Source organism: Myotis yumanensis, unplaced genomic scaffold (assembly GCF_028538775.1).
Source record: "Myotis yumanensis isolate MYYU_CA2020_CCGP unplaced genomic scaffold, mMyoYum1.0.hap1 SCAF_4, whole genome shotgun sequence".
NCBI classification, from domain to species: domain Eukaryota; kingdom Metazoa; phylum Chordata; class Mammalia; order Chiroptera; family Vespertilionidae; genus Myotis; species Myotis yumanensis.
Genome location: NW_027223755.1, coordinates 103,316,425 through 103,460,603, shown reverse-complemented (window position 1 = coordinate 103,460,603; position 144,179 = coordinate 103,316,425). Strand labels below are relative to the sequence as shown.

Genomic DNA, 144,179 nt, shown 5'->3' with positions numbered 1-144,179 from the left:
CCCCGGGGACAGCGTCATGGCCTCTGCAAACGGGGGCGGTTTTGCTCCTTTCCCAGCCTGTGACGCTCACCGGTTCCCTGTCGGACTCAGTGCCGAGGCCTCGGCACAGGGAGGCGTGGCGTGGACGCAGGCGGCCTTGCCCTGGTCTGGACGTTAGGGGAAATGACACCTGCGCTTCCTAATTCAGCGAGGTGGTGGGCTTAGGGAAAGGCATGTGCAGTTTATTACATCAAGACAGTATCTATCACCCTTACCCAGTGGTTCTCAACCCTGGCTGCACATTAGAATCACCTGGGAATCTTTTTAAAATCCTGATTTCTGGGCCTCATCCTCCGGAAATTCTGTTTCTTTGTTACCAATGTTGTGGCCCCACCCCATAACAAAGAAACAGAATTTCCGGAGGATGAGGCCCAGAAATCAGGATTTTAAAAAGATTCCCAGGTGATTCTAATGTGCAGCTAAGGTTAAGAACCACTGCCCTAACCGGTTTGGCTCAGTGGATTGAGCGTCGGCCTGCAGACTGAAGGGTCCTAGGTTCGATTCTGGTTAAGGGCATGTACCTTGGTCGTGGGCACGTCCCCAGTAGGGGGTGTGCAGGAGGCAGCTGATCGATATTTCTCTCTCATTGATGTTTCTAACTCTCTATCCCTCTCCCTTCTTCTCTGTAAAAAATCAATAAAAAAAAGACAATATCTATCAATTCCTATTTTCCTTACTGTTTATATTTTTATCAGGAATTGACGTTGGGTTTTTGTCAAAGGCTTCTTCTGCACTGATGGAGAGAAGCGTATGATTTTCCTCCTTAGATTTGTTCACATGGTGGATTTTATGAATGGATTTCCTAAAGCAAAGCAACCTTGGAATCTTGGAACAAATCCCCCTTGTTCACGGGGTATTGTTTTCCTTCTACAGGGAGAGGTTTGTCAGGAGCCAGGAGGGCCGGGGCAGGGGACGTGGCCAGGCATGTGTGTGCGGTGGATGGGGCTTCAGGGTGTGTGGGGTAGACGTGCTGGACAGGAGGACACGGCGGGGGAGGAGGGGCTTGCAGCTGGGTCCCCCCAGCTCTGAGCAGGGTTGGTGCTGCTCCTGGGCACCAGGAGTGACCAGGGCTTGGGGGTGGCCCTGAGCTGGGTGGGCACCAGGGGGCGCTGCAGCCCGCCGGTTGGGTGGGGCCTGGGCTGCAATTAGTAGGAGCTCATCCTCCCTCCTCTGGAACCCCATCTCATATCCACTTTCCACCTGCTGACCCCCTTCTCAGCCTACCCCCCACCACCCCAACCTGAGCCTGTGCCCGGTGTTGCCCAGGTGGGGGGCACAGACCTGGCTGAGCACCCTGTGTTGGAGTGAGAGGCTCACACAGGGAACACCTGTGCGGTGTCGGGAGGCTGCGGGCTTGTTTGACACCTGATTAGCCCTCCTGTGGCTTCGGCAGCCATTGTTCCACGCGGCGGACACTGTGCTTCAGTGTCTCCTGAACTGAGGAACAACGGTGAACCGTGTGAATTCAACGGCCTCTGTGCTGACAGGTGTGGGGAAGACTCCCCAGAAGCTGACGTGGTGAGTAGGGGGTCCAGGGTAGCAGGGGCTTCGGGCAGAGGCCGAGGGGGAATGAGGGCAGTGTTTTCGGGGTGCCACAGGTGGTGGGGGGATGAGGTGGGTGAGGCCAGGGGACCAGGGCTGGTCTTTCTCTAAATGGCCCTGGAGACCGTGGGGGCCGGTGGGGGCAGCTGAAGCTGAAGCTGGGGGTGTGCGTTGTGGTGGAGTCTGTGGCAGCTACTGGAGATGGTTGTGGGTGAGGGAAGGGCTGGGGGGACTGGGTGTCGGGCATTTGGATGTGATGTGGAGGGATCACTGGGCAGCTGGATGTGTCGGCAGGAGGGGATCCGCCTGCGGGGCGTGGGTCGGCCACTCCGGGCGCCACATGGGCTCAGGCCGCCCGGGAGCCTGGGTGCAGAGCCCAGCTGCGCGTGGGGGCTGGGGGGCGTTTCTTCTGTCCAGGAAGTTGCTGCTGCGGGCTCCAGGCATCTGCAGGAGCCGAGGGGGCCCTGACTTGGTTGCCGGACGTGGAGCGTGGGTTCACCCCTGGGGTGCCTGTGGGGCCCCAACGGTCATTAGACTGCACCCCCAGGGAGCCATCAACGGCCTCTTCCCAGGGGTGACCGCACACAGCAGTCAGCCTGGCGCTGGTGACCTTCCCGGTTGGGGGGTGTTTCCGGCAGGACAGACACGCACCCCCGTTGCCACGAGCAGTGAACCGGCTCTGGAGAGGGGCCAGTGAAGTCCTTGCTGCAAAGCCCTCCTCCCACATCTGTTTGGGGCGACCTCACCCAGGAGAGAGGCTGTTTGAGTCACAGTCAGAAAACAGCCAGGAACGGGGCACCTCCTTCTCTCCACGCAGCCAGACCGGAAGCTGCCGCAGGAGGACCTGCATCTGTGTGGGTTTTGTTATTTTTACCTTTGTCTTTTCTCACTGTCAAAAGCCCACTTTAGCTTGAAGATGAGGTGAGTGGCCCCACCTGTGTAGGTGCGTCTTCCTCCCCGTGAGCTCTCTCCTCCTGGAACCCGCGGTTCCTGCCTCTGAAATACCTGTTGCTCTGGTGCCAGACTCAGATGCAATTCCTCTGCATTCCCCGGGCTTTCCAACTTCTCCACGCTAGCACATACTGCCTTGAAAATTAAAAAAAAAATTAGTAAAACACTAGAAATAAGGAAATAAATATACTCGAAGCAAGGCCTAGGGCGAGATGGCCCAGTTTGTATGTGTAAACTACCAGTATGTTGCTGCCTTTCTCGGAGTGACAACCTAGAAGGGGAGACACCACCTGTGCTGCCTGCAGTGTCTTAAGAATCTGACAAGATGATACAGCTGGGACTGCTGGCTCAGCTCATTTGCATGCCCCCCCTCCCCCGCCCTGTGGCAGGTTACCATGGGAACAGGGTGAGATGGATGGCAGAGTGGGAATGTCCTTGGGGATTTGAACACGCCCCTCTAAGAAGCTGAGAGAACAGGCAGAGAAAAGTAAGCAAAGATAAAGAAAACCAGAATGCCATTCTTAATAAACTGAATTTTATGTATAAATATTTATAATTTAGAAATGTGAATTTATAAATATGCATATCATTATTTAATAAGTTGTTATTTCAGGGATTTAACAATGTAGTTTTATATAAAAAATTGATTAGTACTGCCTCCGGTCAAGATGGTGGCACTGACCTTGGCAGGTTTCTCAGTGGTTAGAGCAAGCATGTAAAACACGGCCGGCGCTGGCGGTGAGTTTGACATGCTTGGGTTAGAGTGTTGGCCCTCGGACCCAAGGGTCGTGGGTTCAATTCCTGGTCAAGGGCACGTACCTCTGTTGCAGGTTCAATCCCGTCCCTAGTTGGGGCATGTGGGAGAGGCAACCAGTGGATGTGTCTCTTTCATGTTGATGTTTCTCTCTCTCTCTCCCCCACTCCTCACTCTTCCCTCCCTTCTACGCTCTCTAAAAATCAATAGAAAAAATATCCTCAGGTGAGGATTAAAAAAAAAAAAGATAGCAACATAGGTAAATGTAATACTCGAATCCTCCCATAACCACATCAAAATTATAACTAAACTACAGAACAACCATCATTCAGAAACACCCAACATTTGACTGAATGGAAGTCCTACAACTAGGGAATTGAAGCTACATCAAGACTCATAGGAAGTGTGGAGACATGGAACGTATGGTGGATAAAAATGGGGGGGATATCTTGGCTGTGGAGGTCCCCCCCTGAGGAGGGAGGGGTCCCAGCTCCATCCTAGGCCCCCCAGCCCAGGGTTCCAGTGCCAGGAAGAGAAGTCCTCGTAACTTCTAGCAGCAAAAACCAGCGGGGATTGAGGCTGAGGGAGATGGAGGGCTGTTGGAGACCCAGGCAGTTCTTCTTAAAGGGCCCACACAGGGACTTACTTAGACTCACTCCCTCTGAGCTTCAGTGCTGGGGCAACAGCTTGAAAGGCACCAGAGACATAAGGGGGGTGGAACTGAATTGTCTGGCATCAGGTGAGAGCTAAGAGGCAGGCAGCTTTCTTCCAGACAGAAGTGCTGGCAGAGGCTATTGTTCCTTTGATAAACTCTCCCCCCACAGAGCTAGCAGGTGGGTGCCATATCTGAGTCTCTGTCAACCTGGCTAACACTGTTTGTTCTGCCGTGGTGATTCCCTGAGACCCTGCTCCACTCAACTTTCAGACCCACCTAAGCTGTTTCCAATGGCTTTACCATACAAATGGCCAATCTTGGCTCAAGCTTCCTAAAATCTCTCAAACAAGAAGCATCTGCCTTTAGTGTGCCCTGTACCTCTCATTATGTGGTCCCAGGCCCAGCACTAGCAGCAGCCAGCCTTGGTTCACAGCTTGGCCTCTTCTGGGTACCTCCAGGTCCAGGATAAGTAGCAGCCATCTGCAGATTGCTTTGTAGCTCATGGCGAGTGGCCCTGGGTGAAAGATAGGCAATGGCTGACCTTGGCCTGCACTTCCCAGGAGGCCCCAGAGCCAGCACACCCAGTGGACAGCTTCAGAGCACATCAATGCACCCAACCACCTCCACAAGCAACATACTTAAGGAGTGGACTAAGGGGGCACCAGAGTTCTGCTGAAGTAAGTCCTGTTATGTGGGGTGGGTCCCTGCACAGTTGATCCTCTAGGGTGTTCAGAGATTGGTGATCGATGGTCATAGCCAGTCCTTGAAGCTGGTCAGCCTGAGGGTAAATCCATTCCATTGATGTGCCAACAGCAATCAAACCTCAACTACAAGAGGAAGCTGTACACAGCCCACACGGGGGCTGGCCTGGGGAGGGGGCACACCTGGAGTACCCAGTTTGGGTGAAAGGAGAGGCTGTGCCACTGGACCCTGCAGGACACCTATTACATCAGGCCACTCCACCAAGCCTGGGAAACGCAGCAGCTCTATCTAATACATAGAAACAAACACAGGGAGGCTGCCAAAATGAGGAGACAAAAAAACATGTCACAAATGAAAGACAGACAGAACTCCAGAAAAAGAACTAAACAAAATGGAAACAAGCAATCTACTAGATGTAGAGTTCAAAACACTGATTTAAGGATACTCAATGAACTTAGTGGAAATTTCAACAGCATAAAAAAGGACCAGTCAGAAGTGAAAGATACACTAACTGAAATGAAGAATAATTTACAGGGTATCAACAGCAGAGTAGATGAAGTTGAGAATTAATGATTTGGAATATAAGGAAACAAAAAACACCAAATCAGAACAACAAAAAGAAAAAAGAATAAACGAAAAATGAGGATAATGTAAGAAACTTCTGGGACAACTTCAAGTGCACCAACATTCACATGGTGGGGGTACAAGAAGGAGAGGAGAGAGAGAAAGAAATTGAAAACCTACTTGAAAAAACAAACTAACTTGGTGAAGGAAACAGACATACAAGTCTAGGAAGTACAGAGAGTCCCAAATAAGGTGAACCCAAAGAGGCTGACACCAACACACATCATAATTAAAATGCCAAGGGTTAAAGACAAAGAGAGAATCTTAAAAGCAGTAAGAGAAAAACAGTTAGTTACCTACAAGGCAGCTCCCATCAGACTGTCCGCTGATTTCTCAACAGAAACTTTGCAGGCCAGAAGAGACTGGCAAGAAATATTCGAAGTCATGAACAAGGACCTACAACCAAGATTACTCTACCCAGCAAAGTTATCATTTAGAATAAAAGGACATATAAAGAGCTTCCCAGACAAGAAAAAGCTAAAGGAGTTAGTCACCACCAAACCAGTATTATATGAAATGTTAAAGGTTCTTGAAGAAGAAGAAGAAAGAACATTAACAATAAAATGGTGATAAAATACATATTATCAATAATTGAATCTAAAAAACAATAAACAAGCAGAAAGGAAACAGACTCATAGATACAGAGAACATTTTGACGGTTGCTAGATGGGAGGTGGTTTGGGGGGATGGGTGAAAAAGGTGAAGGAATTAAGAAGTACAAATTAGCCCTAACTGGTTTGGCTCAGTGGATAGAGTGTCGGCCTGCGGACTGAAAGGTCCCAGGTTCGATTCCGGTCAAGGGCATGTACCTTGGTTGCGGGCACATCCCTAGTAGGAAGTGTGCAGGAGGCAGCTGATCGATATTTCCCTCCCATTGATGTTTCTAACTCTCTATCCCTCTCTATTCCTTTCTGTAAAAAATCAATAAAATATATTTAAAAAAAGAAGTACAAATTAGCTTGGCCAGCCAATGTGGCTAGTGGTTGAGCATTGACCCAAGAACCAAGAGGTCACTGGTTTGATCCCTGGTCAGGTCACATGCCTGGGTTCAAGCTTGATCCCCAATAGGAGGCAGCCAATCAATGATGTTCCTTTCTCATTGATGTTTCTATCTCTCTATCCATCTCCCTCTCTCTCTAAAAATCAATAAAAACATTTCAAAAAATGTATAAATTGGTTGTTACAGAATAGTCATGGGGATGTAAAATACATTATAGGAATATAGTTAATAAGTCAATAATATTTTTCTTTTTTGTTTTTTGTTTTTGTTAATTCTCCCCAAGGATATTTTTCCTTTGATTTTTAGAGAGACTGGAAGGGATGGAGAGAGGAGGGAGGGAAGGAGGGAGGGAGAAAGAGAGAGAGAGAGAGAGAGAGAGAGAGAGAGAGAGAGAGATGTGACAGAGACACATTGTTTGGTTGCCTCCCACACATGCCCTGATCAGGGCCAAGGATTGAACCTGCAACCCAGGTACATGCCTTTGACCCGGAATCGAACTTACGTCCCTTTGGTGTGTGGGCGGACGTTCTAACCATTGAGTAACACCAGCCAGGGCATATTCTTTTTTTTAAAATCCTCACCTGAGGATATGTTTTCATTGATTTTGAGAGAGAGAAAAAGAGAGAGAAAGAGAGAGAGAGAATCAATGTGAGAGAGAAACATCAATCTGTTGACTCCCTTATGCACCCTGACCAGGGATCGAACCCACAACCTGGGTATGTGCCTTGACTGAGAATTGAACCCACAACGTTTTGGTATATGGGATGATGCTCCAATCAACTGAGCCACTTGGCCAGGGCTAGTCCATAATATTCTAATAACTATGTATGGTGTCAGGTGGGTTAGAATTTTATTGGGATGATCACTTAGTTATCTAATGTCTAATTACTGGGGTGTACACTGAAACTAATATAATACTGTATGTCAACTGTACTTAAAAAATAAAAAAATGATTTAAAAATAAATGAGTGCACACTATGGAAAACAGTATGGAGTTTCCTCAAAAAACTAAAAATGGATCTCCCATTTGACCCAGTAATCCCACTTCTAGAACTATATCCCAAGAAACCAGAAACACCATTGAGAAAGGATATATGCACCCCTATGTTCATAGCAGCACAATTTACAATAGCTAAGATTTGGAAACAGCCTAAGTGCCCAACAGCAGATGATGTATTAAAAAACTGTGGTACATTTACACAATGGAATACTACTTCACTAAAAAAGAAGGAACTTTTACAATTTGCAGCAGCATGGATGGAACTGGAGAGCATTATGCTAAGTCAGCGGTTCTCAACCTGTGGGTTGTGACCCCTTTGGGGGTCGAATGACCTTTTCACAGGGGTCGCCTAAGACCATTGGAAAACACATATATAATTACATATTGTTTTTGTGATTAATCACTATGCTTTAATTATGTTCAATTTGTAACAATGAAAATACATCCTGCATATCAGATATTTACATTATGATTCATAACAGTAGCAAAATTACAGTTATGAAGTAGCAACAAAAATAATTTTATGGTTGGGGGTCACCACAACATGATGAACTGAATTAACGGGTCGCGGCATTAGGAAGGTTGAGAACCACTGTGCTAAGTGAAATAAGCCAGTTGGAGAAAGATAAAGAACTATAAACACCAATTTATGATAAAAATGCTTAGAGAATTGGAAATGGCATGTCATTAATTTGAAGTGGGCGTGTCACAAAAATTGCATATCTGATGTCACATGTGATAGTGGAAACTGAACTTCCCTTACTGAAAGACTAAAAACAGAATCCCTATTAAAATATCAATGGCATATTTCACAGAGCTAGAACAAATACTCCAAAAATTTATATGAAATCTAAAAAGACCCTGACTAACTACACCAATTTTGAGAAAGAAAAAGTTGGAGGAATCACAATACCAGATTTCAAGTTATACTACAAAGCCACCATAATCAAAACAGCCTGGTACTGGCACAAGAAGAAGCATATAGATCAATGGAACAGAACAGAGACCCCAGAAATCGACTCAAGCCATTATGCTCAATACTTGAGAAAGGAGCCAAGAGCACACAATGGAGTCAAGAGAGTCTCTTAAATAAGTGGTGTATGGATTAGACAGATACGTGCAAAAAAATGAAATTAGACCACCGACTTATACTAAACACAAGAATAAACTCAAAATAGATAAAAGACTTAAATGTAAGTCGTGAAACCATAAAAATCCTAGAAGAAACCATAGGCAGCAAAATCTCAGACATCTCTCATAGCAACATGTTTATGGATATATCTCCTAGGGCAAAGAAAATTAAGGAGAAAAGCAAATGTGACTAAATCAAAATAAAGAGCTCTACCTACATAGCAAAAGAAACCAACAAAACGAAAAGAGAGCCCACTGTATATGAGAACATATTTGGCAAGGCTACATCTGATAAAGGGTTAATATCCAAAATATATAAGGAACTCATACAACTTAACAAAAGGAAGACAAACAATCTAATAAATAAATGGGCAAAGGACCTAAATAGACACTTCTCCAAAGAGGACATACAGAAGGCCAAGAGACATATGAAAAAATGCTCAAAGTCACTGATCATCTGAGATGCAAATCAAAACAACAGTGAAGTACCATCTCACACCTGTCAGAATGGCTACCATCAACAAATCAACAAACGACAAGTGCTGGCGAGGATGCAGAGAAAAAGTAACCCTCCTGTACTGCTGGTGGGAATGCAGACTAGTGCAGCCACTGTGGAGAACAGTATGGAGTTTCCTCAAAAAATTAAATATGAAACTGCCATTTGACCCAGTGATCCCACTTCTAAGAATCTATCCTAAGAAACCTGAAACACCAATCAGAAAGAATGTATGCACCCCTACGTTCATAACAGCACAATTTACAATAGCTAAGATCTGGAAACAGCTCAAGTGCCCATCAGTAGATGAGTGGATAAAAAAGCTGTGGTACATTTACACAATGGAATACTATGCAGCAGTAAAAAAGAAGGATCTCTTACCCTTTGAGACAGCCTGGAGGGACCTGAAGAGTATCATGCTAAGTGAGATAAGTCAGTCAGAGAAAGACAAGGATCACATGATCTCACTCATATGTGGAATCTAAGTAACAAACCGATGAATGGAGTGGATTGAGAGACATGGAAGCATGGAACAGAGTGCGGAATCTCAGAGGGAAGCGGGGGAGGGTGGCCAGGTGGGAGGTAATCAACCAAGACCTTGAATGCATATGTGCATGGCCCATGGACAGACAATGGGGCAGTGAGGGTCTGGGGTGGGGGTAGGGGCAGGGGTGGTCTAGAGGGAGCCAATGGGGGAAAAAGCAGGACATATGTAATACTTTCAATAATGAAGAATTATTTTGAAAAGAAAAAAAGACTAAGAACAGGCCAGGCACCTCCTCTCTGGTCTCTGGGACTGTTGTCCTGGTGGCTGTCAGCCCTGCGTCACTGCCACTTTGGGAAATCAGCCGGGTTCACACGGACTGCGGTGAGAACTGCAGGCCAGCAGACGAGATAGCACATGAAATGGGTCATCCCCAGAGACACACATGACCAAAACGGACTCCAGAAGAAATAGACAATCTGAGCAGACCTGTAGGAATAGAGAGATTAAAGGGGTAAGTTACAAATCTACCACAGGGTAGTTTACACACCTGCCCAGGCCCAGGCCGCTTGGCGGTGACTGTACTAACCGTTTAAGGACTGTCAGGCCAGGAGCTGGGCCGGCGGCTCCTTAGGCCAGGGGAGGACACTGCTCTCGGGAAAGCTCTGCCAGCGAGTGCTGCCCTTGGGGGCAGGCGGTAGTCCCTGGTGAGGCCATGGTCTGATGCTGGTGGGGCGGCTCCAGGGGACGCCCTGCGTGAGGCACAGGCCTTGTCAAGGTTGTGCCTTTTACAAGGACTAAAATCCCTGCAAAAATGTCAAAATGCTAGACTGGCCCTTGCCGGTTTGGCCCAGTGGATAGAGCGTTGGCCTGTGGACTAAAGGGTCCTGGGTTCAATTCTGATCAGGGCACATGCCCGGGTTATGGGCTCGGTCCCCAGTAGGGGGCGTGCAGGAGGCAGCCAATCAATGATTCTCTCTCATCATTGATGTTTCTATCTCTCTCTCCCTCTCCCTTCCTCTCTGAAATCAATAAAAATATATTTTAAAAAAATGTTAGACTGATACAGGAGGAGGCCGCCTGGTCAGAGCCTTGCAGCCTAACCAGCCAGTCAAGGGGCCTTGGGATCTAGGCCAGCCTCTCTCGCCTCTAGCTGTCATGGATGATGGTCCCCCTAAATCCTGCCCATGTGGTGGTGTCCCTCTGAGGGTCCCCAAACCAAGAGTCCTTACTTGGCTGAGCCTGGATCTCGGGAGACCACAATGGGGACTGCAGCCTCTTTAGCTCTGGGCTCTGAAGACCTGGGGGCACTGGGGGAGAGAGGAGTCACCTACAGGCCCTAGCCCAGCCGTGGGCAAACTACGGCCCGAGGGCTGGATCCGGCCTGTTTGAAATGAATAAAACAAACAAACAAACAAAAAAGACCGTACCCTTTTATGTAATGATGTTTACTTTGAATTTATATTAGTTCACACAAACACTCCATCCATGCTTTTGTTCCGGCCCTCCGGTCCAGTTTAAGAACCCATTGTGGCCCTCGAGTCAAAAAGTTTGCCCACACCTGCCCTAGCCAGTAGTGGACCAAGGGACGCAGGGCCGTGGGTGGCCTGTGTGACACTCTGGGACATGGTGCGCATCTGCCATTCTCTCCCACCTGGGTGATGGCCATCCTGCCTTTCCTGGACTGTCTGATGCCTCCTGCCCCAGCTCCTCAGTTCCCAGCCCGCTGCTGTGTGGCCAGATGGTACTGTCCTCCAGCCCCTGGGCATGTGCCTATGAGCTCAGGAGGCCACCTGGGTGGGACCATCATCCCACATGCGCCTGAGACCCTGGGTGGGACACACGGCTGGGGGTGCCTATCAGGGTGACCTTGTGAGCACAAGGGAAGAGGGTGGATGGGGAAAGTTCAGAGTCAGAGGCCCTGTCCCCACTGTGAGGGCATTCCCAGAGGGGCATAATGAGGGGTTGGCCGGGGGGTGCCCTCGGGTCACAGGTTGTGTGTGAATATGCAGGGTTGGGTGGTGCTGCAACATGGGCAGCCAGGGCACAGCAGGGACCAGGGAGACAGGGTCTTCACAGATAAGTGAAGGGTGAGGGGTCAGGCTATGGGGTGGGACCCTCAAGGCCTCAGTGCTCACCTGGGCTGTGCCCTCATGAGGATACTGAGGCCGACAGAGGACCGGAGACAGCGGAGGCCCCCACACGCCTGCTCTGTTTGCTCCTTAAAGTAACCAAGTAACCAAGATGTCTTGCTCATCAGGAAGCAATTACCCTACAATTTGGTGGCTTTGGACAAATGGTACCTCAGTAGTGATCCTGCGTGTCTGTCCCATCACCTGGAAGTTCCGCCCGCCCCTCCGTGAGCCCGGAGGAGCCCCCCTGGATTACATCCACCTGTTCTACAACTGCGGTGAGTGGGACCGGCAGCCTGTGCCTCACTCAGTGCGATGCCTGTGACCTCGGCCCTGTTGTTTTGGTTCCCTTTTCCCCCCTGGTTGCTCTGAGCCCCAGCCTGGTGCTGACAGCAGTGGCGAGTGCGGATGGCCTGGCCGAGTGCGGGTGGCAAGCGCAGGTGGCGGGGCGCGCTTGGCAAGCTCGGGTGGCCTCGGCTTGCTTCAGTCTTACCGGAAGCTGTCAGTCCTTCCCCATGACCTGTGAGGACGGCTGTGGGCTTTCGCACGTGCCTTTATCAGGTTAAGGAAGTTCCCTTCTATCTAATTTACAGAGTTTAAGCAAAAATTATAAATGCATGTTGAATTTTCCCCCCCTGTATCTATTGATATGATCATATGGTTTTTCTTATTTAGCCCTTTAATTGGTTTTGGAATTTTGAAGTCGGCCCGCATTCCTGGGTGAAGCCTGGTCACGGTGTAGAACTCCTTGTATGTGCTGCTGACTCATTTGCTGTGAGGTTTCCTGTCTGTGCTCAGGAGGGATGCAGTTGGCTTGTGCCGTCACTTCCTGGTTGGTCTGGGGTGGGGGTGGGGTGACGTCGGGAAGCACTGCTTGGGGAGTGCACCTCCCTGCCCCCTTCCCGGAAGAGGCCGGGCTGAGCGGCGTGACTTCTTCTTTAAATGCGGGGTAGGTGTCACCAGTAAACCACCAGCACCTGGACGTTCCCCTCACACTTTTCACTGCAAATTCAATGTCTGATGGTGATGGGACTCGGTCACGACCACATTTCAGGAGAGCGTGGTGTTTGGGGTTCTGAGGCTCTGGTCTGTCTCCTCTGAGGTATCGGGGGGATGTTTCTGCGTCTGACTTTGGGGGTGTCCAGTGCAGCCAGAGGCCACGGGGGAGACTTGATGGGGCCGAGAGGAGCAGTGCGCCATCAGGGCTGACAGAGCGGTCGGAGGAGGCCTGTGCCGTGCGGCCGCTCCCATGGCACCACCCATGCGACTGCGGGGCGGCGGGCGTGTTGTGTGCTGTGACCGCAAAACAAACCAGCTCCGACTGGGCAGCTTAAAACAACTGAAACGGCCTTTCTCCCTTCGGGGGGCGGAGGTCTGAGATCAAGGTGCTCAGGGCTGTGCTCGCCCCCGAGGCTCCCATCCCAGCTTCTGTAGCTTCAGGCCTCCCTCGGGTTGTGGCTGCATCTCCCCAATCCCTGCCTCCATTGCACTTGGCTTCTTCTCTGTGTCTCTCTCCTCTTCTGTCTCCTGTAAGGACGCTTGTCGTTGGATTGAGGGCCAATCCTGGTAAGTCAGGATGATCTCATCGCAAGATCCTTAATTTGATTAAAATGCAAATTCCCAAATAAGGTCATATCCACAGGTTTTGGGAATCAGGACAGGGACACATCTTTGGGGTGCACTGCTGAGCCGCCCTGGGCGCGGCCTCCTGCTGCCCGGTCCCGAGGGCTGCTCTCTGTGGAGTGCACGGGGCTAACGTTGGAACAGAGGTGCCTCCCCTTCCTGGCCCAATTTGGACTCTGAAAGGGCAGAGCTGGCAGCTCACAGGTTCTGGCTGCAGGGCCATCAGGCTCCCGGCCCCATCTGGGAGGTGGGCTCAGGTTCCCACCCACAGGCTGGTGAGCACCAGCTCAGCGCTGACCCGTCTGCGTCGTTCATCGCCTGTGTCAGGGCTCTTTTCCCGCTTTCACGGGGGTCCCAGAGGCTGCGCTGGGGGGTGGGGTCTCCAGGCGCCTCTCAGGAAGGGACGGGGCTGCTGCCCCTCGTGCTGCCCACAGGGACCTGGGCTTGGAGCCCCCGCCTGTGTGGGGGCCCATAGAAGCTCCTGGTGTCCGCCCCGGTCCAGGGTGGGCGCCGCCAGCCCTGCCGCCCTGGAGGCCTGCCTCTGGCTCTTGCCAGCAGCGTGTGGCACCGATTGGAATTCTGAGCACAGCGTGGGCACTTTGTTCTCCTGGATCAGAGTCTGGGCTCTTGCTGTCGGCACAGCTGTGGTGCCTGAGCCCTGACAGGTGACGGGCCAGCTGTCCTGGGCCCTGGGGTGGGGTGTTGTCCCTCTCGCTGCGCTTAACCCTCGCCTGCCAGGCTCGCCCCGGACAGAGGGGCAGCTGCGTGCCAGCTCTTTGCTCTCCCACCTCACCGCCAGCCTGCCTGGGAAGACAAGTTCCATTTACATCTTATTCCCTCGGGACCTGAGCGGAGACCCTGGCCCCCAGAAAGGTGTATTCCACTGAGTCCAGGCACCCTGGCATCTTCCTTTGGCCCAGGCAGAGGAGGTGCCCCGTGGTCCGAGTGGCCCAATCTGCGCTTGTGGCAGCTCTGTCCCCTTGGCCTGTGGGGCCAGGCGGGGCTGGGAGAGCTGACTCAGGAGCTCAGAGTCCCTCCAAGGCCCCCTTCACCAGCCCTGGGACATGAGGAGGGAAATACGAAACTGCTGTCTCAGGGGAGGCAGCTGACAGAGCTGTCTGAGGCCTGCAGAGTTGCTGCCTCCACCTGGAGGCCCTCTAGGCTTTGCCGCTATCCAGCCTCAGCTCTCAAGGACAACAGAGGGGAGTCCTCCTTGGTAACTGTGTCCCACCACCAGGACCCTGTGACACCAGCCAGTGTGGGATGAGCCAGTGGGCTGCATGCAGTGGGGTCCTGGGCTCCTACCTCGGCTCACTGCCGTCACAGCTGCCCTGGTGGGCCAGTCAGCGCAGCTCCAGGCGGGGCAGGGGCTCTTACAGGACCTGCCGCAGCTGTGAGCAGGGGCCTGGAGACCCTGTAGCCAGATGGTGTCCTCCTGGTGCCGTCTTGGCTCCTGAGAGGGGCTGGTGGACACAGCGCTGCCAGGAGTCCTTGGAGAGAATGTGAGGACAGGTCAGCAAGACTGAGGGGGCAGGTGCCAGACTGGCTGAGGGCGCCCCTAGCTCTGGGATGCTCTCTGGGGAAAATGTAATGAAGTCATCTCTCTAGACCTGCCCTTTGTTGGTTCTGAGAGCAGAATCCTGCCGTCCGTGAGCACAGGACCAGGGTAGGGAGGTGCTGGGGGTCTGGGGCCCTTCCCTCCCCAGGTAGAGGCTGGTCCCTTGGGCCGTCTGTGTCCACCCTCCTCTAGAGACTCATTACAGCAGCGATCCACGTGCAGTGAGGACAACAGGTGCTGCGGGACCCAGTGGCTCTGGCTGGGCGTGAAGGGCTCGAAGGGGAAGCCAGGACTCCCAGGGCCACGTGAGCATCAAGGGTCCAGACAGTGTTTGGGGGTGCTGTGTGGCTGACAGGGGTCCTGGCTGCCTTGCACCCCTGATCCTCTCAGGTGGGGCCACTGCCCCAGGAGGCACCCAGCCACCTGCCCCCCTACACACTCTGCACAGCCAGAACCGGGCAGGCAAGGCTCCCCAAGTCTGAGTGGCTGCCTCCCCTCCTGGGGGGTGAGTGGTCCGGGGGCCAGTAGCGCAGGACCAGGAGGGAGCTGAGAAAACAGGAAGGCACCCTCACTGGAGGCCGGAGGCTGAGATCAAGGTGCCTCTGGGCCTCGCTCCCTCTGAGGCTTCAGGGGGAGGTCCTCTGCCTTCCAGCTCCTGGCGGCTCTGCGTCTCGTGGGCTGTGGCTGTACCACCCGTCTCTGCCTGTGGTCACATGGCTTTTCCCGGTGCCTGTGTGTCTCCTCTTATAAGGACACTGGATTTAGGTCCCACCCTTATCCCGCATGACCTCTTACGTAGTTACATTCCAAAGGTCACGTGCTGAGGTTCAGGGTGGATGTGAATTGGGGGACACTATTCAACCCACTACAACTGACCCACAGGCCCTCCCTGGTGGAGCTGATGCTCTATGAGGGGACCGAGGCAGCACCAGGCCCGTGACACCTGCCCAGGGAAGGACAGTGGAAGGATGCCCTGCGGTGGCCGGAGAAGGCCTCTCAGGAGGACCTGTGAGCTGAGACCCAGGGGATGAGGAGCCACCCTGCCAGGGGTGGTCAGTGAGGGGAGGGCTCTGCCTGGGTGGCCTGACTTGATTGACAAGAACCACCCGTCCTCCCCAGGGTAGCCGGCCTGGGACAGGTTGGGGGAGGATCGGGACCCCTGGGGGCTGTGCAGCCAGCCAGGAGGGACAGCAGTGAGGGGGCTCTCTGAGTGGGGGCGGGGGTGTTGGCTGGGCTCATCCCTCTCAGGCCTGTGCATGAGCTCTGAACGCGGTGTCCACTTCCGTTTGGCGGCTCAGGGAAAGGGCACGGTGGATGCGGTGCCCGATGACCTCGGACAGACTGCGGGATGGAGCCCAGCCCGGCGGCTTGCTCAGCGCTAGCCCTGCAGCTGCACGGCGGCCACAATGCACTGAGGGGCATTGATGGGGACACAGTTGGTCCCTGATAACTTGCTAATAGCGCTTCATATTTTTTTTTTCATTTAAAAGAATTGTGTGTGAAAAGCGAGTGGGGAGATGAGGCCACTTGATGAAGAGCCTGGAGCCCACCCCTTAAAGGAACAAGGCGTGTTTTTTCCCCATTTTTTTCATGTGGCTCAGACAGCTGGCTCCTTAAATATTAATCAGGGGTTATTGAGATGCAAATGCGTGCCCACCACTGAAAGGCCTGCAGCTGCAGGGCTGGCGCTGAATGCCCTCGGGCCCAGGTGCAGTGCCTGGCCAGAGCCAGCGCAAGGAGGAGGTGACTTGTGGCCGACCCTCCCTGAGGACAAATGGGGTTGGTTTACCCCTTGACAGGAGGAAAGGAGAGGAGAGAGGCATCGTCTTGTCTTGTTGACTTTGCCGTCATAGCTTTCATGGCTTTTAGCTTTGAAAATAAGGTGCCCCTACAGGTAGACGAGGGGTGAGTGTGGCCTCCGCTCCTGTGAGTGAGGCTTTGTGAAGCTCGCTCACGTTGCTGGGTTCAAATGACTTTAGGACTTTAGCAGCTACACTCACAGGAGAAACACCGCCAGCCTGAGCAGAGGCCCGGGGGGACCCCACCTGGTCAGACTTAAAAACTCAGGGGACAGAAAACATTTCCAAAGAGTGGACAGGGAGGGGCTGCAATCACCAGGAACATGCAGTCAAAACACAAAATAAGTTGGACGAAATCTGGGCCACATCTGGGGTTTCAGTGGACACACTTTCCTACACATGCCTGAGAAGACAGACCCAGCTCAAGGCTCTTTATAATAAACACATCAGAAAGGAAGGAGGATCTAACGTTCGACAACGAAACAGATTTTTCTGCTTTCAAACATTTCTGTTGTGAATCAGAACATATACAAACGAGTCCACACAATGTGTGAGCTCAGCAAATGCTCACCATCTCAAAGTCAGCGTGACCACCACCAACTCAAGAATTTGAACCCTGTGGCCCCTTGTGTGTCCCCAGCAGAACCACGACCCTGGCCTGTAGCGCCAGTCTGGTCCTGTTTGTCTGCTAGGTGCTGGGTGACATCATGTGGCACACACTTCCTTGTGTCGATGATTTGATTTCTATTGCGTCTCACCTTTAGCGCGGCTGCACGTTTGGGAGGGACATTCACCCATTTTCCACGTGTGTAGATTGTTGATTCTCTGGGCTGTAAGACATTCCATCAAGGAAGCACACGAATGTCATTTGATCATCTGTCCATCCTACTCTTGATGGACTTTGGGTTGTTTGCTGTTTTTGTCTCGATGAACAGGCTGCTGTGAACTTCAGCACATGCCTCCTGGGGACATCTGTCCCTGCGTGCTGAGCACACCCCCAGGGACGGGCTACTGGGTCCTGGGCATTTACAGTGTGGTAGATGCTGACCAACTTAGATGCTGACCAGCACTTCCACTGCCCTCCGCAGTGTTAGCACTGGCATTGCCCGTTTTACTTATTTCAGCCCAGAGTAGTGGTATTTCCGTGTTTTTCCTTTGTTTTCAAAATCATCTCAATTAAGGTGTAAGTGGTGGCGTGCTGGTGCTGGCTTGTTCAACTGCACAAGATGCAAGCATGTACATCCTTTCCAGCTCTGTGCTGAGCGATGACACTCTATAGCTCAGGGGTGGGCACCCCCTGGCACGTGTGCTAAACATGGCACGCCAGTAACTTTGGCTGGCACGCGAAACCCTGTCTTATAATCTTCCATTTACAATTTTTTCCTTAATATCAACTTTTTTATTTTTCAGATAAATTCAGTGTAGGTGCATCTTAGATAAATAATTTTACATAACAAGTTATCTTAAAGACCATAGACATGGATTGACGAGAGAGGGGAAGAGCAATTTCTATGCCTCTGCCTTAACTCTCCCTGCCTTCCTAGATCTGACCAGTGTTTTGGTTTCATCCACATACGCTTGTGAATCTTTGTTCTCAGTGATGAATTTTGTTATGTCTTGTAATAGGAGTAGCCTGACGGATGAAAGTAGTAGCTCGTGCATATCTCTGAAGGTCACGAAATATAAACCTGATGTAAAATCTCTGTCATCAGTGATGCAGCAGCAAAAGTCCCACTGATAATATCAAACGGAGTCATAAAGTTTTCTGTCGAACTATCAGTGTACATGTATACATTAAAAAATAAATGTATTTTTCATCATCATATACTGTGTTTTTGTTGCTCGAATGAATTTTATTATTTCTTCAAGGTTCTTCACATATGTACACCTTAAGAGATATCAAGTAGGCGTAACATGTTCTCAAAAAATTAGGGTTGGCACGCAGAAAAATTTTGAGTCAGAGATTTTGCTGGTTTTGGCACGCACGCACAAAAAGGTTGCCCACCCCTGCTATAGCTTGAATCAGACTCAGTGGGAGTACTTCCATCACAGACATTAAAAAGACACTACAAATCAGGGCTTTATCCAGAGTCAGTTATAAGATACATAAAATGCACCTATTTAAAGTGTTCAGCTTGGTGGTTTTTGACAAATGTGTACACCAAAGTACCACACAAGAGATACAGAACATTTCCAGCCCCCTCCCCCACTGTTCCCTTGTTCTATGTCCCAGTCAGTTCCTCCCCAACCCCAGGTAACCAAGGGCCGGTTTTCTGTCACTGTAGTTGGGACTGTTTGCCTCCTAGAATTCTGTATAAATGGAATCACATGCTACGTATTCTTTTGTCTCTGGATTCATTAGCTAAGCATGTTTCAGAGAAGTGTTGCTGTGTATCAGTAACTTGATCTCTTTTTTTATTGTTTAAAGCAGCGGTCGCCAACTGGTGGTCCATGTTGGTGACCGCTGGTTTAAAGTATTACCTATGTCTCCTTTTCCCCTGATTGACCCCCCCCCCCCCATTTGATATCCTTATTGCTAAGGATAATTTGTTGTGTGGACACAACACAATGGAATCATCCACTCCCCTGCTGATGGACTCCTGGAATGTTCCATTTTTTGGCTCTTATGAATAAATCTGCTAGTAACATTACTTACAGGTCCCTTTGCTTTCATTTCTCTTGGGTAGATACCAAGGAGAAATGGCTGGATTGAATGGTAGTACATGCTTAATGTTTTCAGAAATGCCCAACTGTTTTCCAGTGTTGTACTTTGTTATATTATGATCAGTAGTGAATGAGGTTTCCTCTTTCATTTTCTGAAAGTTTATACAGCATGATATAATTTCTTCACTAAATGTTGGCCAGAACTCACCAATCAAGCCATCTTGGCCTGAAATGTTCTTTGTGAGATTTTAAATTATGAATTTCATTTTTAAAAATTGTTATAGGGCTAGTTGGGCTTTCTCTCTCTTCATGAGTCAGTTTTAGTAATTTGTATCTTTCATGGAGTTTTATTTCCATTTCTAGGATGTCAAATCTATTAGAATTGTTGTTCACAATAGTCTCTACCCTTTCAGTGTTGATAGGATCTGTAGTGATATCCCCTCTTCCCTTCTCAATATTGGTAATTTGTGTTTTCTCTCCTTTTGCTTGATCATTGTAGCTGGAGGTTTACCCATTTTATTGATATTAAAAAAAACCCACACACACAGATTGAGTTTCATTTTGTTCCCTTAATGTTTTAGCCCTGAAAGGGTTCTAGTTTTATGCAAAGGTCTTTGGACTCAGTGGGAGTACACCAATCACAGAGGTTTAAAAAAACATACTACAAATCAGAGGTTTATCCAGAGTCATAAGGATAAAGTGCTTCTTCCTTTCAGCCTGGGATGCACCATTCTGGTTTCCAGCTTCTCTTCTTTTATTGCACCCAGATTATTCCTTCTTTTTTTGGTTTTGTTATTCTTCCCTTTCATTTTTTTTGAAGTTGACATTAACATAAAATTAACCATTTGAGAAGTGAATAATCAGCAGCACTTAGTACATCAGTGTTGTACAATCAGCACCTCTATCTAGTTCCAAAATATTTCATCCCCTCCAAAGGAAACCCTGTGCCCATTAGCAGTTACTCCCCATTCTCCTCTCCCCACAGCCTCTGGCAATCACTAATCTTCTTTCCATCTTTATGGATGTGTCTATTCTAGATATTTTATGTAAGTGGAATCATATAATAGGTGACCTTTCATGTCTGGCTTCTTTTACTGAATATAGTTTTCAAGGTTTACCCACATTGTAGCATGTGTCAATATTTTATTCCTTTTTGTGGCTGAATAACATTCCATTGCATGGATAGATCACATTCTGTTCATCCATTCACTTGTTAGTGGATATTTGGGTTGTTTCCAACTTTTGGGTATTATGAATAATACTGTTGTGAAGAAGTATCTGCTTGAGTCCCTGTTTTCAATTTTCTGGACATATACCCAGAAGTATTGATGAATCATATGGTAATTTTATGTTTAACTTTATGTTTTCCACAGTGCCTATACCATTTTACATGGCCACATGCAATGTACAAAGGTTCCAATTTCTCTACATCCTCACCAGCACTTGTTATTCTCTATTTAGAAAATGAAAGCCGTCCTGGTGGGTGTGAAGTGGTATCTCATTGTGGTTTCCATGTGCATTTCCCTAATGACTGAGAATGCTGAGCATCTTTTCATGTACTTATTGGACATTTGTATGTATTCCTTGGAGAAATGTCTATTCAAGTTCTTTTAAATTGGGGTGTTTGTCTTTTTGTTGCTTAATTGTTAAGCATTCCTTATATATTGTGAACACTAGACTCTTATAAGATATATGACTTGCAAATATTTTCTTCCATTCTGTTGGTTGTTCTTTCTTCATAACATTCTTAGATGCACTTAAGTTTTAAATTTTGATGAAGTCTAATTTTTCTTTTGTTTCTCCTGCCTTTGGTATCACATCTAAGAATCCATTGCCAAATCCAAGGTCATGAAGATATACCTGTTTCCTTCAAGAGTTTTAATAGTGTTAGCCCTTATGTTTGGGTCTTTCATCCATTTAAGTTAATTTTGAATATTGTGTGAGGTAAGGGTTCAACTTCATTCTTTTTTAAAAATTTTTTTATTAAATCTTTATTGTTCAGATTACATTTGTTCCTCTTTTTTTCCCCCCATAACTCCCCTCCTCCCAGTTCCCACCCCACCCTCCGCCCTCACTCCCCACCCACTGTCCTCATCCATAGGTGCACGATTTTTGTCCAGTCTCTTCCTGGATCTCTCACTCCCCTTTCCCTCCCAAGAATAGTCAGTCCATTCCCTTTCTATGTCCCTGATTCATTATAATCACCAGTTCATTCTGTACATCAGATTATTTATTCACTTGATTCTTAGATTCACTTGTTGATAGATGCATGTTTGTTGTTCATAATTTGTATCTTTACCTTTTTCTTCTTCTTCCTCTTCTTAAAGAATACCATTCAGCATTTCGTATAATACTGGTTTAGTGGTGATGAACTCCTTTAGCTTTTCCTTATCTGTGAAGCTCTTTATCTGACCTTCACTTCTGAATGATAGCTTTGCTGGATAAAGTAATCTTGGTTGTAGGTTCTTGGTATTCATCACTTTGAATATTTCTTGCCACTCCCTTCTGGCCTGCAAAGTTTCTGTTGAGAAATCAGCTGACAGTCGTATGGGTATTCCCTTGTAGGTAATTGAGTCTCTTTCTCTTGCTGCTTTTAAGATTCTCTTTGTCTTTTGCTCTTGGCATTTTAATTATGATGTGTCTTGGTGTGGTCCTCTTTGGATTCCTTTTTCAACTTCATTCTTTAGTGGTTAGATCTATTCCCTCTCTCCCTCCCCATTTGTTGAAAAGACTCCTTTCCCCATTTAATCGTCTTGGCACCCTTGTCAGAAATCATTTGACCATATATGTGAGGGTTTATTTCTAGGTTTTCCACTTTATTCCATTGGTCTATATGTCTGTTCTTATGCAGTACCACAGTTTTTTTAAAAAAATATTTTATTGATTTTTTACAGAGAGGAAAGGAGAGAGATAGTTAGAAACATCGATGAGAGAGAAACATCGATCAGCTGCCTCCTGCACATCCCCCACTGGGGATGGGCCCGCAACTGAGGTACATGCCCTTGACCGGAATCGAACCTGGGACCCTTGAGTCCGCAGGCCGTGAGCCAAACCAGTCAGGGCAGTACCACAGTTTTGATTACTGTAGCTTTGTACCAAGTTTTGAAATCAGGAAGTGATAGTCCTTCAACTCCCCCCCCCCCCCCGCCGCCCCCCACCCCCCATTGTTTTCATTATTTGGGGCCCTTGCAATTCCATATGAATTTTGAAGATTGTTTCTATTTTTGCACAAACAGCCATTTGAATTTCGACAGAGATTTCATTGACTTTGTAGACCACTTTGGGTAGTGTCATCTGAACAGTATTACGTCATCCAACACATGAACACAGATGCCTTTCCATTTATTTAGGTCATCTTAAATTTCTTTTTGCAATGTTTTGTAGTTTTTAAGAGTACAAGTCTTTCACCTCCTTGGTTAGATTTATTCCTAGGTATTTTATTCTTTTGGATGTTATTGTGAGTGAAATTGTTTCCTTACTTTCTGTGATTGTTCATTGCTGGCGTATAGAAACACATCTGATTTTTGTGTTGATCTTGTACCTTGCAACTTTACGGAATTAGTTTATTAACTAATGTGTTTTTGTGGATCACTGGAACTTTCTATAGTCATTCACTACATAATAAGGTTTCAGTCAATGATGGACCAAATGTATGATGGTGGTCCCAAAAGTTTATAATGGAGACGAAAAATTCCTACCACCTGGTGATGTCCTGTGCGACACCATACTGTTCGTGGTATTGACAGGCATATAATAGTATGGCAGATGCCCTAACCGGTTTGGCTCAGTGGATAGAGCATCGGCCGACGGTTCGATTCCAGTCAAGGGCATGTACATTGGTTGCAGGCACATCCCCAGTAAGGGGTGTGCAGGAGGCAGCTGATCAATGTTTCTCTATCATCGATGTTTCTAACTCTCTATCCCTCTCCCTTCCTCTCTGTAAAAAATAAAAAATATATATTTTAGAAAAAGTATGGCAGAAACAACTATGTCAGGTACATAATACTTTTAAAAAATATATTTTTATTGATTTCAGAGAGGAAAGAAGAGGGAGAGATAGAAACATCAATGATGAATCATTGATTGGCTGCCTCCTGCACACCCCCCACTGGAGATTGAGCCCACAACCCGGGCATGTGCCCTTGACTGGAATCAAACCTGGGACCCTTCAGTCAGCAGGCTGACGCTCTATCCACTGAGCCAAACCGGCTAGGGCCATAATACTTGATAATAATAATAAATGACTATGTTCCTGGTTTATGTACTTACTATACTATACATTTTATCATTAGAGTGTATTCTTTTGACATAAAGTAAAAAGTTGGCTGGCCCTAGCTGGTTTGGCTCAGTGAATAAAGCGTTGGCCTGTGAACCGAAGGGTTCAGGGTTTGATTCCGGTCAAGGTCACATACCTTGGTTGCAGGCTCCTCCCCGTCCAGGTCCTGGTCAGGGCTCATGCAGGAGGCAACCAATTGATGTTTCTCTCACATCGATATTCCTGTCTTTCCCTCTTTCTTCCACTCTAAAAAAAAATGTTGGCTGGAAAACAGTATACCTCACACACTTTGTCAGCCTCTTGATTGCATCATTCTGTCCTGAGCTTGATTTAATCTCTGGTTGTTTTGTATAGTAACGTGCTATACAGGTTTGTAGCCTAGGAGCAATGGGTGTGTAGTAGGCTATGCCATCTAGGTTTGTGTAAGGGCACTCTAAGACGGCCATGTAACAACAAAACACATGACCGTACATAGGATCATGTCATGTCATTAGAGAGAATTTTACTCCTGGTGAATAACAGTGGGCATCGTTGTCTTGGTCCTGCTTTTTTTCACCATTATGATGTTAGCTGTGGATTTTTCATAAATGCCTTTAATGTTGAGGAATTCCCTTCTATTCCTAGTTTTATGAGTGATTTTTATCATGAAAGCTTGTTGGATTTTGTCAAATGCTTTCTGCATCAATTGAGATGGTCATGTGGTTTCCTCCATGCTGTATTCTGTTAATGTCGTGTATTGTGTCAACTGACTTTATGTTGAACACTCTGACATTCCTAGGATAGTTCTGCCTTGGTCATGGTGTATCATCTTTTTAATATGTTGTTAGATTTGTTTTGCTAGTTCTTTTGTTGAGAATTTTTGCATCTATATGCTCAAAGGATATTGGTATCTTTGTCTGTATTTATCAGGGTAATACAGGCCTCATAGGATGAGTTAGGTGTTCCCTCTCCTTCTAAGTTTATGGAAGAGTTTGAGGATTGGTGTTAATTCTTTAAATTCTTGGTAGAACTCAGGAATGAAGCCTCCTGGCCCAGTTATTTTTCTCTGTTGGGAGGTTTTTGGATTATTGATTCAAGCTCCTTACTTGTTAGAGATCCTTCCAGATTTTCTGCTTCTTCCTGAGTTACTTTTAGTAGTTTGTGTGTCTCTAGGGATTTGTCCATCTCATCTGAGTTATCTAATTTGTTGGCATATACTTGTTCATAGTACTGTTATTTTTATTTCTGCAAGGTCGGTAGTAATACCCTCACTTTTAAAAATGTTATCTGAATCTTCTCTCTTGATCAATCAAGTTAAAGATGTGCCAATTTTGTTGAGCATGTTAGCAGTTTTGAAGTTGGGTGGCTGCTATATTGAGTTCCGTCTTACCTAGTGGCGCTGGAACTTAATCCCTGAGGAAGAATGTCTCATCTGAGCGAGTTTGAGGGGAGCACATGCTTGGACTTAGCAGGTGCCAAAAATGCACTTTATCACCTTTGAGTGAGTGAGAAACCCTTTGGCTTGGTGAAGGCTCGCACACACCCTGCCTCACGTGCAATGGGAGCTGTGCCCCTCGCCCCTCGTCTGGTTGCTAGAGCAAGAGGGGAGGCAGTGTGTGGGTCCTCCCTGCACCAGGCCCCTGGCTAAGCTTGCTGCTCTGGACGGGCTAACAGCCAGCCCAGGGGGCCATCGGAGCTCAGCCACTGTCTGATGGGCGATGCCTGGGTGTCTAGAGTCCCAAGTCTCATGTCCCGGAGGAGGCAGTGGCACAGGTGGTCTTCCCTGTGGCAACTCTGGCGTGTTCACCCGAGTTTGATGCACAGTCAGTCTCCACCAGGTGCTGTGCTGTCTGTCAGGTGGGGCAGAGAGATCTCACCCACAGGCCCCTCTACCCAGGTGGTTTTCAGAGGGGAGAGCGAGGCGGGAAGGATATGCCCCCATTCTCTCAGACTCAGCTGTCTGGAGGGAAGGGGCGCTAATGCCCCGGCCTCATGTCCCTGAGCACCCCTCCCCCGGAAGTTTCTTCTGGGCTGACCAAGAAACAGCAGATCCTCATGAGGCTGGAGAGAGGGCAGTGCCAGGTGGAGTGGGTGTGAAGTGTTTGGGCCTTTTTCTGACAGTAGGTGGATGGTTTACCCCGCAGACCTGTATTGGGTGCCACTTGGCACTGGGGCACCAGGCCTAGATCCCCACCAGCCTAGAGCATGATCAGGAGCAGCGTGGGGTCCAGTGAAGGCAGGCCCGAGGGGTGTGGGCCCCCAAGGCCTGATCCACGGCAGGTGTGGCTGGGGTAATGGGCAGTGACCCCCGATTCATGCCCAGGAGGTGGGGCAGTGGGAGGGTTCTGAGTGGAGGAAGGGTCTAGCGGACTCCCTCTGAGGGGAGGGAGTGGCCTTAGGAGAGGCTCCAAAGGCTGGGGCAGACAGGTGGGTGGGTGGGGGGCACCGAGCCTGGGAGGAGAGGCTGTGGGAGAAACAGGTCTAATGGGTCCTCCTGGGTCAGAAGGCAGAGCCTCGCTCCGGCCACTGCGCCCCCACAACCTGGACCTGGAGTCACCTGTGATGCCCAGGTGAGTGGTTTGTTCTGTTCCAGGACGGGGACAGGGCTGCCTGGTTCCTGAGGGCCCCAGCCCAGGGGCCTCCTATGACACTTGGTCACTGGCTCCAGCCCTGCCCCCGCCTAAACATCACCTCCTGTGTGTGTTTTAGGGGGCCTGGAGGCTTGGGGGGCATGGCTGGATGGGGGTCTAGAGTCAGCAGTGCGGGGTCCTAGGGCTCCCTTGTCCAGCCCCGGGTGGCAACGAGCCCAGAGGGGATGGGAAGGGCTGGGGGGAGGTGGGAAACCCCATGGCCCCTGGCAGGGAGGCCCCCCCGAGGTCTGGGCAGGGGTGTGGAGAACCATCGGAGCCAAGGTGCAGGGTCTCCTCAGGCCCCCTGGTGCCCCCACCCATTGGCAGAGCCCCCAGGACGACCCCCCAGGAAGGGCTGCCGGGCTGTGGCTGGCGCTTGGCTGCCGCAGGCAGACTTGCTGGCTCCAGGCTCCCTGTCTGAGGCCCTGTCTGTCCGCTGCAGACACAGGGCGCCTGTTTCCCTGTGAGCAGGAACACGGCCTCTCTGTTGGCACCTGGGCCGGCCCCCCAGGCGGCCGGGAGGCTGCTACACACAGACCTGTACTTGTACCCACCTCATCCAGCCTCTTGGCCGGCACCACCTCTCCAGGGCTCCCCACAGTATGGCCAGTGCCCTGGATGGCTGGGGGTGGCGGGAGGAAGGGGAGGAGGGAGGACTGGCAGCATCCCCCTGGCCTCTGTCCCCTGGCTGAGCGGGGCTGGGGCAGCACCACTGGGTGCCAGCTTATTTGTCTGGCAGGACCCTACCCTGTTCACTCACAGCTCACGACAGGCAGCAAAGATCCTGGGCTGCACCCAGTTCTCACTGCCACGGGGTCCTGGATTGCCAAACAAAACATAATTAGTCCACTAACTTCTGACAACTGGGCCTCAGAATTGCACTGTGGGGACCCTGCCGTCCCAGCACCCAGCACCCAGGCTAGGACTGACGGCTCTGCTGTCCCCCCACCCACAGGTCAGCAGCGGGAGGCGCCATGGTGTGTGGCTGGGGAGACGTGGTCACTGGGGAGCATGAGGATGCGCTTCACTCACCAGATGGGGTGGGGGGACAAAGGGCTTCTGGACGGTGGTCACTGGGGAGGAAGGCAGGGCTCAGACCAGCCTTGAGGGGTGTGTGTGCAGACTGAGGAGGGTGGGCATGAGGGGGGATTGGAGTCTTGGCTTCTCCCCCTCAGTCTGTTCTGGATGTGGTGGGAGTCAGCCCCGGGGCGGGTGAAGGAGAGGCAGGGAGCGAGGACTTCCTCACAGCCACACCAGGTACACAACAGGGGCTTGGCCACTGGGGGTAAGGGCCTGGCTGTGGACCAGCACCCCAGGTGCCTAGGATCCTGAGGGAGCCTCCTGGCCAGGCCATGGCCAATGGGAGGAATCGAGGCTCCGTGTAGCGGGTGCTGTTGGTCCTGGATCCACCACAGCTCCCTCGGACGCCCATGTCTGGGGGCCTGGTGACCAGGGAAATGACCAGGGTGCCTGGGAACCCACTCTGAGGGGTGAGGAAAGCACAGATGGCCACCCACGACCCCAGCACATCCCCCAATGCCACCCCCTGGTTTGCTTTCCTGGACATCTGGGTGCAGGTGGCGGTGCAGGGGTGCTAATGTCTTCCCACTTTATTTCTTGGTGGACAGGCCCTGGGTCCCTCTATTCCGGTGCTGGGTACGGCCACTCCCGTGACCTAAAGTAGCCCTTCAGGTTCCGGAGGCTGAGTGGAGGGAAGTAGGGGCCGATCCTCTTCCGGATCCACCACTTGCCATCTGCCGCGTGCAGGCCCCCGGGGCGGCTGAACTTGTACCTGTAGTGCTCTCCCCTGACCCACCTGCAGGGAGGGGAGCGTCAGCCTGCAGCTCCGCCCAGCGCGGCAGCCTCCAGGGGGCCCCAGGCTCAGGGGCCCAGGTTCGCACTTCAGGAGGGGGTGTGTGTCTGTCCAGGCGCTCCCTGGTGGGAAGAGGCTGCTCAGGGAGCCAGAGGAGCCCCCATCACAACCAGGCCCTGGGCCAGGGGCCGTGTTTAGCCTCCAGGAAGGCTGAGTGCTGGGTGGCAGCTTCCAGAGCCACCAGGATGGAGGCTGGGACTCGCTATAGGAGGCCACCTCCTCCCCCAGAAGCGGGGGTCCTTTCAGCAGGTGAGAGGTGCAGGGGGAGGGGGTCGCCTGAGGGCCTACGGGTCTTTGCACCTGGCACATTTCCAGGGGTGGGGCCTGGCCCCCAGAGCACATACTGCATTTGGGGGAGTAGTGCTGAGAGGCAGTAGCCACTGTGGGTGGGGGTCCCGTCTGGGAGAGATTCTTACCTGGGGGGGGCCTTGTCCGCAAAGGGGTTAAAGGCCAGCAGGGACAGAACCTCAGCGTCGTTGGCCAGGAGCCTGCCCGCCAGGTGGATGACCCACTCGTGCTGCTCGTAGGTCTGGGGGCAAGAATCGGAGGGGTGCTTGGGCCGCTGCCCGTGGGTCAGCACTGGGCGCCCGCAGGACCAGACCACCAGCCTGAGCCCTGTTGTGGGCAGGAACTGGGGGTGTGTGGCACCCAAGAACCCTCAGGAGTGGGCATGCTCCCTGCTCCCTCCCACCCTCCAGAGGGCCCTGGCCGGCCGGTCACTCCATCGGGCTGTCGTCCTGGGTGTGTCTCATGCCGTGTGGTCAGTGGCTGCCCTGGGGCCCACACCCCATGGCTTTGGTTTAGGTTCCCCCCAGAGGGGCTGCCAGCTTGTTCTGATCCATCAGCCAGATGTGTGTGAACCATTCCTTCGTGTGCTGGGTCCCCCGCCCCGTCCTGTGCTTGGGTAACGGATGCAGCAGGCACAGGCCCAGCCTGGCCAGCTCACCTCTGGGCTTTGCCGCCTGGGAGCCCTGGGCTGTCACCTGGGCGAGATGGGTCAGAGCAGATGCGGCTCCTCCAGGCTCTCTGGCCTGAGCTAACGCCTGTCTTGTCTTTTGTGGTGAAGGCGCCCTGAGAAGCCGGCTATGGCACCTGGTCCTTGTGCGAGGGCATCTGAGAGAGGCCCTGGGACCCAGGCCTGAGGGGACCGCCGCTGTGCAGAGGCAGAGCCTGCGTGTGCAGCAGAGCTCAGGGAGAGACGGAAGGAAGCCTGGCCTCCGACTCCCGAGCAGCCAGATGCTTGCCCTGGTCCAGGCTGCTCAGGGGGAAGACCCTGCCCCAGGAGGGTGGGAGCCGGGAGCGTGTTGTATGTGCTACTGCCTGGCCTCAGGCCCAGGCCCCGATCTCAGGGCTGACAGCGAGGTGGCCCCTGCCTCTCGGGCTGGGGTGGGGAGTGGATGAAGCTGCTCCATAGTTGAGGCCACACCAGGAATCCAGCCCGACCTCCCGTGTCCTCAAGGGCCCCGGTGGGTGGTGTGAGGCTGGTCAGAGTTGGGGCTGCATGGGCACCCATGGCTGAGAGTGAGTGGTCGGTCTATGACACTGTTTCCAGCGGGGTCTGATATCCCCCCACCTGCCCTGTAGGGGCCTGTGTACCCATGGAGGGCCCAGCCTGCTGACACCTCCATTATAGCCTCCGAGACTCTACGGGAGGGCACCATAGCCTTGGGGACGCTGGAGTGACCGGAGCCTGAGTCCACAATGAGCAATGGACCTGGGCACTTGGGGGAGATGGTGGAGCGGGAGGAGAGGGCCTTACCTGGAAGGCTGCAAACCACATGAGCCAGTCGAGGCGGTGGTGGTAGGGGGAGATGAGGCATGGCCGTCTCCTCAGGTCACCCGGCTTGCACTTGAACTCGTAGTCCTCCCACACAGCGTCCGGAGCGCTGGCGTTGGGGCTGGCCGTGCCCTGCAGGATGACCTCTGTTCGCTCCCTGGTGATGCTGTCAGGGAGACCAAGTCAGGGTGGGCGGGGCTCTGTGTAATTGCAGGCGGTGGCTGCCTCTCCACCCAGAGCAGACTGGGGGGGCTGGGGCTGTGGACGGAGCAGGAGCAGGTGGGGCTGGCCTCGGGGAGGGAGAGCAGACCCCTCAACCCCACCCTGGCCAAGAGTGCCCACCTGGCTGGTCAGGGCCGGGCCTGCCTGACCAGGGGTCTCCCATGTGGTGGATGGAGAGGAGAGACCACACCCAGGCCAGAGAGGCTGCCGAGACGGGCCCCCCGGGCATGCGCAGTACCTTCCGAAGGCTCCGTATGTGTTGACGATTCTGAGGGGGTTGAAGGAGCTGTTCATGACCTGCTTGGGGCTCAGCAAGTTGAGGACCACAGGGATGCTGAGCCAGGCGACCAGGACACCCAGTGCCAGGTTGGCCGCCTGCCGCACCATGCAGCCTGGGCTCGGAGAGAGAGGGACAGTGGGTAAGCTTCTGCCCCCTGGGCCGGGGCCCCAACCACAGGGAGGAGCTGAGGCTGTCCCCGGCCCCGTCAGTGGGCCCTCCAGACCCTGGCCTCTGTCCGGCCCCTCTGGGCTCACAGAAGCTGAGGGTGGTGCTGCTGGCCCCCCGCCTGGGAGTCTGGGAAGGGCCTCTGCCCACAGCTCCCATCTCCCCCAGCCAAGGACACTTTCTGAGGCTGATGTGGAAACGGAGTCATGACAACTGCCCTTATGGGGAGGGCCTGGAGTCGCTCAGGAAGAATGGGCCAGCACCTCTGGGGACCAGCTATCCTGGGTCGGGAATAAAGGCCTCTGTCCACATCCCCAGGTGTCCACCCACCGTATGTCGGCGTGGGCCGGGCCTCCCGGGCTTCCTCCTTCTGCATCTTTAGGACTCGGTCCTTGAGGCTGCCAGGCCCCGAGGGAAATAAGAACCCCAGGGTGGCGTCATCGAAGCAGGCGATGCTGGGCACGATGGTCAGCCAGTTCAGGAAGCTCAGGTTCCCACTGACGATGAGGACCACCTGAGGGATGGAGCAGTGCCTCAGCCCCAGCTGAGCGAGACCGAGGACAGCTGCCCTGCCTTGTGCTGGTGGCAGCCTGGCTGTGCCCTCCAGCCGCCTGTGCTCCACCGACTCCACCAGGACTCAGCAACTCACAGAGTCCCAGCAGCCCAGAGGTGCTGGGGCGGAGGGGTTCCAGTTTCTTCCCAGACGCACCCGTGGGTGCCTATGCTATTTCCCAAGAGACCAGCGTGGCAGGCGGCCATGGTCCTGGCCCTGCCCCCCCCAACGGGCTGCACACCTGGCCTCCCTAGCCCTCTGGCCCGAGGATGACCGTGCCCCAAACGACCACGAAGGCAGACTCTTCCCAGCGCCTCCAGCGAGGGCCCAGTCTGCTGACACCTCCATGCCAGCCTCTGGGACTCGACTTGAGGCCACAGCCAAGGCCGCCCAGATTTCTGACCTCCAGGACTGCGCAGTCACGCGTTTGTATTGTTTGATGCTGTGGTTTGTGTTTGGTGCAGTTGTCACAGTGATTATTAATCAATACAGGCTCAGGGTAGGGCCCTACAGCCTGTGCTCCTCCCCAGGGAGGGGCTCTGATGTCAGGACTGTGCCTGGGTCATGTGGGAGGTGGGTGGGGTTCGCTGTGCTCCCTATCAGGGTTGGGGAAAATGGGGGTGCACTCGCCTATCTGCAGCCTTGTCCTCCACACCCTGGTGACTATGTGCAGGGCCTGGGCACCCTGGGATGGGTGTGGCAGGCTCCTAGCGGGCTGTGTGTTGCGCTACCCTTGGACATGGCTTAGATGGAGCCCAACTTCCTGTACTTTCTCAGTGGCCACAGGAACAGGGCCAGGCCTGGGCTGTCTGCTGGGCAGCCGTCTGAGAGGGGGGTCACTGCTCCCCCTCAGAGGCCTCATGCTGCCCAGCTGCATCTGATGCCAGCTCCGTGGCGACCCTGGATGACGCAAGGTCCAGGAAGCCCAAATATGCTTGGGGAGGAACTGGCATGTCCCCTAAATCCCACTGAAATGGTGACCAGGGAGGTGAGGCTGCTCTGTGTCCCGGACCCGCGGGTTCATCTCCCTGGCATGGCACTAACTCAGTGACCCAGAAGCTTTCCAATCAGAACCACCCCAAAAGCCTGAGGCTCCTGCCCAAGAACTAAGGTCATGAATGGATGAGGTGCTGACAGCACGGGGATTTCCCACACCCAGCTGTCACAAGGCCGCATCCTGGAGCGCCTCCCAGCCAGAACCCCCTGAAGTTCCTCCTGCAAGAGCAGTCTTGAAGAGAGCACCTTTGTATGCCCTGTTGCTGGGTGGTTGGGAGTAGGGAGTGTGAATGGTCTTCACTTGAGGGCATCCCACACCCCTCAGAGGGACACATGCGGGTGTCTTCCTGTCTTGACTGCCTATGAGTCGAGGCTACATGAATATTTACGCAGAAGTGTTGGCAAGTTTGGGGTCATGTGGCAGTCTGACGCCCGAGCCCTGCCCTCCGCCTGGGACTGTGACAGAAGCTGGCTGATCTTACCTGCTGTTTCCTGTTGGCAGTGACCTTGAGAGTCTCCGCCTGTGCTCGCTGGACTTCACATGTTCTCTGTGAAGTGCTTGTTGAAGTTTCTCCCCATTTAAAAAACAAACAACTGGCCGATTCCTTGGGCTCTAGGGGTCCTCTGTCCGATGTGCTATATTGTGACTGTTCTCTGCCAGCTGGTGTGGCTGCCCTTTTATTTTCGTTATGGTGTCTTTGGAAGAGGTTGACGGTTTACTTTTTTGGTGAAGTCCAAGTTACCAATTTTTAAAAAACTTTACAGTTAGTGCTTTTGTGTCCCATCTAAGAAATGTTTGCCTACCCCAAGGTTATAAAGATCTTCTAAAAGGTTTGTAGGTGGAGCTCTGATCCATTAAAAAAAAAATCCTCACCCGAGGATATGTTTGATTTTAGAGAGAGAAACATTAACTGGATGCCTCCCGCACAGGCCCCGACCAGGAACCGAACACACAACCTTTCATTGTACGAGAACGTGCCAACCAAGGGAGCCACCCGGCCAGGCTGGAACTCTGAGCCATTTGAGTTGGTTTTCCACGCGTGGTGGGAGGTGAAGTTCAGAACTCCTCTCTCCTTGTGGAGACTCAGTATGGATTCAACCCGCCAGCTCCCCTTCAGGCCCAGGAACCGCTCAGGGGAGAGAAAGTATGAGGGCGAATCGGCCAGGCCTACAGTGCGAGTCCCCAGTCCTAGGAAGAGCAGGAAGGTGGCCGCGCCTCCCAGGAGTAGCAAGGAGTGGGAGCAACCAGGACGGGTCAGGAGTCCAGGGTGACGGGCTACAGAGGGAGCAGAGTCGGGTGCTGGAGGTGAGGGGTGGACCGTCCACGGTTGGCGCACAATGTTTGCAGGGAGATGAGCTGCCCGGCCTCAGAAAGAGGAAATAAGAGCCTGGAGCTGGAGGAGGAGCCCAGTGGGCCAGCAACCCACACCCGGAACAAGGGACAGACGGGAGCGGCACCGAATGAGAGCACGGGCACGGGTCACGTGGGGAGAGCGGCCAGATGGACACACTTCCGAAGGGGCTTTGAGAAAAGATGAAACAAGAACAAATCAACAGGGAATTTCATGAAGTTCAACGTGTAAATATCCGCATACCTACACAATGAACCCATTTCGAAAGAAACAAGACCCTAACGCAGGGGTCCTCAAACTTTTTAAACAGGGGGCCAGTTCACTGTCCCTCAGACCGTTGGAGGGCCGGACTATAGTTTAAAAAAAAAAACTATGAACAAATTCCTATGCACACTGCACATATCTTATTTTGAAGTAAAAAAACAAAACGGGAACAAATACAATATTTGTATGTGCATGTGGCCCGCGGGCCGTAGTTTGAGGACCCCTGGCCTAACAAGCCAGCAGTCACTAAACAGACAGCCACCGCCTCCCCACCGGGTGACTTGACAGGTGAGTCTGAATCCTGGAGAGCAGACAGCGGGTCTGGTGCTGTCACTGCAGAAACACGCGGAGAGGGAGCAGCCACAGAAGGAGGTGAGATGACGACGCCGGGGTGACGGCTGCCCACCTGCACCAAGGGCACTCCTCCTTGGATGGCAGCAGGGACCTGTCATCTCGGTGTGGCCCAGCCCCAGGCGCCTTAGCCCTTCTCCAGGGCTGAGCGAAACGTGGCTGATGCCCCGTCCCTTACTCTCTGAACGGTAACTAAGGCTGGTCTTGATCCCAGCAGCCTGGAGGAACACGAGGTCACAGACGACGGCCTAATGAGGGTCTGCGGAGGAGCCAGGCTTTCGATGGGTCTTGTCAGTTTTATGGGTCACGATGGAGTTTTATGATGTGTGACACAAGGGACTGGATTCACAGCTCTCCCGGCATTAATCTGGAAAACTAGTTTTCCTGGCTCTGAGCCCAAAAATTATTTCTTCTTCTTCTCTGTCTATATTAATAAACCCAATGCCAGAAACATGGCCTAGCCTGTACCTGCTCTGGGCTGGCGAGCTGCTTCCTGGAGTCTGTGGAGCGCCACGGGCTCCCGACAGCTTGGGCATCGGGCGCCGATACTGTGGCTATTGCAGGAACTGTGCAGGTGACAGGTGGGGTGGCTCGGAGCCCTGTACCCCAGCCCCCTCTTCCACCATGGGGCAAGGTGTGGGGCTGGGACTGAGCCCTTTGGGTGCTGTGGCAGGATGCCCGGAGCCCTGGGGCCACTCCCGCGCCGGCCTCTTTCACACCCCCCTTGTGGTTGGTCTGCGCCAAACTCGCCCAGGATGGGACGAGAGTGTCCCTCTCACTGGCCCTCCTCCTGTGGGTCCGACCTCCAGTTTTCATCCCCACAGACCTCTCCCAGCTGTGCTGGCGACTTGCGGGGACGATGTCAGAAGCTCCCCTCTCTGGCATCTTGGCTCCTCATGTGCTAGCTGCCCAGTGGCTCTGCACTTTCTGGTAAATGCCTCACACTGCTGGGTGTGGCTCAGTGGACAGCGGGGCTGCTGCATCTGGAGTCCCCTCTCTGTGGCTCAGCCGTGTGGCTGAGGCCCACTGCGCAGTGGGTCAGGACAGGACAGCCACTACCCTGAGGGGCTGCGGTCTGGGGGCACATGGTAAGACAGCAACAATAGTCCTTCCCTGCTCAGTTCACAGCTGAGATGGCTGCCAAAGCCAAGGAGACCCAGAGCATGGCTTCCCTTCCACTAGAAATGCTACATGGATGCTCCTCAGGGCCTCAGTGAAGATGCTGCAAGAGGGAGATGAAGGGCGGACAACCAGCTCCTGCTCTTGGTGCCCACAGGCCTCAGGGAGGCCTGGTTCCAGAAGCTCCCCTCTGGCCCAGCCTGTGACACTGTCCTCCTGTGCTGGGAGGGTGACGGGGTACAGGCCTGGGGGGAACAACCTCACACCTGCCCTCAGAGCAGGCCCTGCAGGAAACTGATGGATTTGGGCAGCTGCCCGTCCTCACACTCTCCACCTGCAGAGCCCTCTTGCCCTGTGGCGCCCTGTCCTCTGCGGCGGCTGCCCTCTGGGAGAAGCGCACCCACCTCCACCCTGAGGGCTTGTCTGGGCCACACACTCCCTCCATCAATGCTCCGACCACCAGTGGACAGGGCCACCATGACCTGCAAGACTTAGCAGGGAGGGCTGGTGGCTGACTGGGTGCTGACCTGCCCTGCTGGCCTGGCCTCTCAGTACGTGCACTGAGGCACAGTCTCGCCTTCTGGCCAATCATGGCTCCTCTGAGACCCAGAAGGCCTGGTGCAGGGAGAGGCGTGCAGAGAAACCCAGGCCAAAACACTGCTAACATGAAAGAACCCTGCTCAGTAAATGGCGGTATTCATCTACACCCGCTGTAACAAGGAGCACAACATAAGAACTGTAACAAGTGCAGAGCAGAGTGGGAACTGCTGAAGTCTGAGCCAGTGGTTTGGAAAGGTGACTTGAGAAATCCTGCCTGAATGTGTGCAGAAACGGAAGAACTGATGAGGGAAATGATACAGGTCCAGCCAAGTCGCTGGCTTTGTGATCAGCTTTCCAGGAGAAGGATGATGTGAAGAGAGAGAACTGAGGTTCCCGATGCGGGAGCAGCCGGGCCTCGGGTACAGGACGGGTCACAGGAGCGCGACGCGGCCCTCACGGTCTGGCAGTTTCTCGTTTCCAAGGATGAATCGGAGTAAAAACAATACAAACATTTAGACTGAAAATATGAAAAAATGAATAAAAAAGCCAAGAAGGAAAACATGGGAAAGGTAGTCCAGAGGGGTCAAGCCTCTCGCCTAAAAACTGGAAAACAAGGCCCCAGAGCAGCGCTGGGCGGAGGACCTCGCTCTGTGCTAGGTCTGCCCACGTGCAGGCTCCTGGTGAGGGCACAGAGAGGGTCTCGCACGGGCTGCCCACTCCCCTCTTGTGAACGTCGCTGGGCATGGCGGGTGGGGGCAGGCACATCTGTGCAGTCATGGGACTTCTTGGCAGCCACGGGAACGTTTGGAAGGATAATCAGGACACAGCCTCCAAGTCTGGCTCCCAGCTGAGAACTGAACAACGTGGCTGTGTCCACCCCGTTCCATCTTTAAACACCTACTACTGGGGACCAGGACCGAGAGGACAGTCCCAGAGACACCCCGCACCAGCGCCCTCTCCTGCACCTCCAACCTGCCTGCTTCCCGGAAACCACTCGGGGTCACGCTCCCAGGCGTGCACTTCCTTCCACCGTGTGGAGCACAGCTGGTCAGGAAAGGCCTCAGGTTGTCCCAAAACCACACAGAGGAGCGGCAGCCGTGCACACCACCTCCACCCTCCTTGACCCCCAGAAGCAGGGCCCAAGTCCGTGCCATCCTATCCTGCCTCCTGGCTCTGACTTCATGTTCCAGGGATGAGAGTGTTCAAGGTTAAAACTCCACCAGAGATTTCTGCTCCAGGCCAAGAGGGAGGAAGTAGTACTGGAACCTCCACCGCCAACACAAACAACTGGATATTGAACAAAACAGATGAAGCAACTGTTGTGTGACATGTGGCTTCGGTCCTGCAGGACTCTTGACTCGAGAGAGAAGGGAAACAAACAGAGCTGTGGCGGCCCCAGTGCGGAGGCATTTAGCACTCACACAGGAGGGAGCCGGGAAGGCAGAGCTGGAAGGTGGGTAGGTCGAGGGCTGGAGCTCGCCACACAGAAGGCAGCACACAAACAAGGAGCTGTAGGAATCAGCGAGGCCCTGTGAGTCTGCCAACCACTGTGCTCACAGGCACACAGGAGCCGCCATAGGGCCAGGGAGAGAGCACTACCCAAAGGGCTGGCAGGTGCCGGGCACACAGGTGTGGGAGACGTGGAGCTGATGAACCCACGTGGGGAGGCCTCGTGGGAAGCCAGCTGTGCAGCAGGGATCCCAGTGCCGTCCCACGAGCAGGCGGACTGAGCCTGCAGTGAAGGCTGTTTTAGACCCACTCGGAGGATGTGAAGATGAGCGTCAAGATGATGAAACTGATTTACAAGTAAATCAACTGCTTGTCAGGCAGAGAATTCAACACCCAACACAATGGCCAGTATCCAGCCAACAGTTAACAGATGGGCAAGTTAGTAGCAGCGTGGAAGCCACAGCTGGAGAAAAGGATAGGTTCATGAAGCAGAATCAGAAACAGGAGATGATCTGGAGCAAGCAGATGAGAATGCTAAAACAGATACCATCAACAAATTAAAGGATTTAAAAGAAAACATGGTCATAACTAAGAGAAATAGGAACATGATAAAGAAGAAACAAGAAGTAATTCAAGATTTCTTTTTTCTTTTTGAGAGACACAGAGGGAGAAAGCATGACACATCGATATGAGAGAGAAGTGTGGATCAGTTGCCTCTGGTGCACTCCTGACTGGGGATCAAACCTGTAACCTTTCTGGTTACAGGACGATGCTCCACCAACGGAGCCACCCGGCGGGTGTTAATGCGAGATTTTTAAAGGTAACATATGAAATGGAGAGGCTTCAGACAAAACTGACACAAAGAAAGAAAAGTTAGTGGCTGAGTGAGAACTTTCTCCACTGCAGCACAGAGTGCACCAGAGCTGAGCGGCCCCTCAGGGACCTGGGGGACACGCACTCTGTTCTAAAACATGTTGGTTTATGTCCCAGAAAGGGAAGGTCAGCAGAAACAATAATGAAGAAATCATGTCCAAACAGCCTCCTAATTTGATGAAAACTATAAATGCAGAGATCAGAGAAGCCTAGGAAACCATAAACAGGACAAACACAAAGAAATTCACACCATGGCACAGCAAGTCAAACTGCTGAAAACCAGTGGAAAAGAGAAAGATATGAAGCAGCCAGAGAGGAAGTTGCATGACACACCAGGACAGAGGACAAGTATTTGGGCAAAAATAACAGACGGGTCTTCACTGAAAGACAATGCCATCAGGCTGCAGCATCACAGCTAGGAAAGACCCTTAGAAGATGGTGGTGGAAGTAGACATCCATCAGCAGCCTCCACGAAGACACGTTAAAAAACAATGGAACATTCTTCCAGCAGCAGCAGGAACATGATTTCTGTGGAGACCTGGGTCTGCACAGAGGAAAGCAGGGTGTCGGAAATGGTGAACATGTGGATTAATACTAAATATCTGAAAAAATCTTTAAAATTTTTCCTAAAAATCATTATTTATTTAAAAAATTTATGTATGATAGTTATGGTTGTTGAGAACAATGGTTGTAAAGATTATACTGGCAAGCGAAAACAACCACACAGATGCTGTGTAGCTGTGATCATGGCATGTGCACTTCTGTGACAGGACTCTCTACCACAGCCTTGGCCCATGCTGCAAACTTTCTTAAAAACTGTTGCCTGGCCAGTGTGGCTCAGTGGTTGAGTGTCGACCTATGAACCAGGAGGTCATGGTTTGATTCTCTGTCAGGGCATATGCCTGGGTTGTGGGCTCGATCCCCATTGTGGGGAATGCAGGAGGCAGCTGAAAAATGATTCTCTCTCATCATTGATGTTTCCATCTCTCTCTCCCTCTTCCTTCCTCTCTGAAATCAATAGAAATGTATTAAAAGCAAACAAAAAAACTGTCTTGGACATTTTTAAAGCCCCAGGCAGGTGATAATTGGACTCAGTGTGTCATGTGTCTCTTGCTGAGTGGCCCAGGCCCGGCACGGGTGACAGCCAGCCTTGGTTGCACCCAATCAAGACAGAAAAACAAGAAAATAGTTCAGGGGACCTCTGGGATAACATCAGACACACCAATATTTGCATCATAGAGGTACCAGAAGGAGAAAAGATAAAGTAAGGGATTGAAAACCTATTTGAAGAAATAGTGATGAAAACTTCCCTAACCTGGTGAAGGAAATAAACATGCAAGTCCAGGAAGCATAGAGACTTGTGTATGATGGTTATGGTTGTTGAAAACAATGCTACTAAACAATGAATGGGTTAACAATGAGGTTAAGGAAGAAATCAGAGAGAGTCCCAAATAAGATGAACCCAAAGAGGCCTACACCAAGACACATTATAATAAAAACTAGAGGCCCTGGTGCACGAAATTCGTGCATGGGGGTGGGGGGGTGTCCTTCAGCCCAGCTGTGCCCTCTCGCAGTCTGGAAGCCCTCGGGGGATGTCTGACTAATGACTTAGTGCTGCTGCAGAGGTGGGAGAGACTCCTGCCACTGCCACTGCACTCACCAGCCGTGAACCTGGCTTCTGGTTGAGTGGCACTCCCCCTGTGGGAGCGCACTGACCACTAGGGGGTAGCTCCTGCATTGAGTGACTGCCCCCTGGTGGTTAGTGTGCATCATAGCGACTGCTCATTCCGCTTTTTGGTCGATTTGCATATTAGCCTTTTATTATATAGGATGGCAAAGGTTAAAGACAAATAAAGAATCTTAAAAGCAGCAAGAGAAAAGCAGTTAGATACCTAGAAGGAAGTTCTCATAGGGCTGTCAGCTTATTTTTAACAGACAGAGGGTGGCTGAATGGATAAGAAAACAAGATTCATACATATGCCATCTTCAAGAGATCCATTTCAGATTGAAAGACACACAGACTGAAAGTAAAGACATGTGTTTCATACAAATGGAAACAACAACAACAAAAAAGCTGGGAAAGCAATACTTCTAACAGACAAAGGAGATTTTAAAACAAAGGGTATAATTAGAGACAAAGAATGATATTGCATAATGATAAAGGGATCAATCCAGCAAGAGGCTATAACCCTTACAAACATTTATGCACCCAAAATAGGAGCATCTAAATACATAAAGCAAGTGTTGATGAACATAAAGGGAGGGGTCAACAGTAATACAGGGATAGTAGGGGACTTTAACACTCCATTGACATCAATGGATAGATCATCCAGACTGAAAATCTGCAAGGAAACAGTGGCCTTAAATGACACATTAGACCAGATGGATTTAATTGATATTTTAGAGCATCTCACCCCAAAGCAGCAGAATATACATTCTATTCAAGCACACATGGAACATTTTTCAGGACAGACCACATGTTAGGCCACAAAACAAGTTTCAATACATTTAAAAAGACTGAAATCATATCAAGCATCTTCTTTGACCACAATGGTCTGAAACTAGAAATCAATGACAAGAAAACTGAAAACATACAAACATATGGAGGCTAAAATACATGCTACTAAACAATGAATGGGTTAACAATGAGGTTAAGAAAGAAAGAAAAAGATGGCTTGAGACAAATGAAAATAAAAACACAGCCAAACCAGTATGGCTCAGTGGTTGAGCATCAACTGAGGAACTAAAAAGTCACCTGTTCAATTCCTGGTCAAGGCACATGCCTGGGTTGTGGGCTTGATCCCCAGTAGGGGGCGTGCAGGAGGCAGCCCATCTATGATGTTCTTCTCTTATTGATGTTTCTATCTCTCTATCCCTCTCCCCTCATCTCTCTATAAAAACCAAACCAAATAAAAAACATATTAAAAAAAGAAAATGAAAACACAATGACCCCAAATGTATGGGACACAGTGAAAACAGGAAAATCATAGCATTACAGGCCTATCTCAAGAAACAAGAAACATCTCAAACAATATAACCTACACCTAAAGGAACTAGAAAAAGAACAAAGCCCAAAGTGAGCAGAAGGAAGGAAATAATAAAGATTAGAGGAGAAATAAATGAAGTAGAGTCTTAAAAAATTACAAAAGTTTAATGAAACCAAGAGCTGGTTCTTTGAAAAGATAAACAAAATTGATAAACCTTTAACAAGACTCAAGAAAAAAAGAGGACCCCAATAAATAAAATCAGAAATGAAAGATGAGAAGAAACAACTGACACCACAGAAATACAAAGGATTATAAAAAATACTACAGACAATTATATGCCAACAAACTGGACAATCTGGAAGAAATAAATTCCTAGAAACATACAATCTTCTAAGAAGAAAGAGAAAATCTGGAAAAACTAATAACTACTAATGAAATTTAGTCAATAATTAAAAAACTCCCAACAAAAGTCCTGGGCTGAATGGTTTCACAAGTGAATTTTACCAAATATTCAAAGAACTAACACCTATCCTTCACAAACTATTCCAAAAAATTCAAGAGGAGGGAAGGCTTCCAAGCTCATTTTATGAGGCTAGCATTACCATGATTTCAAAACCAGACAAAAACATTACAAAAAATGAAAATTATAGGCAAGTACCCCTGATTAACATAGCTGCAAAAATCTTCAACAAAATATAAGCAAACTAAATTCAGCAATACATTAAAAAGATCATATACCATGATCAAATGGGATTTATTCCTGGGGTTCAGGTTGGTTCAATCTCCACAAATCAATTAATGTGATACACCACAAACAAAATAAAGGATAAAAATCATATGATCATATCAATAGATGCAGAAAAAGCATTTGACAACATCTAGCATCCATTTATGATAAAAACTCTCAGCAAAGTGACAAAGAGGGATCATACCTGAACATAATAAAGGTCATATCTGATAAACCCACAGCTAACATCATACTCAATGGGGAAGAATGAAACGCATTTCCTTTAAGATCAGGAACCAGACAGGAATATCCACTTTCACCACTCTTATTCAACACTAGAGGCCCGGTGCACGAAAATTTGTGCACTGGGGAGGTGGGGGTCCCTCAGCCTGGCCTGCGCCCTCTCGCAGTCTGGGAGCCCTCAAGGGATGTCCGACTGACAGCTTATGTCCCTCTGTGGGATGTCCCTTTGTGGGAGGCAACCAGGTGGGCTGATCAGGGAATGGCACTGGCCAGCAAGCGGCCGCCCCCCCCCCCCCCCATCAGCCCTCTGCCACCGCTCCCCTTACCCCCATCGGCATCCCCTCCCTCTGCCCACTAGCACTCGCCTTGGCTGGCCTGCTGACCGGCTCCACCCGCCCCCCGCCGACTGGTCATTCTGCCATTCGGTCGATTTGCATATTATGCTTTTATTATATAGGATAGTACTGGAAGTCCTAGCCACAGCAATCAGACAAGAAGAAAAAATAACAGGTATCCAAATTGGAAAGGAAGAAGTAAAACCTTCATTGTAATTTCCATACTACCTAAAGCAATCTATAGATTCAATACAATCCCTATTAAGATACCAATGTCATTTTTCACAGAACTAGAACAAATAATCCCAAAATTTATATGGAGCTACAAAAGACCCTGAAGAACCACAAAAATCTCGAGAAAGAAGAACAAAGTTGAAGGCATAATGTTACCTCATATCAAACTATACTACAAGGCTATAGTAATCAAACCATGTGGTACTGGCATAAAAAAGACACATAGATCAATGGAACAGAATAGAGAGCCCAGAAATAAAGCCACGCTTCTATGGTTAATTAATCTATGACAAAGGATGTAAGAATATACAATGGGGTAAAGGCAGTCTCTTTGATAATGGTGTTGGAAACTGGTCAGACATGCAAAAAAATAAAACTAGACCCCTTCTTACACCATATACAAGAATGAACTCAAAATGGATTAAAGATTTAAATGTAAGACCTGAAACCATAAAACTCCTAGAAGAAAACTTAGGCAGTAAACTCTTTGACATTGCTCTTAGTAATTTTTTTTTTTGGACATATCTCCTCAGGTAAGGGAAATAAAACAAAATAAATAAACGAGACTACATCAAACTAAAATGTTTTGCAAAGCAAAGGAAACCATCAACAAAACGAAAACACAACCTATCAAATGGGAGAAGATATTGGCCAATGATACATTGATAAGGGGTTATATCCAAAATTTATAAAGAATCCACACAACACCAAAACCCCACAAAAATCCAATTAAAAATGGGCAGAGGAACCAAACAGACATTTCTCCAAAGAGGACATACAGAAGGCCAATAGACAAATGAGAACATGCTCAGGGTCACTAATCATCAGAGAAATGCATATGAAGACCACACATCACCTCACACTTGTCAGAAAGGCTATCATCAACAAAGCAACAGAAAGTTTTGGTGAGGATTTGGAGAAAAGGAAACCCTTGTTACAAATTGGTGCAGCCACTATGGAAGACAGTATGGAGGTTCCTCAATAAATTAAAAATAGAACCAACTTATGACTCAGCCATTCCAAGTTTGAGTATACAAAGAAATCTAAAACACTAATTCGAAAAGATACACGAATCCTCATGTTCATTGCTACATACTTTACAATAGCCAAGATATGGAAGCAACCTACGCAGTCCATTAATAGACGACTGGATAAAGAAGATGTGGTACATATATACAATGGAATATAACTTGGTCATAGAAAAAAACAAAATCTTACCATTTACATCAACATAGATGGACTTAGAGGATATTATGCTAAGTGAAGTGAATCAGACTGAAAAGACAAACACTGTATGGTTTCATTATATACGGAATCTAAAAAAAACTCCAAAACAAATGAAAAAAACATACAGAAAATAAACTGATGGTTACCAGATGGGAGGAAGGGCTGGGAGACTGGGTGAAAAAGGTGAAGGGATTAAGAGGTATAAATTGGTAGTTACAAATAGTCACGAGGATATGAATTACAGCATAGGGAATATAGTCAATAATAAAAGTACCAAGGGGGACTCCTGGTGTCCCTAGGGTCGCTGTCCACTCCAGACATGTGAGGGCCATACCCCAGTGGCATGAACAGCGGCCCTGAGATGCCGCATGGCTCCTGCGATTGGTGATGCTGCAGAGGCTCCAGGGGGCTTTTCCTGGCTTTGATTTGGAACCCTGTCATCTGCTAGCTGTAACCCGAGTCTTCCTGGGGGGCAGACAGCCCAGGCTATCCCTGATGCTCCACAATTCCACCCACCCATGTGAATAAGGGGGTTTGGCGGTAGCCAATAGGGCAGACCTGACCAGGGCCCTCAGTGAGTGACAGACTCCCAGGGGAGGGGGTCCAGCTGCTCAGCACAGGCAGGGGTGGGACCCATGTGGGGTCTTCTTCAGTCTTTGAAAAAAAGAATTGGGAAAACACAACCAGTTACCCCACAACCCCACATAAGCACCAGAGAGCGGTCCATATCCCTGCAGCCCTGGTGCTTCCAGCCTGGCCCTCTGATGCTGTGGTAGACATCAGCCCGGGCCACTCAGCGAGGACACAGCACAGCTAGGCCAAGACACCTCCCGGGAGTCAAGTCTTCTTCCTGAGGTTCTGGGTGGCGTTGCTGTTCATTTGGCACCACAATCTTGATGGTGGCACCAGTCCTGCTCCTGAAGAGGCCACGTTAGCCCAGCCTCAGCTCTTTGCCGGGGGCCTTCAGCTCTGCTGCAGACCTGGGTGCAGGAGCCGTGTGGAGCCAGCCCCTGGGAGGGTCATTTCTCTGTACACCCCACCTGGTGCCTGGCCCACATGACCATGATCCAGAATGGTCTGGTACAACAGGACCCTCAAGGCCTGACAGGTTTCTCTGGGTGAGAACGCAGGAGTGCACTTCGAAAGGCATGGCCACATGGCCCTAATGACCTCTGAGCAGTGCCTGGCCTCCTGGGGTTCCTGTCTTAGTGGGCCCGGGTGGGGTGGCCCCCGCACAAGCGTATTTCCAAAGAACTCCCCCAGTTATTCTAACGTGAGTGCAGCTGGGTGGCCCTGACCTAGAGAACTAGGGTTCAACGGTTTTGGGGATGAAACCCTGTTTCTAATAAAGCAGCAGAAACCATGGGGACATCACTTGGCTGTGCTCAGAGCCCTTGTCAGGCACACACCGGCCGTGTGTCCCCATCCAGCCCATCCCCCTTTATCTGCTCCATCCAGCTGGATGGCCATGTTTTTAACAGGAAAAATGGAGCCTGGCGTCACGTGCGTGGCCCCAGTGTGCGGAGGGGTCTGCGATCTTTCTTGGCTTTGCTGCAGCGTCTCCTTTGAGGGAAATGACTCCATCACACTGTCCATCTGTGTTTACAATGGTCGGTGGAGCCTTAATTGCACCCTCAGTGCACCATGCAGCCTGCAGGAGACCCGAATGGGGCAGTGGACCAAGGCCTGTGCTGGGGCGGCTGGAGCGGGACCATGGGCAGGAAGATGAGTGGTGAGCGCTGGAATCTCAGGCCCAGGAGACGCTGCAGCAGATGTTCTAGGATGACACAACACGACCCCGAGGAGGGAGGGATGGGCTTCTGGAACTCCCTGCTGGGCTCTCAGCTTGCACGGCCTTGCAGAGGACACATGCATACTTGCAGGAGACTTTCTGCAACCAGGAGTCCAGGGGCAGCTATCCCGAGACCCCAATCTGGGCAAGGAACTCAGGCCGGTGGAGGCAGCTCTCTGTGCCCACGGCCATGGGGATGGCCCACTGTGAGACAGCTCCAGGACTCCAGCCAAAGTCAGAGATTAGAAAGAGCAGGACGTGGTGGGAGGTGAAGGAGAATCCGGTCTGGGATCCAAGAATTTGGTCTGCACTGACCAGGAGCGTTGCCTGGCGAATGCCCATCCTGTGCTAGGTTGGGCTGTCTGCCCAGCCCCACGGTGGAAGCCGACCGCCCCCTCCAGGGTCTCTCCCTCAGGCTTGTGGCTTGGCATTAGAGCAGGGGGCTGAGGCTGGGGTGGTGCACCTCTCTGATAGACAATGGCCTTGCAGAATCCTCCGGAACAGCTGTGTAAACTCAGCGTGGGAGGAGGTGAGGTGCTCATATCCTCAATCCTCTCCCAAAGGAATGGACGGAAACAAACAGAACCAGAAACGCCTCTTGGGGTCTCAGGCAGAGACCGGAGCTTGGCCCCTGTCAGGGTCCCTCATAAACCCATGTGGTGCACCTAACACAGGCCACTCCCCGAAGCCCTGTGCAGCCGCCCCATGGAGAGCTGAACACCTGCCAGGAGCCTGCAGCCTGTGGCTCCCAACCTGAGACCCCACACTGCCTGCCAGGGGGCTGGACACGCTGCAGCTGCGCCAGCTGGCCATTCGTCCTCTCTGCTCTGGACACCTTAGGCCTGACTCCTGAAGGCGCGACAGACCAGGCCTCGGAGAAGAGCCCCAGCTCTGGGGTTCTCCTGCCTTGTCCTGGGCATGGCGTGGGGCTGGAGAGGACAACATGGGGGCATGCTTGGACCAGGGGCTCCCAGGACCTTCAGGGGGTGGAAGGCAAATATTCGGGCTGGTCTTCTGGAATAATGTCCAGAGCGGCGGGTTGGTAGCAAGGCCCTTCAAGGTCTGCTCTGGCCCTCTCCTGCCCAGTGCTTCTGGGCCACTATGATCCACCACTGTCCACCCGGGCAGCAGAACCCAGAACTGAGTCAAGACCCAGCCACTTGGCCTGAGGCTGCTGGGAATCATTTATACCTGCACCCTGGGGCCACCACCCATCCCCCTTCCCCGCCTGGGTGTCGGGTGCCCTGGCTGGGCCAGGGTTCAGACATGCTGCCAGGCCAGGTCCAGATAGCTGGTCCTCGCCCTGACCCACCGTGAGACTTGAGCCAAGTGCACTGTGAACAAACAAGGGCATTTCGAGGCCCCTGGCTCAGTGGCCAATGTGAGGATCTTCCCGGATCTGATTTACACATTCACCAGTAACCAAACTTCGTTCAATTATTTTTTTAGGTAATAGGACAACTTGTTTTTCATTAGCGCTTGTCAAAGCCAGCTGCAGCTGAGTGGGACAGAAAGCCAGTCAGTGTAGCCTGAGGGACGCCTGAAGGGTCCCCACAGGCCCAGTTGAGTTTATAGCCCTCAGAGGGTCCCACTGATTCAACACTTATAAAAGCAGCAAAAGCAGTGACTAATTAATGCCCTGCAGCCCCGAGAGTGGGTCTCGGTCACCTGGTCGCCATGAAGTCATAGCAGGCTTCACTCCTCCGGAGGCTGTGGCAGGCAGGGGCCTCTGGGCTGCCTCAGAACCGGACCTATGTTCTCCATTGGGAGGGGAAGGCGCGAGCCACGGGCTGGGCATCCTCAGACAACAGGGGAAGGTCCAGCATGAGGTGGCGCCCATGCTGGTTGATGCTCAAGCCTCTACCGGGAGCCTTGTCCACTAGCTTGAGACCACAGGGCCATGGGGGCCTCATGGTGCGTGGAGTGGGGAGAGTGCAGAATGCCCTTGGCTGCTGGCAAGGGTCACTGGCCAGCCAGGGCTCTATTCAGCCAGCTCTGGACAGTTTATGGATAAACTGTGGTACATCCAGACAACGGAATATTATTCAGCAATGAAAAGAAATGCGCTCTCAAGCCACAAAAAGACAAGAGGAACCTCAAATGCATATTACCGCGTAAAGAAGCCAGCCTGAAACACTACATCCTTGATAATTCTAACTACATAACACTCTGGAAAAGGTAAAACTATGAGACAGTAAAGAGATCAGTGGTTGACAGGGGTTGGGGGGCAGGGGAGGAATGAACCTCGAGAGCACAGAGGACTGAGGGCAGTGACATTGCTCTCCGTACATACTACAATGATGGCTACATGGCAGGTACATCTGTCCAAACCCACAGAAAGTACGGCACCTGAGTGACCTGTAGTGTAAACGGAACTTCAGTTAATCATGAAGTACCAATGTTGGCTCACCAGTTATAACTAACCTATCACAAGATGTTCATGATGGCGAAACTGTGCGGGGAGAGGGGGATAAGGGAATCCTCTATACACTCTGCTCAGTTTTCTGTAAATCTAAAACTGTTCTAAAACAGTCTATTAATTGAAAAACAAAAAACAGAGCAAAAATACTGGGGCAGTGACAGCAAATGAGCAGGTAGGGACAGAGACAGTTAAAGCATTCTAAGGCTTTAGGCCTTGACGGTGCAAAGATAGGGATTAAATTTAGACTTTCAGTTAACTAAGTATGTACTCACTTGAAAGAAATAGAGTGTATAACTTACTAATTAGGAGGGGAAAATAATGGAAAGAGAAAAACCTCTAAAGAAAGCTAAAAGGGACAAAAAGAAAAAAACAAAGATATGGAAATGAACCCAGACAGCAGCCGAGCTGAAAGGACTTGTTGTGTGAAAGAGACTGAAGGTCGGCCTCAGTTTGAGAAGAACCTTGCTCTGTGCTAAGAGCTGCACTGGAGAGAAGGACACAGGCTGAAAAGAGAAGGTCACAAATCCAGGCTCTGCAAATATAAGAGAATATTATGACTTTTTTTGGTTGTTTTTTGGCTGATAAATTTGAAAACAGATGAAATGGACAAATTCCCAGGAAAACGCCTGCCACTAAAGCTGCCTTCAGAAGAAATGAAAACCCTGCGTGTCTGACAGTCACCAAAGGCGTTCCTCAGTGGTCACGGAGACCCAGAGGCCAGGGGCTCGCGCAGGAGCACTGCCTCTGTCCCGTGAACTCATTCAGAGAAGGGGGCCAGCCCTCGATGAGCTCTGTAGTGACAGTAAAACCTGAGCAGAGCCAGGTAAGGCCAGTGCAAGATGGAAAATTACAGGCCGGTCTCATTCACTGACAACCAAGCGAAATCCAAAACAAAATATTAGCAAATCATGCCCAGTAACATATTGATATACACAGCATGACTAAGCTGAGTTTATCTTAAGGATGTAAAATTGGTTCAACATTAGCAGTATTAACGCAATTCACCATGTTTACAGATTAAAGAGAAAGAAAAAGTGACCTCACAACTGGTAGGGAAAATTCAACATTTGTTAAAATTCAACATTTAGCCCAGCTGGTATGGCTCACCGGTGTCAACCTATGAACCAGGAGGTTGCTGTTCGATTCCCTGTCAGGGCACATGCCTGGGCTGCAGGCTCGATCCCTAGTAGTGGGTGTGCAGGAGGCAGCCGATCAATGATTCTCTCTCATCATTGATGTCTCTCTCTCTCTCTCTCTCTCTCCCTCCCTCCCCTTTCCTCTCTGAAATCAATAAAAATGTATTTTACAAAATTCAACATTCATGATTAATTAAAAACACCCAAAACAAAAACCACAAACAAAACTTCCTAGTGAACTAGAAATAGAAGAGAGCTTGATAAAGGCAGCCACAAAAAACCCACCAACCAGACCAACAGCCCGCAGTCACACTCACTAGGCCAGGTGGCCTCTCCTGCTGCCCATTGAACCTGCAACCCCACACGGCACAGACCCCAGATAACAAGGGAAAAGACAGGAGCACGACGAGCGAAGTCAGGAGGGCACCTCTGTGACAGCATGCAGGTTATGCTCAAGAAAAACAAACAGCAAGCAGGACAGTGTTTTCCTTGGGAACTGACAGGCGATGCTCAGATCGCAGGGGTCTGCAGTGGCTCACCTGGAAGAGGATCTGTAAGGCGCCATGGAGGATGCACATCCGCCGTCCGAGGAAGATGAAGAAGGGCACCACGAGCTCCAGGAAGTGGTTGCTGAGGGTCTCGAAGCGGTGGACCCACCATGGGGAGCGGTGCAGGAAGTAGGCCATGGGGTTGGGCACCGGCTGCGTCTGTGGGACAGGAGACCCGTGAGCTACACCCTACGCCGCACCCCACAGGACCCAGCCTGCCTGCACTGCTCTGGTGACGGGGAGCTCAGATGCTGGGAGTCAGTGGTGAGAGCCCTGAGCAGCACTGGGCACTAGAGCCCCATGCGGAGGGAGGACAGGGTACCGGGGGAGGGGCAGAACTGTGGGAGCCTGCCTCAGGCGAATGCTCACATGTGGTTTGGTTCCTGCTTAAAGGGCAATGAAGGCTGGGGAGCAGGGTCCCGGCCCCGAGTGTGTGTTCCTGGGAACACACATGTTGAAAGTGGGTGGGCACAATGCAACCCAGGAGGCTTGCGTGTTGACTCAGCCGTGGTGCGGCCACCCCAGGGCCGACCTGACAGCTCTATACCTCTGACCACAAGCCCTGTGCTCTCCCACCCCCATCTGTAGCTGAGGCTGGGAGCAGGCCATGTGGAAGGCCATGTGGCCATCAGCGTTCAGAGGAGCCAACTGTGCCAACACTGTGTGGGGCTGGGTACATCCCTACCCACGATGGTCTGGACACGCCTTGCACTGGGCTCACGGCCCCATCACGGAGGCCCCAGGGTGACATTCAGCTGTTGGTGAAGGCACAACCCCACTGTGCACAGGGCCCTCCAAGCTGACGGGACACCAGCTCTAACATGAGCTGGCTCCCTTTCCCGTCTGTGGAGAGTGTGGTGGGACCTGAAGGGTGTGGTGAGGTCTATTGTACCCACCTCCCTCCCCTCCCCAAGGCCTGGGCCTCCTCACGTTTCCAAACACACACAGGTGCCCTTCTCACTCCTGGGGACTTGTGTTCACATGTACACATCCCACACACCCCGTAGCCACCGTCAGGAAAAGGCTGGGCCCAACAGACAAATGGGCAATACCTGTTGTGCCAACATGGCTCCAATTTTGAAACTTAAAGATGTTCTTGATAATATTAAGTGGACTTGACCTTGTCACACATGGTGTAGATCCCAGAGGAAGGAAGTGCAGCTGCCACTGCAGTGCCACCCCAGCCCCGTGACCTGGCTGCTCCTCTGTCACCTGGTCCTCCAGGCCCCGGCCCCTCAGGTACCCCAGCACTGGGGTGTTTGCAGCCTGGCCCCTACCTCGGCCCTGGGCATGCGTCCTCTCAGATTTGCTGTGGACACAAGGAAGTCCCTGGCCTGTCGGTCGCCTATTGTGCAATGGGCACAGGGAGGTGACTGCTGACTATAAGGAGACGCTGGTCAAAGCGCAACAGCCTGTGCGCCCTGAAGCCTGACACTCAGAGTGGCGGGAATGAATGAGAGGCAGCGGGGGGAAGTCATGAAAATGGTGCCGCCCCTGGCTGACTGGCCACCCGCAGCTCAGAGGTAGGACGGCAGCTGTGGCAGGGTCGCTGTCCCCTCTGGGAAAGTGTTTTTCTGCTAACTTTTCATTTGGACATGCTTTAGACTTACAGAGAAGTTACAAGAATAGTAAAGAAAATCCCCGAACCTTCAAATGTTTCCATTCTACCACCCCCTTACTCCTCTCCCCACAGGTATGTCCTCTGCGCTATTTGAGAGTCATTGAAACACGACGCCTGGACCCTAAGCACTGCAATGTGCATTTCCCAGAGAAGGGCGTTCTCTCCTGTGCACACAGTGATCACAACGCAGGCCTCAGGAACATGCTGCTGTCAGCGGTGGGCCTTACTCCTCGCGTGGTGTCCACCGTAAGGAGAGGCTGCCCTGCCTCTCCCCCATGTACTGGTGCCAGTGTGGACGTGTGTTATTTCATCCAGTGTGTTAGTCATGTGTTCTGATGGTCCACACCACTTCCTAAGCATTTTCCTACTTTCTGGCACTAAACATGCTCCAGGATCGCCGGAACCCCTCCTTGCCCTGCCCTGGGCACAGCTGTGTCTTCCGGGAGCTGGTCCTTCTGATTGGGCACCGCTGTCTCTGGGCTGCTCAGCAGACCCCGAGTCCACGTCAATCTAGCTCATCGATCTCGGCGTTTAACTGTGCTGAGTGGGTTTCTGCAGCTTGGGGAGCACGCAGCAGGCCTCTCCCAGCCTTTGCCCCAGGGGCTCCCAGCAACTAAGGCCTGTTCTCACTTGTGCACGTGGAGGGAGGGTAAGATGGAGAGGCAGGCCCTCTGGGGGGGGGGGGGGGGGGGAGACACAGGGTGGGACAGACACGGGGGGCGGGGGGGTGTCTGCTCAGAGGCCTGCGCTTTCTGATCACAGATGCGCTACATGCCAGGTAGTGTCTGAGCCGCGTGAAACCCCCACGGTCCTAAAGTTGCAGATATTCTGGTGGTTAACAGCAGTTTCACGCAACACCAGAAAAAGCCATCAAAATTAGTTCCAAATGTTTCAGCTTTTTTTTTTAAACAGCAGAGCTCTCTTTGGATACAGTACGTGTGTACGCACACGTGTGAATATGCAAGCCTACCCCAAGGTGCCCATGGCCCCTGGACAGGAATGTGTACCAGGCGCCCAGCGCCTGGGCCAAGGTGTGTCGGTGGGGCCAGAGGGACCACAGGTGAGTGTGCTCGTTTGCAGGCGGGGGCTGGCTCCTTGCAGGAGCCCATCAGGAGAGGGGACCCTGCTGCACAGGCTTGTTCTCTCTGGCAGCACCAGGAAGAAGGCTGGCACATGGTGACAGAACCACTCCTTGTTCCCCCAAGTCAGGGTGAGCCCCCCGGTTACATTTCAGGGCTCAATTTCAGAAAGTGGCCTGGCCATGGACCAACTCTCAGTGGCCCACACAGGTAAGGGCAGCAGGCCGCTTGGCCCTGGTTTTGGCAGAGAGACAGTGGATCCTGCTTACGTCGTTGTTGGTAAAAGGCCCTGCTTTTACCAACAGTCCCAGCCAGGCAGGGGAGTGAGTTTTGACAAGATTGCCGTGTCTGGCCCACGGCGAGGGGAGGCTGAAATGGGAGCCCCTCATTCACCCCAGCTTCCCCATGGGCTCCTGTCATCAACACAGCCTCCTCCGCCCACAGCCACCAGATACAGCGAGAAGGTAGAGGCCCAGGGCCCTCTGCACCCCCACCCATCCCACAAGCACAGGAGGGCGTGGTTAAAGCAGGCGGGATGGTATGACTGCATCCATGGCTACGTTAGCATCGTCACTGGCTCCAGGCTGAGCTGGCCCTGACCCACTTATCTGGGTGGAGTGGACACCCCAAGTCCCACCCATGGGGATGTGGCCAGCCCAGGTGTCAAGCGGCACAGATATGGGTCTGAGGACCTTCTCTTCTCACCGCCCTGGGCCCTTGTTGAAAGGGGCACCATGTTCCTAGGTTAGAGAGACTGGACTTTATAAATCCAGTTGGGGACTGGCCTGAGGGCAGGCATCGCCCACTGAGGGCAGGGAGCTCCACTGGCTGGGAGATGGGGCCACACACAAGGATTCGGGGGCCTGGGGCTGAGAGTGGCCCCAGCTGCCAGCCAGTAGGGAGACACAGGCTTTGAGCAGAAATGTCCCTGACAGTCCTGCTTGTCCCCTGAGTCCTGGAGACACCCACAGGGCCAGCCATGAGCAGATTGGGGCCTGGGCGCCACCCAGCTCAGTCCTGGGCCCAGAGGTGGAGGCCGGAAGTGCACAGGACCCGCCTGTCCATGCTGCCTGTGGGCCTTGTTTGTCTCTCCTGAGGTTTCTGCTATGCCCAGCCCCCAGCCCCGGTACCCAGGAGTGCCTGATACTCGGGTGAGCTGGAAGGCAAAGGCCCTCTCCCGCCGGTGGCAGGCACACAGGAGGGCTCGCTGAGCATGGCTCCCTGCTCACTTCGCCTGGCCCTGACTGCCCTCGGGTCCCCTGCACGGAGGCCCCATGTCCCTCACCCTCAGAGCAGTCTGACGAGGGGGGACCGACGAGCACAAAGGACTTGGCACCAGGTGTGCAGAAAGGCCAGCGGAGCTTATCTGAGCGGCCACATGGGGGACCTGCGTCGGGGCCTCCTCACTCGGTGTCCAGCTGGTGAGAACAAACAGCAGAGAAGCATCCGCGAAGGGAATAAACCAGCGACATGGGGAGAGAACGTGCTTCTGCGTGACCCCCAGAGCAGTCACCGCTGAGCATCATGAAGCGGTTCCTCTCCAGCGGCCTGGGGCCCCTGCATCCTGTGGGGGTTCTGAAGGAGCCCGCGTGGAAGTTCCACGGGCGCCTCCCCGATGGGCAGCCCTGCTACTTGTACGGCCGTATAAAAATGAGAAAAATAAACAGTGCGCTTGTTGCTCGCTCCGAGCTGGGGAAGAAGCCAGACCCTTTACTGAGTGAGGCAGGAGGGGAGGCGCCTGCACACGCCCCGTCTTCGGAGGGAACAGCAGCAGAGAAGCGGGGCGCCGGCGGCAGAGATCAGGCTTAACGACATCCCCTAAGTGTTTCCAAGAGAAATAAACAATCTGGGTCTAAAAAGAGTAAATCACTGAGCAGTGCCCACGGCCCAACAAACAGAACCTGCCACAGCTGAGTGGCTGCATGTCCTCACAGCCCCTGGTGCCCCCTCCGGGCAGCACTCCTTACTCCCACGAAGGCTCCATGGCCCATCCTGTCACTCGGGCAGGGCACCTGGGGCTCCCCAGTTGGGGCTCCAGTGCTTGTCATTTCCTGAACATAAATGCAGGTTCCGTGTGAGCCCGGCCCTCGAGCTGTCGCATCACAGGGACGGACACTTCCCAGGCTGCATGTGTCACTGTGTGTCCTCATTGAAGCCCCGGCAGCCTCTGGGTCTGTGCCTCGAAAGCCTGGACGGAGGACTTGAATGCGGGTGAAGGGGGTACATCAGGTTTGAACAGGGGAAGGACATGACCCCATTTAATGAGCTGGGGCAGCTGCTGCACGTTCATGTTATTCAGATTTATGTGCCCTTTCTTAGCTCCCACAGGTGAGGTGCTGGAAGGAGAACATGCTCCATGGAAGGGCTGACCAATGGTGCCTGGGCACGGTCGGGGGGCTGGAGGACCAGGCGCTCCCCACTCCTGGGGGTATGGACTCGATCCTGCAGGTGGGAGCCCCAAGGCGGGCCCTGCGCCCTCAGCCCACATGGGGCTTCACTGCACCATGTAAATGAGAACAAATACGGTGACTGCGACATTTGCAGTCCCTGACAACATGGAATTCCTTGAAAGGAAGGCTCTATTTTCCCAGAGCCCTGCTCCCTGGGAGCACCACGTGCGGCTCCTTGTGTGGATTTATGACCTGCCAGGAGGCGGGTGTGCGGGCGGGGCCTGCTCTGCGTGCTGACCCCTAAAGACACTGAGCCCTGCTGGTCTGGGCTGCACCGCTGGGAGGGCCCTCGGCCTCCCTTCTCCTGCAAGCCCAGGACAGTTTTATTTCTGTTTGCACTGAGCTGGAAAAAAACCACCATGTCGTAAAATTTGGTTGTAAACCGTGGAAGTGGCGACTGGAGCATCACACCCCATAAAGCATGGGGAGGAGTGCCCAGCGCTCCTGTGACGGCCGCTGGCCACGCTCACTTACAGGGCGATGTGTCCCGAGCACAGCCCAGCCCCGGCGCAACACCCAAACCCTCGCAACATTTCACAAGAGGTTCCCCTAGAGAGACAGCTTTAAATAAGGAAACCAGGATGAAAATATGAAGAGTGATGAAAACCGTTTAGGGATTTAGAAGGTAACAAATCTTTGGGGAGAACAATGTCACTTCCTGTGGGGGACCAGTACTCTCCTCTGACACCCGCCTCCGCCCCTCAGTGAGAAGTCCAAGAAGAACAGAAATGTTTTTTTTCAGCCAGTTTCCCTTTTAGGGACCGTAAATCATGTGTCTGGGGTTTTAATGAGAAAGGGAACACACCACATGGGATTCCTGTCTGAAGAATGAGCTTCTTAAACCCGCGAGCTCCACTTGTTCCATTTTAACAGAACCCCTGTGGGTCGTACCCCTCCCACTGACCCAGGACCCCTGTCCCTTGCAGAGCCAGCAGGCGAGGTTTCCGGGTGGGGTGCCTCCCTCGGACACTGGAGGTGCTGATGTGTGTCTGTCTGTTGGTGGCTCCCCCATGGGAGGGGGAGGGGACATGCCATATACCTGTCAGGCGAGGGTCTTAGGAAAAAAGGTAAGACCTACTATGGGTCCTCGCATGCAGCTGGCCCAGTGTTGGGGCTGAAGGCCTCTCCCCACAAGGCACAGCGGATGTGCCCAGTGTCCCCTTCTGCTCACCTTGTGAACGTGAGCCTCCCACAGCTGCTTCCCACCTCCCACCAAGGCGATGGGAATGGAAAAAAGAAGAATTAGTTATAAATGTGGAGGTAAATAGTACACAGGCTGGGACAACGGGAAACACTGACAGAAAGTGGACGATGTGCCGACAGGATCATTCATCGTGGTGGCTCCTCAAGAGCTGCCGTCCACCAGGCCCCAACGTACACACCCACCTGCCTCAGGGAAAACCTGGGTCCCGGAGATGACAGTGAGCGGCGCATCCTTAAGGCACGGAAACCCTGCTAGCCTCGCATTCCATTCCTCTGAAAGTCTCTTTCAAAACCAGCGCGGGAAGAAAGCGGGAAGGACTCCTCCCCTGCTCCCCTGCACACTGGAGGTGGAAGAAAGACCCGGGTCATGCCCAGGGCGGGGAGACCTGGGAACAGTCAGCATGTGGATAAGTGTGTGGGGTTACCTTTCTAGTTTAACTGAATTCTTTAAAGAGTAAATTGACTATTTACACAAAAATAATAACATGGTACATGGCTTGTATAAAAGCAAACGTATGACAACACTAGCAAAAAGACGCAGGAGGGAAAAGTGGGAGAACATCACTGTCCAGTTCTTTTACTGTTTATGAGCTAAGTCGAGTTATCACTTGAAGGCAAGCTGTGATGAATTAGAGATTTATACAATAAACCCTAAAACAGCCACAAAAAGTAAAACAACAAAGAGTTACAGCTAATAAGCCAAGACGGGAAATAAAAAGGAGTCATAAAAAAATTCAACGAATCCAAAAGAAGCAGGAAAAGATGCAAAAAGAAATAAAGACTGAAACTTAATGATCACATTCAATGCAAATGATCTAAATATGCAATTAAAAAGCAGAATTTGCCAGACTTAATCAAGAAACAAGACCCAACTACATGCTGCCCATAAAAGACACACTTCAAATATGAAGACACATGTAGCTTCAAAGTTAAAGCTTGGAAAAATGCATACCATCCGGACACTCGTCAAAAGGAAACAAGAGTCACTATATGAACATCAGGCAAAGAAACGTCAGAGCAAGTAATACCATCAGGAATACAAGGTCATTTCATAACAGGGCGCGCTCATCAGGAGTTCACACTCTTCAACACTGATGCACCTAGAACAGGCTTCCAAACACACAAAGCAGAAACGAATGGAAGTGCAAGTAGAAATAGACAAATCCACCATCCCAGCCAGAGATTTTAATCCCCTGTCTTAACACCTGATAGGACAAATAGACAAAAAGCAAGTGAGGATACAGAAGACCTGAAAAACACTATGGACCAACTTGAATTAATGAACATTATAGAACACAGAACGCACACTCCTTTTTAGGCTCGCATGGAACATTCACCAAGATAGACCATATTCTGGGCCACAAAACAAGTCTGAATAAATTAAAGATTCAAGTCACATTCTGTATATTCTCTGACAATAAAGGAATTATATTAGATATCAATTACAGAAAGATGGCTGGAAAATTCTCACATCTGTAAACTCAGCTACACACTCTAACTAGCCTTCATGGATTTTACATTCCAGTGTCTAGTATGTCACTCAATTCACAGGACAACCCTGAAGTTGTTATCAATTTAAAGTTAGGGAAACAGCCTATGACCAGTTAGGTAACTTGCTCAGGAAGCACCCACTCACAGGTCAGAGTGGGTGCCCGAGAGGGCAGGAGCACAGCATTCAAACTTGGACCTGGGTTCAAGTTTGGATGCTACCATTCTGGAGCTCTCTGCTCTAACAGCAATGGCCATCGCTGACCCCGAGGCTGCACCCTCACCTTTCATGGTCTAGGCCTTGGTCTGGTGTTCCCAGGGCATGGGCCCCACCAAAACCCCCCTGAGGTCAGTCACCCAGCCAGGCCAGGCCCCCCTGCCAGCCCTGACATTACCTAAGCCAACACCCCTCCCCCTCTCCAGTCCCCAATACACACATAAAACATCTTCTTCTTACAAGATCAATAAAACTGCCGGTGGACAAAGCAAATAAGCCACAACTCCCAACCTATTGGCGGTAACTCAGTCACAGCTTCTAGCAAGTTAACATTTACAGCTTTCACGGTCATGTCAACCTTGATTCAAATTATTTCCAGATTGGTAGGCCCCTGTATCTAAGGGTGCTTGGTGATCCCCATCCAATTACGGTACAAAACAGCTGGTAGCCCAGGTCCCAGGGTGGCAATCAAAAGTAGGACCCACTGGCCTGAGACGCAGACAGAAGCCACCGTGCTGGAGCGGGTCTGCAGCGCAGGGGGACGGAGGCTGTGCTGTGCTGTGCTGTGCAGGGGGTCAGCAAGGCAGCCGACTGTGCCCGCTCATGGCTGTGGCCAGGGCTCGGGGACCGTGAAACACACTGGTCACAGGTGGCTGGGCTGGACCAGTGTTCTCGGGTGGATTACTGCAGCTCACCCAGAGGTTGAGTCAGCATTTAGTGAGCAGCCTTCCTTGACAATGCCCATTACCAGGAGGGCAACTGGCCGCCTGGGAGGTGGGGAGGGCGCTGGAAGGGGATGGAGAATCCCACTGGCACTGCCGGCCTGGGCAGCAGGGCCTGTCCATGGGGCTCAGCCTACAGTGCTCACCCCCAGGAGCACCTTGGCATGGCTGCCAAGGTCTCTGCCACGGGGAAGGAGTGCCTGGCCTGTCCCGGGGTCAGTGTGCTGAGAATGACCACAGCTTGTGGAGGGATGATTAGTGTCCAGGGCCAGGGAGCCACAGCAACCCCGTCCTGAGCTGAGAGATCCTGGGACGAGGCCGTTTCCCACCTTGTCACATGTGAAGACATGACCTAGACAGGCAGTGACCTTCCTGATCTTGAGAAAGAGGAAAAGCTTCTCCCGGAATGGCCAGCAGGAGGTGCCCTCACACTCACGTCCCGGAGAGCAGAGTCGCAGGAAGTGTGTCTCAAGCAACTCGCAGGGGTTCAGCGGACCCTCAGGGGCGAGCATCATGGGCCGCCCATGTGCACCTGGAGGAGTGGCAGGAGGGAGCACACCCAGTCACAAGGTTCCCGTCTAGTTGCACATGAAGGTTCTGCTCCAACAGCTCGGCTCAGGATGGTTCCTGGAGGTGCCTGTGAGTCAGCGGTTCCTACCGTGGGCTTGAAACTCTAGCTTCAAAACTCATCTGATGTGACACAAAGGCCTCTGTTATGTGCTGTGAGGCTGTGGGACTTTACAAATAATAGCAGTGGAACGTGAATTATATTCCTGGATTAAAGGTCAGCTCTGCATGCAGGACTCTGGAGTAAAACAAGTGTAAACTTGTTTGGACTCATTCATGTATTCCTGGGGGTGGGGAGAAACACAGAAAGAAGATCTGCACCAGCTCAAGCACAGAGGGACTCAGAGGGGCTGCAGGCGGGACCCACGTGGGCGGAGGGACCCAGTGAGGTTAGGACACTTCTGACAGCTCAGCGACCTAGACCACATGCTCCTTACCTGTGAATCACCAAGCTGTAAGGTGAAGGCTATTTATGCGAGTGATATGTCCAATACAAAGGAATTTAAGGAATACACTTGTGTAATCAAAGTATACCAAAGTTAAAATGTTCACATTTGATTAACCTGTATTGTGGACACTGAGACAGAAGATGCCCACTAAAAAGGGCTTCGGGATCTCTCATGCAAACTGCACTTCATGGAGAAACCTGCACTGAATTGCCTGCCTACAGGGTGTATCTGTCATCCGAGCCAGCCCTTTTTTTCAACCAATAGGACTGAGGCTTTTCCTCTCCAATAGCTGTGCGGCTCCGACCAACCAGAGAGGCTCTATCCTGACCAATCAGGACAGTGCCTTTTGGACCAATCAAACTGTGAAGATTTAGAGTCTTCATTTGCATGAGGACAGACCAATCAGGGATCAGGGGCTGGGACTTCTGCCTATATAAGCCAGCTCCCCTCTGCCTTTGGGAGTACAATTCACCTTTCCACCTAAGACGGAAAATTGTGTTTCCGTGGCTGAGCTAAAATACCGAGGATGTCTCTCCAGTGCAGAGTGGAGCACACCAGTGCAGGCCAGAGCAGACTGGTCCCGAATGGGGCAGACCACAGCAGAGGGGCGCAGACCAGTGTAGCATAAAGCAGACCCGTATGGAGCAGAGCGGTCTAGCCAGAGAGGCGCCTGGCCCGGGGCGGTCTCACGCCATGCTGTTTTCACAGCTCTGCTGCATCACACTGAACAAAGTTTCCTTCTTCATCACACCCCAAATTGGAGATTCCTGTTGGCACTGAACTGGCACCAATGACCCTCAGCTGACATTAGAGCAGAGTGGTACACAGAAATGCAAGTTTGCCGCTAAGAGCATTTTCTTGCTGTTCCAAGGGGAATGCTGCATATTTTAAAGGTAATTGGATAGGACATAAAACTGCTAGCAGGTAAGCTGTGTCTGTTTTTCTCCCTTTCCTTTAGCGTCGGACAGCCGAGGTGCGCCTGTGGGCATTTCCTGTGGATGGTTCCACGGGGCGCTGGAGCAGAGCCCGTCGGTTTGTGGGTGGAGGCTTTCAGAACGTTATTCTGCCCTGGATGTGCTCGGTGACACTGGCTTTGTGTGAGTGCTGGCATGGCCATCACCAGACCTGCAGGCACTGCGCTCAGCGGTGGAGCATCACATGGAGGCTGCCTGCCTTTTCTCTTGCTGGACTGACGGTTTGCGCTCGAAGACGTTTGCCCTGTGTTGCTTCCGATTTGACTGGCTGAACTCACGGACAACCACCTCTTAGTTACCAGTAGATGGAAAGACAAGGGGCTGAGTAGGCACATGGGACCATTTGGGCCAAAGCTGCATGGCAGGGGAGGGTCTGTCCTACCCAACAGTGTGCAGCTGGACCTGAGCAATGAATCGGATGGCAATGCTGCTCATCTCGCTCCCTGTGCTGCTGAAAGACCTCAGGCACAAGTGTCACCAGGATCCTGCCCAGTGCTCCAGGTGTCTAGACACAAGGGGCAGGGACAGTGTATCCCTGACCCTGACGCCTTGTCCAGCTGATGAGGGTGTAGAAAACAGCACAAGGACCTCGGGCCTCACACAGAAATCCTGTTATGAGATGAGCCTACCCAAGAGGCAGGAGGGAGGGTGTTGGCACATTTCCCACCAGCCCTCCACTCACTGGCTGGGTCTGGGTGAGTGGAGCTCAGTGTCCACTTCGTTGCAGGGTCGGGATGCTGGGGGGAATTCACATGCCAGGGCTCAGCTCTGTGCCCTCCTGATGTCCTGACCGTCACCAGGCCTCACTGTGGTAGCCCCATGCAAAAGGGCATCCCTAGTAACAGCCAAGTTCAAGGTGAAATACAAATAATGATGAGAGGGGAGAGAGGCCTGAGCTCTGTCATACTGGGAGCCCCTTCCTGTTGCCCAGGCTGCTCCTGACCCCCACTGGCTTGGCAGACTCCGCCAGAGGGTCCCTCTGTGAGGCCTCTGCCAGTGGAGCCATGACAGTGAATGAGGTGCCCTCTCTCCATCACCCGGGCCCCACCATTACCTGGGACCCTGCTGCCCCTGGCCAGGGACTGGAGGAGTCCAGGTCGCAGAGGACAGGCCACGTGGCCCACCATCCTTGTCCCAGGGGCACAGATAATGCAAAGGGATGAATCGAATGGCCTGCAGTCAGCACACAGCATGGCCTGGCTCCTAAGGAGACATCAGTCAGTGTCCTCACTCCAATCCACCGTACAAAGCGGGTGTTGAAACAAGCTTTGCTGAGGAAAGGCTCTGCAGCTACAGAGAGTGACGGGGTTCAGTCCCTCCAAAGGGCCTGCCTTGGATGCCATGGGCCGATTCCTCATGACAGCAGCACTGAGCTCCCAGAGCACTGCTCGGTTCAGCCCTGGATCCCAGGGGATCGTTGGCCATCACATTCCTGGTTCCTGATGAGCCTCAACTTAGCCTGTCCTAGAACGTCGATTCCAAGTGGCCCTGGCCTCACACACCAATGCCATGCCTGCTGGCAGCCTGTCCTAGGACTTAGTTCACGAGCCAGAGCTATGGTGGCCACATTCCCGCTGCCTGCCCCAGTCCCAGGCAGGCCCTGGTGTGTGCCAACTCCATGCCCTTGTGGGGACGCTCACCCATCCCTACCCTCCACTCACCACAGCTCCTTCCATTGTCCTAACACAGGAGTCCTAGAGCTGCCTCCATCCCGGCCAGAGAGCTGCAGGCACAGCGAGCACGGGCATTCGCATCCTGGGACTGACAGGCGCTGCCTGTTTACAATGCCCTGATGCCCTTCATGGGGACACACAGCAGGCCAGTGCTGACAAGGTGGCTGAGGGGCTGTGGACAGGCCCAGAACAGAGCAGGAGGCCCGTGGCCCAGTCCATGGGGTCCCATGCTCCCTCCTGCCAAGCCGGAAGCATTTCATTGCTGGCACTTTTGGAAAGGGCAGATCTAGGACCAAGGGTGGGCCGCAGGGGTCCTTGAACAGGAGGGGAGGACATTCCGAGGTATGTTAGGTGGGACATGGGCTGATCTCCAGGCCCTAAAGATAAAGCCTGACTTCTTAAATGCAGCACACAGAGGATGACCCTGCCCGGGCTGCTTAATCACTAACACACACAGGCACAGCAGTGAGGGGGCGGTACCCCAGGACTCAGAGGTGACTTCCAGGACTGAACACACTTGGGACGGAAAGCCACAGAAGGCATAAGATGGCCTACAAGCCGCCTTTCAGAAGAGCAGATAAAAACCACTCTCCTGTATTTGAGCCACAGCAATGAGCAGGGAACAGGGAGACAGCATTCTATCTGACGGGCGGTGCTCTAGGCGTGTCAAGGCTTTCACTGCCAATAAAAGCAACACAAGCCCAACGTGAGAACGGGCACCCGACAGGCATGCACTCTGTGTGCGAATGAGCCAACATTACTGAGACGACGAAGGACACTTCAATGCCAAATGCCCTCGAATTAATTCGTAAGGAAAGGTGACCCCAGCCCCCCACCGAACAGGCTAGCAGTCAGCAGAGACAGGGATGTCTGGAGGGGCTCTGACCAGAACCTGGTCCTGGGGTTGGGGACTCTGCCCAAAGCCCTGGGCCAAGGTAGAGAGGGGGCCTGAGGGGTCTGAACATAGGACTGGAGCCTGTCCCTGGGGGAGCTGGGACACCCCTGTACCCACATCCACTGAGGCTGGGAGCTCGGTATAGGGCAGAAAGGGCCAGCTCAGCCTCTAGAAGGGAGGGAGCCCAGCCTGACACCCAGGGCCTGGGAAGGCTGTGGACAGCAGCAGAGGGACTCACTGACCCAAACCAGAATGAACAACCAGGCCCAGAACCACGGTGGCCAGATGCCCCACTCTGCCAGCCTCAGCAAGTGGGACACTCTGCCCCAAGAGAAGGGAAGCAGAGAGGGCTCCCACATGAGCTGGAGTCTGCGCCATCACATCACAGGTCACCGCTGCTCACCTCGTAGTGGAAGTCCATGCAGGTGAGGTCTCGCCAGCACTGGTCCCCCCGGATCTTGATCAGGCCCTGCCAAGGCAAGAAGGAGAAAGAGCAGCGTGAGCCAGTTCCCCAGGACGGCAAGGAGCCCTCGGGACGGGGAATGCCCGCTGGGGAAGCGCCCGCACTGAAAGGAACATGTGCCGGTACCCCTGAAGGGATGTGAGGGTAAGACTTAAAGAAAGTTTCACAAAGGCTTCAATGACGAAAAGTCAGCAACTGCTACAGGGGAAAAAGAAACACTGCTTCCTTGTTATAACCGGCTTCCTTCTGCACTTTCTGTAAAACTCAGTTTTTAGCCTGTGAACATCATCACAGCAATACAACTGTGAGGCTTTAAAATTGGACAACTTTGCAAAGCTACACACACACACACACACACACACACACACACACACACACACACACACACCGTACTTATACTTCGATAGATGCCCAGGAGGATGTCAAAGGGACGTCGCACTTGCTACAGTGACACACCACGCAGCAGCTCAGGTGGGCTGGACAAAACCTCCACCCGTCTCCTCGAATGGGCACTGCTGTTTCAAGGCACTCAGGACCCTGTCCGTGCATAGGCCCGGGTGCCTCCAGGGAGCCGCTTTGCCACCTGGTCCCCTGGGAAAGTGGCTGCAGGGAGAGAGGACTCTGCTGACCAGCCTGTGGGTGAGCTTCCGGGTGCTGCCAGCCGCCCCAGCACACCTGGCTGCCCCGCTACCCTGTGCAGCTTCCAGGACGCCATGCGGAGTCCACATCGTGGCTGGTCTGCAGTCACCGGGAGGACAGTCAGCTCACATGCCTGTCAGATGCAGCCCCACTTTCTCCACATGACTCCTTCGAAAGTCAGAAACCAACTGTTCCCCTACCAGGAATAAAAACTCTGCTTGAGATGCAGAGATTCAGTTCCAATTTCTGTCTCTTACATAATAGCCGGATTAGAAGGGGAGAAAGACACTGCACCAATAAAGAAATAACCCTAATGCAGCTCAGTTTTCTCTTGTGTCGGTGGTTTCTGCAGCTATGACTACCTGAGTTTCATCCACCCACCCATGCACCTACCCACCCATCCACCATGCACCCACCCAGGTTGTCCGGGATAGTATTCCTCATTAAAATCAAATGATCATGAACTTTAAAATACATATATTTTTACTGATTTCAGAGAGGAAGGGAGAGGGAGAGAGAGATAGAAACATCAATGATGAGAGAGAATCATTGATCGACTGCCTTCTGCATGCCCCCCACTGGGGATCGAGACCACAACCCAGGCATGTACCCTGACTGGGAATCGAACCGTGACTTCCCAGTTCATAACTTGACGCTCAATCACTGAGCCACACCAGTCGGGCTGATCATAAACTTAAAAAAAAATATTTCTGTATTGGTTTCAGAGAGGAAGGGAGAGAGAGAAACATCAATGATGAGAATCATTAACCGGCTGCCTCCTGCATGTCCCCTACTGGGGATCAAGCCCACAACCCAGGCTTGTGCCCTGATGGGAAATCCAACCGTGACCTCAACCACTCATAGGTCAAGGCTTAACCATTGAGCCACACCGGTTGGGCTGATCATGAACTTTAATCACGTCTGTGAAACACTGTTGCTGCAACAATGAGATTAGGGTTTGACTGAATGACTAGGGGTGATGGCTAAAACGGGCTGACACATAAAACTAACCGCTGTGCCTGGGGAAGACTTTGGGGAGGCTGAGGGCTGAGCCAGAGACAAGAGTGTGAGCTGATGGCTCCTCTGGTGGCCATGCAGCCAGCAAGGCAGAATGACTGTTCCGGATGTGGGATGTGTCCAATCCCAGGCATGTGGAGCCCACAGGATGGGCTGAGGGATTGGAGCAGGTGTGGGGTGGGGAGCAGCCAAGACCTCTGGCCGGGACCCCTGGTGGGCGGCACGAACTCAGCAACACCCTAAGGAGGAAAAATGTGGAGTGACGTGTGGCGGCCACACGGCTTCTACAGTGAAACGGAATGACAGAGCTCCGTGGTGTGCGTGGGCTGGACTGAGGCACCTGGGAGCACCTAACCGTGGTTTACAATGCACTCCACAGGGACTGCAGTACTCAACGCTCCCAGCTCCACTGAGACCCAAAGGCTACTCTGAAGTTGGTTCTGGAGGAGCCATTTCTGCTTCCGCAGCCACCTTGCTGGGACTTCACACATCGCGGGGCGGAGCCCACCTGGCCCGCAGCGGCTGCTCCCAACGCCACCAGGATGTGGCACCTTCGTGGAGCTGTGCTCCAAGGATAAAGACTTCTGAATGCATCACTTTGAAAAGTAGAGTCACATCTTTCTGGAAACTGGGTTTGCTTAGATCACAGAGTGCCAGAGAGACACCTCGTTTGAATTTGGCCACACACAGTTACATTGTGTGAAAACAGACAACCCAGATCTGAGCGAGCCCGTCTGCCTATGGGAGAGCTGCTGCTTTCTGATGAGACGCACCCCTTGTTCTGTGGAAAACCTCAGCCGCGCGGTCACACGAGGCTCCCCATGAGCACAGCTCTACTCCCCGCATCCTTTCAGAATCCGAGGGTGAATCTTTGGAGATTCAAACCAGCGAAGAAGAAAAAAAACAAAATAATTAAAATGTCATTCAAACTCTAAGCTGATATGAGACACTTAAAAATCTGAGACATCCTTTCAGGAGCAGAAGGTAATTACATTCCTCCCCATCTACTGACTTCTCCCTACAATGCAGATGTCAGATTTTCCACAGATTTTTTTTCTTCCAGAATAAGTGTCAAAGGAACAAAGCCTTCTTTGAGACGTTTTCAGGCCAAAATTAATTCTGGGAAGAAAAAAAACCCCCCACAAAAAACGGCACAGATAGGCCACTAACAAGGCAGACTCAAAGAGAGGCGAGTGACCCACAGCTGCCCATACGACCCCTGCTCTCTGCTCGGGGATGGGGGAGCGCCAGGATGCTGGAACATTCCACGTGGCTGAGAAAGTGATGGCGGACCTTTTGGGCTCGGCGTGTCAGCATTTTGAAAAACCCTAACTTAACTCTGGTGCCGGGTCACATATAGAAATTTTTTGATATCTGCAACCATAGTAAAACAAAGATTTATATTTTTGATACTTATTTTATATATTTAAATGCCATTTAACAAAGAAAAATCAACCACAAAAATGAGTTCGCGTGTCACCTCTGACACGCGTGTCATAGGTTCACCATCACTGCCATAGGCCTTACTGGCCCTGGTGGGAGGCAGGAGCCTGTGGGATGCAGATGGGCTCCTCTCTGCAGCTCCAGGGTCTGAGCACACTCATCTTCAAAACTCCCATTTGGAAACGGGAGGTTCCAGGGCCTCACACCAGATTTCTGTAAAGCTGCACAAGTCCTGCACACTGGCCGGGGCGGGGGGTGGGGGCGCTTTGCAGGCCTGCGGCGAGCGAGGGGAGGCGCCCCCTTTCATCAGGGCACCTGTACCACCCTGGAGAGCTCTGTCTGCAGTGCCTCGCTTTGACATATACCCGTTCTCTCATCATCAGAGTCTCTGCCGGCTCCTTTCCCACAAGGGAAAAGCTGCGAGGACCCTGGAGCCCTGAACACTGACGAGAGGTTCACAAGTGTGTGTGTGTGTGTGTGTGGGGGGGGGGGGCGGGGGGGCAGACCATTGCTCCCACAAGCAGGCATGGTATCTGGGGCACCACTCACGGGTGACTGGGAGTTGGGCCAGTGGGGGCCTGGGCACCCTGGTTCTGCCCTGACCCAAGTAATACGCTGTTTCTCTCCCATGGGAGGTGAGGAGGGCCCACAGACCCCATGTGTACCTTTAGTAGGTGGGGGTACCCCATGTGCTCTGTGAGCAGACAGAGGGGAGCCCATGTCTCAGGCATGTGGTGATGGCTGCATTTGAGGTTCACTTCGCATTTGAAGGGCCCCATTTTTTACTCTCCAGCATCAGTCTTATGGTGTCGATACTTTCTGACCCCAAGGTATGATACCGTTTAAAGCCACAAACGGAGCATTGCGCGTACAGTAAGTACCAGTCAGTCCGGGACACGGCTTGGACTGAACCCTGTGGTTAGGGAGAGAAACCTCTACAGCCATTTGCTGAGCCTTTGAAAGTTGCCGTGGGGCACCTGCCTGACAGACCTGGAAGTGGGGCTGCGTGGTGTGGGTGGAAGGGACGTCACAGGTCCTGGAGGCGTTTAGGACCCACTTACTTTCTAGACCCCCAGGAATGGCCGTCTTCCTGCTGAGGGTGGTTCCAAGGCAAATGGCTGGAAAGAGAGGCACAAAGAGGGTGCTGAGGAGCCTGGGAGCCTGTGCGAGTGGGGGGTCGGGGGCTGTAGTTGGGGGCCATAGGCCAGACCATTGCAGACATATTTTTCCCAGAAATACTCATGCTGCCCCCGGGCTAGAGTCCGAGGTCTGGCCTCCCGGTGCTCCTGCAGGAAGGAAGAAAGCCCCTTTCTTCAGCTCTGCCCACACTAATGCAATAAAACCAATTGGGGTAATTGCTCTCCTTGGGGAGAGGGGATCCCAGGACAGGCAGGCTGGCCAAGGAAATGACAACGACATCCGCTGATTGGGTCTTCACGGGCATGCTGCATTCCGACATTTATTTCATTACATGTAATACGATTTCACTGGCGGCAACATGATTCCCAGAAAGAGCTCCTGACTCCAAACTCTCATTTTCCTTTAGCGACTTAGCTCCGTGCTTTTCTTCACTAACCTTTCAGTGCCTCCTGGGCTGGAGCGTCTCTGGGCCATGCACAAGTGAGGCATGTCAGCAGTCACTCTGAGTCCCGGGGCCTCCGTGGGTAAGAGCAGAGATTCAAGTGCAAACTCACTGAACTTCCGGGTTGGAGCCTCATCTCAGCCTGAGAACATCCTTCTCATCAGACAGATGCCTGAACCTCAGGGCGGGGGACACGGGGCCGATGGCCAGCCTGAGATCCAGGTGTGGCTTGGACTCTGCAGCAGCGAGCAGGGAAGCCCGAAGCAGACACGGATGAGCGTGCACTCACCGCCGCTCTGCCAGCAGGTATCAGAGCTGCCCCCAACCCCAGCCAAAACCTGCGCAGGGCTGACTCCTGATTGCACGCCAACGCTGCTCCTGTGAAGAGAATGTCAGCGGTCGGCACAGCTGCCTGCTCTCTGGTGCTGAGGTGCCCAAGGGCTGGGGTGACCGCAAGGCTCTCCCACATTAGCAATGGCCAGCTCCTGCATCATCCCCACGGTGTGCAGAGTTTATGGGCTGCATCTCACCAGTGATCATTATATGTGAAAAGCAAACTCATGATTAAGTCTGAGGGCTGACCTTCAATTTACATGGAAGGATACATACCAATCTTTAAGTGTTCAGTTCTATGTGTTCTGGCCACTGTGTGTAATCAGATATCTAGTATCTTAAACAGGATACAGGTTTCCATCCCATAGAACAGTCCCTGGGACTCCTCTCCTGGCAATCCCAGGCCCCACTCGCCTGAAAGCTGTGCAGCCAGGCCCTGCTCTGCCTGGCTCTGGGATCTCACACAGACCGACTCGGGCGTCAGGCGCTCTGGCTCTGGGTTCGGGTGGGTCATGCTGCGCATGCTTTGGGGTTCATCTGTGTGTTGCTGCATCAGGACTTGATTCCCTTCTGCAGCTGAGTGTCGTCCCTAGTGTGAGTGCATCGCAGTGTACCCATCCCGCCAGGGGACGTGTGCTTGCTTCCCAGGTCTGGCAGTTATGAATGAGGTTGCCGTGGATGTATGCGGCCTCTGTGTGGACATCGGTCTTCATTCCTCTCAGGCAAATTCCCAGTAGTGGAAGACTGGCTCACAGAGCAGGCACAGTGTCACCTGTAGGACACTGCCAACTGTTCTTCAAGGTGGTTGTGCCATCTTATACCCCATTAGTGATGAAACCCACTAGGAATTCCAGTCGCCTGCACCTCACCAGCATGGGGTGCTGACAGTGTTTCAGATATGACCCCCTCGGGGGTTAAATGCTGTCTCAGAGCTTTTCATGCACATGTCTCCTTTCTTATATCTTCATTTGTGAAGTATGTTCAGGTCCTATGTCCTGTTATTGTGATTTGTATGTTTTTGGTTAGACCTATGCACTGCTAATACTTTTCCCAGTCTCTGGCTTGCCTATTCATTTTCTTAATGGTGTCTTTTGATAATGGAAAATGTTAATATCGATATTTTTTTTCTTTAATGATTAGTGCTTTTTTGTGCCCTGTCCAAGAATTTTTGGTCAACCTCAAAGTAACTATGTTATCTTTGAAAACGGTTATAATTCTGGCGTTCATGTTTGTAAAAAAAAAAAAAAAAAATACTTCCCTTGCCTCACTGTTTTGACTTAGTGTCTTGGTTGAAAATCAGTGGACTGTATCTTTGTGAATGTGTTTCTGAGAGATACTCTTTATGATTTCTTCTATGAACTTTAAGGTTTTGCTTTTACATTTAGGTCCATGATGTCTTTCAAACTAGAGTTTAGTATAAATGAAATTGCAGTCAAAGCTCATTTCATTTTTCTATACAGATACCCAACGATTTTAACATTATTTATTAAAAAATGTCTTTTCTTTATCCATGGATTTGATACTTTAATATCAATCAACAATAGAGACTGGGTCTATTTCTGGACTATTCTCTTCTGCTGATCTGTTTTTTCAGCTTAGATCAATGCCAAATACTTCAGTTTTAAATTAAGCTATAAAATCAGGAAGCATAAGTCCTCCAACTTTGTTCTTCTTTCTCAAGATTCTCTGTATTTCCATGTAAATTTTAGAATTGGCGTGCCAATTTCTCCACAAGGCCCCCTGGGAGTTTGATAGAAATTGCCTTGAGTCTACATATAAATTTGGGTAAAATAGACATGTTAACAACAGTGAGTCTTCTGACCCACAATCATGGTACATCTCTTCATTTATGTAGGTCTTTTAAATTCCTATCAGCAATGTTTTGCAGCTTTAGTGTACACGTCTTGGACCTCCTTAATCAGATTTATTATGGGGGTACTTGGGGGCTTTTGATGCAACCGTAGACAGTATTCTCAGTTTTACTTTCTAATGATTTCTTAATGGTATAGTACAGTTATTTTCTCATTGACCTTTCTCCTGCAACCTTGTGAAATTCATGTATTCATTTTAGTACCTGCCTTTTAGATTCCCCTGGATATTCCACATACACAATCATATCGATGAGTAACAGTTTCGTTTCCTTTTCTTGTCTGATTGCACTGAGACTTCCAGGAGAGTGCTGAAGAGCAGAATGAGGACCAGACGTCCGGGCCTGGTTTCTAACCGCACGTGAAAGCTTCCTCCTCACCGTGAAGAGCCGTGTGAGCTGAGGCGTCACAGAGGCCTTTGTCAGGCTGAGGAAGTTCTGTCATGAGTGGGTGCTGAATTGTATCATGTGCTTTTTATTGCATTTGAGATGATAAGATACTTCTTCATCTATATTCTGTTACTATAGTGAATTGCATTAATTGGCTTTCAAACATTAAAACCACCTCACACTCCCGAGATAGAGCATGCCTTTTTATACTGCCGGATCTGATTTGCTGATATTTTGCAGAGGGTTTCTGTGCCTTTGCTCATGAGGGATAGCAGTCTCTACTTTCCTTTCGCTGATGTCCTCATCAGCTTTTGGTATCACTGTTCCGCTGGTCACATAAAACAACTTGGGAAGTGTTCCCTCCTCTGCTATTTTCCAAAAGAGTCTGCGTGTAGGATTGCTATTATTTCCTCCTTAAGCATTTGATAGATTCCACTGGTGAAGCCATCTGGGCCTGCACTTTTCTTTCTGGAATGGTTTTTGATTACAAATTCAATTTATTTCACAGGTATGGAGCCACTTAGATTTCCTGTTTCCTTTTGTCTCAGTTTTGGTAAGCTGCATTTGTCCATTTCATCTAAATCATTGAATTTATTGGCCCAAAGCTTTCCTAATATCCCAGGTGACTCTTTATGGCAGGATCTCGGACGCAATTACCAGTTATTTGAGGAAAGTGTTTTCTCACGGTGCCCTTCAATCACAACCTGGCTGCGGCTCCCGGCTCTGCTGAATTCTGCCCTGAAAACTATAGGTCCTCTGGGCCCGTGTTTTCTGCATTTCAGATATGGCTTTTTTTTCCCTTGTGTTAACAAGACAGTAGGACAGTCTGCACACAAGGAGCTTCAGAAGGCCCCCCTGTGGGAACTGCAGCCAGGTGTGAGCACAGAGCCGCGAGCAGCACAGGTGTTTAGCAGTCAAGCCCCTGCTAATAAATGACTAAGGACTTGAAGCCACATGGAAAGTGCATCTTGTCACTGCTTTCTGCAGCCTGTAGGTTGTTTGGGGGTCACCGAAATGTACAGACAGGAACGCTAATCCTCACGTCAGCTTCTGAGAGGCGTCAGAGGCTCTTGTTCATGCCCGAGTTCACCAGGTCCTGACCCTCTGTTCCTCCTTTTACTGTGTGGAAGAAAAAGGGGTCCTATGGAAAGTAACCTCACAGGGTGATCTGATCATAAATTCTTAACCGAGCAAATCATAGTGGGCAGTTAAGTCCCAGGCATGTAACTTTTTAGTGAAAGGTTTGTCTCTGACTTAAGCAAGCCCTGCCCATTGTTTCTGTGTTTTTAGGTTAACACACCTTCAAAAGAGCACATAATCTCTAACTGTCCTGTAATTCAATCCCACCTGCTTCCTCCCACCCTCATGCCATCCTCCCAAATTTCAAATGCATACAGGGACTGTGAAACTGTTTGGAGCATCTGAGATCTTGCTCCCTGGCATAGGTCATCAGCTAGGCTCAAATAAACTCATAGAAATTCTCTGCAGGTTTAAACATTACTTATGTCAACGGTTGTACTCCTCCACTTCCGCCACATAAAAATGACCTGCTCCAGCATAGCAAATATGCAACTTGAATGAAAACTGCTAATTTTAGCCCAGCCAGCGTGGCTCAGTGGTTGAGCGTCGACCTATGAACCAGGAGGTCATGGTTCGATTACCGGTCAGGGCAAATGCCCGGGTTGCGGGCTCCACCCCCAGTGTGGGGTGTGCAGGAGGCAGCCGATCAATGATTCTCTCATCATTGATGTTTCTAGCTCTCTCCCTCTTCCTTCCTCTCTGAAATCAATAAAAACATATTTAAAAAAAACTTAAAAAACCCCCAAACCTGCTAATTTTAGCTGTGATTCTGCTCAATAAGAGTTGAGGGTACTAAGTATTTAACTCTTAAAAGGTCTTCAAGCAATAATAAAAATAATGTACTATCAGGAGGAATGTGGAACAAGATGTTGGAAGAACTGTAGAGAGCGCAGGAAACAAAAGCCATGCTGGCACACTGAGTGCAGCAGGAGCCGCTGTGCTAGGAGGCGCATCCCCAGAAGTGGGATTCATCAGCAATCAGGTTCCCCACACCTACTGTCCTTATTCCTACGACTCTGAAGAGCCTTTGTACACCAAAATATTTTTTCACTTGCCATTGTTCAGGTTTGCACATTCTCCGTAAGGTAATGCTCACGCCAAAGCAGGTTCCTACAGGAGGAGAGAGATGGCAGCAAAGAGCCCTGCACATCTGCTGCTGCCAAACCCGACAGCCCTGTACACATGCCCCAGACAGAGGCCAGGCAGAGGGGCGGAGAGCTGGAAAGAGGGAGGTGCAGAAGAGAGTGGGCTTCGGTTTCTCAATTCTGAGGGTGGGGGTGGGGGTCAAACTGAAACCGCATGGCCTCCCCTTGGTACTATCCAGGTCTGAGAATTCCCAGCAACAAGGGCACTGGCTCAATTCCCAGAATTTTAGCAATTGAGAGCTCTAAACCCTCAGCACACACAGTTCATCAGCCTGTGACAGAGTGACATAATCAAGGACAGCTTCAGCTCCAAAGCCCCGTGTGGAAAATCCATTGTCTGCTCCGCCTGAGAAGTGCAGGGGTCAGGAGCAAAGGGCTCCAGGCTTCGGTGACAGGTTTTTGACATGCTCTGGGGTAAAAACTTTGGCCGGAATGAACTCAGTTACACACACATGTATTCTGTCTTGACAAAAAATGAAATTGAGGAAAAAGTGAAAACTTTTTTTTAAAGCATAAAGACAACCTACTGCCTTAAACACAGTGCTTCAGACACTCACGCCATTTCCCATGTCTGTAAGGGAGAGATCCTCCACTCTAATATGATTGAAATCTATGCATTTAGAACAGAAAATTGAGCCCCAAATCGGAGAAACGATCCCGAGCACTCCCAGAAAGTCATCTAGTGTGCGTCTGCCCCATTCCAGAGGAAAGGCACAGATGTGAGTCCTAAGCAGACTGTGACTTTGCTCTGAGGAAGGAAGCTGAGTGGGGTCACCTGGGCCCACACAGCCACTCGAGCTGCCCTCCCAGCAACTTGAGGTAGGAGGACAGGGAGACAAGACGGCTCCACCTTCTCAGGTGAGGGGCGCGGGGCTCCATGCTGCCCACACCTGGCTTCAGGATGCAAACTCATGGAGCCCCAACTGAGGCTGCCTGGAGCCTATGTTGCTTGAACTCCAGCTTCAATCCAATCATGTCAACAGTGGGCAACCGCCTTGCCTCCATGTGGTGACAGTGTGGGGCCATCACGTCACTTACACATCAGTGGGCACCAAAACGAGTAGAGAGGAAACAGGACATCCCACCCCACTCAGCCCAGGCCCCCAGTTGGCACACGGAGCTGGGCAGGAAGCTGCGCCCCGTGGGCCTGCTTTGAGCGGTGGCCTCAGGCCAGGTGGATGGTCTTCCCAGGGCTTGAAGGCACATGGTTTTTATCTGCTGCTCCAGGGAGGAACACAGAGGAAAAGCTGGCTCGCTGGGGTCTGCTGCTCTCCAGTCCTGCCCACAAAGAGATGTCTCTGGGTCATCTCCCCTGAAGCTGCTGACCTCTTGCCAGGTTTCAGAAATAATCTGTCCTGCCCTAAGCGTGTGCTTAGGAGCTTTGTGGATGTGCATGCCTGTAGGGCCCTCATCCCATCAGCACACAGGACTTTTTCATCACCCCGAAAGTTCGCACATGCCCCGCAACCCCAGTCAATCCCCACCCCGAATCCCAGAGGCAATTGCCTCCCAGTCTGTGGTATTTTGTGAGAGCAGCCTCAGCAAATGAAAGCACATTCCAATACTTGCTTTTGTCCATCTTTAATTTTAGCTATTCTTGTGGGCATGCAATGGTATCTCATTGTAGATTTACTAGCATCTCCCTAACAGCCAATAAAGCTGAGCAATTTTTTCAAGTGCTTATAATAGCCATTTGTACGTCTTCCTTTGTGAAGTATTGAATTGTCTTTATTATTGAGGTGTTTGTTGTTTTTTTTTGGTTCTTTACATATCCCAGTAGAGGTTCTTAGGTATAATGGTATTTTGAACATTTTCTCCCAATCTATCACTTGCCATTATCAATGCTGTCTTTTGAAGAACAGAGAATTTTAAGTTGATGAAGTCCAATTTATCCATTTCTTTCTTTTATGGTTAATGTTCTCACACTGCGCTGTGAGAAATTTTTGCCTATCCCAAGACTGCAAAATATTATTTTATGTTATCTTTAAGAAGTGCTATAATTTTAAGTTTTATGTTTACAGTCCATCTCAAACTAATTTTGTGTCTGTTGTGATAAAAGGATTGGGGTTTGTTTCACCCTATGTAGATATCCAGGCATCCCAGCACCATTTGTTAAAAAGACTTTCCTTTCTCGGTTAGATTGACTTTGTGCCTCATCCAAAAGTCATTTGACTGTGATTTCAATGTGGCACTATTTCTAGACTATGTAACCTACTTCATTCAAAGTTACCACCCTGTGCCTACATCACATTGTCTCGATGACTATGTCTTCTGGGAAGTCTTGAACAACTTGACTCTTATTCAAAACTAGATGCCCGATGCATGAAATTCGTGCAAGAGTAGACCTTCCTTCCCCCGGCTGCCAGCACTGGCTTCCCTCCAGCACCCGGGGCCCAGGCTTCCCTCGCAGCCCCAGCTTCATCCGGAAGGATGTCCAGTCTAATTAGCATATTATGCTTTTATTAGTATAGATCGTTCTGGCTATTCTAGGTTCTTGGCAGTTCATCAATTTCTAAGAAGGAAATCCTTCTAGGATTAAGTTTGGGGTTGCATAAAATCTATAGATCAATTTGGGGACAACTGACAGTTGAGCAATATTGAGACTTTTGATTCACAAACATGGCCTAAGTTTAATTTCTCTCAGCAATGTTTGGTAGCTTTCAAGGTCTAAGAGTTGTACTTCCGTTAAAACTTCCTAAGTAGCTTATGGTTTGGGATGTTATTATTAATATACTAGAGGCCAGATGCACGAAATTCATGCAAGGAGGCCTTCCTTCCCCCAGCTGCTAGCACCAGCTTCCTTCTGGCACCTGGGACCCAGGCTTCCCTTGCAGGCCCAGCTTCATTTGGAATGTCGTCTGGAAGGACATCTGGAAGGATGTCCGGTCTAATTAGCATATTGCGCTTTTAGTATTATAGATTTTATAATTTCAGAATTTTGCTAGAATATAGGAATATTATTTTGTATACTGCCCATGAATCTTGCACTCAAGTTAAATTCACTCACTGGTTCTAAGGACCCTTATGATCTTCCATATATATGAACTTTTCATCAATGAATATAGATGATTTTATGTCGTCTATTCCACTCTTCAGGAATTTTATTCCTTTTTCTGGCTTTATTACATAAGTTAAGATCTTCATGGTCAAATAGATGTGATGAAAGTGGACAACGCTGCCTTGTTCCCAATCTTATGGGAAAACATTCAGTTTTTCACCATTAAGTACATTATCAGCTGTAGGTAGTTTATATATTTATCTTTTATTGGGTTGAGGACGTTTCCTTCTACTCCTAGTTTGCTGAGGTTTTTAAAAAATTGCTTAATTTTGTCTACTACTTTCCTCACATTGAGATGATCATAGCCTTTAAAAACTATTTATTGATTTTTAAAGAGAGAAAGGGAGAGGGGAGAGAGGAGAGAGAGAAACATTGATGTGATAGAGAAATAGTGACTGGTTGACTTCTTCACAACCCCAACCGGGAAATGAATCTGTAACCTGGGCATGTGCCCTGACCAGAAATCAAACCAGAAACCCTTCTGTGCACAGCACAACGTTCAACCAACTGAGCCACACTGGTCAGGGCAGATGGTCATATCATTTTATATCTTTCTCTCTTGATCTGGTATTTAATGAATTACATCAATTTATCCATGTCCAGCCAATATTGTGTTCTGGGAAAAATCCCAGCATGATATGGATGCATTATACTTTACATGTACTGCTGGACTCATCCTATAGAGTAAAAGGCTAATATGCAAATTGACTGAACAGCTGAACGACCGGTTGCTATGACACGCACTTACCACTAGGGGGTAGACACTCAGTGCAGGAGCTGCCCCCAGGTGGCCAGTGTGTTCCCACAGGGGGAGCACTGCTCAGCCAGAAGCCGGGCTCACGGCTGGAGAGTGCAGTGGTGGTGGCGGGAGCCTCTCCCACCTCCGCAGCAGTGCTAAGGATGTCCGACTGCTGGCTTAGGCCTGCTCCCCGGAGGCTGGGCTGAGGGACACACCCCCCTCAGTGCACAAAATTTGTGCACTGGGCCTCTAGTTTACTAATAATTCCTTAAGAATTTCATGTCTGCTCTTGAAAAATCTGCTTGGTAATTTCCTTTTCTTGACATGACCTTGTCTTTGCCAGCCTCAGAAAAATGAATTGGGAAGGGTTCTTTCTCCTCTGCTTTCTGAATGTGTATAGAATTCATATAGTTTCTTCCTTAAATATTTTATAGAACTCATCAGGAAAGGATTCTGGGCCTGGAGTTTTCTCAGTGGGAAGGTGCTTTTGGTTTGTCTGTGTTCATGATCTCTATAGAACTACTCACATTCCCATCTCTTCCTCTGTTAGTGTTGTTAACCTATGTCTTTGAAGGAATTTAACCATTTCCTGGAATCACTTGCTCTATGTGTATAAAGTTGTTCATACTATTTCTCTTTAACTTTTTATTTTGAAAAATTCTTTGACTTCAGAAAAGCTGTAAAAATCATCTGGAGTTCCTGTATACCTGTTGCTATTATTTCAATACTATTACATTACCAACCTTACTTGGATTTCACCAGTTTTCCCATTAATGTCCTTTCTGTACCAGGGACAATCCAGGGTGCCACATTAACTGTCATGTCCCCTGAGTCTGACAATGCCTCAGTCTTTAATTGCATCTCATGATCTTGATACTTGAAAACTCTGGTTGGTAATTTTGAAGAGTACCCCTCAGTTGGGGTCTGTCTGATGCTTTCTCATAATGAGATTAGAGCAATGCATTTTTGTGAGACTGCAATGGAAGTGATGCTATGTCCTTGGAGCTCCTTCAGTGCACAGATTCCTCTCCTCCGTATCCTGCCCTGGAATTCCAAAAGGATTAGGGCCGAGGAAAGCCCTCCTGCCTTCCATCCTCCTCCACTCCCAGCGGTGGGCAAGGTCCCCCCTCTGCCTGCCCCCTTCCTCCTTGGGTCTTCCCCCTCTACCTGCCTCCCTCCTGACTCCCCACAGAGAGCCAGGTTGTCAAGGGGCTCACCTCATGCGTCTCCCTCTGGACCCCCGTCCCACACTGTCTGCTGTCCGACATGAAAACAGCTGCATCATGCAGTGTGTCCGGGTCCAGGTGCTCACAGAGAGCAGGTAGCCTGGGCCATCTCTCCACCAATACTCCCTAGCCCGCCCCCCCCCCCCCCCCCAGCATTGCAGGGGGCATAAGGGCTCAGTACACAGAAGCCTTAAGGACAGGAGCCATGCTGACCCCATCTCAGGCTCCCGGGAAGAGCGGGCCTTCTGTGGGCACAGAGGCCATGCAGTTTCCTCTCCTTCTGCTCAGCACTTTTACCTACACAGCTTTGGGGTTCCCTCTGAGACTGAGCTCTACACAAGCCCATCCATCTTTCAGGGCATTTGAACCACTGCCAGCTGACAAAGAGCACAGTGGCTTCTGAGTGTTCAGAACAGTTACCTCTAAGCCGATTCTTGGCACTGGTTCTGACCCAGTAGCAGATCAGGGGGTCACAGGGGCTTCATTCGGTCATTTTAGTGTCACCAGGTCTGCTGTGGCTTCTCCACCTCACAGAGGGATGGACATTTTGCTGCTGGCACTCTTTTTTGTCAAGTCAACTCTATTTTCTGCTTGCTACTGGAGGAAGATTAATAATATCCAACATACAGACTAAATCAAGTAATTATACCTTTTAGTGCACCTGATAATTTCTCACCCAGCTGGCGCTAACAGTCAATCAAATGCCATAAAAGGTGCTTTAGGATGTGCTAATGATCCACTGCACTCTGCCAGGCATGGTGGGATTTGTTCAACTCTCGGCATCACACACCACCCACAAAACAGCCTGACAGGTCCGCCACCCAGAGCTTCCACGCCCGGGCTGTCCCTGCACTGGGGGCCTCTTGCTTTATGTGTCCCACCTATTAAAGCTGCCTTTCCATGGGTCCCAATAAAGTCCTTGAAACATTTCATACATTTAAAAAAATTAATCCTCACCTAAGGATATGTTTTTATTGATTTTAGAGAAAGGAAGAGAGAGAAAGAGAGAAAAATATCGATCGGTTGCCTCTTGTACAAGCTCCAGCTGGAGAGTAAACCTGAAACCTAGGACCAGGAATTAAACCCGAAACCTTTTGATGCACAGGACAATGCTCCAATCATCTGAGCCACCAGGCCAGGGCACATTTCGTACATTTCTTGTACTTTATATGCCAGCCAAGGAGAGAATCCAAAATCAAGTCTTAGATGGACAAGGAACCACAGACAACTAATAATTTCAATGTTTCATCCAAAGGAACCATGAAAATGACTATCTTGCCCTAACCAGTTTGGCTCAGTGGATAGAGCGTCGGCCTGCGGACGCATGTACCTTGGTTGCAGGCACATCCCCAGTAGCGGATGTGCAGGAGGCAGCTGATCGATGTTTCTCTCTCGTCGATGTTTCTAACTCTCTATCCCTCTCCCTTACTTACTGTAAAATATCAATAAAATATATTTTTTAAAAAAAGAAAATGACTATCTTTCTAATTAAACGGGAAAGTAAATTTAGAGAAAGCATCATAACTGGATTGTGCGGAATCTAGACGCATGGCGTCTCCCAGTATCTGTAGCTACTCACATTGACCCAGGTCAGGAACGTTGCCAACCATGCCTGCTCCTAACGGGGTGCTCCAGACTTCTACAACCGGCACTGCCACAGCCCCTGGGGGCCTGCTCAGCACCCAAGTGGATGTGACCAGTCACGCGGGCCCTGGCCCCAGGCCTGCTGCCCCAGGGGGAGCTTGTCCACCTGGCATCCAGCTGCTTCCAGTGCCCCTGGGGCCCCAGCCACAGTTAACCAAACCACAGACGGCCGGCCGTGGTGCTATGAGGAAAGCTATCGAAGAGGGGATCTGAAGCGTGTGCGAGTGGGCTCTTGATAGTAACAGAAAGAACTGGGAGGTGTGTGCCTTTAGGACTCTGGTCCCCCTCAATGACTGGCACGTTGTCCCTTCACAGAGCCCATGTCAGTCAGTGCTAGTTAAGAGCTAGCACTGGTCAGTTCCTGTGTACGGATGTGGAAGCTGACAGTGAAGAAGGCTGATAGGAAAGATTGGCTCATTTGAACTATGGTGTTGGAGGGGAGCTTTATGGATATCCTAGACCAGTGGTCGCCAACTGGTGGTCCGAGGACCACTGGTGGTCTGTGAGGTCTGAAAGGTTGGTGACCGCTGCCCTAGACCAGCAGAAAGATGAACAGGTGGGTCCTCGAGCAAATTAAGCCTGAAACCTTGCTCGTGGCAAAAATGACACAACTGAAGCTGTCCTACTTTGCAGGGTATCCTGAGAAGGCAGGGTTCTTTGGAAAGACAATAATGCCGGGGAATGGAAGGCAGCAGGGAAGGAGGAAGACCAAATATGAGTAGACTGACTCCACGGAAGAAGCCAGGGGTATGAGTCTATAGCAGCCGTGGGCAAACTACGGCCCATGGGCCGGATCCAGCCCGTTTGAAATGAATAAAACTAAAAAAAAAAAAAAAAAAAAGACCGTACCCTTTTATGTAATGATGTTTACTTTGAATTTATATTAGTTCACACAAACACTCCATCTATGCTTTTGTTCCGGCCCTCCCGTCCAGTTTAAGAACCCATTGTGGCCCTCGAGTCAAAAAGTTTGCCCACCCCTGGTCTATAGGAGCTGAGCAGGGCTGTTGAGGACAGGACACTGTGGCCATCACTCATTCATAGGGTCACCAGGATTCGGAGCTGACTTGAGGGCATGAAACAACTGGTCAGGATTTGAGGGCGACGGAGCACAAAACAGATAGAGGGAACGAGGGCATCACAGAGCAACAGCCACAATGAGGTAAAAGGGCTGCGCTGAACAGAGGGCACACGGGAGTGCAGGCTCACAGCCAAAAGTATACCAGGAAACGGAACATCTGCTGAGAAATGGGGCAGCACATAATTTTAGAGGCCTCACCACAAAATGCTTACTAATTACACTGTGGGAAAAAGTGACACTGAGAGGACCAGCTGGGCCCACTGGAGTCAGTGAGGGGACAGATGGATGCTGCCCCAAGGAGGGGCGTGCAGGGCCTCCTGGCAGGGATGCCCACCTCAGGCTGGTCAGGGGCACATCGGACAGCGCAGTGTCGAGTCACAGAGCAGGGAGACTGAGGACCGTCGGGACCAGAGGGGACATAGCGAGGTGGTCCCTATGGATGGAGCAGCCTGTGCTCAGGTGGGTCAGGAGCAAGTTCTCTGCCCCATCCCCCAACAATTCTGCACGTTTGTGACTGTCCCCCAAGGCAAAACTTAAAGCCAACACACACGTAGCATATCTGTAGGACAAGGTTTCCAATTTAAGAGAATTTAGTATTTATAATGTTTTAATAAAAAAATTAAGACCTTATTTACTTAATAGAAGAGAGAGTGAAAAAGAAGGGAAAACTGCCAAATTCTCTTGCCTACAGCCGGAAGTCAGAAGGAACCACGGTGCTCCTCATTGTAAGGCTCAGATAATGTTTCTCAAAAACTTCAGGGCAACTGCTGGTGAAGTGAAAAGTGGGATACGCACTCTCAGAGGCTCTGTAGACGGTGGAAGCTAAGGAACTCTAGTTTCCAGGGTGAGCAGGAGAGCGTAAGAGGTGAACACAGGCGAGCAGCCGGCTGAGCACAGCACAGAGAACACAAATGCCCCCAATGGCCACACTGGAGTAAAGAGAACAGCTGGACCCGCTTCCACCCCCCAAACCCATGAGCATGGCGCCCAAAAGCAAAGACTACCAGGCAGAGACAGAGGGAAGCCAGCGTGGCTGTCTCCGGTTGAGGATTCAGGTGACGTGGTGCCCTCCTGACTGATTTAAAGTGATGGGAAATGTTTCGGACATTCCAGAGAACTCGGGAAGGCTGGTGAGAAAGAAGCACTGAGAGGCTGTACCCCACGAGTTTGTGACACGGACTGAGCGCGGTTGTTGTGCACAGAAAGCGGTCGTGTGAAGGACCAGGGAAGCCAATGGAGTTTCCAGGGCTCAGTAATAGGCACTGGACATCACAGAAAGGGGAGCAGGGGCCCAGCTGGCCCAGCCCGACCGACTGGAGGACAGTACATTTCCCCCCAAACATTACAAATAAGAGTTCTACTTACTGCTCCGAGCATGATTCTGAAAATCAGCCACCGAAAGCCCCACAGAACGATCCGGGACGTGGGGGTCTTCCTGGGCAGTCGAGACAGAGTCCAAAGAGGGCACAGGAAAATCCCCAGGAACCCTGTTTCCAGAAGCTGGGACTCCCATCCTGACGGTGACAGTAAGAACAAAGGGCCATGTTAGCCACAGGGGGACATGCTCTACAGAAACAGTCCCACCCAATTCAGTTTAACCTAACAGTCCTGAACACAGGATGGATGGGTGACCGAGGAGCGCGTCAGCCCACAGTCAAGAAGCACCTCGGTGGCAGCTTGTGGCCCTGGGCCCCAGCGCCCGAGCCAAGCCCCTGCATTCACACCACTGCCACCTGTCCTTCTCAGGGCATTGCAAATGCGACACGGCCTCATGCTGAGCACACACTGCCAACGGGGGCTGGAGAGGCCTCTCCCATTCATAGGCTTGCATTTGCAGTCATGACTCGATGCATTCTTCCCCGAGGAGCATTCACCAGGATGGACAACGTGCACCGAGGAGGCCAGAGACCTGCATGTGAGGTTCTGACTGCAAAGCTGACTCAGGTCCCTGTCTGCCCAGGTGAGGGAGGAAGTCAGGGGAGACACAGGATAAGTACACGTAACATGGCCCTTGTCTGCCCCAAGTGAGAGAGGAAATCAGGGGAGACACAAGACAGGTGGAAGTGACATAGTCCCATCTGGCCCAGGTGAGGGAGAAAGCCAGGGGAGTCACAGGTACAGGTGACATGGCCCCTGTCTGCCCAGGTGAGGGAGTAAGTTTCAGGGAGACATGAGACAGGTATAGGTGACATAGCATGTCTGTCCCAAGTGAGAGTCATAGGGAGACATGAGACAGGTATAAATGACATAGCGCCTGTCTGCCCCAGGTGAGACAGAAAGTCAAAGGAAGACATGGGACAGATATAGGTGACAGCCTCTGTCTGCCCCAGGTGAGGGAAGAAGCCACAGGGAGTCAGAGATGCAGGTGACGAGGCCCTCATCTGTCCCAGGTGAGGAAGGAAGCCAGAGACACAGGATAGGTACAGGTGACATGGCCTCCACCTGCACTAGGTGAGGATGTCATAAGGAGACACGGGACAAGTAAAGGTGACACAGCCCCTGTCTTCCCCAAGGGAGGGAAGAAGCCAAAGAGAGTCACAGGCACAGGTAACATGGCCCCTGTCTGCCCAGGTGAGGGAGGAAGTCAGGGGAGAAGCAGGAGCAGGTGATGGTGGCTCAGATGAAACTGCCGCGTGTCAGCCCCACGTGGGCTCAGTCCGTTATGGCAGCAGCTCTCCAGGTTCGATGTGAGCGGTGCTAGCGAATCCTTCCTGCTGGGAGCCCCATGTGAGACATGCGGGTGAGTGTAGTGCACCCGAAAGCGCGTTCTCACAGAGGAGATGGCATTCCAAGTCCTAACCACTCACTGAATTGGCCCCACTGTGCAAACAGCTGCTCAGTGTCACCCAACCCAGAACAGCTTTAGGCGGTTGTAAACCGGGCTCTTCAAAAGGAACATGCACTGCTTTTTGCATATTGCACAAGTTCCTGTTAATAAAATATTATGCTGCATTACATATTCTGTACATATTCTGTGGTTCCATTTATAGAAGGTTCTAGAATGAGGAAAACTGATGCAGGTGAAAGAAATCGGAACACAGCTGCCCGGAGAGGCGGGCTGGGGGACGTGGAGTCTGCGCCTGTCGGGGAGTGTGCTCCCCGAGACTCACCAGAGGAACCTGAGGGCCTGAGCATTGTTTCTTCCTCAGACACAAACCTATACAAATCCTGTACCCTAGTTCTAGGGCTGATGGACAGGTCTTCAGGCCTGAAACTTGTTTTCAGGGACACTGAATATTGAATTGAGCAACGAACAGACATGTGACGAAGCCAGCAGAGCGAAAAAGCGCGGAGTCCAGGCGGGGGAGCGCATAGGTTTCACTGTACAGCTGTTCGAAACTCTCTGGAGTTTGGAATTTTTCGTTAGATGCGGGGTGGCAGGATTCCACTTACTCTCACGTGTTCTTTTGAGAGAGCAGGTCTTTTGCAGCAATGCAGTGCCTGCGTGCAGCATGCCTGAGACAGGGTGACAGTGATGTCACCGCCCAGAGGGGCAGGTGGTCTCGCCTGGATGAGCAGCTGGTGTCAGTGGACCCGTGTGCCCGCTGCTAGGGTCTCTGGGGAGATGATTGCAGAAGCAGAAAGAAGCCTGAACAGTGCTGGGGGCCAGGCAAGGTGGGCAGGAGGAGCACAGCACCACGGGCCGTGGTGGGTCCTATAGCACCGCTGTCAGCTGACGGAGAGAAAAGCTGAGCCGCAGGGCGCTCCGGCCAAGGCCAGGAAGGGGAGACTGATGCATGGGATGCCCATGTGGCCCAGTCCCGCCCCTCCGGGGCCCCCTGCACCGCACCCAGCATTGGACACACACAGTGGCTTCCCTCAGAGGTTCAAGAGGGGCAAGTGCAGAAAGTGTCTACACTAGTTTTATGAGATTTCAGACACAGAGCAATTGCTTATTTTGGTTTTAGAAAACCTTTGCATTACAACTTGCTTCACACTCCCCTTCTCTTAGCCAGGAAAAAAACGAACTTTGTTACATATGCCAATTTCTATAATTTTATCTCAAGATAATTTTCATTAAACTTGAACTTCTTTCACTTGGGGTGCATTTATAATACATGTGATTGGATGAGCAAAGGATACGCAGCACGGGGAAGTGGCGACAGTCACGGCTCGGAGTTGCTTATTTACGGACATGCCCTCTTTTTGAGAAAACACCTCAAAGGCCCCCGTCCCGATCCCTCCTCCACTTGGTGGTGAGAGGCCCGTGCCTCACAAAGCCCTATGGGCAGAGCAGGCAGAGCTGGGGCTTCTGAGCAGAGAGAAAGCCAGGTTGGAACACCCCCCACCCAGGATGCCTAGAAGAGCTGACGCACCACCCCAAGTGTGAGGTCCTCACTCAACTCCACAGAGCAAAGCCTGCCTCGCTCTCGCTCCTGCAAACCCTGCAAACTGAGACCCCACGTGGGTGAGCAGAGCCTTCCCTGGGTGCGGGCCTGCCTTCTCTAATTGTCACCTCACTTTGCACAGATGTAATGAACTGAATTTTAATATGCTGTTTGAGTGACACCAATCAAAGTGATATGCAAATGGCAGAGCCCAGAGACCGTCTAAGTGCCAGGAAGCAGGTGACAGGGTAGGCAAGGGCTGGGACACGCTGTCACCTTAGGGATGTGCGTGTACTAGCAGAGGGTCACCTACTGAAATGTGCCTCACCCTGCTGGGGTGCATGGGAGAGTGGACACCCAGAAGCCAAGGCGTGCAGGCTTCCTACTGCAGGACCCCTCTGCTCCCACCTGCCCCCTCTCTCACTGGAGCTGGCCACTGGCCCCCCAGCCATCAGCACTCCCTGATACGGCTGGGGAGGAAAGGGTCGCCTGCAGACCCACCTGCTTCTGCTTTCTTTGCTTGGATCTAGTCGAATTTCAGCAGCTGTGCTGCCTGCACAAGGAACACCATTGTTCTCCGCTTCAGTGTGGTGGGGAGGCGTCCTCAGAAAAACAAATGCCCAGTGCGCTGCCGTGGCGGCTTCCTGTGGTGGAGAGGCTGTCCGTGCGCCTGCGGATGGCCCCGCACACAGCACATGGCTGAGACGTGCTCACGACTGTCAACGGGCTCCACTAGGTGCTGCTTACTCAGTGTAAGCGCTGTTTAGCCTGTGCTCAGTCTTTGGGGCAGGGGGGGAGCATATTTGGCCCTTTCACTTGGCAACACAATTATGGTGGCCCTGGAAGGTTCTGTTCCATTGGATGTATTGGGGTGATGGTCCTGCCAGTGGCTTTTGGGGTGACGGTTAGCAAATGCCCATAAGGAAGCCATGAGCTGCACCTGCCTGTTTCTGCAACTTCCACCTCTACGGCTGCTGGCTCATTTTGAATAACACAACCAGCCCTCAACCAGCCACGTTTGGAAAATTTCCACATAAAACTGAAGGGAAAACACCTCCAGTTGTGGGCCTGAGGAACTGGTGCTCCCAGCCCAGACACTGACAAACAAGTGGCCATGGGGCCACTGGGTGTGGGCTGTGCTGCATGCTCCCTTTTCCGAGGAACAGCTAACTTGCCCACTGTCTCCCAGGGACGTCCCGGACAGGCAGCAGGAGTGGGGATGAGCCAGACCAGGGTGAGCTGCGGGCTCTCCCAGCCTGGTCCTGACGGGCTAGTGAACCTTGACGCAGTGTTGACCAGAGCTCAAGGGCGGCCATCGTCCATGGCATCCAGGTCTGAGGGCGGCCACAGCCCCTCATCTTGTGGTCTGTGGGCAGCCTGGGTGTCCTGCTAGCTGGGACCAGCCATGCCTGCGTAGACTCAAACAGAACAGCTGGATGCTCTCCTACTGGCTTGTGAGTTTAAATAAAACTCCTTGGCACGGGGCACATAACCTGTGTCTGCCAGGGCAGCTGCACGCAAAGTCTGAGGAAAGGTCCCAAGAAACATGCTGAATTTGGACCCTCGGCCTCCAGGCCCAAGTCCTGACTTGTGGGGTCCCTCACTCCTCTGGCCCAGCTTGGGGCAACTGCTCTCCAATAAAACTGACGTAAAAATGGTGCCGATGTTTCTCTTCTATCTACTCAGAGGCAAGTGAAGATGTTTTCTATTGAAGACCCAGAAAGTTCACCACCAAGAGGCCTGACCTGCGCGTGGCAACGTGCACCCTGGCAAATGGGTGGGCGATGTGGCGCCTTCAGGATGAGCAGTGTGAGCGGGGCACTGCCCTGGCTCTGACCGTGCTCTGGACAGGAAGAGGTGGGGAAGCCAGCGGACACGCTCCAGCCAACAAGTGGGCCGCTGGGCTGGGGGCTCAGAGGTCGCCCAGGAGCAAAGACAACACCCAACAGGCTGAGCCGCCGCTGACCAAGGAGGAGGCAACTAAAACAATCCTTCAGGGGCAGAAGCTGCCGACATGGCCACTCTAGAAGAAGATACCAGCTGAGGCTTCGTTACCTTCCTTGAAACTATTACAGTCACTTAGAAAGAGTAATTAAATTTTGCACATATGGATCCTTCAGAAATGACAGCCACCATCCATGTTAGAAGTAGGAACCCATTAGCTTCATGTTAAAATCGGGGAAAATGGAGAAAAGCGTTTCCCTCCTGACGGGCTGTCACTCCTGTGCTGAGCCCCCGCCCTCGGCCGCCGGGGGCTCCTAATGATGCCCTGGAGACCACGTGAGCTCTTAAAAGTTATTTCCTTAATCTTTATGGGTTGCATGCTAGGATGGAAAGTTCTGGAGTGGCATACCAGATCTTGTCTGCAGTCACTGACATGGCAATGAGTTTGGGGGACAAGAAAGCACCCCTGGTGCAGATGAGGTGACCCTGTCTTCCCTACACAGAGGTGGCACCTTGCTCTGTCACACAGCACCAGCTTCTGCAGAAATGCAGCCTGCTGTAAGGGGGAGGGAGGCTCTGGGAGCCGATGCACGAGACGGGGAATGCACGTCAATGGGTGAGGGACAAGCGAAGGAGCACTGTCCCTGGCCCCCTCTGTGATGGTGGATGGTTCTAGGTTCTGCTCACCCCCTCATCCTGGCCTCACCGCACATAGTGAGGTTCGAAGGACTGGCGATGGCTCCTGGGGAGGTTTGGGCAAGGGGAGCAAGCAGAGCTTGGTCAGCAAAATGGTGGGATGAGGCGGGCAGCTCAGACTTCATGCACGGCGACACGCGGTGCTGTTCACTGCAATCCCTGGCCCTCCCTCAGCGAACTGCAGACAGTGGGAGCCTCTGCAGACCCTAAGTACAGAGGGCCACCTGGGTCTGCCCAAGATGTAGGGCCTGGCCACCCAGGCTGTGCCATGACGAGGGAGGCAGGCACTGGCCCCAAGTCCCAGGGGATGTTTTGACCTTGTCTGTGGTCATGAACACATAAGGGCCCTGCTTCTCTGTGTGTCTCTGACTCCAGGGAAAGTAACTTCTGTGATAATGCAGCAGAAAGCTCCCTTCAAAGATGTGGGCTCTTATCTTGGCTTTGGGAGGTCTTGTAGGCTCTGAGCAGCACATAGGGTCATGGTCAGTTGAGGGAGGAGCCTTTCTTCTCAGCTGGCCCAGGGCTCAGGCTGTGCCTTCACAAATCCTACCACTCCAACCTGTTTCTGCTTGTGTGCTCCCAAGACATGACCATTCCTCCAAACAAAATTTCAGAGTTTTTATCACTGTCACTCAACATGCGTGACTGTAGTGCCACTTAAGGAAAGTTGCATTTTGCAAGTGGAGTGGTGGTCAAGCGTGGAGGCCCTGCTACACAGAAGAAGCATCGCAAAGGATCAGGCCTGGAGTGCACTGTGGTGGGGGGCCAGCTGGAGCCCCAACTCCACTGGTATGCAGCCTTGGATAAGTGAGGAAAGGACAGTTCTGCTGCAGTGTGTCTCCCTGTGAGCCGGGCCTGGGCTGGCAGGGGCTGCACAGCAGCCGGAAGCAGAGGGAGGTCCCTCATCCTGTCCGTGAACCAGTTTGCCTGCCAGGCTTTCACCCAGACGGGACTTGGAAGAGCTGCTGACCGCCCAGTTACTGCTGCAAATACCACTGTTGCGAGGGGTGCACTCCGCCAACTGATCGGTTAAAACATTTTCCTCTTTCACTGAGACAAAATATAACTCAAGATCAGGTTAAAAAAGCCCATAAGGGAGGCTAAGACAAAATTTAAAAGCGTTTTAAAATAGCATCCCGTGAGCAAGTGCCTGTCTAGCAAGTCATGGGGAAGATGCATTTGTCTTTTCTTGACCTGAACAAGGCCACCCAGCAACCTGCCCAGCCTATCCAGCAAGGCCAGGAATCTATATTCGGATGGCTCACATAGTTCTCTCCGTCTTACATTCCCCTCAGCACACTCACCATGGCAACCAGCCACAGCCGAGAGGCACCACACATGTGCCTATAGGAGGGCACCGTTTACAGGGCTTTGCCCAGGCCCACTCACCCCTTCTGGCTGCCAGAATGACCTGGCAGAGCCACTCTTACCCTAGGAGGACAGACGAGGGCCAACCTTTATCCTCAGGGGTCAGGGAGGTACTGACATCAGCTCCCCTCCAGAGATGAGGCCCTGCTCCTGCCCACCTCCCAGCCTGGGCCCCACTCACTCCTGCCGGGCCTGGTCTGGAGCCTCCTATGTCCCCACTTTGGCCCACAGGACCCGCTTAGAACAGGGTCTGTCCAGGAATCTCTAGAACCAGCCTGAGCTGGGCAGGTCCCTTGGATGGAGCCTAACCACTAAAAGCAGCCAGCCACAGAGGACTTCACATTTCAGCCAGGGGTCAGATCGTAAATGAGAATGCATTTTCCTAGCAAGATATTTTTGAAAGAGCAGGTTAAAGGTTTCACGTTCTAAATAAAATCATTTTAAATTGCATGCTCCGAACTATGAGGCGTTTAACAAATTGTTAATATATGTTTTGAGGATGTCCTCAGGCACTGCAGGGAACAGGAAGCGACCCGTGTGACCCACACACCCACACAGTGACCCTCGTGTCCACTGCACTTTTCATGGTGCGAGCTAATACTCGGTTGCTGTGGCAACCAGACTTCCTAGCCCCAGGTGTCCCCTGTTGCTTAGATGTATGCAGGTGTCACCAGCTAGCCCCAGAACAAAATCTATAGTAATGACCTTAGCTAGCTCATTGGTTTAGATAAATATGAAAATGCTTCCTGTCAACGGAAATTAGACTTAGCAACGGATTTTTTAGGATTAATATATTCCAAATATTTAACATATATCAGGCTGACGGGCGCAGTGCATTACCATTTCTTTGTCTTTTGTTTCTTGTGCATAAAAATTAGCCAAAGCTTGCCTCAGAGTGCCTTGTCGGAATCCAATGATGCGACGGTCAGTGCTGCCCACAGGGCTGACAGCGGGATGTTCTGGCTCGGTTTGTGCTGTCCAGCGTCCACTGACCACACGGAGGCTGCTGAGTCTTAAACTCAGCTTGAGGTGGACAGGGCAGACCTGGCCCTCCTCTCGGTCACCCCCAGAGGCATGTCTGCTCAGAGGCACTGTGTCCACAGGCCCTGGGTGGAGCGGGCCAGTCTATTCCAGCACGGCAGCTGGGAGCTCCTGCCCCATGCCCAGAGGGCTCTTGTGCCCACAGAAATGGGCACTGGGGGCAGAGATCTAAGATGGGCCTGGGCTTCCAGCAAAGGAGAAGATCCTAGGGCAGAGCAGATACCAGGTGGACGAGGCAGGCAGTCAGTGGGGCACACAGTCAGTGTCACCCTCATTCCTCAGCCCACATTTGAGTGGGCAGTCACCACCCAGGGCCCAGTGCCCGTGGGTTTCACCCTCACCCCACCTCTTAGTGGACTGTCAGCATGAAAGACCCTGGGACCACAGAAGGGGTTACCCTCACTCACATCTTAGTGGGCTGTCAGCACACAGGGCCCCATGTCCCGAGAAGTGGGTGTCACCCTCACCCCATATAGTCTTGGAGGATGAGCTGTTTTCCCTCACAGCTTCTCCCACACACTTAGTGAACCTGGTTTCCGGGCATCCTCCATGTTGTGGATGGGCACACCCTTGTCACATGAGAGGGTGGGGCCTGGATTGTGGGAGAGGCCAACAGATCCAGTTAATACATAATAAACACACATATTTATAAGAAATAATGGGGAGGGTCACTTCACCAGTAAAGTAGGAGTCAGACACTTCCACCTGGCACGTGCATAGGTCAGAGGTCAGGGTGTCCTCTAGCCTCTGGCCCACATAGACAATGTCTCCTCTGGGGGTCAGTGCAGTGGATAAACCAGCATTCTTCCTCTCTCCCCACACCTCTGTTTATCCACATGTCCTAATTAGTGGACGCACCTTGCTGACCGACCTCACACCCCTTTGAAAGCGAGTTGTCTCTGGCCCTCCAGCAAGGCCAGTGATAATAGGCAGGTCTTGGGCCCAGAGGCTGGGATGGTGGCTGAAGGGAGCCCACCCCACAGACCCACTCTGGGCAGTGTGTGCACCCCATGGGGACAGGGAAGAGAGGGCCGAGCATCTTAGCCACAGAAACCAGGACCTGGTGGGCACTTCTGACAGTTATAATCTTGCTCGGAGGTCCCTTTCAAAGGAGCCCTGGGTGGTGGTTCAGCGACTTGGGGAGGAGCAGTGACATTCTCAGGCATCTAGAAGGATCAGGTTTCAGCTAAGTGAGCTGACAAGAATGAACACAGGAAACGAGCACATGAGGGACCACAGAAAACCTGCAGGGAAAGGATGAGGCTGACCAGTGCCTGCCTCGTCCTCCTGCTATCTGCTCTGCCCTGGAACCTTCTCCTTTGCTGGAAGCCCAGGCCCACCTTAAGTTTCTGCCCTTGGTGCCCAGCCCTATGGTCCTTTGTCAAGTGTCTGGTCAGATGCCACTTTCTCAGGGAGGCCTTTCCTGAATGTAACATTTATAACAGGGCCTTAGTCCATCCTGGCACTGCCTACCCAACTATACGTTCACCACTCCACATACTTCATATCTCACTTATGTCCATTCTCCATTCATGCAGCACCCACAATGCAAGCTCCAAACAGACAAGGTAAAGCATCTATAATAAGCATAACCAAGGATGTAAAGGAAAATATGCTCACAAGGCATTAACAGATGGGAATACTTAGCAGAGAGACAGAACTATATAAAAAATATCTGAAAGTAAAATTTTACTAAATGAGCTTAATAACAGAATGGAGGGCAGAGAATAAAAAGGTAGAGAATATAAAGGTAGTTCAACGGAACAGAGACTTAATCTCCCCAAATGCCACATGTAGGCGCATTATAGTTAAACCGCTGTAAGCCAGTACAGGGCGAGCCCACTGCTCCCTGACTCTGCCCACAAATCCATGGCTGGGAACATGAAGGAGGAGGAGCATTAAAGAGACTAGAAGGGCATATCCATCAAATGTGTTGTATCCTTACATGGACAAACCAACTGTAGAAAGGCATTTACTCACGAGACAACTGGCAACACTGGAACACTCACTAAATATTTGATATAATTCACTCTAATTTTTTTAATTAAAATTTTTTTTTAGCAATCAATGAATGCATAAATAAGTGGAATAACAAATCGATGTTTTTTCCCTATCAAATCAATAAAATTAAAAATTTATTTTTCAATTATAGTTGATACATTCGGTTCAGGTATAAAAATTCATGCTAGTTTTTTAGGTGTGGTAATGGTACTATAGTTACATGGTTTTCAAAGACCCTATCTCTTAGAGGTCTATAATGAAGTATTTGCAAATAAGTAACAGGATGCCTGGGTTTACTTTAAACAACAGAGCAGAAGGGAAGGTCGGGAAATAAAAGATGGGCATGTGCTAGAGAACTGACAGTCTGAGATGATACATGGAGGTGCACGATGCCATTCTTTTTACTTTTGTATTTGTTTAAAAATTTTTGTAATCAAAAGTTAAAGAAAAATAAACAAGCAGGAAACTCTCCCATCTTCTGCCTGGGATGTTTAAAACTGACCACTGGAATCCTCATGAACTGTAACAAATTGTGAAATGCAACTTTTTAAAGTGCCATTTGTTCTAGAAGCCAAACTTATAGTGAGTATGGAAATAAGCTGAAAGCCAGGATATCTGGGAGCTGGGATGCCGCTGCCTGTAGTGGTGAGTCTAATCAAACTATTCAGGTCTCACTCTAAAAACAATTAAAAATGTTTTTCTAAAACAACACAGGGGATCTATTTTCAGTTCCTGATTTCCCCGAGCAGATTAAGAACTGGAGACTGAAATGGGACTGAGAGGATCTTCTCTGTGTTCTGATTTGGAGTAACCATTCCCAGCCTGCAGCGGCTTGCATCCCTGGATCCCTGCCTGGGACCACCGCCCTGAAGCGTAGCCCTCAAATAGAGCAGGGCATTATGTGGGGCCCGAGGGAAGAGAGGCAGGGATCCTGGTTCCTGTGCACGGCCACATTCTCTGAGAAAACTGTAGGATTTGCTCTAGATCAGTGTTCACATAAGAGGGAATGGGGGAGAAAACAAGATGGCGGCATAGGTAAACACCTGAAATTGCTGCCTCGCACAACCACTTCAAAAATACAACTAAAAGACAAAATGGACACCATCCAGAACCACAGGAAGGCTGGCTGAGTGGAAATTCTACAACTAGAAGGAAAGAGAAAAGCACACTGAGACTCAGAGGAGGTGCAGAAGTAAAGTGCAGAGGTACGGAGGCGCACGTGGAAAGGGCTGGCAACTGAGGACACGGTTGTCTTTTTCAATCGGGAGGGAGTCACAGATCCTGATTGCTCTGAACTCCAGTTCCGGGTGAGGCTCTGGGGACCCAGACTCATTCGGGGAGAAACTGGACTGTCTGGCATTGGGCAGAACTCGAGGGTGGCTTTCTCTCAGAGGTGCTTGCGGCGATTACCGCCAGACACTGAGGGGGGGGCGGGGGGGCCTCTTAGGGCAGGACTGAGGATCAGCCATAGCTGTTTGCTCCGCCCTGTTGATTCCCTGAGACCTCACCCTCCCCCCCACCCAAGCTGTGCCCAGAGGCTTTTGCATATGAATGGCCTGGCCCTTTGTAATCTAAAATTACCTAACAAACTGCAGCTAGGTCAGAGACCCAGAACATCCAAAAGAAGGCCCAAGGCCCCACAACAGCTTGCATTGCTTCACAGCTGGGCCTCATCTGGGCACCTCCAAACCCCAAACAAAGAAGAGGAATGTGCAGATCTCTCTGTAGCTCCTGCTGGGTAGCCTCAGGCAGAGGCTAAATTAGCACCTCCTTAGAGATCCAAGAGCCAGTGTACCCAGTGGTCAGAGTGGGACCATCCAGATTACAACTCCTCAGATCCATAAGGAACACACTCAGGGGGCAGACTCAGTGAGCACCAAAGCCCCACTGAAGCAAGTCTTGCCCCAGAAGGGTGTCTCCAGCACAGAAGTTCTCCCACTGTAGATACAGCTGATTCTCACAGCCAATTAGCTTGGAGGTCAATTCCTCCCAGTGATACCTACAACAATCAAGGCTTAACTACAACAAGACAGTGCACAAAGCCCACAAAGGGATGCACCAAGAGTGTCCACCTCAGGTAGTTGGGGAGGTTGAGCCACTGGGCCCTATAGGACACCTAGTACACAAAGCCACTCTATCAACACAGGGAAGCAGCCAAAATGCGGAGACAAAGAAACAGGTCACAAATGATAGAAATGGAGGAAAGCAAACTACTGGATATAGAGTTCAAAACCACAGTTATAAGGTTTTTCAAGAATTTTCTAGAAACTGCCAATAAATTTAGTGAGACCCTCGACAAATCTAGTGAGACCCTCAAGGATATGAAAAAGGACCAACTAGAAATTAAGCATACACTGACTGAAATAAAGAATATTATACAGAGATCCAACATCAGACTGGAGGATCGCAAGAATCAAGTCAAAGATTTGAAATACGAAGAAGCAAAAAATACCCAACCAGAAAAGCAAAAAGAAAAAAGAATAAAAAAATATGAAGATAGTGTAAGGAGCCTCTGGGACAACTTCAAGCGTACCAACATCCGAATTATGGAGGTGCCAGAAGAAGAGAGAGAGCAAGATATTGAAAACCTATTTGAAGAAATAATGACAGAAAACTTCCCCTACCTGGTGAAAGAAATAGACTTACAAGTCCAGGAAGCACAGAGAACCCCAAACAAAAGGAATCCAAAGAGGACCACACCAAGACACATCATAATTAAAATGCCAAGAGCAAAAGACAAAGAGAGAATCTTAAAAGCAGCAAGAGAAAAACAGTTACCTACAAGGAAGTACCCATAAGATTGTCAGCTGATTTCTCAATAGAAACTATGCAGGCCAGAAGGGAGTGGCAAGAAATATTCAAAGTGATGAATAGCAAGAACTACAACCAAGATTACTTTATCCAGCAAAGCTATCATTCAGAATTGAAGGTCAGATAAAGAGCTTCACAGATAAGAAAAAACTAAAGGAGTTCATCACTACCAAACCAGTATTATATGAAATGCTGAAAGGTATCCTTTAAGAAGAGGAAGAAGAAGAAAAAGGTAAAGATACAAATTATGAACAACAAATACACATCTATCAACAAGTGAATCTAAAAATAAAGTGAATAAATAATCTGATGAACAGAATAAACTGGTGAATATAATAGAATCAGGGGCATAGAAAAGGAGTGGACTGACAATTCTCAGGGGGAAAGGGGAGTAGGGTTGCGGGAAGAGACTGGAAAAAAATCGTACACCTATGGATGAGGACAGTGAGGGGGGTGTTAAGGGCAGAGGGTGGGGTGGGAACCGGATGGAGGGGAGCTATGGGGGGAAAAAAGAGAAACAACTTTAATAATCTGAACAATAAAGATTTAATTAAAAAAGAAAAGAAAAGAAAAAAGAGGGAACGTTCACCCTGGACGTTCTGCTCCCAAACCAGAGAGCCTCCACATGTACATGCAAAACTCCCTCACTGCTCACTCCAGCCACGGCTTCCGCTCTGTCACCGCCTAACGTGTACCTGCTGGCTACCTGCACTTCTGATACTTCCCAGCTGTTATTTCATTGGGGATTATGACTATAATTGCTGATTTGGGCACAATTAAAAAGAGAAATAAAGAAATAGAGTTGTCCACTTATTGATGATGTACCAAATGGATTTAATGGCACCAACTGTCTAGCTGGAATCCAGGTCTTGAAGCCAAGCGACTAAATGGGGAGGCAAAATTTCATCAGGGAAGGTTGCATAATAGTGTTTACTTTGAAACGCTGATCTCATTGTCTTATGTAAATGGGGGCCACTGTGACCCATTCCCTCATTCCCTCTGTCGCTGTAACAGGCAGCACTTGGACACCAATCTAAAACCTGATGATGCGTTGATGACCTTCACGTAAGTCTTGACAAAATTACACACACAGACACACAGGCGCTTACAACTGAGGAAGAACGGGCCTGGACCATTGAGAGCCCAGAAGATTCTGAGGCCTGGAGAGGTCCAGGGGACTCACAGCTATTTGGGGCAACGAGAATCAATGTTTCTGTTTCCTGTGTCACTGCTTTTATCCCCAAGCTCTGGCTGCCTTTCCTAAGGCAGATCAAACAGCTCTAACTAAGATGAAAGATGTCTTGCCTTCAAAAACTACAAAACACAGCACAACATAGCGAGTAGAGGACATTAAACTCACCAGGCTCTAATGAAGCTCCAAGGGCCTAGCCAGGTCCATTACCACACTGTGAGCAGAACAGGCCGCCACATCTACCACTCCAAGTCTACATCACACCCCAAAGTGCTCTCGGCACAAAAGAAGAAGAGATTGTTTACGAAGTGTTTTGCACGTTCTACATTCCTCAGACTCACTGGCTCTCACTTCCATGCCTGTCGCTGGCTTTGCTGAAGCTCAAACCTCAAGACCATCATTTCTTCTGGTTGGTCAGGATCAGCCCTTCCTTACCTAATCAAGCTCCACCACATCTCTGACCCTTCCTTGCACCCTCCGCACTCTCAGTCACCAACCATCTCCATGCCCAGCGCCTCCTGCTGGGCAGTGGTGTAGAGAACAGGTCAAGCCTGGGACTGGCTGGAGACAGATCCAGTCCCTTCTCAGAGGCTCGACACCCTGCCACCCTCTGCAGACGTCCACCCCTCCCAAATCCCCAGCATTGGCAGGTTGCCCCCTGAACCTTGTCTGCTCCTGCCTCCACAGACAGATTGTTTAGTCCCAGTCCCTGGGAAAGAAGCCTTCCTACCAGGCCAAGGCATCCCTGCTCCAGCTGGATGCACCGGGCCAGTGAGGCCCTCTGTCTCAGTAGGGTCCCCTGAGCGAAAGCCTTTTCCTCCCCTCCCTTTCCCTATCCAGGCTCTTAGACGCCTGCTGTCAACACCAGCTCAGCTCACATCTGTTCATCTTTTATTTCATTTTATTAAAACTTACTTATTGTTATTTATTTATTTAGTTAATCTTCACCTGAGGATATATCTTTTTCATTGCTTTGCAGAGAGAGTGGAAGGGGTGAGGGGTAGAGGAAGAGGGAGAGAGAAACATTGATGTGAGAGAGACACATCAATTGGTTGCCTCCCACACACACCATGGAGGTGGGGAGCGAACCCACAACCCAGGTACATGCCCTTGACTGGGAATTGAACCTGCGACCCTTTGGTGCATGGGCTGACACCTTAACCACTGAGCAACACTGGCCAGGGCAAAACTAATTTATTAATCTTTAATCATAGGCAAAAACATTCAGTGAAGATAAATTGGAACTATAGATGAGAGAGAAAAGCGATCCAATCATCCAGAGATAAATATGGTTAATCTCTCTTGGCCGTGAATTTCAGAAGTTTTGATAGAATATTAAAAAAAAAAATAGAATACAGTACATACTATTTAAAACCCATTTTAACATATCATTAAAATATTTTAACATCATTAAATAGTACTGCAGTCATTAAGTTGTATGGTAACCCACAGAGAAGAGATACCAATTTGTTTAATTAATTCTCCATTGCTGAACCTTTAAAGTATAACCATTTTTTCTCCCATAAACATGGCGATGGAATCCTTATATCTGAGTCTTTGTGCACATTCCCAAACCTGCTGTAGGAAACCTTGAACTGGGGCTGGGGACCAACAGGCGTGTAACCACGTGGCCACACTGTCCTCCAGGGAGGTCGCACCAATTCAAGTGCTCCCCACGGCACATGACACATCTAATCATGATAAAACACCAGGCAGACCCAATTTGAGGGACATTCTACCAAATACACGACCAGAACTGCTCTAAACTGTCAAGGTCATGAAAAGCCAGGAAGTCTAGGAGACTGCCACAGAGCAGGGGGCAGCGTGGTTCCGGGAGGGACCTGGATGGAGAGAGCACTGGCAGGAAAGCTGGAGAAATCCAAAAAGGTCTGTTGCTCGGTCAACAGCCGTGCCAATGCTGCCACCTCGGTGTGTCCACGTGGTTATGTGAGATGTGGACACTAGGGGAAGCTGGGTGAAGGCCGATGGGGACTCCCTGTGCTATCTTTGCTGCTCAGTAACTGTCAAGAGCATCTTTCTAGAGTGCTGCCAACATCATTTTCCCAGGTGCGGCTGTGGCCTCGGGCAGTGCCTGGCTTGGCCTGACCTCAGCATGAGGACACATCTAACTGCCATGAGGAGGAGGCAGCACTTATATATGAGACACCACATACCCTGGCAACAGGGGAACAAAGCATGGTGTGGCCACCGCCAATCCTGCAGGCACCTGCTGATGCGAGGACAGCAAACCTCAGATGGGGCAGAGCTCTGCGGCCCGCAGTCTGGTTGTGCTCCACCAAGCGTTGCCTTTGGTTGGGTTCAAGCTACTGACTGTGGATGTTTTGCTCAGAGCTTCTCCTAGGTCTGGCTCAGTGCCAAGGGAGAGGATGGGCCATGTTCCCAGACCTGTGGACTGCCAGCAAGGTCATGGACATCCCCGAGGAGGGCTATGCATATTCTCTCTCAGAAACACCAGGATGCACACCACAACTGTGCTAGCAGTTCTGGGTTCAGGAGACGTTTAACTAAAAATCAAAGGCAAGTAATCAGGTTTCTCGATTCAGTGTGTCCCTCACCATCAAGCATAGTCTTCCAAGCTGTTGGTGGCCTCAAGAAGGTGTGATGCCCCCTTTAAGAGTGATGACGTAAGAGCCTGTGGCGGCCACCAGACTATTTGCCGTCTTGTGACACCTACAAGTGGACTCAGAGTTCCTTGATTCCATGTGCAGACAAGCTGTGATTGAGTTCCTCCCTGTCCTACACACTATGGGGATGAAGGGGTTGGGCAAAGCCCCGGCCCCCATGGGCTGACAGTCTGGTGGGAGGAGGGGCAGGTATAGAGCCGCTAAACTGACATACAAGATCCATGTCAGAGGAGGCAAGCTGGAGAACCACCGAGCGGGGCCTGGAGCTGGGCCTGGAGCTGTGCAGGTGAGGGAGGTGAAAGCGAGAAACATGTAGCTCCCAGGGGCCATGTCCAACAGCGGGAACAGCCAGTATGGGGGCCATCAGTGGTAATGGACATCACACAAAAATTTATCACTGAATCCTGTCTGCATGTTAATCTTCTAAATGCTCCAAAGACATTCACTGAGACCAAAACCAAACGGAAAACCAGTAACACTATACTGTTAAAGGAATATTAACGTGAGACCAGCCAACGTGCCCATAATAAACACAGGGGATACTGCTTTAAGAGGGGTGTAAAATTCTTGATAAGAGGACACAAGCATCAAGAAGAGATCTGTTATATGCACTTAGGAACCATTAACAGTACTAAAGCTGCACCGGTATTTGTGTCTCCATTCAGTGACTCCACACAGACAAGAGCTGCTATTGTAATAGCAACAAAGCATGGCCTCCTCGTCTAAAATTTCTGTTTTAAAATATCAAAGCATTTACAAAAGAAACTGGCACACAGCTGCTACTCCAGGGCTCACTTAACAATGCCTCTCCCTGTTACTTGCGTTGGCAAAGGTCAGGCTTGCCGATGCTGTGTTCCTCTCGCATCCAACAATGGGGCATTGGAGCCAGGAAGCTCCAGGGACACATGGCAGATTCTGGAGGTTCCAGGCCAGCCAGTGGCTGTGTTGGTGTCTGATGAGAGCAAAAGCCCTTCTCTGGCCTCTGGTGCTCATGGCAATTTAGGACACATGCGTGTTTACCTGGCAGGGAAACGGCACTGGGGCAACACAAATAAAATCAGCCTGGTTTGCCTGGCCTCACATGGGCAGCTGCTAACGCGGGAGAAGCGGGGAGAAGCACCATCTCTCCCAGCGCGTTTAGCTGTCTTTATGTAAGTGTGACTAAGAAAAGGGCTAACTCCTGGAGGATAACCCTCTATGTGCTCACTCTCTCACTCAACAAACAGTGAGTATCCAGTATACACCTGGCACTGCTCTAGGACAGTGATGGCGAACCTTTTGAGCTCGGCGTGTCAGCATTTTGAAAAACCCTAACTTAACTCTGGTGCCGTGTCACATATAGAAATTTTTTGATATTTGCAGCCACAGTAAAACAAAGACTTATGTTTTTGATATTTATTTTATATATTTAAATGCTATTTAACAAAGAAAAATCAACCAAAAAAATGAGTTCGCGTGTCATCTCTGACACACGTGTCATAGGTTCGCCATCACTGCTCTAGGAGCTGGGGGCACAGCAGCAAATCAAGGTAGAGTCCTTGTCTTCAAATGAAAACGTATTTGAGTTGGTGGAGGCAGGCAATAAACAAATAGAACGAGTAAGCACCGCATGTGGGATTTAGTTGGTGATACATGCTATGACGACAAACAGAGGCCATGAGCAAACTGGGAGAAGAGAGTTCCAGGCAGAGGGCACAGCAAGTGCAAAGGCCCTGCGTTGGGAACACACTTGATGTGGTTGAGGGATAGCAATATAAAAAATAATGTTTTAATTACTTATGAATGAAGGCCGTTTTCTGCTGTCCTCTAGAATTGATGGGCAAAATGATACTGAGGATGTGGATTTCAGTTTGGGGAGGAAATGGGGAGAGCTCTCATCCATACTCAATGTGCAGATCATTTCTTTTCTCTACTCTGGTGTCCCAGTGTTTGGAGAACCCAATCTCACATAAAGATGTAGATACAAATACTAAAAAAACAAAAGTCAGAAAAAAGGAAACAGGATTAAAAATGACCCTCCCTAAGAACACTGCTCTGGAACATGTAGGGGAAGAAGGTGGTGGAGAGTGGCTGCGTCTCTGAGCCTCACCCAGCACAACGAGGTACCTGCCCCTGTGAACTAATAAGGATCCCTAGGAGGGGGAGAGGGCAGATCTGTCAGTGGTACCCAATCTGACAAAGGGTAACCTGCCCCGTAAGCTCCAGCTCCAGGGGCCTAGCTAGCACCCACTCCGGGCAGTAACGGAGAGCTCCCAAGTGGAAATCTCGATGGAGCAGGGAGAAGAAACTGAGAGATTACCTCATGGGGTTGATTCAGTAAAAGCAGTATTGGGAAAGGTCAAGCAGTTGTGCTGGTGAATCTGGAACAAATTATTGAAACATGATCAGAGATGAAAAACAAAGCAAACCAAAAAAGGAGAGGCGACTATTAATTCCAAGAAAAACAAAGAGTTATTAGGGAAAAAAATTACACTTCATTATTGGTTTAGCAGTCAAAAGTATATAGACAATGTCTACAGGTGACACACCCAGAATAATCCACACACACCACTGAGAAACGTGAGGTAAATACCAGGACTGCGAGAGAAGATGAAGAAGCTACTCTGGAGAACAGGAGAGGGGAGGAGAGGTGAAAGGTGCTGCTGTGTTTGCTAGAAGCTGTATATTACAGTTTCACTTTCTAATCCACGCACAGGTCTATGTTTTCTTAGATAATTGAAAGAATGACCTTCAGGCCTTATTATCTGGCCACAGTGTGATAAAACCAGAAATTGGTCAACAAAAATAACCTATTAAGCCCTAAGGGCTTGAGATTTTTGAAGCTCTTCTCTAAACAGCACTTGGACCACAAAGGCATTAGCACTGAGGGTTATAAGCAATACCATCTGCCACTGTCAGGGAGACCCTGGGGTCTCAACTGATGGGGTGGGCCAGGAACACAGTCAGAGGGAGTGGTCACCTGCCTCATGCTCTCATTAGCAGATAAGAAGAGATGGAAAATTAATGACTTAAACAATCAACACATGATCTTAGAAAATAATAAGCCCCTTCCTCTCCAGGGGGAGGAGGGAAGCAACCTATAAAAGGTAAAAATTAATGAGCTAGAACACTTTTAAAAAAAATCTGATAAATAAAACCGCTTCTTTGATTGAAGAGACCATGACAAAAATAGCCTATGGCTGTTTAGACCAGTACTTAGCATTACACAGGAGAGTCAGTAGAACTAGAGCTGGGGGTGGAAGTACAGAGGCCACTCTAAACAGTATACAGCCAGGAGGCAGTGGGGAAGAGCATGCGAGGTCAGACAGACCCTAGTGTGCAGAGGCTCGCAGCAAGTCTCTAGGCCAGTGATGGCGAACCTATGACACACGTGTCAGAGGTGACACGCGAACTCATTTTTTGGGTTGACTTTTCTTTGTTAAATGGCATTTAAATATATAAAATAAATATCAAAAATATATGTCTTTGTTTTACTATGGTTGCAAATATCAAAAAATTTCTATATGTGACACGGCACCAGAGTTCAGTTAGGGCTTTTCAAAATGCTGACACGCCGAGCTCTAAAGGTTCGCCATCACTGCTCTAGGCGATAAGCCCACCTTCTTTAACTGTTAGGGCGCTGGCACCCAGGAAACTCTCAACAGTCAGCTGCGATACTATCATTAATTATTCTGTAAACTGAAAAGCAAATGCTACACTGAAAGTCAAACTTACACATCAACACCATAAAAATAAAAGGTAATTTAGAAGCATCCCAGACAAATGCCATCCAAATGAATTCAGGACTGAAAGTATGAATTACAGCAACAAAATGCTTGTTCAATATACTAGAATTCGGCATATTAAAGAGGTAAGCATGTTTTAGAAGCACAAGTAGGTAACTAGATGTGATGGGAGAAACTTAAAGCAGGCACAGTGTTAATGATAATGTGAATAAGAAAAAATAGTCTTTAAAATATACTTTCTTCTAGGTTCAACTAAGTAATTTTCATCAGACATTACTAAATGAGAAAAGGAGAGTGGCAGCAATGCAAAGACTATGGTCCCTTTGGGCAGACATTGACCGTGGCCACGAGTGTGTTGTGTGCTGCCCATGTTTGTGCACAGTGCACAGATCCGAGTGGGCACAAAGCCAGGAAAGGCCAGTCAGGTGGGTGTTAAATCCAGGGGGACAAAATCAGATGAAAAATATGACACTAAAGATAGGCATTACCTACATGAAGGAAGTAGAACCCACACCACGAGAGACACTCTAAGGGGCTCCAGGGCCCCGGAACCAGTTTTTCCCCTTTTGACACCCTGGTCCGAATGCCATGCACCCCCGACAGTCTGGAAACCTGGATGATTTGTGAGCCCTGTGGACAACTGTGCCAAACTGGGTGACTGCCAGGAGCACCAGCTTCTCCCTTTTGGGATGTACATCACCTTTAGTCTCCAGTGCCAACCCCTCACCTGCTCACTCCTTCTCCACCCGCAACAGAAAGTCACACCCTGGGCAGGTCCCTTCACTGGTGGCCCAGTGACCTGAGAGGAAAGTGCAGTGTGGAGACAGAGAAGAAGGAGGCAGAAACACCACCCCTGGATCAAGACTGACCCCGAGACCCTGGCTGAGAAGCACCAGAGCCCAGAGCACCAAGGGTCTCAGACCAGAGGTGCAAGGGCCGCTGGTGCGGAGGAGGGAGGGCTCCCGCAGCGGAGACTCCCCAGAAAGGGCTTGCGGCCATGGGCGAGCTCACGGTCGGGCGGATGAGGCTGCCTCTGATTATGGGAATAATTTAATTAAAAGAAACTGCTTTCTTGGATATGGGGGCTGGGAAGAGAATCAGACGAACCATAATTAAACCAGAGGATATGAGAACCAGGCGAAGCGAGGACCTGGAGACGGTTTGGGGGGGACCTGCTGCGGCTGAGGTGGCTCAGAGCTCCAAGGCAGCTAATCGCTTCCTGCAGGCAGGCTCCACTCCAGCACTAATAGGTTTTAATAAAAACTTCCAATTGGGCCAGTAAACCCCTCATTAAGCTGTTTTTAAAGCATGAATTTAAGAGCAGCAAGGGTGAGGGGTCACAGGGAGCATTTAATTCACAACGTCTGGTGGGAGGCGCTGCTGTGACTGAGTACACCGGGTTCAAGTGTCCAGGCCTCATAAGCCCAGGACGCCAGCATCGGACCTGCCTGGAAAACAGACTTAATAAGGCAGAAGCGAAGCGTCACACAGGAACAGAGCAAAAGGCTGCTCTCAGTGTAGTGACAACATTCAAAAGCAGCCTGTATGCCGTCCCCGCAGGGCAGGCCTCGCCACGCTTGCACAGGTGGCCCAGCTTCCCTACCAGACACCTGACTGTCCAGGGCCTCGCCTAGCCCTGCCTTGGAGGCTCAGCCAGCCCCACCCCGAGGTTCACCCACCGACCTGTCGCTGCAGCCTTGGTGTGTGCCATTCATTCCTGTGCCCACGATGAGGATCTCTCACGGAGACCTCCATGTGCTCACAGCTCGCAGTGCATGATCTGGATCAGCCCCGAGGCCCCCTCCCCTTCCTGGTCCTGCCCCCTGGCTACTGTTCCCAGCAGAACTGGCTGATACCTGCCAGCCCCGAGGAAGACTCTGGACTAGCTGACACTTGGCTTTCACATTAGGATAAAGCAGTAATTCACTGATTATGGTTCTTATTGAAATGAGGGATCCCTAAATCGTCCAACTCTTAGCCTGATAGGCCTGCAGCAAACATGGAATGCTCTCCTCCCAGGATCCTCTCCTAGGATTCCCTCCAGACCCCTCAATCCATCTGGAGTGTGCTCGTGTCCTCACTGCCAGTTCCTCTGTATGTCCCCACCCGTCCAGGCCCCTTAGCACCAGCCCACCCACAGGCCCCTCCACACAGGCTACCTTGCAGCCTCCTCACTACCCCACCCTTGTTCCCAGCACTGCACTGAGAACCCAAACCATGGATTCAATGCAGCTAATCTTGAGGCTCAATTTTACTGACTTCTGCATCTTTTTTATATCGAAACAATTACAATATATTAGAGGGACCAATTCAGAACAAATATATTAGAGGGACAAGTCCAGACTCCATCCCGTAGAAGCTTCCTGCCATTAGCTGCCTTCCTTGATGCCCACCTCTTCCAGTCTAGTTGTCTGGACCAGTGTGAATAGCCTGTGCTGGTTGAAGGGCCCCTCAAAATGAGCCTCTCGGGGTTGCCCCAGGCCTGGGAGGAGCTGGCCTCTGAGGGAAGACTGCAGGAGCATTTGGGTGTAAGTCACAGGACTCAGCCCCGAAAAAGCAACTGCTGGGCCCTCGCTCAATCTAACCTCACCAGACACAGACAGACAGGAGCCCCCTTCCGAGTGCTTGGTCCTTTAAGGCTGAAGTGCACCGCCGGGGGTGCGGGGTGGGGGGCTCAGCAGGCCATCGGGATGGCATGAAAAGACCAGCAAGCCCTTCCCGGAACCCTATGCCGCCTGCCAGGTCCTGCACTACTTTCAAATGCACAAGGACAACATGAAGTTTCAAAAAAGGCTCCAGCCCCAAGCTCACAAATATCAAAAAGCTCACTTCCTACAGAGGAGCAGGAAACAGCATGTAGAGGGGCACTGAATTAATCACATTTTAGACCCATTCTTTGAAGTGAAAGTTACCAGGCCGGCAGATTTAAAAGCGCAGCCACATTCAATGCTTCAGCAGAGATGCAGCTGGCGAGGCTGGGTTATCACAAATGCTGTGGTTTTCCTGTGTCCTGGAGCAAATGGCCTCCGTTCACATGCAGTCCCCTTACCCAGCAGTCACGCCCTTGCAAACAGGAATGCAAGACCCCAGGGGATAGGGCCCCAGGGTGGCAGCAGGTGACACCCACAATGAAAAAGGGACTTCAAGACCCTGGAGAAATGCTCACAGAAACTCAGAAATCCTGGAAACACCTAGTCACGGAACAAAGGAAAGAACCAGAGAGGTCTGGGCTGTGTCTCCTTCAGGCAGGAGACCAGCCACGTGTCCATACTCCCAAACCGACGGGGTCACACTCACACCTGCTGAATAAGCGGTTGGAGAGGTGGTTGAGCTCCCAGAAGAAAATGTTAAGCAGAGGACATTCCCAGGCCAGCCGTCCACGGAACCTTCTAGCTATGGAGATGGTCCGCAATTGGCTTGGCCCACTGTGGCTGAGCGCTTGATGTGCCACAGGTGTGACTGAGCAGCGCCAGCTTTATTTCATTTAATTTTAATTAAGCCAGAAAGCACAGGTGGCTGGAGAACACTGTATTCAACAGTTGCTCGAGCAGCCTCGCTCAAGTCAGCCGGCGGCACTATTTTCTGGGAATGCTGTTCTGTGGTGCAGCTTAGTATCTCAGCAGATAATCCAGAGCTGCTTTATTGCCATCCAAGTCCATTTTGCAAAGTAAAGACAATAAATATAATTAAGTTCTATGTTCATTAATATGTCTGTGTCTATAGATCTATGTTCATTAATGAGAACATAGAGGAGTAAAAAGAGGACAGGATGATCTGCTCATTATGAAAACTAAGTTCTCGTAGGCAACCCCCAAATAAGACAAGCTGGGAAAGTTCCCAAAAGGTCAAAGTCCCTTCAGTTTGGTTGTTCTGAACCTGACACCACAGTAACTGAAGGAAACAGCAGAAATGCTTGGCGGTCACCCAGTGGCCAGCCAGCTGCTGTGACTCTTAGGGGTCTTCTGAATTTGTGCTTGTGGACGTTTAGTGGGGGTGGCCCACCAAGTGCTATAGAGAAGACAGCACATGAAATTCAGTCCTACTCAGGACCCCTCAGGAGGAAATGTGGTAGCAAATCAAATGCTGGCTTCCTCAGCATTATCGCCTGCGACTAGAGAGGCAGTTAAACGTGTGAAGAGCACCAGATATACCAACAGAAGCATAAATGGAGGACAGACTTGCTTTAATCCAGAGCAAAATGTAGCTCTTAGCCTAAGTGTCCTGTTAGCAGAGCCAATTTGACGTGCTACCACCACCTGGGGCTGAAGGTCTGGGGCTATGGCAAGCAGTTGGGGGTTGGGGAGGGGAGCTCTAGAATCATCCTCAGCATGCAGCCTTTCTCAGATTAACACGTGATGTAAGGAACGGCATTCATGTTTGCAGGCTGTTCTCTGTGCGGTGCCCAGTTTCAGCAGGGGTACCAGCTCCATGTTGGAGACCCCGGGTCCCCATCTCAGCTCTCACATCACTACTGGTCTTGTGATCCTGTTGCCTCACCTGAGACAGAACAGCGACCCTACCCCAACGGTGGCTGCCAGGAAGCCACGAGAGCATGCATTTGAGGGTTACTTTTTGCTGCCTCTGCTACCTGTATCTGTCCATTCACAAGCCCCAGTGTGTGCCTGGTTTGCTCCACAAAAGCTGATTTTATGGTAATTGCCTAGAATTCACTGCATCAAATCACAGGGCCTTCTCCCACCCTATACAGGAGTTAGGGCCTGGTGGTTTTATCTGTCCTAACAACTGGGGAAAGGAACACTGTTACAGTTTTGGATAAATAAAAAAAATAATGTTTACTAAGGCAAGAGGGTTTATCTAAATGTTGGATAAGGCAGGTTTCTTTGAGGATAATTTTGATATCAAATAAACCCTAATTCAGAAGGTGCAGGAAGCCCAGTTCTTTCTCACGTCTAACCTCATTCCCAAACTTAGGAAAGTTTCCTTTCCTTTGCACCTAACTCACAGGTTATAGAACCGGTTATGATTAGGCCACACTAGATTTACAATTGGGAAAGAGAATATTTCCTGAAATAAGTCCCCATGGCTTGCTTCTTCTTGCTTTTTTTTTTTTTTTTTAAAGTGCAAACCTGAGAAAAGGGAAAGAGTGTCAACAGCTCAGACCACAAGGTCCTGGCAGCTCCGACACACCATATCACTGGACAGCACTATTTGGAGGGTTAAGAAGTTGGTGAGTGACACTGGCTTGTGAGAGTCTGATTGTTTTGCTTTAAATTTTAAACTTAAACTTTTGTTTTGTTACCTACCTTTAAGGCAATTAAAAATCAGGATTTTTAAAAATTTACTCTCATTTTAACAAATTCCAATGCTTTGCCTGAAGAAATTCCTCTAACATTTTTGACATGCAGATCCTCTGAAAAATACTTCATTTTTGTCTTCATTGTTGAGGATAGTTTTGCTGGGTATAAAATTCTGGGTTACCAGTCGGGTTTCCCTCCTTGCTGGCACTTCATGATGTCATTCCCTTGTCCTCTGGCTGGCACAGTTTCTAACTAAATAGTGTGCTGTAATTATTATCTTTGTCCCTCTATACTGGTCTTTCCCACCGCTGGCTTCATTTAAGATTTTCTTTCTCATTGATTTTTGACAGTTTGACTATAACATATCTAGGAATATGTGTGGTGAGTGTGGTTTTCTTAGTGACTTACAAAAGTCTTGAATCTGTGGCATTTTGTCTCTCATTCATTTTGGAAAATTCTTGGCCCTTATTTCTTCAAATATTTTTCTACCCTTTCTCTCTTTAGTTACCTTTTTGTTAAGCTGTTTGATATAGCCCATCAGCCCTCAGGTACTCTGTTCTGTTCTTTTTTCCCCCACTTGTGTTTTACTTTTAATATCTTTAAATTCACTGATTTTCCCCCCTCAGCTGTCCTGCTCTGTTGCAAACCATGAAAGGAAGCCCAGATCGAACTCTATTGTTTATTTCTCACATTTCCATCTGGCTCATTTGTAGTTTCCCTCTGTTTGCTGAAACAGCTCATCTGTTCTTGTAGGCTGTCTACCTTTTCCATTAGAACCTCTGACATGTTCACAACTATCAGTTAGGATCCCTATCTGACAGCCCCAACATCTGAGTCATCTCTACTGATTGCTGCATCCCTCAACAACCCCCAGTTAGTGAGTCCATTTTTATTTTTCCGTGTTTGTCTAGTGATTTTTTAAATTATGTCAAACATTGTGTGTAGAAACATAGTAGCTCCTGAGGTGAACATACTTATCCCAAAATGAGCATGTACAGTGAGACTGTTGGGGAGGGGGTGGGAGGGGGATGGGACAATCTAGCCAGGAAATTAGCTGGTTTTGAGTTTGTTGTTTCCTCATGATCCTCAGTAGCCACGGGCTGCAACTTCCTAGGGAAGGCTTCAGTCACCTGCTGTGCTCAGCATGGGCCTTGGGGTTCCTCACTTGCAGCAGCTCCAGTGCATCTGCCAGATCAGCCTCACCCAAGCTGCTGCCTCTCCTTGGGTGCTGGGCAGATGGTGGGAGAGGGACTCTCAGCTCCTGGTCCAGTCTCATTTGCAGTCTTGGGGTGGGGCCTTCTCAGAATTCCTCTCGAATCTCCCCCTACTCCACTCACCAACAGCAGCCAGCAGTAGCAGAGCATGGGGCCCCTCTCACAGATCCCCTTCTCTCAGGGACCTCAGTGCATAGGGTTGATGTCCCCTTCTGAGTGGTTCGAGGCTTCTGCTTCCTATAAAAGGAGAGTCTGGGGCCAGGTGGGTATGTCAGTGGCCAGTCATCTCCTGCATGACACCACCAAGGAAACCCTATGTAGTCACCCCACCTGCCCCAATCTTTCTCACAAGCCTTACAGACCATAACGCTCAGTCAGCAAGAACTCCATGTCTGGTGACATCTGTTTCCCTAAGAATTCAACAGTGTGTTGGTGGCTTTCTCCTTAACCTCTCCCTCTTTCACTTTGCTGCAGGTGAGGCCAGTCACAGGTCCATCCCTCCTCAGTCAGGGGAGGTAGGAATTTTGATCCATTGAGCTGCTTTGTTGAGTACAAAAAAGTTGGCTTATGCAGAATACCCAGCTCACTGTTAGGATGGGAGAGTCTCAGGAAAGCAGAATCTCAATGATTTAACCCATTTTCAATGTAATCCTGTGTTCAGCCTCGCCTATGGCTGGTGTTCCCGGTGGACGAACCATGTGCACATGAACAGAACGTGTGTTCTCAGAAACACCCATTAGAGCTGGGTGCCAAGCAGTGCTGTTCAGTGGGTCCATCCTTTTACCAATTTTCCATCTAGTTGTTCTGTCAACTGAGGAAAAGGGGGTGTTGAAATTCCTTCTGTCTCCCTTTAGTTATCACCTTTTAAAAAATCTTCATCCAAGGATATGTTTATTGACTTAAGAGAAAGGGAGAGAGAAACATCAATGTGAGAAACATGGATCAATTGCCTCCCATATGCACCCCAACTGGGAATTGAACCCACGCCTTTTGCTGTACAGACGAAGCTTCAACCAACTGAGCCACGGGCCAGGGCTAGTTGTCACTTTTTTTTTAATCTCATGTACTTTGAGGTTTGTTATGTCTTCCTGCCTGATGACTCGTCCTTAATCTCCAGGGATACTTGATCTTGAATTCACCTTCTGACTACTGTCTCCAGTGTACCTTTCCCATCCATTTCCTTTCAAACTTTCTGCATTTCTACATTTAATGTAGAAGAATATAGCTGCATCTTACTTTTTTCTTAAGTTGTTCTGTAGATTCCTGTCTTTTAACTGGAGTGTTTAGTCCATTAACACTTAATGTAATTACTGATACGGTATTTAGTTTACCACTTAATTTTTCATTTCCTATTAAACCCTTAGTTTTATATCTGTGCTCCTCCTTCCTACCTTTTTGGTCATTCAAATGTTTTCAGATCACTCCTTTAATGTGTCTATCAGAGTTTTAACTGTTACTCCCCATTTTCCCGGTGCATGTTCCAGGGACTACAATATGCGTCTTTAGCTTTTGAATCTACTTAAAGTTAATACTATGCCGCTTCACATAAAATGTGGACACTGCAGCCACACAGGTCCATCTGCACCTTCTGCCATGCTCCATGTCATGCCTGTCACATGTATTCCCCTCTGCGTGCATTACAAATCTCAGAAGACAAAGGACTCATTTCACTTTAAATAGTTATATGTATTCTGAAGGAAGAAAATGAAGGAAAACCATCTTCACATTTACCTATGTATTTACTGTTTTCTGTGTTCTGTACTCCTGCCCAGGGACCCACGTTCTCACCTCCTGTTACTTCCTTCAGCCTGGAGAGCTGCCTGTGGCATTCCTGTAGTGCTCATCTGCCAGCAATGAATTCTCTCATTTCTCCTTATTTCACCTCCATCCCTGGAGGGCACAGTCTGGGTGCAGGATCCTGGTGGACTGTGTCCATCTTTCGCACCACTGTTCCTGGGTGCCAGGGGCCAACCATGTCAAGGGCAACGGTAAGCTTCTCTGGCTGCTTTCAAGATTCCCCCTTCCCTTTGGTTTTTGATATTGATTTCAGATGATGTGGCAGGCAGCTTTCTTTTATTTATGCTGTTTGGGGTTCACCAATCTTCCTGCATCTGTACACCTATGAGTCCCACCACACTGGGAAACTGTTCAGCCATTCTCTGTCCCCTCCTGGGGCTCTGGTCTCAGCCTGGGCAATGTCTACTGATCTTTCTCATTCCTGTCACCTCCACCCTACTAGCCAGATCATTTAGTGAATTTCTTATTTCAGATACTGTATTTTTCAGTTCTGAAATTTCCACTCGGTTCTTTTCTAGATTTTCTGCTGTGAGGGCATGTTTTTTTTTTTCTTCAGGAGCCTGGTTTCCCTCACCTCGGTACACAGTGTTGGCAGCTGCTCAGACCCTGTCTGAAAACCCAGCATCTAGTCATCTTGGGGTTGGCCTCTGTCGATTGCCTATTCTCTCCAGAATGGGCCTGATGTCCTGGTCCTCTCTTTCTTGTGTGGTTGGGGACTGTGTCCTGAACATGAGGATGTCAAGCTGAGGGGCATCTGGGTTCTGTTATGCCGGAGAGCACTGATGTCTTTGTTGTAATGGCATGTAAGCTGGTGAGACCCAAATGTAACCTATGCCATGGCTGGCCCTGTCCAGTCCTGTTCACTTAGGGACTGTCTTCTGCTTGTCCCCAGACAGCGGCCGTGGTCCCACTGCCCATTCATCTCTGAACAAAAACCTTACTTACTCTGCACGCTCACTCTGGGTGCAGCGTTTTCCTTAGACTACAGCTGGGGGAACCTGAAGTCCTCCCCCTCCTCTGGGTAGGGTTCCATGGGCTTGTGTCCAATGGGGACTCAGTGTGGCCTGGAGAGGGGAACACACATGTCATAGGCCTTTTCATTCATCCAGGGTTGGGGATGGATCCATAACATTCGATGGAACCACTACTTGTTGTCACTATTGTGGGACTACCCTATCCTGTAATATAGAGATGGTTCCATACGCATGAGCCTAAAAATGCATGAGTTCCCTCCTCGGTGTTAGTCCACCACTGTGGGCAAGGAGGCTGGCTGCGGGTAGGAGTCCAGGTTAGATAACAAACACGGTATCAGAACAACATGGTGAAACCTGAGGCTAATGACAGATGCTTAAGCAATGAGAAAGCCAGAAAAAAAGGCAGGAGGATACATACCCCAGTACAAAATGTTAACTCTCGCAGAGTTTTTTCTAAATGATTTTCACTTACCAAATGAATACCTGAAAAACAAAAAGGAGAAAAATGTATTAAAATTTGGCATGCTTTGCCAAAAAATGTGTAAGATTAAAGCATTGTGTTACCCCACTAAGTAGAGCCCATGTCCATGACCCGAGGACAGTGTGGGGTCAGGGCACAGGGCTTATGAGCATTAAATACAGCAGGAAGTGCAGATAGAGGGAGATGTGTCCTCAGGTGCTGAGTGGAGGGGAGACCCGCCTCAGGTGCTCTGAGTGGGGGTTTGGAGCCCCACCAGGCTGCCCTGGGGGATAAAAGTCTTTTCATGCCCAACCCCACCCCACAACAGACCAATCAAAAAATATTTTGGAAAAAAGTAAATGTAATACTTTGTTTTCCTGCAGTAAATAATTGCAAACATTGTAAGAATGTCATACCCTAGAATCTGAAAGTTTAAAAGATGGTATTACCCTGAGCACTGTTATGCCCAGATTTCAAGATTCCCAAGAAACCACATCAGGGAGCCAGCCAATCCGATGCAAAAGCATAAGAATCTGTATTTCAAGCTAGCTTGAGCTCTCCATCCACCAGACTCACCGACACCACGGCAAACCGAGTGGCCGAGAGAGCGAACCCCGCCCAGAGACCGGTTATATAGGGGGGGGGTCGGAGTAAGGGGAGGAGAAAGGACTGTGCTCTGCCGATTGGCCAGGCGCAAGCCGGGTCCTGTTATACAGGATGTGGTCATATCTATGGCGCGCACTTCCCTTGATTGTCATTGGTTAGTTTAAAATCCCGGGCGTGGCCAGCAGAGGCCTGGGCTTCCGGGAAGAAGGCCGCATGTGGCCCCAACATGTTGGATACAGGCAAGATGGAGGGCATAGCCCTCGCCCTTTCAAGCACATATTAGAAAAGGGCCCTAAATTAAAGGAATTTGGGGGCTTGTCTCCTCTCTAAGGACTTGAGGTCTGTCTTCATCTGGAATCTAAGTAGAACCCTGAGTCCTCACACTGGCCCGGGGCTTCAGTAATGCAGGCTCACTTTGCACCCTTGGGAAGGGGAGACACATGAGCCCAAATCATAGACTGTAAATCCTACAACATAATGGAACACAACTAAGGTGGGGATCGCATGTGGCCTTGGAACAAATACCCCTCACACCTGTGCAGCTCTGGCCCCCGTCTTCCAGCCCAAGTTAACAACAAAGTCTACCACTTGGATAAAAGGCCACACCCATCTTTACAAACATCATGGCCTATTTTTTAGGAGTAAAAAGCAATGGGGAACTGACACACCCAACAATGTGAATGAACCCTGAGAGCATCATGCTGTGTGAGATGAGCCAGACACGGAAGGCCACGTAGTGTGTGACTCCATTTATGTGAAGCATCAGAACAGGTGCATCCACAGCGACAGAAGTGGGTCAGTGGTGCCGGGGACTGAGAGAGAAATGGGTGAGTGTGAGGAGAACGGGGGTATATGGGCTTCTATAGGGGGTGACAAAAATGTTTTATCCTTAGTGAGGGTTGCAAACTTTGTGACTATATAAAGCCACTGACATGTATACTTCAACTGGTTAAATTGAATGGTATGCAAATTATACCTCAATAAAGATGCTTTAAAAAGTAGTTGTTTAATGAAACAACTATGTATAAATGAAAGGATCAGGTGAGATTTGCACAGAGCCCTCAGTGAAGAGTGGGCAGAACCCCTAGAGGATGAAGAAGGGTCAGCCCTGGGCGCCTGGAGAGCCGGTACAGGTCCCAGGGCCCTCTACACCGCCCACTTCTGGATGTGTGTGTGTTTCCACTGTGGACAGTTCAGATGCAGACCCTAGGAGCAAGAGTAATACACTGAAGGACATTGAAGCAATGGGGCATTGAGGACGAACTGTCAGGAGGCCATTCTCAGAGTTGGGGGTGCTGGCGGCCTGGCAGCGATGGTACTTTTCACAATCCTGGCCCATCAGAGAATCACACTACTTACAGGTAAAATAACACAAGGTGGGATTTGCTCTTTACTCCAGAAAAGACAAGTTGGGAGGAGAGGGGACAGACGTGTGTGTGAGGGTTCTTTGCATTATCCTCTCTACTTTTGAACAGGTTTCTAAGTTTCCATAGTTCAAACTTTTGAAACAGCCAGTGTTTGCACTGGCTAATTAAAGAAACAAGTTTACCCAGCAACTTCTCCCCATAAATCACCTTGTTGATGGAGAGGGGAAGGGGCTGATTTTCACAAACTCATCAAGAATGAATGCTTCCCATTTTTATCAGGTCTGATTAGAAGAGACGGAAGTGGTCAGGTCAGAGCTGGCCTCGCAGCCTGGGCCACAGGACACGGTGCCCGTGGAGATCAGGGACAGACCTGCGCTGTTACCACGATCACATTTACTGAGGGTATTAAAAAATGTGTTCTTTCGTAACTTCACGTTTTGGCATTTTGAATTTCAAGGCTGCCTAATATAAGATTTTTAAATAGAGGTAAGTATATCTAATTACATGAAAAACTAAAATGCCTTTATTACTTTTATAGCTTTTATTATATTTTTTAACAGCTGGAACTTATTTTAGGAGATGGCTGTCCATGGAGCTATTTTGGGGACGTTCTACTGTTTGTTGTTTTTTTCTTTTTCTACTGTTTTGTTCTTTAAAGAAACTCAAGCCCTTCCTTTTTCCAAGAGACTAGATTTTGCTCCCAAATGGACTGTATTAACACAGTACCCCTGCCTGCCTATTAGAGACTTGGCCTCTCTACAGAGGAAGGCCGGCTCCTGTGAAGGGGCAGAGCCTTGCAACATCCAGGCTAAAACACCTGCCCACCACACAAAGCGGGTTTTGTCCACGCCCCTTGGGGCTCATTCTACCCCAGTGACTTCTATATGAGGCTCCTAGTTTGACAGAAGGCCTCTGACTAGAAAAGTACATCAGGCTTCCAGCACTGTTTTGTTTTGTAAAAAGGCTTCGTGGATAAATATTTGTTAAACTAGAGGCCCAGTGCATGCATTCGTGCACCGGTGGGGTCCCTCAGCCTGGCCTGCGCCCTCTCGCAATCTGGGACCTCTCGGGGGATGTTGGACTGCCGGTTTAGGCCTGATTGGGCCTGGCCTGTGCGGATCGGACCAAAATCGGCAGTCTGACATCCCCCGAGGGTGTAGTAGTGCACGAAGCAATAGGCAGCTAGGGAGGAGCCCGAGCCTGGGCCAGGCAGCGCTGCTCCCATTCATCCAGGCCCTGCCGCGCCTGCCACTGCTCAGTAGCACTGCCGCGGAGATGGGAGAGGCGAGTGCTGCCACAGCTACGCTTGCCAGCCGTGAGCCTGGCATCTGGCACCCATCGGTCAGCACCCCCAGTGTGGGAGTGCACTGACCACCCGGGGGCAGCTCCTGCATTGAGCATCTGCCCCCTGGTGGTCAGTGCATGTCATAGTGACTGGTGGACCGGTCGTTTGGTTGCTTAGGCTTTTATACAGATTATGCTCATACCCTGGCTGACAGGCAAGCTGTGAATTGGTAAGAATTCCCCCCACTTTCTTGCCAAGCACAGAGCCCCCCGAAGGCTCACTCAGGAAGCAGGCAGACAGGGATTAGTAATAAAGCCTGTTCTTCTAAGCCACCCTGATTTCTGACGCATGTCTGTGCTGATCTTGTCATCCACACTGAAGCCCTTGGTTGTGTGGTGATGGCAAACAGAAGCAGCTCAGGATGAAAATGCCACAGGAACTAAAACAGCAGTCCTCAATGTGCCCACGCAGTCAGCTGGCATCTACCCTGCCCCAACCCCAACCTCTGCTGGAAAAACTTGTCACAGGACCGTGGGGAGTGAAGCCCCGTAGCACCATCAAGGCCATCTCAGTGCTGAGGTGCAAGAGCGAGAAGGGCCTCTCTGTGGGTGAGAAGGGCTGTCTTCTTGGGGCCCAGCTGAGGAAGCTCTGACATAGCTGGACCTTTGTGAGCACAATTGTCTGACAAGAATGGAAGGGTCTACAGCCCTGCCCTCCTCCCTCACCACCTGGGACTGGGCCCCTGCCTGGCACTGGGTACCTGACCCTTATTACCAAAGCAAATGGCACCATTCTGCTTCCTGGAACCTCATAAATCCGAAGGAGAAATTCATTTTTTATGCATCAAATGTATCTATACCTGATGAAAGTGATGGGCTATGAACCAGGGCAGGGACAGCCATGGAACAGCGTTGTATTTAAGGCTCAGAGCTAAAATCAGGGTTTCATCCTCAATAGTCAGAGCGGAGCCTGACCCTGGTCCCCTCCACATCTCCTGGGCCTGCTGGCATCTGTTCTCGGCACTCTTTGAAGTTGATAGCGTCCCTGTGTCAGAGGGACATGCCAGAAGCAGCTTCCTCCACAGGAAGAGACCTCCTGAGCCGCCCAACCTCGGTCCAAGTTTCTAGAGATAATCCTTTCTTCTTTTTGGGGGGGCCAGGAAGGTGGGGAAGAGAGAAGGATGGTTATGCAGCCATCCTTAATAGAAACAAAGAAGCCCTCTAGGATTATTGCCAAAGTAAAGCAGAGACAAAAAGATCACAAATCCAGCTTTTTGGAAAAGCCGATGCTAAATTAACTGGAGAAACTAGGGCGGAAGTCACAATCAGGATTTCCAATAAGGTTCCACCTTTCCCATGTCCAGAAGAAAGGACCAGTGTTAGAAAGGCCTGTCCAGCTGTCTCCCACAGCCCATCCCCAGAAGGCAGAGAGCGCCTCAATCAACCAAACAAGAACATAATCAGAGCCTAACAGTGTTAATGGTGGCTAAGTCCTTCTTTAAGATCACCTACATTTTATCTATATATATAAAAAGCCAGCTACTGGAACACAGTAACGACTGGAACAACCGGTCACTATGACGCCCGCTGCAGCCAGTGAACTGGCCCGATCAAGTGGTGGGGCCAGCCAGCCAACCTCCCGCAGCCCCTCCCCCAGCCCAACCCTAACCCAGATCAGCCCCCCCACCCCGATCAGGGGCATGGCTGGCTGGCCAACTGCCTGTGGCCCCTCCCCTCCGACTGTCCCCGCCCCCCAATGGACCCCCACCACTCCAATCAGCCCGTGGCCCTTCCCTCCCCACCCAGTTCCACCCCTGATCAGCCCCCCCCCACCAACCGGGGGTGGGGCTGGCTGGCTAACCTCCCCTGGCCCTTCCCCTGGCCGTTGACCCCCCCATTGCCCCCAACCCCAATTGTGGGAGGGGCCGGAGGGGGGGGGAGGCCAAGCCGGCCAGCCAACATCCATCTGTCTCCTCCTCCCAACAATCCCAGCCCAAACCCGCCCTGATTGGGGCCAGGGTGGACCCCACCTGTGCACGAATTCGTGCACTGGGCCTCTAGTGCAATAATAGTTCCAAACTCTACCTCTTTCTCTGAAATGCCACCAATCCCCAAGATGTTTAAACTCCTAGAGTTTAAACACTGAACAAACACTGAAGTACCAACATAGATGAACTTAGATGTATGCAGGAGTCCATACTGATCAATGATTAAATAAATAACATGGGGGCAAAAGACAGGTGCTCTACCCGCAAGGAGCCCTGATGTGGGCTGTGCTAGTGATGCCTCCAAAGGTAACACATGGAGTAGACTTGGGAGGAAAGGAAGGTTCACAGTGGAGACACCTAACAGTCATGACCTGGCTGGATACCAGGTCAGCATCATGGAGATGAGTTATGTCAATGGCACAGACTTGATATAATGGATGATGACAGCACTGTACCTCTGTGGTCTTCTCCCCAAATCCACACCCAGCCAATGACGAGGAAACATCAGACACATCCCAACAGAGGCCTACTCAACAGAACACCTGACCAGTGCTCCTCAAAACGGCCAACGGATCAAAAGCAGGAGAGTCTGAGACATGGGCCCAGAGGAGCTAAGGCAGCGGTTCTCAACCTGTGGGTCGCCACCCCTTTGGGAGTCGAATGACCCTTTCACAGGGGTCGCCTAAGGCCATCTGAAAACACATATATAATTACATATTGTTTTTGTGATTAATCACTATGCTTTAATTATGTTTAATTTGGAACAATGAAATTGGGGGCCACCACAACATGAGGAACTGTATTAAAGGGTCGTGGCATTAGGAAGGCTGAGAACCACTGAGCTAAGGGGACATGAAGACCAAACATGTGGGTCTTGGTGGGATTCTGCGACAGAAAGAGGGCATTGGGAAGGAACTGAGGAAATGTGAATAAATAATACTGTGTTGACACTGGTTCATTAGGTGTGACAAATGTCCCATCCAATGAAAGAGGATAAAAATAGGGGAAATTGGAGTGGGGTACAGAGACACTCTCTGCACTATTTCTGTGATGATTCTATAAATCTAAAACTGTTCTAAAAAGTGAAGTTTATTAAATTAAAGACAAGTCAAGGTGGCCAGACAGCACCAGTATCTGTGCCTGTCAGGAGAGCTGCCTCGAACCTTGCCCATTCCTTACCAGCACCCAAAGCAGAGTGCAGGCTGGGGCCCCAGGAGGGACTGGCCATCCAGGTCAGGACAGTATACACTTCCTTCCACTGGATGCAACATCTGGGGGCTCTTGGCAATCTCTGGGCAGTCAGACCCAAATTCTCAGTAAGAAGAATGAAACCAAGGTGAGTTCTCAAAGGCATCCCTACCTCAGTCCAACACCATCTGAGAAGAAAGGGTTAAAGTTCCATAGCAGTAGGTGCCTGCCACCTAATCTGAGGCACCTTGTTGCCCGATCTAATCCCAGGCTGCCTCTGACTCCCATCCCAACAGACACAATTCTGTGCCTTCTCCTAACAAGGCCTCCTTATTTAAATAAAAAGGAACCAAGAGTGGTCCTTTAACTGCCCCCGCCCCCATTATCCTCAGGACGACTTTGATACCTGTCATCACTACCGTACTTGAGCATTATCAATCAAAACTTATTCCAGTCACACTCAACTGATAACGAGAGAGAGTGGGCTCCTACGAAGCTGAGGCCCCAAAGCCACCTTGCACTGTGTCCTCAGAAACCTTGAGCCTCCACACGGGCTCACCCTGCACCCCTACCCGCGCCCACAGCCTTGTTGCGTTCTAACTGCCCGCTCGCAACAGCCAACATAAAGGAACGTCTGGCCACATGGCGCTGGGCCGCGTTCATATTTCCTGTCTTGTAGAATACAGTCCCGTCCAGTCACCTGTCCCACGTCCAGAAGAAAGGACCAATATTAGAAAGCCCTGACCAGCTGTCTCCCACAGCCCATCCTCAGAAGGCAGAGAGTGCCTCCATCAACCAAACAAGAACATAATCAGAGCCTAAGAAAATGTCACAAAGGAAGTGAATCTGCTCCTCCTTTTCCCTCCCACCCAAGGGATTCTCTGACCCATCCCCAAGCTCTGAACTGCCCTGGCCTACTCTGAGTCCATCTACTTGAACCTGGGCCCTACAAGGTCTGCTCTCCTGGGGTGTGGGATGGCTGCCTTCAAGAATGTGGGTTATTAGCCTGTGAAGCACGGACTGCATGACTGAAGCCACTCTCCCCAAAATGAAGCCTTTCAACCACTGCCATCATGAAGTGCATTCATTAGGCTCCCACTTGCCTCGGCAAGTGTCAGGATCCAGACAGGAGAGCGAAGCAAGGGCAGTCATGGTTCACGCATGTGCAGGATGTCATGTATGGCCCCATGACACTGGTCTTGGAAACTCAAAGCCCCGCCGAGCACAGGGTTTTAGCTGTCTCCCTTGGCAGCAGTTTAAGATCCCCACGTGCGCTGAGACATTCGTTCCAGCACTGTGAAGTTGTCACGGCACTGGTCTGGTCAGGAAGAAGGGAGAGAAAGTGAAGCAGTGGCCACAGCATGCACTCGGCAAAGCTGGGCAACCCGATGCAGGGCTGAGTGCCTGCGAAGCGCCATGTGCACCTGCCTGGCGCCTCCTCGCCCCACGGGGGCTTCCTGTCCCTGCCACAGGACGCCAGCTGGACAACACTTGAAAGACGTTCCATCAACGGTGTCTATTATCTGAGCATCTCATCCCAAACAAATATTCTTTCCTCTCAACTTAAAATAAAGGAGACATGAAAGGAACAGACTGTGTCTAATTTTCATTTCAGGGTATCAGAAAAAGCAAGCCCATTTTCCATTTAAGTGGTCCTCACTCTCTCAGTAAGCTCTCAATAACACTCTGACAACTCAAAAACTATCACCCCCAGGGAAACGGGTCAGAAGCTGACCTCAGGCACTGTCAGGGTCGAGGGCACCTGAACTGTGCTAACCACCCACCTGGTGCTCATGGAGTCCCACCCCACAGCCCCCAAGCCTGTGCCAAACCTGCCCACAGTTCAGCTGTGACCATGGACATCTGGCATCAGGAACATGGTCTCTGTTGACAGATGTTTTCTTCTTCTACATTTTCCACCTAAAACATCTCGGGTGTCATTTGTTTTATTTTGCTTTCGCGAGCTTCAATTAATTCGAATCACATTTTGTAACATACCCAGGGGTAGGGGAGCAGAATATCTTTCCCAATGAAAAAACACAAGCCTGTATTTTTGGTCAAATGTGCTCAGACTCGTTTTCAGACTTTTAAGCATGGGGTTAATCATCCCGACGGTATATCCCAGACATGAGTCAAAAATACTTTTTGAAGTAAAACTTAAAGTTGATACGGTTTGGCTGCCAGGTACAATAAGGCATGATCCGTGCCACCTGTTACAGACGGAGCATGCCATCTCCGAGACAAAGGCACCTAGGATTCTTCTCCCTCTAGGGTGGATTAAACTCATGGGTCTCAAGAAATAGCAGCCCCTTGGACACCATAGTAAAACCCAGCCAGAGGCCTCTTGCGCTGGTAAACAACTACTGATCAGGAGACTGCAGGCGGGCAGGAGCCACCTGTGGCCGCCACGGGGGTCAGATGCCCTGAAGTGGCGGCACCATGAAGTCTATGCAGGAAGGAGCAGGTGCAAGTGAAGGAAGCATCACTGTGCTCAGGGCCCACCTCAGACAGCCAGGCACACCTTACCAGGCACCAGCCCCTATTTCCACGGTCACTGCTTTGTCCTTTATAAACAGAAAATGCAATAAATCATATTTAATTTCTCCACCTCCCCAGGAAACCAACACAGCTTCTGTATGGAACTGAACACAGTGCAGGTGCCATAATGGCAGGCTGTCGGTCACTCAGTGCTTGTGGACACTCATGAAGATGCCCACAGCTGAGTGACAGTGGCACAGCCCTTGGCCTTTTTTCCAGCGCATGCAACTCACGCCACAGTTGCAGGTGCTGAAGTTTCCCCAAGTCTCTTCCTAAATCCCAAGCTTTTGACTGCCACGGGGCTTGCTCTCAACAGTCCCTCGTCAACACAAGGCCCCATGGGTGGCAGGGTGGAGGGGATTTGGGGGTGATGAGATGCTGAGTCCCCTTTTAACAAGCTGAGTTTGGGGGCAGCGCATTCTGCACACTAATGAGCTTCATTCACACTGGCCCCGACCCAAGCCCAGCACAAATCAGCACTTCCCACAGCAGGAAGAGGCGCGGAAAGATCCAGCCCAGATGCCCTCTCACAGCCGTGTGCATGTGCACTGGGGACCAGGCACAGACGACAGAGCTCAGCGGGGACGGCTGCAGGGATCCCAGTCCACGCTACAGCTGTGGGGCCATTCAAAATAAATCAACTGGGGGACTGAAGGTCAGCTCCTCACGCCCAGGAGTTGGACCTTCTTGGTTAAAGACCCCTCTCTGGGAAGCGTCACTGTCCTGATCCGGGACCCAGTGACCCTCTCCACCCTGGGCCAGCACAGAACAGACTGTCAGAATGGACAAAGCTTTCCTCCCAGAGGACAGACGGGCCCTGGAAGGACCATCCGAACAGCGGCCCCAGATGTGTCGAACCTCCTACATGTCTGCACAACCAACCACCCCACATCTACTTCCCACATGTCTACACAACCAACCACCCCACATCTACTTCCCACAGGTTTACACAACCAACCACCCCACATCTACTTCCCACATGTCTACACAACCAACCACCCCACATCTACTTCCCACATGTTTACACAACCAACCACCTCACATCTACTTCCCACATGTCTACACAACCAACCACCCCATCTACTTCCTACATGTCTACACAACCAACCACCCCCACATCTACTTCCCACATGTCTACACAACCAACCACCCCATCTACTTCCCACATGTCTGCACAACCAACCACCCCACATCTACTTCCTACATGTCTGCACAACCAACCACCCCACATCTACTTCCTACATGTCTGCACAACCAACCACCCCCAGATCTACTTCCCACATGTCTACACAACCAACCACCCCACATCTACTTCTCACAGGTTTACACAACCAACCACCCCACATCTACTTCCCACAGGTTTACACAACCAACCACCCCACATCTACTTCCCACATGTCTGCACAACCAACCACCCCCACATCTACTTCCTACATGTCTGTACAACCAACCACCCCCACATCTATTTCCCACATGTCTGCACAACCAACCACCCCCACATCTACTTCCCACATGTCTACACACACTGACCCTACATCTACTTTGTGCACATCTACACAGACACCCACCTCCATGTCTATTTCCTGTATGTCTAGACATCCACCCGCATGTCTACCTCCTACACGTGTACACTGAAACCCATCCCACACCAACCTGCATACTTACCTCCTGCATGTCTACAGAGACACCCACCCCTTTCCTAGAGCCTTCTGTCAGGGCTTGGTCTTATCTTCCAGAGTGTTCTGTGTGTCCTCTGGTAGGTGACCTTCCCTATTGTGGAACCCAGAACTGGGAAGAAGAGCGGGATCCCCCTCCTCTGACCAGTTGAAACAACACTCCAGGGGCCCGACTTCATCCAGGCCACAGGCTGCCCTGACACGCCCTTGTGCCTGTGCGCATTCCCACAGGACTTCTCCACTCTCCTCACCTCCCTGGAGCTCCATCACCACCTCTGGTTCCTTCGGCACTGAAGCCGACTCTCCCCAACGCGGCCGATCTGGTCTCTGAGGCCTGGTCTAGCTGGTCAAGATTCCTCTTAACAAGGAAAGGACAGGAGAGGGCAAGGAGCAACAACTCCACTCTGTCACCGGAAGCTCACCTGGTGACTTCCACTTCCATCTCACGGTGTGCTGGCGCCAGGAGGCTGGCCGTGCAGTCTCGGAGCGGCCATGCCACTCCCAGCAGAATCACTGACTGCTCCCAAAGAACAAAGGCTCCTGCATTTTGGTTGTTTGGCAATTAGCAATCACTACCATGGCCTCGTTAAAATAATGATATTCTCCTGAACTAAGGTAAGAAGAAAGCCTGCTCAATCCCTCCAGCTGCCAGGAGGTGGTGGTTTGCTCTGCAGCGTGTAACATCCCCTAGATCAGCCGTGGGCAAACTACGGCCCACGGGCCGGATCCGGCCCGTTTGAAATGAATAAAACTAAAAAAAAAAAAAAGACCGTACCCTTTTATGTAATGATGTTTACTTTGAATTTATATTAGTTCACACAAACACTCCATCCATGCTTTTGTTCCGGCCCTCCGGTCCAGTTTAAGAACCCATTGTGGCCCTCAAGTCAAAAAGTTTGCCCACCCCTGCCCTAGATGCTGAGGTACAGCATGCCTGGCTCACGTGTGCCCAGTTCTTCCCACTTACCAGATCTGTCCCACATTGACCAGGGACATGTAGAGGACCCAGAGCGCAGTCATGAGAACCATATTGGCACAGCCAGTAACCAGGATGAAAGATGAGATGCCCAACCCGAGCAGCGCGAGGGCATCCAGGTTGGAGTCCATGTGTGACCAGTCCAGCAGCCAGAGGATGGTGGGGGCGTAGCTCACGGTGTCCCAGCCAACCTGCCCCTGGAAGTGCTGCTGCACACTCTTCAGGTACACCCTGCAGGGCAGGAGTCCTCTGTCCCCGATCAGCTGCTTGTTCTGATGAAAAGCCACCAAGAATGCCACAACTGGAAGAAAAAGGAAAGGATAAAAGGAATATGAGTAGGAACACACCATCCGTGGACACCAGTGGGTGCTTTTCCAACGTGTGGGGACTCAGCTGGGCAAGATGAGGCAGAGTCTGACCAACAGTTTGGAACCAAAGCATGAACTCGGGGTCTGAGTATTTCTCAAAATCTTGGGGGAAAGTTTGGAAGACCCAACCTGGAGAAGTCACGTGTACATGTTTATATACCTATAAATACCTACTTATACACATTGTATGTGTGTGTATATAGATATACATGTATATAAAAGTGTGTCTGATTGCATGTAAATGGTCAGTTAACCACCCAGACTGCACGCAGCATTCCCATCATAAATACATCCTGATAACCCATGAGTCTGATCAATGGTGCTACTCCTGGAACTACCCACAGTATTTGAAGCTTATGATAATGTTCACATGTAAGTCAGGATTACCCTCCATTCAAACCACAAGTTTCTGAATTAGTTTCTAACAACTCCCACTCCTATGAGAGTACAGTCACGTCCTCTGGACTTCAGTGTTTACACAGAGATGCTTTGCACAGAGATGCTTCAGGGAGAGCGCAGCCCTCCTGTTTGTGACCGTGAGGAGCAGGGAAACCAAGAGAGGAAGGGCAAGGAAAAGGCAGTTCCATAGAGAGTGCTGGGATGACACTGAGACACCGCTGGGTAGAGAACACACTCACACTGAAGGAGACACAAGCTGCACTTTGTGTAAAGCTAAACAACACTGCATTCGATAGTGAATAAAAATGCATCCCAGGCAGCAGAGATTGAGATGGAGAACATGGTGGTGGGTTAGGCTCACAGGTGTAACAGTCAGCACCTGCCCTTTCAGGAAAGTGGGCACCCCTGGTCCAAAGCACACAGCAACAAGGAACTGTGTGTTTACAGCATAAGTAAAGCAAAATAGGTAAGAAACAGCACAAAGGCTGAAGGGAGATACTGGAAATATGCTGTTCGAAGGACCTTACACTACACAGAAGGTGCAGACTAGTATGTGAAGGTAGACTCAGACTAACTTAGAATGTATTATATTGTAAATCCTGTGGGAGAGAAAAAAAATGTTTAAAACAATTCTAAAGGAATAAATCAATGCAGATACTAAAATAAAATAATAAAAAATGCTCATTTAAGCAAAAAGAAAGCAGGGAAAAAGCAACAAAGATAGGAGGAACAAACAGAAAATAACTAGCAAAATGGTAGACTTTAATCCATTACTTTAACTGGAAATGTTCTAAACACATCAGCAAACACATAAATTGTCAGACTGAATAAAAAACAGGACCCAGGTCTATTCTGCTTATACGAAATCCACTTTAAATATAAAGACATCGGTAGGTTACAAGTAAAGGCACAGAAAAAGATATCATGCAAATGCTAATCCAAAGAAAGCTGGATGGCTTTATCAATATCAGACAAAATAGATGTAAAAGCAAGAAATGACAAAAAAGGGCACTGCATAGTGATAAGGGATCAACAAATCGCTATTTAATACTAAATGTGCATGAATCTAACAAAGCATGTGTATAAATAAAATGAACTAACTTAGTACATATATGTATATATTCTCTACACATACTAGTATCAACTTGACCCAACTGACACAGATTGCTATACAGTATCAAAAAGCAAGACACAACTATATGACATATTTAGAGCACTCTACTTAACAGCAACATATATATGTAATTTTCAAGTATACATGGAACATTAAGACACACCACAGTATGAGCCATAAAGCACATACCAACATATAGTAGAACTGAAATAGACAAAATATGTTTCCTGACCACACAGAATTAAACTAGAAATCAGTAACAGGATATTACCTGGAAACATACTCAAATCTTTGCAGATTAACCGCACACTTCTAAATAAACTATGGTTTTTTTAAAGGCACAAGAGAAATTACAAAATATTTTTAATTGAATGAAAGTTGAAAAAACAACATATCAAAAATTGCGGGATACTGCTAAAGCAGTGCTTAAAGGAAAATTTACAGTATAATGTCCATGTTAGATAAATAGAAAGGTCTCATATCTAAACTTTTCCTTTAAGAGATCAGGGATGGGAGGGGAAACAAATTACAAAACAAGCAGCAGGAAAGAAATTGTCTAAAATTTAAGAACAGAAACCAATGAAATTGAGAACAAGAAAAAAAAATAGGGAAAATCAATAAAACCAAAAGTTGGTTCTTTGAAAAGGTCAATATAACTGATAGACCTCTAGCCAAACTGACCAACTGAAAGAGAGAAGACACCAATATCAGGAATGAAAAAGGAGACGGGCCGGCGTGGCTCCTTTTTGAGCGTCGGCCTATGAACCAGGAGATCGTGGTTTGATTCCTGGTCAGGGTACGTGCCTGGATTGTGGGCTTGATCCCCAATGTAGGGCGTGCAGAAGGCAGCCAATCGATGATTTTCTCTCATCACTGATATTCCTCTCTCTCTCTCCCTCTCCCTTATGAAATAAATTTATTTTTATTTTTATTGGCAATAAACATGTTTTCAATACATATGCACTAAAGCAGGAATTGGAGCGGTTGAAAACTGTTTTTAAAAGAAATGCAAAACTCATTACGTTGTATATTAAATGTATACATAATATTTTTGTGTATCAATTATATCTCAATAAAGCTAAAAAATACATCTGTATGCTAACACTTATCCATAAATAAAAAGTAAAATACTATGATTTTCACATATTAGATTAAAAGATGAAGCCAGAAAATAGCCACATTGGCCTTGGTGTGAGGCAACAGACCTTTTCAACCAATGCAGGTGGGCATAAATGATGCAAACTCTTTGAAGACAGTTTGGCAATATCCCATGCAGCCTCTGTTGGACCCAATACTACTACATCTAGGATCTCAAATTGTCAAAAAGAGTGAGGTGGGTTTTTCTGTGCTGCTTAGAACAATCTATACGATATTGTTTGCTTTAAAAAAAGTGTAGAGAACAGTGCGTGTGTGTGTGTGTGTGTACTAGTATATATATATATATATGCATGTTTTTATTTGTATAAGATAAATAACCAGGAGTCACTTTGATGGCTGGTATGTGTTTTATTGGATAACTCCAATAAAACACATACACAAGTTGTTGAACATAAAGGCCTGTATAAAAACTCAATTGGTTGGGCATCATCCTAAGCACCCAAAGGTTGCTGGTTCAATTCTCCATCAGGGCACATGCTTGGATTTCAGGCTTGATCCCTGGTAGGGGGCATGCAGGAGGCAGCCAATAGATTCCCTGCTTTCACATGGATGTTTCTCTTTCTCCTTCTTCCTTCCTCTCTCTCTAAAAATCAATAAAAATATATTTTTTAAAAACCAAGTCATTAGCCCTAGCTGGTTTGGCTCAGTGGACAGAGTGTCGGCCTGCCAACCGAAGGCTCCCAAGTTCGATTCCAGTCAAGAGCACATGCCCGGATTGCAGGCTCGATCCCTGTAGGGCAGTGGTTCTCAACCTTCCTAATGCCGCGACCCTTTAATACAGTTCCTCATGTTGTGGTGACCCCCAACCATAAAATTACTTTCATTGCTACTTCATAACTGTAATGTTGCTACTGTTATGAATTGTAATGTAAATATCTGATATGCAGGATGTATTTTCATTGTTACAAACTGAACATAATTAAAGCATAGTGATTAATCACAAAAACAATATGTAATTATATATGTGTTTTCGGATGGTCTTAGGCAACCCCTGTGAAAGGGTCGTTCGACCTCCAAAGGGGTCGCGACCCACAGGTTGAGAACCGCTGCTGTAGGGGGTGTGCAGGTAGCAGCCGATCAATGATTCTTTCTCTTCATTGATGTTTCTATCTCTCTCTCCCTCTCCCTTCCTCTCTGAAATCAATTTTAAAAAAAGGGAAACATTGTTACTGATCCCACAGACATTAAAAAGATAATAAAGGAACATTATAATCTAAGATCATAAATTTGACAAATCTGATGAAATATACCAATTACTTGGAAGACAAACTACTAAAACTCACAAAAGAAAAAAAGATAATATATCACAACAATTGCATCTCAGAAATGCAAGGCTGGTTTAATACTCAAAATTGATCAATGTAGTTTTCCACACTAACATTAAATAAAAAAAACCCCATATGGTAATATCAATCAACACACACATAAAAAGCACATGACAAAATTCAACATCCATTCATGATAAAAATGTTCAGCAAATTAGGAAGAAAAAGAAACTTCATCAACTTATAAATGGTAGCTATGAAAAACAAGAAAGGGTAGCTATGAAAAACATCCAAAATACTTAAAGATGAGCAACTATTTTCCTCCTAAGATTTGGAACAAAGCAAGGATGTCTCTCTCACTACTCCTATTCAACATTGTATGGGAAGTCCTAGGTAGTGCAATGAGGCAAGCAAAAGAAAGAAAAGGCATATAGATTAGAAAGGAAGGTATAAAACTGTCTTTATTAACAGATGATATGATTGTCTATATAAAAAGATCCCAAATAATCTATTAAAAAAACACCCAAACTCTTAGAATAAGTGAGTTTATGAAGGTCAGAGAATACAAGATTAATATACAAAAAGTCAACTGTATTCCTCCTATATCAACAATGCACGACTATAGTCTGAATTTTATAATAGCTGACAATAGCACCAAAAATTGCATAGATAAAAATCTAACAGATTCTAACAGAATCTGCATGTGGAAAACTACAAAACACTGATGAAAGAAAATCTCAATAAATGGAAAGATACATCGTGTTCATGGATTGAAGAGTCAGCACGTCAATTCTCCCCACTTTGACCTATAGACTCAATGTAATCTCAATCAAAATATCCAGCAAGCTTTTCTCTAGATTTTTGTTTTGTTTTTTCTAGATGTTTTGTGATTCTAAAGTCTATTTGGAAAAACAACTTGGAATAGGCAAAATAATTCTGATAAAGAACAAAGTTGGAGGACTCATATTATGCAATGTCAAGACTTACTACAAAGCTACAGTAATCAAGGCAGTGTGATACTGGCAAAAAGACAGACACATAAATCAATGGGCCAGAAAAGAGAGCCTAGAAATAGATCTCCACAAATACAGTCAACTGATTTATGACAAAGGTACAAAGACAATCTTTTCAAAAAATGGTACTGGAACAATTGAATGTCCATATACAAAAAGATGAACCTTGACACACACCTCACATCTTACACAAAAATTTACTCCAACCCTAACCGGTTTGGCTCAGTGGATAGAGTGTCGGCCTGCGGACTGAAGGGTCCCAGGTTCGATTCCGGTCAAGGGCATGTACCTTGGTTGCGGGGCATATCCCCAGTGGGGGGTGTGCAGGAGGCAGCTGATGGATGTTTCTAACTCTCTATCCCTCTCCCTTCCTCTCTGTAAAAAACCAATAAAATATATTTAAAAAAAAAATTTACTCCAAAAGGACAGTAGCCCTCAATATAAAATATGAAAGTATAGAACTTCTGGAAGAAAATCTATGTGACTTGCGTCTAGCAATGAGTTTTTAGATACAACACCAAAAGCATAACCCATGAAAGAAAAAAACTGATAAATTTGTACTTTATCAAATGAAAAACTTTTGTTCTGTAATTAATACTTTAAGAGAATGAAAAGAAAAGCCACAGATTGGTAAAAGATATTGCGAATCACGTATCTGATAAAGGACTTGTATACAGAATAAAGTAACATTAAAATTTAATAAGAAAACAAAACCCCAAATTTTAAAATGGGCAGAAGATATGAACGGACATTGAAGGCATTGTTTCACACAAAGAAGATACACAGATGTCAAATAAACACATGAAAAGATGCTCAATATCATTTGTTACTGGGGAAACGCCGATTAAAACCACAATGCAATATCAACACACACCTATCATAACAGCCAAAATCCAAAAATGTGAAAACTCCAAATGCTCCAGAGGATTCAGAACAACAGGAACTCTCATTCATTGCTGGTGGGAATGCAAATTGGTGTGCCATTCTGGACGAATTTGGCAGTTTCTTGTAGAGTTAAACATAGATTTACCACATGATCCAGCAATTATACCCTCGGGTATTCACCCAAGTGAACTGAAAACACATTTACACAAAAACCTGCATGCAAATGTTCATAGGAGCTTTGTTCATAATTGCTAAAACTGGAAAACAAACATCATTGTCCCTCAACATGGAGATGGATAAACAAACTGCGATACATTCATACAATGCAATAATATTCAGAGACAAAAATGCAGGACTGTTGATTCATGCAACATGGATGAGTCTTAAGTGCATTTTGCTAAGTAAAAGATTCCAGACCCCAAGTCTACATATTGCAGGATGCCATACATACGGCATACTGGAAACAGCAAAACCACAGGGACCGAGCACAGATCAGAGCATGCCAGGAGCTGGTGGGGGGGAAGTGGTGGCTATGTGCACAAGGGGATTTTCGGGGGATAGAAATATACTACAGAATACTGGATGATGGATAACTAAGCATTTGTCAAAACCCATAGAACTAACTGTACATCACAAAAAATGAACCTTAATGTATACAAACTATCAAAACAACCTAGCCAGAAGGTCAGGGGATGCCAGGATGGAATGCAGACTGTGACAAATGAACTCTATTGCAAATGTATAACAGACCACACGGAATGGGAGGGTGAAGGGAGGGCTGGCCTAAGTAACTTTGGAAAGTGTTCCGAGTGAAAACTGTAAGGACAAAGACAAAAGGAACTGTAAACATTGGAGTCTAGTTGGTTTTTCTCACGGGGGTAGGTGAACAATTCTGAAACTGCTTTGCATGTGTACTGGGGGTGAGCAAATAAACAAACTGTGGTGGATAGTGGGGTAAGATTTCTCACCGATGGAGAAGAAAGTTGCAGACAAGCAAGAATGGGAGGCCGTCCACACCTGTGCACTGGGTTAGACTCGGAGATGCCAGGGCGATCTCACATTTACCTGAACATATATATTCAGATGGATATGCAGAGAAGCAACCATACATGGGTGTACACACACATATAACCTAGCTCTGCCCACTAAGAGGGTCTGAAAGCAGCGACACCTGTAGCAATGGACACCCAGACTTGAGTGTCTAACACTCTAATAAAAAGAACCAGGGCTTCTGGAGAAATGGCAGTTTTTAAGTGTAGGAAATATGAAAGGAGCCTGTCGCATCCTATAGGACCAGAAAGGAAGGAAGTGCTGGAAGGATAAACAACAGGGACACGGGACACAAGTGGGAAGACCCACCACCAACCAGAGCTAGACATTTGACACCACAATGAGTAACAGCATTGGACCACAACCCCAAGAGAAACTAACTCTGAAGGCGGATAAACAGGGAGAAGACACATCCTCCTCATAGAGGAATTCCAAGTAATGGCGATGCCTCCTCCAAAGGGTGGCAGAGTCCTCCCCTCGCTGGGAGCATGGGATGGCCTCCGTGATCAGCTCCTAGGGGACAGAGAACGGACAGGAAACGTAGAACCTGACAAAGACACATAGCAGACGGAGAGGCTGTGACATGGCAGAAGGTTGGGTGGGAGGGCAGCAGAGAGCTCCCCACAGCAGTTGCCATCGAGTATGTGTGTGTGTGTCCCTTTCCTGACTCAGACGGGTCCTACACACTCCAGAACCCACCTGGGCTCTTCCACACGGGACCTAATTATCGGTCAGCCCCTACCCCCAGTCCAGGAAGGGGTGGGGGTGAGGCATGAAGACTTTCTCAGCTGCTCCCTATGGGGTAGCCCAGAGAGAGATCTAGGATAGGTGAACAGGCCATCTATATACCTATACATGCATTATCACGATGTCTGCAAATATTCTTTAAACATAAAAAAGAGCCCTGGCCAGGTGGCTTAGCTGGTTGGAGCATCATCCTGTACGCCAAAAGCTTGTGGGTTCAATCCCCAGTTGGAATGCATACGGAAACAATTGATTGATGTTTCTCTCTCTCTCCTTTCCTCTCTCTCTAAAATCAATAAAAACATATCCTTGGGTGAGAATTAAAACAAATATAAATAAAAAAGAAAGGGAATGAGGGATAAATGGTGACGGAAGGACACTTGACTTGGGATAGTGAACACACAATATACAGATGATATGTTATAGAATCGTACACCTGAAACCTACAAAATTTTATTAATCAATGTCACCCAATAAAGTCAAGAAAAAAGAAAAAATGACTTTTCTCTTTCAGATAAATCACTATAAAACTGAACCAGAATCATCCCTAAAATGTCATTCTCCACCAGGCAGTTTTTAGTGACGGTGGTTAAATTCTGGCTTTGATAGAAGAGCCCGATACTTTTTCTTTAAAGGCTTGTGCTGCAGAGAGCTCAGAGGTAGGGCAGTGGGGTTTGTTTTTTAAACAAACGGGAAGCATTTTACAGAGAAGCTTGTAAAACCAAGCAGAGTGTTTCATTAGAATTTCAGTGGCCTGGAGAACAAGAAGGAATGTCCCAGAAACTCTCAGAAGCTCAGAACAACACAGAATGAAGCAAGATTTCAAGCATTCTTTTGGTTCCACTTTTCCCTCAAAATTTCCGAAGAACAGCTAAGAGTTTAGCAAACGTGGGTGTGAATGGTTCTGCCCTGCTACTTCAATCCTGCGCTCGGAGCCATCTGGGAGCCAGGCGGAGCCACAAGATCCCAGGAGACTTGATTTGTTGTAACCAACAGTGTAACAAGCTACCCCTTTTAGAAAGTGCAACTGAGATTCACCTCCAAGCACAGTACTCAGCCAAGGAGTATTAATGGAGGGGGAAAGGTAATAAAATTCTACTATATGTAATGTAAAGAAAGAGGATAGAGTAATTGCAAGAAATCAAAATATACATGACAAGCATGGTATCACAAGATGCGTCTAAACCAAAAAAAAAGGTACTATAAGCAAACCAGAAATTAGAGCTGATCAGAAACTAGCTTTGAGGTACTTTCGAAGTTGAATTTTTAAAGAATGTTGTCCCAGGGACCCTGAGGTAACAATGTGAAACTGATGAGATAAGCAATTTTGTTCATGTGTCAAAAGTCCTTCATTGGCTCCAATGCCCACAGCACAGTCACCATTACTCTGATGGTCCCAGCAGTCACAGAGGTGAGTTCCACATGGGGGCACAACTCCCAGGACCTGCGAGGAGCCCGTCTTCTTCTCCATCAGACCCTCATTTAGCTTTGTGAAGTGGCTTTGCAGGGCCCACCCAAACAGGGAGGCTAGATGGGTCGGTGGTCCCCAAATGGGGTGTTTGGGACACGGGCTCAAGTGAGCCGACGACATAGGACCAGAGAACATCCAGAATAGGGCAGAGAATTCCCCAGGGTCCCTGAGAAGAAACAAGGAAGGGACCTCACATAGACCTGCCACCAAATAACAAGGGCCAGAGCAAGGATGGGGAGGCTCTAAAAGCTTCCAGAGAGAAAAATAGGTCCCTGTGATATTGTCAGACAATAAATATTTCTTTGGTCTTCATCTCTGGTCCTGGCACAGAGCTCCTAAAAATTCTGGGATTTCCTTAGTGATGGGGTGAGAAGAGCATTTGTTGCTATTCATTAGCACAATCCTTTCAGTGTTACCTGGATTCATTCCCATGAGGTGACCCTTGGAGGAGGGCGCTGGTTACCAGGTCTGGAACTCTCAGTCCTGTCCCCAAACTTCTTGAAGGGAGAGGGGCTAGGTGACTAAGCAATAGCCAATGACCAATGATTTAATCAACCAGCCTGTGTAACGGAACCTCCATAAAAACCCTAAATGAAGGGGTTTGGAGAGCTTCTGGGTTGTTGAGCACGTAGAGGTGCTAGGAAGGTGGTGCTCCTGGAGAGGGCCTGGGAACTCTGCACCCTTCCCACATCTTCCCTGAGCACCTCTTCTATCTGCTCTTCCTGAGGTGCATCCTTATAACAGACCAGTAAATAAGAGTTTCCCTGAGTTCTATGAGCCCTTTTAGCACATTGTGGAACCCGAGCAGGGCTCATGGGAACGCTGATTTACAGCTGGTCAAAAGCCCAGGTGACAACCTGACCTTGTGACTAGAGCAGTGGTTCTCAACCTTCCTAATGCCGCGACCCTTTAATACAGTTCCTCATGTTGTGGTGACCCCCAATTTCATTGTCACAAATTGAACATAATTAAAACTGAACCAGAATCAGTTTTGTGATTAATCACAAAAACAATATGTAATTATATGTGTTTTCCGATGGTCTTGGTCATTCGACCCCCAAAGGGGTCGCGACCCACAGGTTGAGAACCGCTGGACTAGAGTCTGAAGTGGGAATGATCTTATGGGACTGAGACAGCCTGTGGGGTCTGGTCAATGCCAGGCAGTCACTGTCAGAATTGTTTTATGTGAGGAAAAAACTCACATATTTGGTGTCAGAAGTGTGTGAACAGAAGAGTTTTCCTTTAGGCACTTGCATAAGAGCAGGAGTCAGACTGTGTGAAGACTTCTCAACACCAGGAAGTCCTGAGGAAAACTGCTTTGCCTAAGATTTGTAGACTCAGGCAAACTGATAATTTCCATGCACACAAGGAAAGACATCAAAGTCATCTTCTCCATATCCTTTCTTAAAAGTTGTTTGGAGATATATTCCACCAAAAAGAGAGAATAAACCAAGAAATAAGAAGACTGAGATCTGAGGAATGGTGAATACAACTGGAGGGAGGACCAGGGGGCCTTGCAGGGGTGCAGTCTGTGAACTGAATGTTCACACCCAGGGACTAAGGATAGTGCAGGAGCAGGCAAGAGAGGGGAAGAAAACATGGAAGAGTGTCCGGTGGCGACACAGAACAATGATAAAGACTGTGTGCAAAGTCAAGGAAATTTTACGGAGCAGGAGGTATCCCTGGAAGACAGCGGGGTCTAAATAAAACAGACTATGCTGCAAGGAGCTCACAGGTGGACGAACAGACTGGTGTGTTAACAACATTAAGAATTCTAAATGCATAGAGAGTGAAGGAGGCTCAGGGTAAGGGTCCATTATTCAGCCTTGCGGTGCGCTTAGCAGTCCATGAGAGTAACGATAAAATTCAACATCAAGTGAAATGTGTGAAGAGCCCTATGGCCTCGTGGACAATCACCGGGGCTTCAGGGACTCTGAAGTGGCTCACAGTCGAGGGAGATCTGGAACCCACTAGAGAGAGAGCAGTGCAGGATCCCCGAGCCATCTCAGCCAGACAACCTGTCCCTGAAAGATGGGAAAATGGCCTTCATACAGCTGAAAAATACTGATTTTACCCCAAGCGTACTTGCAAGACAGAAAAAAAATGCATCTGCCAAAGCAAATCATTCTGTGCTCAGCACAGACTATATCTGCTTGACCCTGTGGCTCAAAACTGTTTCCTTTTGAATTGAACAGAGAATCCCCGTGGAGATCAAAGGCAGCCTGCTCACTTGAAAGCGGAGGGCCAGGTTTTATAAAGTTGTGCTCTCTCTCTCTGCAAGCGAAGCCCCTGGGGTTTTTCCACTGTTACCGGCTCCCCTTTCCAAGGTCTAATAAAGTCTCACAGATTCACTTAGTCCTGACTTCATCTTTTGCTAAGTGACAGCTCAAACGTTTAGAATGAGTATTTAATCCTGTGGAGGATAAAGCAACACCACAAGGACTATTTTTTTATGTAACTTAAAAGAGAAAGAGGGCTGAGCTGAACGCCCATTTGGCAATCCCCTGACACATGGAGTCCCCCCAAGGAAGCCTTGCAGTGACAACTACATGTCCACTGTGCGCCAGGAGACAGCCTGAGTTATCCCTCACCCGCCTGGGACGCTGCCCATTTATGGGAGGTCACTGTCCAAAGAGCAGCAATTCTCTTTCTCCCACGTGTGAGGGAAGAGATTTAGAAACGAAGCTGGGCCCTGCAGTGCCAATAGCACACAATCCAGGGACCAGCATGCAAGTTGACTGACCCCTCGCCCAGGCCTCTCAGCCTGGAACTCTTCCCATCCCCACTGGTCTCCCCTCCCTTATAGGTTTAAGAATCTCAGAGTTTGGTTTTAGTCATGACTATAGGTCGGGCTCAAGAAGCATGTACTACTTGTGTGTTCCCTGCTGTTCAGTGCTCAGGGCCTTTGCGCCCTTCTGAGTCTCGGGACTGGGGTTGGGGAGGTGGACTCAGCGCTGGCCGCCAGGCCTGGGGCTGGTGTCCTGGGCACCGACTGACTTCTCTGGGCTCCGCAGGCTGGCTGGGCAGGCCCTGTACTGCTGCCGGGTTTTCAGATGTGGGTGTCACTCAGCCCCCAGGTAATGCGAATGCTTCGCCTGCTGCTGTCTCAAAGCTGCCAACAAACCTCTGGTGAACCTGAGGAGGCGGGGGTGGGGTGGGGTGGGGGGCGCCTCGGACCTGCTGGGCCGCTGGGGTGATGAAAGTCCCGGCGGCCCCGGGTCCCACAGGGGCTGCCCACCGGTCAGGATGCGCTCGGAGCGCAATCGGAGGCGCACAGAGTGCAGACACTGCTCTCTGTGGCTGGGCTGCTCCGGTGTCCAGGAAAGCGGTGCTGCCCAGGGCGCTGGGCGCCCACGTCCTCGCGGCCCCCAGCCCATATCAGACTAATGAACTCGGGTTTCCGTAGCGCGGCCCCAGGCCGGCCGAGGTCCTGCGAGGGAGCCCTGCACAGTCCTGCTCCATTTGGGGTCCTGACTTGGGTCCCGGCAACTGACGGCCGGCGGGTGTGACTGGGGAAGAGGGGGGCAGGCAACGGAGGGCAAAGTGGGCGCAGGTAAGAAGTCACCTGCGAAGACCAAACCTACCGCCCCCCATGCCCCCCCCGCCCCCCGCTCCCCAAGACCTCAGCCAGATCCCGGGACCCGAGGGGAGGGAGTCGCGCGGTGGGGTGAATGGGCCGTGGCGTGGGGGGGGGGCGCATATGGGGAGCGGCCTGGGGACGGGGCGAGGCAGAGTCACCGGCGGGAGTCGCGTGCGCGCGAGGAGGAGCGGTACCGACGGAGCGCAGGCCCCGCGGACTCACAGTAAACGAAGGCGAGGGCCCTCAGGAGCACGATCCTGGTCAGCCAGAAGGTGCCCGCGCGCAGGCGGGCCGGGCAGCCCGCGGGGTCGTGCGCTGGCCCCGGCGGAGACGCAGGCTCCTGGCCAGCGTCCGCAGCCTTCCGCCTCCTAAGCTGCTCCCCGGGCGCCGCCATTGCGGGGCCCTCACGGGGCATGCGCGGAGAGCGGTGCGCGCCGGGACGCCCGCCCACAGCGGAGAGACCACGCCCACTCCGTCGGGCCGGACCAGGAAGGACACGCCCACGTGCGGGGAGCGGTCTCGAGGCCCGAGCACGTGCGTGCCCCCAGCAGACCCCGTGCGTGCGGGGCACTGTAACAGTGAGGGCAAGGGGGTGGGCACCTAGGAAACCATAAGCATCACTCCACTTGGAAGGGGTTGACCCCCTCCATTCATTGACTCATTCATTCACTCACTCATTCATCAGCCAACATTGACGAGGGCCCCCAGTGCATTCCCTGACCTAGGCGTCAGCCCTCAAGGACCCGTACTCTAGGGAGGGGGCAGAAGGCACTCCAGAAATAGAAATGCAATGGGAAGGAGACGGTTGGAATGTTTGTGTCTGGCCAGTACGGGAAGGGGAAGTTGGTGGTGGTGATGGGGGGAAGAGGGGGGATCGGGGGTCTGGTCATCCTTCAGGGCAGCTGGGCTGTGGGCAGCTGAATACCCTGTCAGGTACTTCACCCCCTCTGTGGCTCATGGAGTGTGTGGAGTTGCAGTCCCATGGAGGAAAGGCTGGAGCAGTGATTCAATCCAGGGCTCCAGGCTGTTATTGCCTGTACCAGAGGCCCCATGCATGAAATCCGTGGACTGGGGTGGGGGTGGTCCCTCAGCCCTGCCTGCACCCTGTTGTAGTCTGGGAGCCCTCAGGGGATGTCTGACTGACGGCTTAGGCCTGCTCACCGCAGGAAATGGGCCTAAGCCATCAGTCTGACATCCTTAGCGCTGCCGTGGAGGTGGGAGTGGCTCCTGCTCAGGGCTTCTGGCTGAGTGGTGCTCCCCTTGTGGGAGCACACTGACCACTAGGGGGCAGCTCCTGCATTGAACGTCTGCCTTCTGGTGGTCAGTGCGCATCATAGCGACTGGTCATTCAGCCACTTGGTCGATTTGCATATTAGCCTTTTATTATATAGGACTAGAGGCCCAGTGCACAAAAATTTGTGCACTCGGGGGGCGGGGGGAGGGGGGTCCCCCAGCCTGGCCTGGGCCCTCTTGCAGTCTGGGATCCCTCGGGAGATAACAACCTGCTGGCTCAGGCCTGCTCCCAGGTGGCAGAGGGCAGGCCCAATCCCTAAGTGCAGCCCCTGGTCAGGCTCAGAGCAGGGCCGATTGGGGAGTTGGGGCACCGCCCCGTCATGCACAGAGCAGGGCGGATCGGGAGGTTGCGATGCCACCCTCAGTCACGCTCAGGGTAGGGCCGATTGGGGGGTTGGGGCACCGCCCCCTGTCACACTCAAGGCAGGGTCGATGGGGAGGTTGCAGCGCGACCCCCTGTCACGCACAGAGCAGGGCCGATCAGGGGGTTGGGGCGCTGCACCCTGTCACACTCAGGGTAGGGCCAATGGGGAGGTTATGGCTCTACCCTGTCACACACAGAGCAAGGCCCATGGAGGGGGGTTGGGGCGCCACCCTCTATCACCCACAGAGCAGGGCCGATCAGGGGGTTGGGGCGCCACCACTGTCACACTCGGGGCAGGGCCAATGGAGAGGTTATGGCTCTACCCTGTCACACACAGAGCAGGGCCGATCAGGGGGTTGGGGAGCTCCCCCCTGTCAAACACAGAGCCGCAAGGCAATCAGGGGATTGGGGAGCTCCCCCCTATCAGGCACAGAGCAGGGCCCGTGGGGGGAGGGGGGTTGGGGCGCCGCACCCTGTCACACACAGAGCAGGGCCAATCAGGGGGTTGGGGAGCTCCCCCCTGTCAGGCACAGAGCAGGGCTGATCAGGGGGTTTGGGCGCTGCCCCCTGTCACGCTGATCCCGGTGCCAGGAGCCTCGCTGCTCCGCTGATCCCAGTGCTGGGAGGCATATTATCCTTTTACTTTATAGAATAGAGGCCTGGTGCATGGGTAGGGGCTGGCTGGTTTGCCCTGAAGGGTGTCCTGGATCAGGGTGGGGGTCCCCACTGGGGTGCCCGGCCAGTCTGGGTGAGGGGCTGAGGGCTGTTTTCTGGCTGGCGAGTGACTAAAGCTTCCAACCGCTCCTTGTTTTCTTTTCTTTTTATTTTTTTTATTCTGGGCCAGCTTTAGCTCTGAGGCCTCGCTGCTGAAAACATCGATACAATGTTTCGGTCTGGCTGGCTTTCAGTCTGGCTGGTTTCTGGGGTTTTGTTTAGCTTCTTATTTGCAACAGAGTACATAGTTGCTTAGAGTTGCAGCTGAGAGGCCGGAAAGTGAGGCGGGGAATGTTAGAGTCCGCAGCAAGCAAGCCTCATGCTCGCTTCAGTGCCTGGCTGCCGGCCGCCATCTTGGCTGACAGTTAATTTGCATATACTCACTGATTAGCCAATGAAAAGGGTAGCAGTCGTACGCTAATTACCATGTTTCTCTTTTATTAGTGTAGATGTGTGTGTGGCCAGGTGCATTGCAGGTGTCCCCTCCTGGACTTCTCATCGTTGCTGTCCAAGGAGGATGCTGTGGTGTAAGTCACATAGTTGGTGAGGGACAGAGCAGGCCTTGAAATTTAGCTCAGGTCGGTAAAGCCACTGTTAGATAGGCAGAACTTCTTCGGGCTCTCAGGACTGGACCTCCAGCTGTGGTGGAATGACCCAAGCAGAACCCCGGTGAGGACACCAGCACGTCTACATTCTGAGGCTAGAGCAGTCCAGGCAGTGTTCAGGAGAGGTGGCTCCAAGAGGATGGAGTCACAGGCATTCCTTTGAAGAAAGAAGGGGTGTGCTGGACAAAGTAGGCATTAGAGCCCCAGGGGTCATTGGGTAAACTGTGGAACACTTGGAAGCAAATGATCGAGGTAGGTATGAGTTTTTATTCATTTGTCAGAGCTCTCTCTATATTTTTTTTAAATATATATTTTATTGATTTTTTACAGAAAGGAAGGGAGAGGGAGAGGAATAGAGAGTTAGAAACATCGATGAGAGAGAAACATCAATTTGACTGCCTCTTGCACACTCCCTACTGGGGATGTGCCCACAACCAAGGTACATGCCCTTGACCGGACTCGAACCTGGGACCCTTCAGTCTGCAGGCCGACGCTCTATCCACTGAGCCAAGCCGATTAGGGCAGCTCTCTATATTTTGAAGATCCTGTTATTTTGTGTATATTGCAAATGTTTGTCCTGGGTTTTTGTTTGTTTGTTTGTTTTTTAAATCTTGTTCCTAGTGTTTTGACATATAAATTATCAATACTTGTGTGGTCAAATTATTAATCTTTTTTGCTTAATTGTATCCTCACCACCTGTAGTGTGAGCTCCATGAAATCAGGGACTGGCTCTGGACATAGAATCCCCCAAATCTAGGCCAGACCAGCAACTTCTGGAACCCCTCCCCAGCCTTTCCCTCATCCCTCCCCCACAACCATTGTTGGAGTAATAGCGTGTAAGTGCATCTTACAGTGTAATTTTTTCCCAAGTTTCCTTTTCTTTCCAGTGAAAAACCCTTTCTTTGGAACCCAACTCTAAGGTGGGACCTATGAAAGATGTTAGCCCTGGCCCATGCCCTGCTCCCAGTTTCTCCCATGAAAACCCCAGACCTGCACGTCTCCTCTCTGTAGTCCAGGCACAACACGTGGGGCAGCACAGCTATTTGGGGGAGAGCAGGGAGAATCCAGCACCCTCAGCCCAAGCTGGCCCCTGCTTCCCTGGGTCTCTGTCCGGATGCAGGAGCTTCTCGGAGATAGAAGGCAAGGAAGGATAGCTCTGCCATCAGGTGTGACCTTGGGTGCTGTTTTTCAGGTGGGGACAGTCCTCACAAATGGGCCCTTTGTCCTCAGCTTCCCCTGTCAGGGGGCTGCATTGTTCTCCCCAGAGGAGGGCACAATGGGGCATTGTGCACAACAGAAAGGGGCCCCTTGTCTGGCCTCCAGCTTGCTGGGCTCCAGGCTCCCTCTTTGGGTTTGCCCAGAGTGGGAGAGGCCATCAAAGAGGTCTGCCGGGAGCTCATGTTCTCATGTTTCCTCCAGGGTCCTCCTTCCTGGGACCTGACCGGAAGAGGTCCAGTTCATCTGAGGGAGCGGACCCCACTGACAGGGCTTGGGTGGAGGATGGGTTCAGTTCTTGCCCATTCAGCCTGAATCTAATAAAAAGTGCCCTGGTGTATCACTCGGCCATAAAAAGGTGCGAAGTATTGACACATGCTACCACATAGATGAACTGCAAAAGCATCATACTAAGTGAGAGAAACCAGACACACAAGGCCACATGTCTGATTTCATTTATATGAAATGCCCAGAATAAGCAAATTCACAGAGACACAGTAGATCCATGGTTCCTAGGAGCCGGGGGAGGGGGATGAGGAGTGACTGCTAATAGGTACAGGGTTTCCTTGTGGGGGGATGAAACTGTTGAGTAACTTCAGAGAGGTGGTGGTGGCACAATATTGTGAATGTACTAAATTGTACACTTAAAAATGCTTCATTTTACACTATGTGAGTTTCACCTCAAAACAACTTAAAAACATATGCCCTGGTATTGTTTCAGAATCACCTAGAAGTCACTGCTTTTACCTGTCAGGATAGGTTGTATCATTTACACCAAACCTATCTCTTCATCTACATTAGGGAGCATTGAACAGTTTTCGAATAATAATATTTAGATGTGGGTGTGTCTTATGCCGAAGGTGCTCCACTTAAAAGCAAAGAAAACCTTTTCTGCAAACCTTCGGCTAGCCACGGTGCCCAGAGCTCGAGCTCGTGCTGGAGAGGCACCCGGATGCTTTGTTCTCAGCCAACAGCTCAGTGCCTGCACCACAGGCACGCTGGGGTCTCCACCAAGCAGTCTCCTGCCAGCACCAGGGGACTGGCGGGGGGAAGGAAGTAGGGGGAAGGACTCCTGAACCTATATTTTCAAGCAAAATACTGTAAGAGAAAAAGTCAAGCTGATATGGGAGACAGAGGCTGTGAGGTGCTAAGATGAGGCCCAATTGCTTGGGGCTGGTTATAGGAGGACCCATGGCCAAGCCAGAGAGAAAGCTGAGGAAAGGAGAGGGGAGAAAAGGGAGGGCTCCCCTGAGAGGAGCTGCCAGCTCAAGCTTGGGGCTAGTGTCATGGAGACCCACAAACAAGCTGGGCCCCCAAGCTGGGCCCGTGTCCCTGATGGGCCATCCACAGCTCCTCCAGCTCAGCTCTGGAGCCGGGACACACACAAGCCCAAGGGCTGGCGGCACTCCTAGCAGCTGAGAGACGACTTCACAGAGGAATGAGCCCCGTGTCAGCACCTCGTCCAGCTGTCCCTAGGCACCCTGGCCTGGCAGCCACTGCCACATCAGGACAATTGTCTCTGACGTGCATTTGCAGCTGTCTCTGGCACCCAGGAGAACCCAGCTTGGGCCCGAGTCTAATCGTGCACCCTTCATTTACCCTAATTTTTCATGTCTGGACATCTGTTGATGGGGAGTGCAGGACCCACTGGCACTAACCAACATCTGTTACTTTCTCTGGAAGGGTCATCAGTTTGGGCCCGTCCCACCATGACTGTCCAGCGGCCAAAACTCTCTGGTAAGGCTGGCAAGTGCGGGTGAGGGTGGGCAAGCAGGTGCTGGGCCATTTGCTGGTTGTTCTGGAACTGTGACTCACTCACAGGCGGCTGTTCTGCTTGGCTCACCCGGCTCTTCTGCCAGCACCCTCAGCTCCAGCCCCTGAGCCCTGTACCCCAGAAGATGTGGCCCTATGTGGCCCGGTGAGCTGGTGATTCATGATTGCTCAGCAGAGTAGAAAGCAATTCCATTATCTGGTTATAGTGCTCTTGGGGGCGGGCAGGGGGAAGGGGGCGAAGAATGTGGAGTTAAATTTTCTTTTTCTCTTACAGTCACATTCTAAACTGGAAGGAGTCTTGGGAATTCCTAGGCCAGTGGTCACTCACAGGAGGCCTGTGGGCTGAATGCTGTCCACAGAGATGTATCAGTTATTGATTGCCACAATAATGCCATGTAACAAACAGTCTCAAAATCACAAGTCCCTGTGTCAGCCAGCAGTGCTACCCATCTGAGCTGGGCTCAGGCATGCACCTGTGGTCAGCTGAGGTCTGGCTGGCCATTGGGATGACGAGGGCCTCTCTCCAGCAGTCCACAGGCCCCAGGAGGTTGTCCATTCCTTCCAACCTCGCCTGCAGCAACTTCCACATCTCCTCTCTGCCTGGCTCCTGATGCCACTTAAGACCGAGACCACTGATTTGGCCCACACCTCTTATTTCATGGTGGGGGAGGGGAGCTGAGGGGAAGCTTGTGTCCAGCGCCATCCATCACCAGGTCTTCCCTTCCTGTGACCCTCCCCCCAGTGATTAAAGCACACAATCCATTTCTGGAAAGAGTGGGCGGCCTTCCTGTTACATGTTCCCCTTGAAGGCATGCCCAGATGGGCCCACCCGTAGGAGATGGTAATGAATTCACAAGCACAGAAAATACAATAAACACCAGGTGTTGGCCACTGCGTGCCTGCCATTCTACATACATCAACCCACACAGGCCCCGTGGTGCCCTCAGGACAGGCACTCCTGACCCCTCTACTGCCCATAGTGACCCCTTAACTTGCCCAAAGTGAAAGGGCCACAGAAGATGACAACAGGTCCCGTGACCTTCAACACCCTCCTTTCCAGAACCCCAAAGCCTTCTTGCGGTGGGGGGGGGGGGGGGGGAGCCTACAATTCCCTCCTACCTCTTTCCACACCCCAAGGGCCGTGGGCAGCCCCAAATGACAAACCACTCTACGGTTCCTCGTTTTATACTTTCTAGAATGCTCTGCCAGCCTGAGCTTCTGGAGGGCAGGGCCCTGTGGGTCCTCACCTGCTGTCCCAGCACCACAGCAGCCCTGGCTTGGTGTAGAAGCTCCAGAAGTGTTTATGGGGAAAGCTACAGGATAGAAAACACCCTCCAGGATTTCAGGTTATGGACCCAGGTAGTGACTGCGTGAGGGGCTTTCTCTAACTCAGGATGGTCTACATGATGTTGAAAGCCACCAGAAATGTGCTTCTAACGCCCTTGGGTTGTGTCATTACTTCAAGGCACACTCAGGAACTTCCAGTTGGCTTGTGCAGACCACCTCTGCAGAGCCCACTCAGCACTGGCCGGAGGAGAGGCT

At 50.2% G+C, this 144,179-nt stretch overlaps 1 protein-coding gene across 1 annotated transcript; it reads right to left on the bottom strand.

The window, feature by feature from the left end:
- Window positions 1-27,626: 27,626 nt before the first annotated feature.
- Window positions 27,627-123,712, bottom strand: LMF1 (lipase maturation factor 1). The gene is made up of 9 exons (XM_070413351.1): window positions 123,618-123,712; window positions 81,915-82,063; window positions 63,246-63,311; window positions 49,496-49,663; window positions 30,687-30,870; window positions 30,150-30,303; window positions 29,672-29,855; window positions 28,329-28,441; window positions 27,627-27,855 (listed from the first exon to the last, which is right to left on the bottom strand). The coding sequence occupies exons 1-9, from the start codon at window positions 123,631-123,633 to the stop codon at window positions 27,681-27,683; spliced, it is 1,209 nt and encodes a 402-aa protein (XP_070269452.1). The 5' UTR covers window positions 123,634-123,712; the 3' UTR covers window positions 27,627-27,680.
- Between the last annotated feature and the right edge of the window lie 20,467 nt (window positions 123,713-144,179).

Bases quoted from the DNA above. Each gene is read 5' to 3' on its own strand.
- LMF1 (XM_070413351.1), bottom strand. The intron at 49,664-63,245 runs GTGAGCAGCGGT...CCTGTCCCACAG, and splicing joins GCATGGACTTCCACTACGAG to ACGCAGCCGGTGCCCAACCC. The intron at 30,304-30,686 runs GTGGGTGGACAC...CTCCGAGCCCAG, and splicing joins CCGGCCCACGCCGACATACG to GCTGCATGGTGCGGCAGGCG.